Source organism: Pongo pygmaeus, chromosome 2, assembly GCF_028885625.2.
Source record: "Pongo pygmaeus isolate AG05252 chromosome 2, NHGRI_mPonPyg2-v2.0_pri, whole genome shotgun sequence".
Classification (NCBI taxonomy): domain Eukaryota; kingdom Metazoa; phylum Chordata; class Mammalia; order Primates; family Hominidae; genus Pongo; species Pongo pygmaeus.
The window spans coordinates 102,892,968-103,014,863 of NC_085930.1; the positions used below are offsets into that span (position 1 = coordinate 102,892,968).

Consider the following 121,896-nt stretch of genomic DNA (forward strand, 5'->3'; position numbering starts at 1 on the left):
AGATGGATAGATTGCAAAAATATTCTCCAATTCTGTAGGTTTCCTGTTAACTCTGATGATAGTTTCTTTTGCTGTGAAGAAGCTCTTTAGTTTAATTAGATCCCATCTGTCTATTTGGGCTTTTGTTGCCATTGCTTTTGGTGTTTTAGTCATGAAGTCTTTGCTCATCCCTATGTCCTGAATGGCATTGCCTAGGTTTTCTTCTAGGGTTTTTATGGTTTTAGGGGTTACATTTAAGTCTTTAATCCATCTTGAGTTAATTTTTGTAAAAGGTGTAAGGAAGAGATCCAGTTTCAGCTTTCTGCATATGGCTAGCCAATTTTCCCAGCACCATTTATTAAATAGGGAATCCTTTCCCCATTGCTCGTTTTTGTCAAGTTTGTCAAAGATCAGATGGTTGTAGATGTCTGGTGTTATTTCTGAGGCCTCTGTTCTGTTCCAAAGTAAATACAGGGTTTCGCCATGTTGGCCAGGCTGGTCTCAAACTCTTGACCTCAAGTGATCCCCCCGCCTCAGCCTCCCAAAGTGCTGGGATTACAGGCATGAGCCACCACACCCACCCAGTCATTACTTTTTGAATTATTTCTTTTATTCCACTTTCTGTCTACTCTTCTTTTAGGACTCCAACTACCAATATGTTAGTTTCATTTTGTCCCACAGATCTCAGAAGCTCTCTTTAGCTTTACTGTCATCCAGCTTTCTTTTTATGGTTTGGTATGGGTAATCTCTATGGACCTGTGTATAGACTGCCTCATATTTTCCTGCTGCTATGTCCTGTCTGCAAGACCACCAAATGAATTCTTCTGTACTTTCTGGTTCTAAAAATTTTCACGTGGTTCTTTTCAGCTTTCATTTCCCTGATGAAATTCTCCATCTGGGGCCAGGCATGGTGGTCTATGTCTGTATTCCCTGCACTTTGGGAGGTTGGGACAGGCAGATCGCTTGAGCTCTGGAGTTCGAGACCAGCCTGCACAACATGGCAAAACCCTGTCTCTATAAAACAAATACAAAAATTAGCTGGGTGTGGTGGTATGTGCCTGTAGTCCCAGCTACTTGGGAGGCTGAGTGGGGAGCATGCCTTGAGCCCAGGAGGAAGAGGCTGCAGTGAGCCGAGATCATGCCACTGCACTCCAGCCTGCGCAACAGAGCCAGACCGTGTCTCAAGAGAAAAAAAAAACAAGAAAAATAAATAAATTCCACATCTGTTCATACATGTTGTTCACCTCCCCTATAGGCTTTAGTATATTTATTACAATACTAAAGTCCCCTATCTGCTAATTCCAACACCTGGGCCATCTGTAAGGCTGCTTCTATTGACTATTTTGTCTTTTAATTATGAATCGCTTTATCCTCCTTCATTGCATGTCTCATAGCTTTTTACTGTATGACAGACAGTACTGTGTAAAAGAACAGTAGAGGCTAAAGGAAATAATACTTCTAACACGTACTTAAGATGAGCCCAGCTTTCTTTCAGCTTAAAGTTTGATTTATTTCACCAGTGCTTCAAATGTTTTAGATGTTAGATCAGAACTTTTTCTTCACCAGGGTTAGGAATCTGGGCACTGGTAAAATTCTTAATATCTACCACTTTCCAGTCCAGATAAATCATAACCTCTCTCTGCTTCACAAAGCACAGATCTTGATCTTTCTCTTTGTCTCTCTCTCTGATTTACACAGCCAGCTGCCAGCCTTTTATGCCCCAGGCTTTCTGTACTTCAGGAAATCACCCTTTACCCTGCTGCCCTGCTCTCAGTTTTCTGCAGGATGCTGCTATGCACTTGATAATGTCCTCACATGCCTCAGGAGAATCTCTCTCAGCTTTCCTACCCTGTCCTCAGTCTCTGGCACACCACAGCCATGCACTTAAGTAAAAACCCCATGAATCTTAAGGGTTGCCCCACAGTCTCCCTGACGTGTCCTCTTTCTTTTGGCATATTTCCACCCCACATTCAGTGAAGACCCAACAGAAAATAATTGCCAGGTGGATGCAAACTCACTATGTGACTAGGGGCTCTGGGGACTCTGATCAATTAAAAGTTCATCAAAAGTTCAGTTGAAAGAATTACAAAACACTGCTGAAAGAAATTAAAGATGACACATACAAATGAAAAAAACATTCCCATGCTCATGAAGAAACCAATATTGTTAAAATGGCCATACTGCCCAAAGCAATCTACAGATTCAATGCTAGTCCTATCAAACTACCAATGACATTTTTCACTGAATTAGAAAAAAATATTCTAAAATTCATATGAAACCAAAAAGAACTAAATAGCCAAAACAATCCTAAGCAAAGAACAAAGCTGGGAGCATCACATTACCTGACTTCAAACCTTCAAACTATACTACAAGGCTTCAGAAACCAAAAGAGCATGGTACTGGTACAAAAACAAACACATGGGCAAATTGAACAGAATAGATAGCCCAAAAATAAAGCTGCACATCTATAACCATCTGAACTCTGACAAAGCTGACAAAAACAAGCAATGGGGAAAGGACTCCCTATTCAATAAATGGTGCTGGGATAACTGGGTAGCCATATGCAGATGACTGAAACTAGACCCTTCCTTACACCATACACAAAAATCAACTTAAGATGGATTAAAGAGTTAAATGTAAAACCTCAAACTATAAAAATCGTAGAAGAAAACCTAGGAAATGCCATTCTGGACATAGGCTCTGGCAAAGATTTCATGACAAAAATGCAACTGCAACAAAACAAAAACTGACAAATGGGACCTAATTAAACTAAACAGCTTCTGCACAGCTTCTGCACAGCTTCTGCACAGAAACAGCTTCTGCACAGAAAAAGAAACTATCAACAGAATAAACAACCTACAGAATGAGAGAAAATATCTGCAAACTATGCATCCAACAAAGGTCTAGTAGCCAGAATCTTAAGGAACTTAAACCAATTAACAAGCAAAAAACAAACAAAAAAAACACATTAAAAAGCAAAGAACATGAACACTTTTCAAAAGAAAACATACACTCAGCCAACAAGCATATGAAAAAAAAGCTCAATATCACTGATCACTAGAGAAGTGTAAATCAAAACCACAATGAGACACCATCTAACACCAGTCAGACTGACTTATTATTTAAAAGTCAAAAAATAATAGACACTGGCAAGGTTACAGAGAAAAGGGAACGCTTATACACTGCTGGTGGAAATGTAAATTAGTTCAGCCATTGTGGAAGAAGTTTGGCAATTTCTCAAAGAACTTAAAACAGAACTACCATTCAACCCAGCAATCCCATTACTGGGTATATATTCAACCAGCAATCACATTACTGGGTATATATCCAATCAGCGATCCCCTTACTGGGTATATATCCAAAGGAATATAAATCATTCTGCCATAAAGACATATGCATGTGTATGTTCTTCGCAGCACTATTCACAATAGCAAAGACATAGACTCAATCTAAAAGCCCATCAATGCCAGACTGGATAAAGAAAACGTGGTACATATACACCATGGAATACTACACAGCCATAAAAAAGAATGAGATCATGTCCTTCACAGTAACATGGATGGAGCTGGAGGCCATTTTCCCAAGTGAACTAACACAGAAAAATAAAAACTAAATACTGCATGTTCTCACTTATGAGTGGGAGCTAAACACTGAGTATACATGAACACAGAGAAGGGAACAATAGACTCTAGGGCCTATGTGAGGGTGGGTGGTGGGAGGAGGGTGAAAATAGAAAACAACCTATTGCATACTATGTTTACTATCTGGGTGATGAAATAATCGTACAACAAACTTCCATAACACGCAATTTACCTATATAAAAAATGTGCACATGTACCCCTGGACCTAAAATAAAAATTTTAAAAAAACAAGATTCCAGGTAACACCTTTGTATGTTAAAGTTTGAAAAACACCATTCTAGAGTATTATTATAAGAGTAGTTTTTAAATGTTTTCACCACAAAGCAGAACACAGAATTAGTGAACTTGAAGACAGATCAATAGAAAATATCTGAACTGTCTTTGTAGACAACGACACCACCCAGAGCCCCGACATCACCATGGACGGTATGCCCTTGGGCTGCATCTCTCCTTCAAGCTGTCAGCAGACAAAGTTCCAAAAACAGCAGAAAACTTCATGCTCTGAGCACTGGAAAGAATGCATTTGGTTATAAGTGTCCCTGCTTTCACAGAATTATTCCAGAGTTTATGTGTCAGGGTAGTGACTTCACACACCATAATGGCACTGGTGGCAAGTCCATCTATAGGGAGAAATTTGATGATGAGAACTTCATTCTGAAGCATACAAGTCCTGGCATCTTGTCCATGACAAATGCTTGACCCAACACAAATGGTTCCCAGTTTTTCATCTGCACTGCCAAGACCTCAGTGGTTGGATGGCAAGCATGTGGTCTTTGGCAAGGTGAACAATAGCATTAATATTATGCAGGCCATGGAGTGCTCTAGGTCCAGAAACGGCAAGACCAGTGAGAAGATCACCATTGCTGACTGTGGACAATTCTAATAAATTTGACTTGTGCTTTATCTTAACCATCAGACCATTCCTTCCATAGCTCAGGAGAGCACCCCTCCACTCCATTTGCTTGCAGCATCCTATAATCACCATGCTCTTGCTGCAGGTGTTTGGGTTCCATATTTTCCTCATTCTCTTCCATGCCTAGTTGGATTGCAGAGTTAAGTTTATGAGTATGAAATAAAAACTAACAAAAAAAAAGAAAATATCTAAACTGAAACAGAGAGGAACAAACAAGTAAGAGTATAATAGACATGTGAAACCTGATCAAAAGATCTAAAAAACTTACTACTAGAGTCCTAAAAAAAAGACAATATAAGAGAAACAATATTCACAAAGATAATGACTGATATTTTCCCCAAACTGATTAAAAACATCAACCCACAGCCAGGTGCAGTGGCTCACACCTGTAATCCCAGCACTTTGGGAGGCTGAGGTGGGCGGATCACGAGGTCAGGAGATTGAGACCATCCTGGCTAACACAGTGAAACCCCGTCACTACTAAAAAATACAAAAAATTAGCCAGGCGTGGTGGCAGGCGCCTGTAGTCCCAGCTACTCAGGAAGCTGAGGCAGGAGAATGGCTTGAACCCAGGAGGTGGAGCACAAGTGAGACGAGATCGTGCCACTGCACTCCAGCCTGGGTGACAAAGCAAGATTCCGTCTAAAAAAATTAAAAAAAAAAAAAAATCAACCCACAAACTTGAAGGGAGATTACAGAAAAAATTATAGCTAGAGCGGATGGCAAAAGGAATCTAATACATGCATAATTGAAATTCCTAAACAAACCCAAAACAAGAGAAGATTAATTCAGAAATATAATTACAGAGATATAATTCAGGAAGGTTTTCTTGTGGGAGGATGAAAAATACTTTAACAAATATTTTGTGCCAAGAAACACTGACACAGAATGCTCAACACAAGACATAACCTAGAAAATTTATTAGACTTTAAAACTTAAAAAGAAAAATAAAAGGGGTTAAAGTCATACTAGCCTCAGATTTCTCCACTGCAATATCTAACACTGAAAGACACTACAGAAACATTTTAAAGACACTGAAGGAAAGAAAATATAAGCAAAAGATGTTCCATCCAACCAAGATGTCCTTAAAGTATAAAAGCTACAAACAATTCTGAACACCCAAAAAATCAGGGAATATCTTGCTCATGATCTCTTATTGAGGAAACAGGAGAGTTTTGAGGAAATTTCACAAAAAAGAGCTGACAATGAGCACTGAATAAATTTGATAGGTGAACTAAGAATAAAACAAATACGGAGATTAGAGTGACAGACAGGATATAAAGGTTATATGCCCTGATAATGTAGAATGACACACACAAGAAAAAACTGAAAAGGAAAGAAGGTGAGAGGCAGATTAAAGGTGCCGATGGCCTCATCTGTAACCACTGGAACTCAAAGTATATCATTTAGATATTCTGATATACTTGATATATATTGTGAATGCTTAATATAACACAAACCAAGCAAGAAGTATAAGATTATTTAATAATGCAAAAGTAAACACAAACACGGCCGGGTACAGTGGCTCATGCATGTAATCCCAGCACTGTGGGAGGCCAAAGTGGGTGGATCACTTGAAGCCAGGAGTTCGAGACCAGCCTGGCCAACATAGTGAAACCACATCTCTACTGAAAATACCAAAAAATTAGCCGGGCATGGTGGCACATGCCTGTAATCCCAGCTACTTGGGAGACTGAGGACGGAGAATCACTTGAACCAGGGAGGTGGAGGTTGCAGTGGGCTGAGATTGCGCCACTGCACTCCAGCTTGGGGAACAGAGTGAGACTCCGTCTCAATTAAAAAAAAAAGGAAACACAACCAAAGACAAAAACCACATGATTATCTCAATTGATGCAGAAAAGGCCTTTGACAAAATTCAACAACCCTTCATGCTAAAAACTCTCAATAAATTAGGTATTGATGGGATGTATCTCAAAATAATAAGAGCTATCTATGACAAACCCACAGCCAATATCATACTGAATGGGCAAAAACTGGAAGCATTCTCTTTGAAAACTGGCACAAGACAGGGATGCCCTCTCTCACCATTCCTATTCAACATAGTGTTGGAAGTTCTGGCCAGGGCAATTAGGCAGGAGAAGGAAATAAAGGCTATTCAATTAGGAAAAGAGGAAGTCAAATTGTCCCTGTTTGCAGATGACATGTTTGTATATCTAGAAAACCCCATCGTCTCAGCCCAAAATCTCCTTAAGCTGATAAGCAACTTCAGCAAACTCTCAGGATACAAAATCAATGTACAAAAATCACAAGCATTCTTATACACCAATAACAGACAAACAGAGAGCCAAATCATGAGTGAACTCCCATTCACAACTGCTTCAAAGAGAATAAAATACCTAGGAATCCAATTTACAAGGGATGTGAAGGACTTCTTCAAGGAGAACTACAAACCACTGCTCAAGGAAATAAAAGAGGATACAAACAAATGGAAGAACATTCCATGCTCATGGGTAGGAAGAATCAATATCGTGAAAATGGCCATACTGCCCAAGGTAATTTATAGATTCAATGCCATCCCCATCAAGCTACCAATGACTTTCTTCACAGAATTGGAAAAAACTACTTTAAAGTTCATATGGAACCAAAAAAGAGCCCGCATCACCGAGTCAATCCTAAACCAAAAGAACAAAGCTGGAGGCATCACACTACCTGACTTCAAACTATACTACAAAGCTACAGTAACCAAAATAGCACAGTACTGGTACCAAAACAGAGATATAGATCAATGGAACAGAACAGAGCCCTCAGAAATAACACCGCATATCTACAACTATCTGATCTTTGACAAACCTGAGAAAAACAAGAAATGGGGAAAGGATTCCCTATTTAATAAATGGTGCTGGGAAAACTGGCTAGCCATATGGGGAAAGCTGAAACTGGATCCCTTCCTTACACCTTATACAAAAATCAATTCAAGATGGATTAAAGACTTAAATGTTAGACCTAAAACCATAAAAACCCTAGAAGAAAACCTAGGCATTACCATTCAGGACATAGGCATGGGCAAGGACTTCATGTCTAAAACACCAAAAGCAATGGCAACAAAAGCCAAAATTGACAAATGGGATCTAATTAAACTAAAGAGCTTCTGCACAGCAAAGGAAACTACCATCAGAGTGAACAGGCAACCTACAAAACGGGAGAAAATTTTCGCAACCTACTCATCTGACAAAGGGCTAATATCCAGAATCTACAATGAACTCCAACAAATTTACAAGAAAAAAACAACCTCATCAAAAAGTGGGCGAAGGACATGAACAGACACTTCTCAAAAGAAGACATTTATGCAGCCAAAAAACACATGAAAAAATGCTCACCATCACTGGCCATCAGAGAAATGCAAATCAAAACCACAATGAGATACCATCTCACACCAGTTAGAATGGCAATCATTAAAAAGTCAGGAAACAACAGGTGCTGGAGAGGATGTGGAGAAATAGGAACACTTTTACACTGTTGGTGGCACTGTAAACTAGTTCAACCCTTGTGGAAGTCAGTGTGGCGGTTCCTCAGGGATCTAGAACTAGAAATTCCATTTGACCCAGCCATCCCATTACTGGGTATATACCCAAAGGACTATAAATCATGCTGCTATAAAGACACATGCACACGTATGTTTATTGTGGCATTATTCACAATAGCAAAGACTTGGAACCAACCCAAATGTCCAACAATGATAGACTGGATTAAGAAAATGTGGCACATATACACCATGGAATACTATGCAGCCATAAAAAAGGATGAGTTCATGTCCTTTGTAGGGACATGGATGAAATTGGAAATCATCATTCTCAGTAAACTATCGCAAGCACAAAAAACCAAACACCGCATATTCTCACTCATAGGTGGGAATTGAACAATGAGAAAACATGGACACAGGAAGGGGAACGTCACACTCTGGGGACTGTTGTGGGGTGGGCGGAGGGGGGAGGGATAGCATTGGGAGATATACCTAATGATAGATGACGAGTTAGTGGGTGCAGCGCACCAGCATGGCACATGTATACATATGTAACTTACCTGCACATTGCGCACATGTACCCTAAAACCTAAAGTATAATAATAATAAATTAATTAATTAATTTTAAAAAAAACTAACTTTACAATAAATCCATAGCTATAAAAAAAAAGGAAACACAAAGACAATTTGTTATTAATATCAGGTGTGGACAGAAAGGGAAAAAATAAACACTATTCTGTAGGTGATTTCACATACTCAAAAAACCCAAGATAATCAACTAGAAAAAAAGCTACAATAAGAGTAAGGTATATATATGTGTGTATGTGTATATATATATACACATACACACATATATACACACATACACGTGTGTGTGTGTATATACACACATATATACACATACACATGTGTGTATATATATACATAATATGTATATATACATATACGTGTGTGTGTATATATACATACATAAATATATGGAATCAACAGAAATACAATCATCGAAAAGATCCCACTTACAACAACTACAAAACGCTAACTACCTAAGAAAAACTAAGAAATGGGCAAGATCTACATAAAAAAAGAAAAAGAAAAAAACTTTAAACCACCACTGAAAGACAAGTGCATACACTCAGAGATTCTACATGTCCAACATCTGTAACTTTATCTTACAGGTATATTTGCACAAGTGTAAATGAGGATCGGCAAGTATATACAAGGTCACTCACTGAAGCATTGTTTCTATTAGCAAAAAATGTACATAATGCAAATATCCATTAATAAAGAACTGGTTAAATTATGGCATATCCATGTACTAGAATACCATTCAGATTTTTAAAATAAGGACTCTCCCTATGGACTGTATTAAAAGATCTCCAAGAAGTATTAACTAGAGGGAGAAATTTGCTGAAGAGTGAATATAGCATGCTACTTTTAGTATCAAAAAAAAAACAAAATGTAAGAATATGCATTAATATTTGCTAGTATTGTGAATGCACAGAAAAACTCCAGAAAAATACATAAGGAACAACCGTGGAAAAAGTAGAGAACTGAATGGGTAAGCCTCGCAAAGTGCTGGGATTACAGGTGTGAGCCACCATGCCCGGCCAACTACACCCAAAAATATTAATGCCATTGTCAATTTCATTAACAAAGCAGAGAGCAAGGAACACAGGTAGTAAAAGCGCTATTCTACAGGATTCATCTTGTATGCTGTACTCATTTTGAAAGAGGCATTGATAAGAGTATATCAAAACTGTACCAAAAATGACCTAAGTTCTCTGTGGGATATAGAGAAGTGTAATACACAAAATCTGATTTCAAAGAATAATGATCTTGCTTAGGATATAATTATAAACACCTAGTATATCAGGATAAATAAGATACCAGCCTTCACTCACTTAAGATGAATCACAGCTGACAGAAAGAAGACTGTTGTATTAAATAATACATTTTTAGAAAAAAACCTAAGACATAACAAAAGTTTAATAAATGTTAAAATATCCTCCTTAACATGAATGGCTCCTAATGCCAACCAGAAGACAATTACCTTTAAGGCCCTCCATGATCTTGTCTCTTCTTCATCATCTCATCATCTAGTCCCATCTCTCAAAAATCCCTCAAATTCACACTCTACCTGGTTGGAACTATGGGCAGTCAGCTGCCTAATGGCCTGTGCTTTTTCATATCTTTGTGCCTTTGCAAATGGCGTTCTGTCCTCCCAAAATGCCCTTCCCCTCATCACCCTCATTCTCACTCCAATATCCTGAAAACACCTACTCATTTTTCTTTTTTTTTTTCTTTTTTTTTCTGAAGCAGCATCTTGCTCTGTTGTCCAGGCTGCAGTGCAGTGGCACGATCATGGCTCACCACAGCCTCAACCTCCAGGGCTCAAGTGATCCTCCCACCTCAGCCTCCAGAGTAGCTGTTACTACAGATATGCACCACCACGCCTAGCTAATTTTTGTATTTTCTGTTGACATAGGGTCCTACTTGTTGCCCAGGCTGGCCTCAAACTCCTGGGCTCAAGTGATCCACCCACCTCAGCCTCCCAAAGTACTGGGATTACAGGCATGAGCCGCCACCACGCCTGGCCCACCTACTCATTTTTCAAGCCCCAACTCATGCATTTCCTTGTCTCTGAGACATTTCCTGACCCACCCAAGCAAAGTTAATTATGACAGTCATTTCTCAACATTCAGTACATATGCACTGAGCATTTTCCATGTGTCTGGCAAGATGCCAGGTCTGGAGATACAGCAGTGAACCAGACAGACCCAGATGCCGTCCTTTCAAAGCTCACAGTGCTGTGGAGAAGAAAAACAAGTAATCCTTATAAAATATGTTGAGTGCAATTGCTAAAGCACATAAAAGGTTCAGTGGGTGCATGTAGCAGAAAAATCAAACCTGGTCTAGGGGTCAAGGAAGGCCTCCTTGAACAAACAACCTGAAAACTAGAGAATGAATAGGAGTAAGGCAAAAATGGGTGAAAAGAGTAAAAGTGTTAGAACAGCATGTGCAAAGAGCCAAAAGGCAAGAGAAAGAATAACTCTTAGGAACTAAAAGATACTTGATTGGTTGGATAAGACAGCAGCAGAGAGGGAGACTTAGAGAGGTAGTTAGAAGCTGGGTGCGGTGGCTCACCCCTGTAATCTCAGCACTTTAGGAGGCTGAGGCAGAAGGACTGCTGGAGACCAGCCTGGGTAACATAGTGAGACTCCATCTCTACAAAAAAATTTAAAAATTAGCCAGATGTGCTGGCATGCGTCTACAGTCCCTTGAGCCCAGGAGGTCGAGGCTGCAGTGAGCCATGATCACACCACAGCACTCCAGCCGCGGGTAACAGAACGAGACCCTATCCAAAATAAATAAGTAAATAAAAGAAGTAGTCAGAGACATACATCAGGACCAGATCTGCAAGAACAGCAGGTTACAGAGAATATGCCACATTTTAAACTCAGAAAGTTCAATATGGCAGATTAATAGCTTAGTGATTGGGATGAAGCTGGTGAAGTAAGCAAGAACCAGAAGTCCAAGTTGCTTTTAAGTCATTTTAAGAAATGTGGACTTTATCCTAAACGATGCAATAAAAAGGTTTTAAGAAAGGGAGTGCCAAGACATGGTTTGTTTTTATTAAAATCACTTGGGAAGTTAGTGTAGAAAAGGGAGAGAGAAGAATAGCAAAATTGAATGCAGGAAGATTCTGCCCAGCATGGTGGTGTACACTTGTACTTCCACTTAGGAGGCTGAGGCAGGAGGAATCACATAACCCCAGGAGTTTGAGGCTGCAGTGTGTGATGACTGCTCCTGTAAACTGCCTCTGCACTCCATCCTGGGCAATATTGTAAGAGCTCGTCTGAAATTAAAAAATAAATAATGGTGGCCTGCTACCCTTACCTCAAGGGATATTTAGAAGCATTAATACTTGGTGACTAACTGAATATGGACTTGCAAAATTGTAACTTTACCTGACTAACATCATTTATTGAGCCAAAAATACTAAAACAAGAACAGACTGGAGATGACTAAAGATCATGATCTCCATCTAGACATGTAGTTGACGCCCCTGGGAGACATCCAAATGGTGAAATCTAGTAAGTATGGGATATCTGCATCCAGAGCTCAGAATCTAAAACAAAATATATATATATATTATCAGACTGATATATATATTATTTATCAGACTATAGACAGTAACTTTTCTTGTGCCACCACCATACCTAAGACATAGCAAAATTACTGTACTTGAAACACTGAATGTGATTGTGAATTCTTGAACAAGAGGAGCTCAGCCCATGCCTAACACAAAATAAATTCTCAACAAGTTTTCAATGAATTGAATGTAAATTTCTTTCTGCATAAACTCTAAATAAGCTCCATAGTTCTAGTCTCTTCTTCCCATTATCCATACTACAGATTAACCTCACTAAAACAAAATGTTTATTTCCTAAAACTTCAGTAGTTTCCCAGTGCATATAAAAGCAAATCCTTAACCTTAACTCTTTACAAGATCCTTTCAATTTATCTTCAACCTGGGGCACACATACCCCTGGAGAAAAATAAAGTCCTACTAAAAGATAAAGAATCACAAATGGTTTTACGATAACCCATTTCCAGATCCTTTGTCTCCTTTATAGGACTTCCTCAAATAAATCTGCCTGAGAACACACTTAAAGTTAAGGCACCATACTGGTTCCTCCTTTCTCACCTCCCTTTGCACAGTAATGTCTCTTCACCCATCTTCAAACTAACCAAGGTGTACTCCCCTGATGCTCCATCCAGGACATCAAAGGGATCATTCTAAGAACTGGGAAAGAACCAGAGACCTACATATATTTCTTATTAAGGGCAAAACATTGTCTGTTTTAGGCCTAAGAGACAATTACAAAACATTCCACCCAAAAACAGCAGCATAGTTATTAAGTGCTCATGAAACACTTGATAGAGCCTGTTATGCCATAAACAAGCTTCAATAAATGTAAAAGGGCTGAAATTACACAAACTATAATCGATCTCCTGTAACAGCAGGAAAATTAGGGAATATACAAATATGTGGAAATTAGACAACACACTCCTAATTAACCAGTGAGTCAAAGAGGAAATCACAAAGAAAAACAGAAAAGACTTTGAGATGAATAAAAATGAGACTACCACCTGTCAAATCTTACAAGAGGTGGCCGGACGTGGTGGTTCATGCCTGTAATCCCAGCACTTTGGGAGGCTGAGGCAGTCAGATCAGTTGAGGTCAGGAGTTCGAGACCAGCCTGGCCAATATGGCAAAACCCCGTCTCTACTAAAAACACAAAAATTAGCCAGGCATGGTGGAAGGTGCCTATAGTTCCAGCTACTCAGGAGGCTGAGGCAGGAGAATTGCTTGAACCTGGGAGACAGAGGTTGCAGTGAGCCGAGATCATGCCACTGCACTCCAGCCTGGGCAACAGAGCGAGACTCCGTCTCAAAAAATAAAAATAAAAAGTCTTACAAGAGGTGGATAAAGAACAGCTTAGGGGAACATTCATTGCTATAAATATCTCTAATAAAAAAGAAGAAAAATTTCAAATAACTTAAACGTCCACCATAAGAAACTGGAAAAAAGAATAGAAAATTAACTCTAAGGCAAGCAGAGGAAAAAATGACAATGATTAGAGTTGAAGTAAATCAAATAAATGGAAAATAGAGAAAACTGGCAAAACTAAAAGTTAGTTTTTTGACAAGATCCATAAATGTGACAGGCCTTTAGTTGGATTGACCAAGATTTTTTTAAAAGACTTAAATTAGTAAAATCAAGACTAAGACATGGAACATCACCACCTACCTTATAAAAGTAAAAAATGATTATAAAAGAACACTATGGACAACTGTACACCAAATCAGATAATTTACATGAAATGGACAAACTCCTAAAAAGAGACAAATTACTGAAGAAATAGAAAATCTGAATATGCCTGTAACAAGTAAAAAGATCAAATTAGTACTTTTAAAACTTCCTACAAAAAAAAGCACAGCCCAGAAAAGCACAGCCCAGATGGCTTCTCTGGAGAAATCTACCAAACATTCAAATAATTAATATCAATCCTTCATAAACTCTTCCAAAACAAAAGGAAAGAACATTTCCCAACTAATTATATGGGGTCAGTATTACCCTAATATCAGAACAAGACAAAGACATCAAACAAAAACTACAGAGTAATATTTTTTATTAATACAAACACAACAATCTTCAACAAAATATTACCAGCAACATTAAAAAGAACTGGGCCAGGCGCGGTGGTTCACGCCTGTAATCCCAGCACTTTGGGAGTCTGAGGAGGGTGGATCATGAGGTCAGGAGAGCGAGACCATCCTGGCTAACATGGTGAAACCCCGTCTCTACTAAAAAATACAAAAAATTAGCCAGGCGTGGTGGCGGGCACCTGTAGTCCCAGCTACTCGGGAGGCTGAGGCAGGAGAATGGCGTGAACCCAGGAGGCGAAGCTTGCAGTGAGCTGAGATCGCACCACTGCACTCCAGTCTGGGTGACAGAGCAAAACTCTGTCTCAAAAGAAAAAAAAAAAAAAAAAAGGACTAAGCAACATTACAAGTAGGATTTTTATTCTAGGAAATGCAAGGTCAGTGCAACATATGAAAATCAATTAATGTACTATGTAATATTAATAAAGGACAAAAACCATAGTTATCACAATATACGTATGCAAGAAAAAAGCCAGCGACCTTTTTTATTTCGATAGTTTTTGGGAAACAGGTGGTTCTTGGTTATATGGTAAGTTCTTTACTGGAGATTTCTGAGATTTTGGTATACCTATCACCTGAGCAGTGTATGCGGTGCCCAATGTGAAGTCTTTCATCCCTCTTCTTATGTCTTTACATCCTCATGGCTTAGCTCCCACTTACAAGTGAGAACGTATGATATTTGGTTTTCCATTCCTCTGTTACTTCACTTAGAATAATAGTCTCCAACTCCATCCAGGTTGCTGTAAATGCCATCATTTTGTTCCTTTTTATGGCTGAGTAGTAGCCCATGCTGTCCATATCACATTTTCTTTATACACTCATTGGTTAATGGGCATTTAGGCTGGTTCCACATTTTTGCAATTGCAAATTGTGCTGCTATAGCACACATAAACATGGATCTGCAAGTAACTTTTTCATATAATGACTTATTTCCTTTGGGTGGTGAGACTGCTCGATTAAATGGTATTTCTACTTTTAGTTATTTAAGGAATCTCCATTCTGTTTTCCATAGTGGTTGTACTAGTTTACATTCCCACCACCAATGTAAAAGTGTTCCCTTTTTACTACATCCACGCCAACATCTTTTTTTTTATTATTTTTTAATTATGGCCATTCTTGCAGGAGTAAGGTGGTATCTCATTGTAGTTTTGATTTGCATTTCCCTGATAGTGATGTTAAGCATTTTTCCATATGTTTGTTGGCCATTTGTATATCGTCTTTTGAGAACTGTTTATTCATGTCCTTTACCCACTTTTTGATGGGATTATTTGTTTTTTTTCTTGCCGATTTGAGTTCCTCATAGATTCTGGATATTAGCCCTTTGTCGAATGCATAGTTTGCAAAGATTTTCTCCTACTCTCTGGGTTGTCTGTTTACTCTGCTGATTGTTTCTTTTGCTGTACAAAAGCTTTTTAGTTTAATTAGATCCCATATATTTATTTTTATTTTTGTTGCATTTGCTTTTGGGCTCTTGGTCAAGAACTCTTTGCCTAAGCCAACGTTAAGAGAGTTTTTCTGATATTACCTTGTAGAAATTTTTGGTTTCAGGTCTTTTTTTTTTTTAATTTTTTCTTTTTTTTTCTTTTATTATTATTATTATTATTATTATTATTATTATACTTTAGGTTTTATGGTACATGTGCGCAACGTGCAGGTAAGTTACATATGTATACATGTGCCATGCTGGTGCGCTGCACCCACCAACTCGTCATCTAGCATTAGGTATATCTCCCAATGCTATCCCTCCCCCCTCCCCCCACCCCACAACAGTCCCCGAAGTGTGATGTTCCCCTTCCTGTGTCCATGTGTTCTCATTGTTCAATTCCCACCTATGAGTGAGAATATGCGGTGTTTGGTTTTTCGTTCTTGTGATAGTTTACTGAGAATGATGATTTCTAATTTCATCCATGTCCCTACAAAGGACATGAACTCATCATTTTTTATGGCTGCATAGTATTCCATGGTGTATATGTGCCACATTTCCTTAATCCAGTCTACCATTGTTGGACATTTGGGTTGGTTCCAAGTCTTTGCTATTGTGAATAATGCGGCAATAAACATACATGTGCATGTGTCTTTATAGCAGCATGATTTATAGTCCTTTGGGTATATACCCAGTAATGGGATGGCTGGGTCGAATGGAATTTCTAGTTCTAGATCCCTGAGGAATCGCCACACTGACTTCCACAAGGGTTGAACTAGTTTACAGTCCCACCAACAGTGTAATTGACAAATGGGATCTAATTAAACTAAAGAGCTTCTGCACAGCAAAGGAAACTACCATCAGAGTGAACAGGCAACCTACAAAATGGGAGAAAATTTTCGCAACCTACTCATCTGACAAATGGCTAATATCGAGAATCTACAATGAACTCAAACAAATTTACAAGAAAAAAACAAACAACCCCATCAAAAAGTGGGCGAAGGACATGAACAGACACTTCTCAAAAGAAGACATTTATGCAGCCAAAAAACACATGAAAAAATGCTCACCATCACTGGCCATCAGAGAAATGCAAATCAAAACCACAATGAGATACCATCTCACACCAGTTAGAATGGCAATCATTAAAAAGTCAGGAAACAGCAGGTGCTGGAGAGGATGTGGAGAAATAGGAACACTTTTACAGGTCTTTTTTTTTTAAGAGATGGGAGTCTTGCTATGTTGCCCAAGCTGGCCACAAACTCCTGGGCTCCAGTGATCCTCCCACCTCAGCCTCTCAAGTATCTAGAACTATGGCAAACATCAGCATGCCCAGCTTCCAGCATCCTTTTGCAATAAAAACACTGAACAAACTAAAATAGAATTGAACTTCCTTGACCTGATAAAGCCTACCTGTTTGTTTATTTTTGAGATGGAGTCTCGTTCTTGTCACCCAGACTGGAGTGCAATGGCGTGATCTCAGCTCACTGAAACCTCCACCTCCCGGGTTCAAGTGATTCTCCTGCCTCAACCTCCCAAGTAGCTGGGATTACAGGCACCCACCACAACACCCAGCTAGTTTTTGTATTTTTAATAGAGACAGGGTTTCACCATATTGGCCAGGCTGGTCTTGAACTCCTGACCTTACGTGATAGGCCCACCTCGGCCTCCCAAAGTGCTGGGATTACAAGCGTGAGCCACCATGCCCAGCCCCACCTGTTTAAAAAAAAATCATAGCTAATACTATAATTAATGGTGAAGGACTGAATGCTTTCCCCTTAAGATCAGGAACAAGACAAAAATGTTCACTACTGTCAGCTCTATTTAACATTATAGTGGAGGAAAAGCCATTTGGTAAGAAAAAGAAATAAAAAGGCATCCAGATTGGAAAGAAAGAAATAAAAGTATCTCTAGTAGCTGATGGTATGAGCTTCTATACAGAAATTTCTAAGGAATCCACTAAAAAAAAAACTATTAGAATTAATAAACAAGTTCAGCAATGTTGCAGGACACATGATCAATATATAAAGTCAAGTGTATTTCTATAAATTAGCAGGGAACAATCCAACAATAAAGTGAAGAAAACAATTCCTATTATAAATAGAATTGAACTAACAAATGTCTAACGAGTGACATCTCTTGACTATTTTCAGGATTAGAAGTATTAGCACTTTTGTCCACTGCATCTTGGTATCACAGTTGCCAAGGAAAACACAACAAAGTCGAGCACTGGATGGAAGAATGCTTTACTCACATAAAACGAAAACAGAACAGAGAGATGATGGTGGGCTTCAAGATGGCTGACCGAAGGCAACTAAGGCTCACTTCCTTCACAAAGAAGGACCAAAACACTAAGCAGGTAACCACACATCAAACAGAGCTTCTAAGAAAGAACACTGAAATTCAGCACAGAAGTGACAAGAAAGCTCTGAGGCATAAAAGGAGAGGAAAGCAAGGCAGCCAGCCAGGTTTGGCTCAGTGCCAGGAGGCACTCCTCATTGTGAAAAAAAGGTAAATGAGAGATCCCCAAGTGATACGCATTCCCACTGCAGATTCCCACAATCCTAGCCATGGGAGAGCCCCTAGGCCCTTGTGGACCCTGAGACTATTAGAGGGAGATCCCAGGAGCCCACACAATGGCATTATTGCAGAGAAGGCATTACTGCCAGGTCCTACATATCCACTGGAGACACAAGCAGCTGCAGCATGGTGCCATTTTGAAATCACAGCCCCCTCTAGACTACATCCTCCACTAGGGCCCTATAACCCTTAAATCTCCACATCCCTAAAGCCCCAGTGACATCCTCCCATGTCCACCTAAAGCATCAAGACACACCAGCTGGACCCAGCAGTGCAACCAGGTCCCCTGCACTATAGCCAGTGCATCGCCCTATATCCTGAGAAAAGGTCAGCACAGCATGCCAGGGAGGCTGCCCCAAAGACAAAAAGAACAGAAGCATGCACTCCCCACAGCCTGAGAGCCACCTACACAAGGCCACTGCCACTGACAGCAACCTCAATCCCTCCAGCAGCAGGGTTCCCATGAATATACAAGGGCCTTTAGGGTGCCTGGAGACCAGTCTGCCTGGATGCCATCCCGGGAACTGAAAATAGGCCCACACAGCCCACCACCACCTGCATGCACCATTAGCAGGGCCAGAGGACTGCCCACACTACCCACCACCATCATTGTCAGCACCTGCACATGCTATCTAAGTGTGTGTGGATCGGCCTCTCTGCCCACCGTTAGCAACGCACATGTGGGCTGTCCAAAGGCATAAAAAGGGGGCCACGCCATCTAGCTGAAAACACCTATGTGCCCCTCACGGGGGCCTAGGGATCAACATGCCAAGACTGCACCACGACCACAACACACATACCCCACCTAGGGGCCAGGAGACTGTCTTGCCCAGCCCAACACCACCACCACTGGCATCCATGCACATCAATCAGGGCCCAAAGGTGGCACACCACTGCCACTGCCACCACCAACATCATGCACACCACTCAGGGGCATATGGCAATGCCCACTCAGCCCACCACTGTAATCACTAGCACCTGAGCATGACACCAGAAGGCCCAAGAAGTGACCCAGCTCAGACCCACAACTACAGATACAGACCCACCACCACTGTGCCCAAGGACCAGCCCATCTGACATCCCCATCCCCACCAAAGACTCACCATAGTTTCCATTAACAACCACAGCCTAAGCCACTAAGAAATTCACAGACAACACTGACACTCATTACAGCCAAAGAAATCATACAGGGATGTATTAGGCTACTCTTGCATTCCCATGAAGAAATACCAAGGACTGGGTAATTTTTTTTTTTTTTTTTTTTTTTTTTGAGACAGAGTCTCGCTCTATTGCCCAGGCTGGAGTGCAGTGGCACAATCTTGGCTCACTTCAACCTCCACTTCCTGGGTCCAAGTGATTCTCATGCCTCAGCCTCCCAGGTAGCTGATATTACAGGCATGCCCCACCACATCTGGCTAATTTTTTGTATTTTTAGTAGAGATGGGGTTTCACCATGTTGGCCAGGCTGGTGGCGTGAGCCACCGTGCCTGGCCAAGACTGGGTAATTTTGAAAAGAAGTTTCAAACTGGCTCACAGTTCCACAGGTAGTACAGGAAGCATGGCAACATCTGCTTCTGGGGAGGCCTCAGGGAGCTTTTACTCATGGCAGAAGGCAAAGCCAGAGCAGGCATCTTCACATGGCCAAAGCAGGAGGAAGAGAGAAAGGGAAGAGACGCACACTACACATTTTTAAACAACCAGATTTCACAACAACTCACTCACTCACTATCATAAAAACAGCACTGAGGGGATGGTGCTAAGCCATTCATAAAGGACCACCCCCATGATCCAATCACTCCCTACCAGGCCCTACCTCCAATACTGGGAATTACAATTTAACATGAGATTTGCTGGGGACACAGAAAAAATTCAGAACTTCTCTTTTCAAATAACCAAGTCAGACCAAAAAAAAAAGAATATAAAAGAATAAATAAAGCTTATGAGACACACAAGACACCATCATAAAGCAAATAAATAATTGAATTTTGAGAGTTCCAGAGAAGAGATGGGCAAAGGTATAGAAAACCTGCCTAACAAGATAATAACTGAAAACTTTCCAAGTCTTGCAAAAGACAAACACATCCAGACACAGGAAACTTAAAGGTCTCCATATAGATTCAATCCCATAGCATTTTCTCCAAGGCACATTTTACCCAAACAGTAAAAAGTCAAAGACAAAGAGAGTTCTAAAAACAGCAAGAAAAAAGCATCAAATAACATATAAGGGAAACTTCATCAGACTGACAGCATCTTCCTCAGCAAAAACCTCACAGGCCAGGAGAGAACAGAATGATACATTCAAAGTACTGAAAGAAAAAACCTGCTAGGCGACAATACTATATTCAGCAAAGCTATCCTTCAAAATAGAAATAAAAGTCTTTCCCAGACAAGCAAAAACTGAGACAATTCATAACGACTATACTGGCCCTAAAGAAATACATAAGGGAGTCCCACATCTGTATTAGTCCTTTTTCACACTGCTATAAAGAACTTCCCTGAGGCCGAGTAGTTTATAAAGGAAAGAGTTTAATTGACTCACAATTCCACATGGATGGGGAGGCCTCAGGAAACTTACAATCATGGCAGAAGGCAAAGGAGAAGCAGGCGCCTTCTTCATAAGGTGGCAGGAGGGAGAAGTGAGCGTACAGGAGAAAACTGCCACTTTTTTTTTTGAGACAGAGTCTCACTCTGTCACTCAGGTTGGAGTGCAGTGGTGTAATCTCAGCTTACTGCAACCTCTGCTTCCCAGGTTCAAGCAAGTCTCATGCCTCAGCCTCCCAAGTAGCTCAGATTACAAGTGTGCACTACCACACCCAGCTAATGTTTGTATTTTTTAGTGGAGATGAGGTGTCACCATGTTGGCCAGGCTGGTCTTAAACTCCTGGCCTCAAGTGATCCACCTGCCTCAGCCTGCTAAAGTGCTGGGATTACAGGTGTGAGCCACCATGCCCAGCCAGAAAACTGCCACTTTCAAAACCATCAGATCTTGACTGGGTGGAGTAGCTCATGCCTGTAATCCCAGCATTTTGGGAGGCCAAGGTAGGCAGATCAAGAGGTCAGGAGATCAACACCAGCCTGGCCAGCATGGTGAAACCCCATCCCTACTAAAAATACAAAAAATTAGCCGGGCATGGTGGTGCATGCCTGTAGTCTCAGCTACTTGGGAGGCTGAGGCAGGAGAACTGCTTGAACCCAGCAGGCGGAGGTTGCAGTGAGCCAAGATCGCACCACTGCACTCCAGCCTGGGCAACAGAGAGACTCCATCTCAAAAAATAAAAATAAAAATGAAAAAAACCAACAGCTCTCATAAGAATTCACTCACTATCAAGAGCACAGCATGGGGGAAACTGCCCCCAGGATCCAACCACCTCCCTCCCTCAACACATGGGAATTACAGGTCCCTCCCTCAACATGTGGGGATTACAGTTCAAGATGAGATTTGGGTGGGGACACTGAGCTACACCATATCAACATCTCAAAGCAAAAGGTGATACACACCATCATGAAAACACATGAAAGTATGAAACTCACTGGTAGAACAGTGAGAACAGTAGTACACAAAAGAGAAAAAGAGTCAAACATTACCACTACAGAAAACCACAAAATTGTAAAGGCCAAAAACAGGAGAAGAAGAAAGGAACAAGGAATAGATTTTAAAAAAAAAAAATCAGAAAACAAGTAGCAAGTAGCAAACGGAGAGGAATAAGTCCTCAACTATCAGTGACAACCTTGAATGTAAACAGTTTAAATTCCCCAATTAAAAGATATAGAGGCCAGGCGTGGTGACTCACGTCTGTAATCCCAGTGCTTTGGGAGGCCAAGGTAGATGGATCACTTGATGTCAGGAGTTCGAGACCAGCCTGGCCAACATGACAAAACCCTGTCTCTACTAAAAATACAAAAAAAAATTAGCTGAGCGTCATGACACATGCCTGTAATCCCAGTTACTCAGGAGGCTGAAGCAGGAGAATAGCTTGAACCCAGGAAGGGGAGGTTTCAGTGATCCGAGATTGAGCCACTGCACTCCAGCCTGGGTGACAAAGTGAGACTCCGTCTCAAAAAAAAAAAAAAAAAAAATTCTGCCTACAAGAAATGCACTTCACCTATAAAGACACACATAGACTGAAAGTGAAGAGATGGAAAAAACATGTTTCCACGCATACTGGAGTAATTATAGTAACAAAGTCATTATATGGTTACTTTATACTTATATAATGACACTATAACAACCATAAATAAAATACATCCAACACTGGACTATCCAGATACATAAAGCAAATCATAGAACTAAAAAGAGAGATACCAATACAATAATAGCTGGGGAATTTAACACCCACTTTTAGCACTGGACAGACCACCTAGACAGAAAATAAACAAAGAAACATCAGACTTAACCTGCACTATAGAACAAATGGACCTAACAGATATTTACAGAATATTTTATCCAACTGCTGCAGAATACACATTCTTCACATCAGCACATAAAAGTTTTCCCAGGATAGACCATATGTTAGGCCATAAAGCCTCAACATATTCTTAAAAATCAAAATGATATCAAGTATCTTCTCAGACCACAATAAAACAAATTAGAAATTAGTAACTAGAGGAATTTTGGAAACTGTACAAATAAATGAAAATTAAACAACATGTTCCTGAATGATCACTGGGTCAATAAAGAAATTAGGAAGAAAATCAAAAACTTTCCTGAGACAAATGAAAATGGAAAAATAAAATATCTAAATCTATGGGAAATGGAAAAAGCAAAGCTAAGAAAAAAGTTTATAGAAATAAACATCTATGTTAAAAAAGTAGAAGTTAACCTACCACTGTACCTCCAAGGAACTAGAAAAGAATTAAAAAATTACAGATGAAAAAAACAATAAATATCAGAGCAGGACTAAATGAAAGAGACCAAAACATACAAAGAATCAACAAATGAAAACTTGCTTTCTTAAAAAGATAAACAAAATCAATAAACAGCTAACTACAGTAACCAAGAAAACCCAAATAAGTTCATAAACAGAAGACATCACAACTGATACCACAGATACATAAAATAATCATTAGACTCTTATGAACAACTATATGCTAACAAATTGGAAACCCTAACGAAAATATCTAAATTCTTGGACACATAAAACCCACCAAGACTGAACCAAGAAAAAAACAGAAAACCTGAACAGACCAATAGTAAGTAATGAAATTGAATCAATAATAAAAAGTCTCCCAAAAAGAAAAAGGACCAATGGCTTTCCTGCTAAATTCCACAAAACTTATGAAGAGGAACTAACACCAGTTCTTCTCAAACTATTCCAAAAACTGAATCCTTCCCAATTCATTCAACAGGGCAAGCAATACTCTAATACTAAAACCATACAAAGACACAACAAAAAAAAAAGAGAAAACTACAGGCCAACATCCTTGATAAACATAGACGTAAAAATCCTCGACAAAATACTTGCAAACCAAATACAATAACACATCAAAAAGATAACACACCATGATCAAGTGGAATCTATAACAGGGATTGCAAGGATTGTTCAACATATGCAAATCAATAAATGTGATACATCACATCGACAAAATGAAGAATAAAAAGCATACGATCAAATCAATGGATGCAGAAAAAAACACTCAGTAAAATTCAGCATCCTTCATGATAGAAACTCTCAACAAATCAGGCACAGAAGGAATAGAACTCAACATAACAAAAGCCACATATGATAAACCCACAGCTAACACCATACTGAATGGGGAAAAGCTGAAAGCTTTTCCTTAAAATCTGGACCAAGACAAGGATGCCTGCTTTCACTACTCTTATTCAACGTAGTACTGGAGGTCCTAGCTAGAGCAATCAGGCAAGAGAAATAAAAGGCATTCAAACTGAGAAAAAGGAAGTCAAACTGTCCCTCATCTGAAAACAGTATGATCTTATACACAGAAAAAGCTGGAGACTACAGGAAAAAAAAAAAAAAAGTCTTAGAACTGATAAATGCATTTGGCAAAGTTACAGGATACAAAATGAACATACAACAATCAGACTGGGCACAGTGGCTCACACCTGTAATCCCAGCCATTTGGGAGGACAAGATGGGCAGATAACTTGAGGTCAGGAGATCAAGACCAGCCTGACCAACATGGTGAAACCCCATCACATGGTGAAACCCCATCTCTACTAAAAATACCAAAAAAAAATTAGCTGGGTGGGGTGATGTACACATGTAATCCAAGCTACTCGGGAGGCTGAGGCAGGAGAATTGCTTGAATTCAGCAAGCGGAGGCTGCAGTGTGCCAAGATCGCGCCACTGCACTCCAGCCTGGGTGACAGAGCGAGACTCTATCTCAAAAAAAAAAAGAAAAAATCAGTAGCATTTCTATATGCCACTAATGAACTAGCTAAAACACACACGGAAAAATAAAACACCTAGGAATAAATTTAATCGAAGAGATGAAAGACCTCTACAACAAAAATGACAAAACACTGAAGGGAGATTTGAAGAGGACACAAAGAAATGGAAAGAAATCCAAAGAACTAATAGTGTTAAAATGACCATACTACCCAAAGAAATCTACAGATTCAACGCAATCCTCATTAAAGTACCAACTATATTCTTCACAGAAATAGAATAAACAATCTAAAATTTGTATGGAACCACACAAGACTGTGAATAGCCAAAGTAATCTTGTACAAAAATAACAAAGCTAGAGGCATCACAATATCGGACTTCAAAATATACTACAAAGCTACAGTAACCAAAGCAACATGGTACTGGCATTAAAAACAGACACATAAACCACTGGAACAGAACAGAGAAAACCAGAAATAAATCCACCTATTTACAGCCAACTGATTTTCAACAAAGGTGCCAAAAATACACATTGGGGATACGACACTTTCTTCCATAAATGGTGCTGAGAAAACTGGTATCAATATGTAGAAGAATGAAACTAGACACCTGTCTCTCACCATACACAAAAATCAACTCAAAATGGATTAAGGAGGTAAACATAAGACCCAAAACTATAAAACTACTAAAAGAAAACATTGGTCTGCACAAAGATTTTATGACTAAGACCTCAAAATCACAGGCAACAAAAATAGACAAATGGGGCTACATTAAACTAAAAGCTTCTGCACAGCAAAGGAAACAATAAACAGAGTAAAGAGACAACCTACAGAATGGGAGAAAATATTTGCAAACTACTTATCTGGTAAGCAACTAACATACAGAATATACAAGGAACTCAACAGCAAAACCAAATAATCCCATTAAAAAGTAGGCAGCAAGCTGGGCAACAGCAAGCTCATGCCTGTAATCCCATCACTTTGGAAGGCCAAGGCGGGAAGATCACTTGAGGCCACAAGTTCAAGACCAACCTGAGCAACAGAGCAAGACCCAGTCTCTACAAAAAATTTAAAAATTAGCTGGGTGTGGTGGCGTGGACCTGTTGTCTTAGCTACTCAAGAGAATGGCTTGAGCCCAGGAATTTGAGGCTGCAGTGAGCCATGATCCTGCCACTGCACTCCAGCCTGGGTGACAAAGTGAGAACCTATCTAAAAAAAAAACAAAACAAAAAAAAACAAGGGCCACAAAGAATCTGTATAGACATTCTCCAAAGAAAACATACGAATGGCCAGCTGGCGTATGAAAAAATGCTCAACATCACTATCAGGGAAATGCAAATCAAAACCACTAGCTGTTATCTCACTCCAGTTAGAATGGCTATTATCAAAAAGACAAAAAATAACAAATGCTGGCAAAGATGCAGAGAAAAGGGAACTCTTATACACAGTTGGTAGGAATCTAAATTAGTATGGCCATTATGGAAAACAGTATAGAGACTTCTCAACGAACTAAAAACTGAACTTCCATATGGTCTAGCAATCTCACTACCGAGTATCTATCCAAAAGAAAGGAAATCAGTATATATCAAAAGGATACTGGCACTCCCATGTTTATCACAGCACTATTGACAACAGCCAAGATATGGAATCAACCTAAGTGTCTGCCAATGAATATGGATAAAGATAATGTGGTATGTACACACCATAGAATACTATTCAACCATAAAAAAAAATAACGAAATCCTGCCATTTGCAGCAACACAGTTGGAACTAGAGGTCATTATGTGAAGTGAAATAAGTCAGGAACAAAAGACAAATATTACATGTTCTCACTCATATGTGGGAGCTTTTAAAAAAAATGGATCTCATGGATGTAGAGAGTAGAATGATGGTTACCAAACACTGGAAAAGGTAGGGAGGAACCAAGGGGCGGTTGGTCAATGGGTACAAACATATAGTTAGACGGAAGAAATAAGTTCTAGCATTGGACAGCACGGTAGTAATATACAACTTATTGTATATTTCAGAAAAGCTAGAAGATAATATTTGTTTTGTCTTTTTTGACACAGAGTTTCACTCTTTTCGCCCAGGCTGGAGTGCAATGGTGCGATCTCCACTCATTGCAACCTCCACCTCCTGGGTTCAAGTGATTCTCCTGCCTCAGCCTCCCAAGTAGCTGGGATTAGAAGCACACACCACTACATCTAACTAATTTCGTATTTTTAGTAGAGACAGGGGTTTCACCATGTTGGCCAGACTGGTCTCGAACTCCTGACCTCAGGTGATCTTGCCTGCCTCAGCCTCCTGCTGGGATTACAGGTGTGAGCCACCACTCCCTTCCAGAAAAGGATATTTGAAATGTTTCCAGCACAAAGAAATGATCAATGTTTGGGTTGATGAATATCTTACATATCCTAATTTGCTCACTAAACATTGTATGCATGTATCAAAATATCACATATATTCCAAAAATATGTACGATTATTATGTATCAATAAAAAAGAAAAAGAAAAAACAGAGCAAGATCAGCTTCAGTAGTAGACTTTTGTCTCCCATGGCTAGTGGATCCTTCCTGATAGCTGACACAGGTCAACAGGCTTGACTGCAAGCCTCTTGCACTGCAGTAAAAGAACCTTGTCCCCTCTCTGAAGAAAACAGATATAGTAACAAAGTTGACCAGTTGCCATATGGTGCATACACTTAAGCAGAACAAGGGAATACACACAGAGTCTTAAAAAGGGAGATATTCTCATACCAGCTACTCAGGAGGCTGAGGCAAGAGAACTGCCTGAATCCAGGAGGCAGAGGTTGCAGTGAGCGGAGATCGTGCCACTGCACTCCAGCCTGGGCAATAGAGCAAGAATCCACCTCAAAAAAAAAATGCCCAACAACATTCTTCGCAGAAATAGAAGAAAATCCATCTGAAAATACACATGGAATCCAAATAGCCAAAATAATATTGAAAAATAAGCACAAAGTTGGAAAGCTCAACTTCCTGATTTTAAATCTTATGACAAAGCTACAGTATCAATGCAGTACGATACATGTATAATGACAGACAAATAGACCAGTGAAACAGAATAGAAAACCCATGAATAAATCCCCACATATATGGTCAAATGATTTTTGACAAGCGTGCCAAGATTTCATTTGATGGGAAAAGGACAGCCTCTTCAACAAATGGTGCTGAAAAAACAATATCCACATATAAAAGAATGAAGTTGGACTCTTCTCTACTATCACATACAAAAATTAACTCAAAATGGATAAAAGACCTAAAATGGATTTAGCCCCGATTTCCTTGATATACCAATGGCACTGACGACAAAAGAAAAATTCACAAATTGGACTTCATCAAAGCAAACTACCAACGAAGTGAAAAAGCAACCTATAAGATGGGAAAAAAATCTGTAAATCACTTATCTGATAAAGGATTGATATCTAGAGTATATAGAGAACCTCTAAAACTCAACAACAAAAGAACAGACCCAATTCAAAAATGGGCAAAGGAACTGAACAGTGAAGAGATACAAATGGCCAATAAGCACACAAAAAGAGACTCAACATCATCAGCCATCAGGGAAATGCAAATTAAAACCACAATGAGATGCCACTTCTTAAAAGACAGAAAACAATTAGTATGGGTGAGGATATGAAGAAACTGGAACCCTTGTGCACAGCTAGTGGGCACATATGAAAAAGAGTGCAGCCTCTACTGAGAAAGGTATAACAGTTCTTCAAAAAATTAAAAAATTACCATATGATCCACCAATTCCACACCTGGGTATATAGCAAAAAAAAAAAAAAAAAAAAAAAAACTGAAAACATACATCCAGAGAGAAACTTGTACATGAATGTCCATAGCATAATTATTCATAATGATGAAAAATGAAAAAGTAGAAACAATCCAACTATCCATTCTGGTAGATGGACAAATATAGTATATCCATATAATAGAATATTATTCAGCCATAAAAAGGAATGAAGTATTGATATATGCTAAAACATGGATAAGTCTTAAAAACATACTCAGTGAAAGCAGCCAAACACAAAAGGTCACATAATACATGATTCCATTTATATGAAATGCCTAGAATAGGCAAATCCTTAGAGACAAAAAGCCAATTAGGGGGTGCCAGGGTGGGGGAGAGAGAATGAGTAGTGACTGCTAATGGGTATAGGATTTCTTTCGGGGGTAATGAAACTGTTCTGGAATTAGATACTGGTGATGGAGGCACAACTCTACAAATATACTAAAAATAATGGGATAGTACACTTTAACAACTTAACTATATGGTATGTGAATTATATCTCGACACTCCTGCTATTTTTAAAAGATAAAAAAAGAAAAATAGTAAGCAAAAGATGATAAACATCATGGAAGAAAACTTACTGTGAGAATAAATTTTATATAACTGACTTTTACCTCAAAAAAATTAAAACAGCACAGACTTTAGGACTTAAGACCAAATATAATCAATTATCACAACAAAGCAGCAGACAAAAACAGGTGTCTCTCCAGTCACAGGAAACCATCACAGAAGAACTTTAAAAGCATTAGAATAATTTGAGAATTATAATCATAATGACAAGCTGAGTCACACTGACTAAACAAAAACCCATGAGTCCATAACAATAACAAAAGAAGAAATGGCAAAACAAGACACAAAAGCAATCTTCTAGAGGCTAAGGTTGTGCCCGGCTCATTTTTGGGGTTTGTTGGTTGGTTGGTTGGTTTGCTTTTGAGACGGAGTTTTGCTCTTATTGCCCAGGCTGGAGTGCAGTGGCACGATCTCAGCTCACTGCAACCTCCGCCTCCTGGACTCAGGTGATTCTCCTGCCTCAGCCTCCCAAGTAGCTGGGATTACAGGCACCCGCCACCACACTCAGCTAATTTTTTGTATTTTTAGTAAAGACAGGGTTTCACCATTTTGGCCAGGCTGGCCTCGAACTCCTGACTTCAGGTGATCCACCCGCCTCGGCCTCCCAAAATGCTGGGATTACAGGCATGAGTCACTAGGCCCAGACTTGCATTTTCCTTTAAACTCTTCATTTCAATTAAGTAAATGACAGAAATAAATTCTGAAACTAGCATTCAGTGCTACGGGAGGGCACAGTGGCTCACGCCTATAATTTCAGCACTTTGGGAGGCCGAGGCAGGCGGATCACTTGAGGTCAGGAATTTGAGACCAGCCTGGCCAACACTGTGACACCCCGTCTCTATTAAAAATACAAAAATTAGCCAGGCATGGTGGTGCACACCTATAATCCCAGCTACTTGGAAGGCTGAAGGGGGAGGATTGCTTTAACCCAGGAGGTGGAGGTTACAGTGAGCCTACATAGCACCACTGCATGCCAGCCTGAGCAACAGTGAGTGAGACTCTCTCTTAAAAAAAAAAAAAATTCAGTGCTATGTGTCAGAAAATCAGGAGCATAAAGGTGAGCTTTAAAAAGTATACACACAATGTAGAGAAAAAAGACAAGTTGAAATGTTTAAAGTAGAGATTCTTAACCTGAGTCCAAAGACAAGCAACAAGAAGTCCATAAACATTCTGACACGACTAGTAAAATTTTATTTGTGCATATGTGGGTTTCCCATAGCACTTATCAGATTCTCAAAATGGAATTGACACCTACCCCACCCCACCCCCAAAAAAGTACCACTAAATTAAAGGGAAGATGGTAGCTGCAAATAACATGGTCCTCCCAAAACACCTTGCACAAATCTTTCATGCCTTACTGTCCCCTGCGACCTGAATTTGCTCTCATGCTTCTTCTTCACTCACAAAATCCTATTCACTCAACACTCAGCTCTACTTTCACTCTTAGGGATATTGCCTTGTACTCCCCCAGGCTCTGAACTCCTACAGCACATCCTACTTCTATTCATTGTACATGTTTGACACTTACAATACCTTTGTGAACTCCATGTGCATCAGGTAGTCTTATCTCCTTACTGTTCTGTGCCCAGCATCCCTAACTCTCACCTTTTACAAAAACTCCCCCACTCTAGTGATTTCAGTGGGGCTGTCAATCAGACCCCTTCAATAACTGGGCATATGAAGTAGACTGGGCCATACCATTCATTCCCTGAAGTTTTCCTGACTGGAAACAGCTCTTTCCTATTCCATCATGCTGTGTAAACATGTACCCAGAACTGCAGGAGCTATGGTCCCCAATAATAAAAGGAGAAATTTTTAAAAGTTAATGACTGCAAGAAAGAATGCAACACATAGACACAGAGATATCCAATGGAGACATAGAGGTCCTGATGCCTTAAGGACCTGATTCTGTTCAAACTGTGTTCAAGTAAGACAAACCCCAGGCTATAACCAATCTGGCTATTTCTGTACCTCACTTCATTTTCTGTACATCACTTTCCTTTTTCTGTCCATAAATCCTCCTCTACCACATGGCTGTGCTGGAGTCACTGAGCCTACTCTGGTTCAGAAGGCTGCCCGATTTGTGAATCGTTCTTTGCTTAATTAAAGTCTTTTAAATTGAATTCAGCTGAAGTTTTTATTTTAACAGATGGTGTCAGAAGTGGGATCCGAAGTACAGCTTCTAGCGACCCCCAGAAGCACTGAGTGACCAAGTGAGGTACCCACCAGGCCCATTGTGTCCATTCCTCTCTCAGAACAGCTGAGGATTGTGGAAAGTTCTCTCTCGCATTCCAAAGTTCCACAGATTTGTGTTTAGAGCTCTTCGAGTCTCTTTGTGCAAATTTCTGATCCAAACTGGGTTTGGAGGTCATGACAGAAACTGGACTAGGTCTAGGATCAGATTACATCTGATATTAACTGGGCTGGATCCAGTTAGAGGCCTCTTACATCTGACTGGGTCAGAAAGAAACCAGTAGTAAATGGCAATATTGGAGGGGGTATAAAACTTGGCTTTTGGAAATTCACAGGGATTTGTGCATTCTACCCTCTTTGTTTCATTTTTCTTGTGCACTTAGATAGAAAAAAAATCACTAGCTAAGTTGATCAGGGGAACCTGAGAGCAAAGCCAGTATTTGAGGTAAAAATAGGCTCCTTAATTTGTGAAGAACTGAGTTCCTTCCGGCTTATACATGCATAAGTATTAGGCCCTGGAGGCAGCAAAGTCTTACAGAAATGGTGAAATCTTACTAAAGATAAGTTACAGTGCTTATCCAAATGAACAACACTGAACAGAAGTGCAGGTGATTGGGGGCTCCCAAATTAGTCTTATCTAGGGATGCCTATTGATATGTAGAAGCTTCTAAAAAGATTGCATTATTTTTATCTAAAGACTTTATCAAAGGCAAATAAAAACCTTAAGTGACTAATTGATTTTAAAAAAAATTAAATCTGCTAACCTTTTGGCTTAGTTACTAGCCTGCCCCAAAGGGGAAAAGAAAGCTATCCTATATAATGTATTTATGAAGGTAGGCCCTCAAGTAAAATAGGCTTGCTTCTTTTTCAGATCTATTTATACTGAGTTCTTTTTGTTTGTTTTTTTGTTTTTCGTTTTTTTTGTTTGTTTGTTTGTTTTGAGACAGAGTCTGGCTCTGCCGCCCAGGCTGGAGTGCAGTAGAGTGATCTCAGCCTCACTGTAACCTCCACCTCCCCGGTTCAAGTGATTCTCATGCCTCAGCCTCCCAAGTAGCTGGGATTACAGGCATGCGCCACCATGCCCGGCAGATTTTTGTATTTTTTTAGTAGAGACAGGGTTTCATCATGCAGGCAAGGCTAGTCTCGAATTCCTGGCCTTAAGTGATCTGCCCGCCTTGGCCTCCCAAAGTACTGGGATTACAGGCGTGAGCCACTGCACCCAGCCTGTTGGCCCCATTCTTTAATGGGCTCCACCCATTACTCTGAACTCAGAAATTTTAGCTAAGAAACAGTAGCTGTGTTAAAAAGAATACCCTATTGAACTAAAATACACCTTTCTGGAATTTAACTGGCTATCCTGAAACTCTTTTGTAAAAGAAATCTAAATCTATAAAGGAAATCTTCATTTTTAAGGATATCCGCCCTCTAAGTATTAGAAACTCTTACCATTCTTTTATTTTTATTTTTATTTATTTTTTAGTTTTTTTGGAAACAAAGTCTCGCTCTATCCCCCAGGCTGGTGTGCAGTGGCACACTCTCAGCTCACTGCAACCTCCACCACTTGGGTTCAAGCGATTCTCATGCCTCAGCCTCCCCAGTAGCTGGGATTACATGTGCCTGCCACCACGCCTGGCTAATTTTTTGTATTTTTAGTAGAGATGGGGTTTTGCCATGTTGGCCAGGCTGGTCTGAAACTCCTGACCTCAGGTGATCCTCCTGCCTCAGACTCCCAAAGTGCTGGGATTACAGGCGTGAGCCACCACACTTGGTCAACAATTTTGTATGTAGCAAACCTTAAAGTATTTTTTAAGGCCTATTAGAGCTAAAAAATGAATTCAGCAGTTGCAGGACATAAAATCAACATACAAAAACCAGTTGTATTTCTGTATATGAACAACATGAGAATGATATGAAAATGAAGGCCAGGTGCGGTGGCTCACACCTGTAATCCCAGCACTTTGGGAGGCCAAGGTGGGAGGATCATCTGAGGTCAGGAGTTCGAAACTAGCCTGGCCAACATGGTGAAACCCCATCTCTACCAAAAATACAAAAAATTAGCCAGGTGTGGTGGCAGGTGCCTGCATTCCCAGCTACTTGGGAGGCTGAGGCATGAGAATGGCTTGAAACCCAGCAGGTAGAGGTTGCAGTGAGCCGAGATCATGCCACTGCACACTAGCCTGGGCAACAGAGTGAGACTCTGTCTTAAAAAAAAAAAAAAAAAAAAAAAAAAAAAGGAAAGGAAATTAATGAACAATATGAAAAGGAAGAAAACAATTCCACTTATACTAGCATCAAGAAATACAATACTTAGGTATAAATTTAACCAAAAAATGAAAAATTTGTATATTGAAAATTACAAAACACTGCCAAAAGAAATTAAAGACCTAAATAAAGATAGCCCACGTTAACTGATTGGAAGACTTAACATTGTTAAGACAACAATCCTGCCCAAAGCAATCTACAGATTCAATTCAGTCCCTACCAAAATCCCAACAGTATTCTTTGCAGAAATATTTAAAAATTCATTCTGAAATTCATATGGAATCTCAAGGGCCCTCTAATAGCAAAAATAATCTGGAAAATTAGAACAAAGTTGGAGGACTCACACTTCTGAGTTTTAAACTTGGTACAAACCTACAGTATCAAAACAGTGTGATACTGGCATAAAGACAGAACTATACAGACCAATGAAACAGAATACAGAGCCCAGAATAAACCCTCACATATATTTGTCAAATGATACTCGACCATGGTGCCAAGACCATTTAATGAGAAAAGGACAGTCTCTTCAACAAATGGTGCTGGGAAAACTGGATATCCACAAAGAATAAAATTGGACCCTTATAATAACACATTTGAAAATTGACTCAAAATGGATCAAAGCCTTAAACATAAAATCTAAAGTTAAAAAGCTCTTAGAAGAAAACATACGGGGAAAGGTTCATGACACTGGATTTGTCCATAATTTCTTAGACATGTCACCAAAGACACAGGCAACAAAAAAAAAAAAAAAAGATAAATTAGCTTCATCAAACTTAAAACTTTCATGCATCGAAGGACACTATCAACACAGTGAAAAGGCAAACAGCTACAGAATGAGAGAAAATATTTGCAAACCATATATCTGATAAGAAATTAATATCCAGAATATATAAAGCAGGGGTCCCTAACCCTTGGGCCACAGATTAATACCAATCTGTGGCCTGTTAAGAACCAAGCCGCAAAAGCACGAGGTGAGCAGTGGGTGAACAAGCATTATCGCCTGAGCTCTGCCTCCAGTCAGATCAGCAGTGGCATTAGATTCTCATAGGAGTATGAACCCTATTGTGAACTGTGCATGTGAAGAATCTAGGTTGCATGCTCCTTATGAGAATCTAATACCTGATGATCTTGAGGTGGAAGAGTTTCATCCCGAAACCATCCCCTCTGCGGTCCGTGGAAAAATTGTCTTCCACGAAACCAGTCCCTAGTGCCAAAAATGTTGGAGACTACTGATATAAAGAACTCCTACACTTCAACAACAAAAACAAAAACAAAAACAAAATTGAGGCCAGGCACAGTGGCTCATGCCTGTAATCTCAACATTTTGGAACCCCGAGGCAGGAGGATCTCTAGAAGATAGACGTTCAAAACCAGTCTGGGCAACATAGCAAGACTATTACCTCTAAAAAATAAAAAATAAATTAGCTAGGCACAGTGGCACACAGCTGTAGTTCCAGCTACCCAGGAGGCTGAGGTGGGAGACTCCCCTGAGCTCAGGAGTTTGAAACTGCAGTGAGCTATGATTGTGCCACTGCACTCCAGCCTGGCGACAGAGCAAGACTCCGTCTCAAAAAAAAAAAAAAAAAAAAACTTTTTAGATTGACTTTTAAAATGGGCAAAGGATTTGAACAGACATTTTTCCAAAAAAGACATACAAATGGCCAATAAGCACATGAGAAGATTCTCAACATCACTAATCATTAGGGAAATACAAATCAAAAACACAATGAGACACCACTTCACATCTATTTGAAAGGCTATGATCAAAAATCAGAAAACAACAAGCATTGGGGAGGATGCAGAGGAACTAGAATCCTTGTGCACTGCTGGTGGGAATGTACAGTACAGCCACTACAGAAAACAGTACACTAGCTCCTAAAAACACTAAAGACAGAATTACCATATTGTTCAGCAATTCCACTTCTCGGTATATACCCAAAGAAATAGAAAACACGGAGCTTAACAATTACTGGCATGTCAATGTTCACTGCAGCATTATTTACAATAGCTAAAGGTAGAAACAACCCAAGTGTCTATCAGCAGAAGAAGGAATAAACAAAATGTGGTATACCCATACACTGAAATATCATTCAGACATAAGAAAGAACGAAGTTCTAACATAGACTACACCATGGATAAACCCTGAAGACCTCATGCTAAGTGAAATATGCCAGACACAAAAGGACAAACATTGTATGATTACCTTTTTTTTTTTTTTTTTTTTTTTTTTGAGACGGAGTCTCGCTCTGTTACCCAGGCTGGAGTGCAGTGACGCAATCTCGGCTCACTGCAAGCTCCGCCTCCTGGTTTCATTCCATTCTCCTGCCTCAGCCTCCCGTGTAGCTGGGACTACAGGTGCCCGCCACCACACCTGGCTAATTTTTTTGTATTTTTAGTAGAGACGAGGTTTCACCATGTTAGCCAGGATGGTCTCGATCTCCTGACCTCGTGATCTGCCCGCCTCAGCCTCCCAAAGTGCTGGGATTACAGACATGAGCCACCACGCCCGGCCATATGATCACATTTATATGAGTTATCTAGAATAGTCAAAATCACGGAGACAGAAAGTAGAGGCCAGGCACAGTGGCTCACACATGTAATCCCAGCACTTTGGGAAGCCGAGGTGGGTGGGTCACAAAGTCAGGAGTTTGAGACCAGCTTGGCGAACATAGTGAAACCCCATCTCTACTAAGAATACAAAAGTTAGCTAGGCATGCGTGCCTGTAGTCCCAGCTACTCGGGAGGCTGAGGCAGGAGAATCACTTGAACCAGGGAGGCAGAGGTTGCAGTGAGCCGAGATCATACCACTGCACTCCAGCCTGGGTGACACAGCAAGATTCCATCTCAAAATAATGAATGAATGAATGAATGAATGAATGAATGAATGAATGAATGTAGAACAGTAGTTGCCAGGGGTTGGGGGTGAGGGGGAATAAAGAGTTATCATTTAACTGGTGTAGAATTCCAATATGTGATGACGAAAAAATTCCAGAGATAGACAGTGGATGACAGTTACACAACAATGTGAACATACTTAATGCCATGGAACTATATACTTCAAAATGTGCAGGGCACAATGGCTCATGCCTGTAACTCCAGCTCTCTGGGAGGCCAAGGTAGAAGGGTCTCTTGAGGCCAAGGGTTCAAGACCAGCCTAGGCAACACAGCAAGACCCCATCCATACAAAAAATTTAAAAAATTAGCCAGGCATGGTGGCACATGCCTATAGTACTAGCTACTGGTGAGGCTGAGGCAGAGGATCACTTAAGCCCAAGAGTTTGAGACTACAGTGAACTATAACTGCATCACTGCACTCCAGCCTGGGAGAGAGAGCAAGACCTTGTCTCCAAAAAAAAAAAGGTAAAAATAGCAAATTTTATGTTACATACATTTTGCCACAATAAAAATAAATTATAAACAACCATAGGGGAAAAGCTTCATGATCCTGACTTTGGCAACAGTTTCGTAGCATGACACCACAAGTACAAACAAAAGAAAAAAACAGATAAATTGGACTTCATCAAAATTTAAAATTTTTATACATCAAGAGACACCACCAAGCGAGCAAAAAGACAACCACAGAATGGGAGAAATATTTCCAAGTCACCTACCTGATAAAGCAGGGCTCCCCAACCCTGCTTTATCCCCGTTAGGAACCAGGCCACACAGCAGGAGGTGAGCAGTGGGTAAAGAAGCAAAGCTTCAAGGGTATGTATTTACAGCCACTCCCCACTGCTCACATTACCACCTGAGCTCCGCCTCCTGTCAGATCAGCAGCAGCATTAGACGAACCCTATTGTGAACTGCACATGCAAGGGATCTGGGTTGCATGCTCCTTATGAGAATCTAACGCCTGGCTCATATGGGTTGGCTGTGTCCCTACCCAAATCTTATCTTGAATTATATCTTCCATAATCCCCCATGTGTGGTGGGAGGGACCTGCTGGGAGGTAATTGAATCATGGGACCGGTTACCCCATGCTGCCATTCTCATGAAGATCTGATGGTGAGTTCTCACAAGATCTCATGGTTTCACAAGGGGCTTTTCCCCCTTTTGCTCGGCACTTCTCCTTGCTGCTGCCATGTGAAGAAGGACATGTTTGCTTCCCCTTCTGCCATGATTGTAAGCTTCCTGAGGCCTCCCCAGGCATGCTGAAATATAAGTCAATTAAACCTCTTTCCTTTATAAATCATCCAGTCTCAGGTATGTCTTTATTAGCACCGTGAGTACAGACTAATACACTGATGATCCGAGGTGAAGCTGAGGCAGTGATGCTGGCACTGGGGAGGAGCTGCAAATACAGATGAACATTAGCAGAGAGGTTTGACAATCAATTGCTTGCAGACTCATCTGAAACCCTATCAGTGAGTGGCAAGTGACAATTAAGCTGCATCAGATGGCAGGCTTTACAGTGGCAAGTGAGTTAATGTACTTCACACAGCTGTATCTGGTGGCAGGCTTTAAGTCACAATCCGACACTTAATTTACTCCTTGAATAGCCCGCGCATTATTTTATTTACAGTCCATGTCTCTTTCCCACATGGTGCACTTGTCTCAGTAACAGTTTTGGTAAGCCCACAAGCTAGCTCTAGCCAAAATGAGTAAAAAACAAACATCACTGGAGAGCTTCTTTGAAAAGGGGGGAAGACTCAATGATGAGACAGCAGAAGACTCTAAGACATTCTAAGAATGCCAACAATAAAGAAAGCTGCATTTAAAAGAAAATACCAGCCAGGCATGGTGGCTCATGCCTGTAATCCCAGCACTTTTAAGAGGCCGAGGCAGGCAGGATCACCTGAGGTCAGGAGTTTGAGACCAGCCTAGCCAACATGGCGAAACTCTGTCTCTACTAAAAATACAAAAATTAGTCGGGCTTGGTGGCATGCGCCTATAATCCCAGCTATCCAACAGGCTGAGCCAGGAGAATCGCTTGAACCCAGGAGGCAGAGGTTGCAGCGAGCCGAGATTGCACCACTGCACGCCAGCCTGGGCAACAGATCAAGACTCCATCTCGCAAAATAATTAATTAATTAATGAAAATACCAAGAGTCCTACTTAAATTACGGGTTCATTGCAACAAATGATTCACATTCTCCAAGTGCTTTGTATAAAATGTGGCAACCAGCTATCCAACAAAGCCATGAAACCTTCAAAACTGTCTCACCACATGGAGACCAAGCACCCTGCATTAAAAGACAAGCCTTTGGAGTTTTTCAAAAGAAAAAAAATGAAACACTAAGAACAGAAGCAATTATTGAAGGCCACCACTTCATCAAATGTGTCTGCACTTGAGACACATTCTTAGTGGCTAACCACATCGCTAAAACTAAGAAGCCCTTTACTATTGGTGAAGAGTTGATCCTGCCTGCTGCTGAGGACATTTGTCATGAACTTTTAGGAGAGGCTGCAGTTCAAAATGTGGCACATGTTCCTCTTTCGGCTAGTACTATAATTAGACAAATAGATAAAATAGCAGAAGATATGGGTACAATTGTAAGAGAGGATTCAGTCACTGTGGTACGCAATCCAGGTCGACAAGTCCAGCAATGCTGACAAGGCAACAGTGCTTGCTTTTGTGCGATATATTTTCAGGAGGATGAACATGAGGATATGTTGCGTGCACCTTTGTTGCCAACTAGCACCACAGCTGCAGAACTATTCAAGTCTTTGAATGATTACATATCAGGAAAACTGAACTGGTCATATTGTGTCAGTATATGCATAGATGGAATGGCTGCCATGAATGGACAGCTTTCTAATTTCACTACTCAGGTCAAAGGGGTCCCTTCAGAATGTGAGTCTATGCACTGTGTCAAAAAATGACAAAAAATGTCGCCTGAACTTAACAACATTTTGCAGGATGTGATTAAAATTATCAACCACATTAAAGTACATGCCCTTAGCTCATTCTATTTGCACAGCTCTGTGAGGAAATGGACACAGAGCATGCATGTCTTCTCTTACATACAGAAGTGAGATGACTTTCTAAAGGTAGATTACTGGCCAGAGTTTTTAAGTTATGAGAGCAGCTCCAGTGATTTCTTTCAGAAAAACAGTCAGTCACTACTGGCAGCACATTTCAGTGACACAGAATGGGTCACAAACTGCTTACTTGTGTGACATATTAAACCTGCTCAATCTGTCACTTCAAGGGAGAACAACAACTGTGTTCAAATCAGCAGATAAAGTGGCTGCATTCAAAGCCAAACTGGAATTATGAGGGTGATGAGTCAACACTGGGATTTAGCAGAGATTTTGTGTGTGTGTGATGGAGTCTCACTCTGTTGCCCAGGCTGGAGTGCAGTGGCATGATCTCGGCTCACTGCAACCTCCACCTCCCAGGTTCAAGTGATTCTCCTGCCTCAGCCTCCCAAGTAGCTGGGATTACAGGCATCTGCCAGCATGCCCAGCTAATTTCTGTACTTTTAGTAGAGATGGGGTTTCACCATGTTGGCCAGGCTGGTCTCAAACTCCTAACCTCAAGTGATCCTCCCACTTGGCCTCCCAAAGTGCTGGGATTACAGGAGTGAGCTACTGCACCCGGCATTTTTTTTTTTTTTTTTTTTTTTTGAGACGGATTCTCGCTCTATTGCCCCGGCTGTAGTGTAGTGGTGTGATTTTGGCTCACTGCAACCTCCACCTCTCAGGTTCAAGCAATTCTCCTGCCTCATCCTCCCAAGTCGCTGGGACTACAGGCACATGCCACCACACCCAGCTGATTTTTTATATTTTTAGTAGAGATGGGGATTCACCTTGTTGGCCAGGCTGGTCTCGAAAGCCTGACCTCAAGTGATCCACCCATCTCAGCTTCCCAAAGTGCTGGGATTACAGGCATGAACCACCAGGACTGGCCTTTTTTGTTTGTTTTTTGAGATGGAGTCTCGCTCTGTTGTCCAGGCTGGAGTGCAGTGGCGCAATCTTGGCTCATTACAGCCTCCACCTCCCAGGTTCAAACGATTCTCCTGCCTCAGCCTCCCCAGTAGCTGGGATTACAGGTGTGTGCCACCACGCCCAGCTAATTTTTGTATTTTTAGTAGAGATGGGGTTTCACAATGTTGGCCAGGCTGATCTCAAACTCCTGACCTCAGGTGATCCACCTGCCTCGGCCTCCCAAAGTGCTTAGATTATAGGTGTGAGCCACCATGCTTGGCGAGCAGAGATTTTAAAAGAGACTGAGCCAGGGCCTTCTTTCTCCCAGCTGGTGCATGATCACGTATCTCAGCTTTCAAAAGAGTCTGAGCATTACTTCCCAACCACAAAAGACCCCCACACTGGGAAGGAATAGATCCACGACCCATCTGTGAATAAACCAGGTGAACTGACTTTGTGTGTGCTAGAAGAGGATCAACTGCTTGAGATCACAAATGACGATAGCCTTAATAGTATGTTTGGGACAACTTCAAATCTCCATACATTCTGGATTAGAGTCAAGGCGGAATATCCTGAGATTGCCACAAAAGCACTGAAAAGCCTGCTTCCATTTCCAACATCCTATTTTTGTGCAGCAGAGTTTTCTGCAGTGACGGCAACCAAAGCGAGATTAAGGCATTGACTGGACATAAGCGACACACTTCTGGTGTCACTGTCTTCCGTCACCCCCAGATGGGACCATCTAGTTGCAGGAAAACAAGTTCAGGGCTCCCACTGATTCTACATCATGGTGAGTTGTATAATTATTTCATTATATATTACGATGTAATAAAAATAGAAATAAAGTGCACAATAAATGTAATGCACTTGAATCATCCTGAAACCATTCCCTCATCCTGTCCATGGAAAAACTACCTTCCACAAAATCAGTCCCTGGTGTCAAAAAGGTTGGAGACTGCTGTATAAAGGATTAATATCCAAAAAATATAAAGAACTCCTACAAAACAACAAAAAACCAAACAACTCAATTAGAAAATGGGCAAGGCTTTGGAGACACCACTGCCCCCCAAAGCTCCCTGCCACCAGCCACGGTCAACCCCACCATGTTCTAGGCCATGGACAGCCCTTGAGCCACGTCTCCTTTGAGCTGTTTGCAGACAAAGTTCCAAAGACAGCAGAAAACTTTCATGCTCTAACCACTGGAGAAAAAGGATTTGATAATAAGGGTTCCAGCTTTCATATAATTATTCCAGGGTTTTTGTGTCAGGATGGTGACTTAACACACCATAATGGTGTGGCAAGTACAGCTACAAGGAGATCTGATGAGAACTTCATCCTGAAGCATACACTCACTGGAACTAGCAATTTTCCTATAGATGTCAGTGAGGAAGAAACAAATATCCCTGTATTAACATCATAACCATCATAATCACTTGTTTGTATTAATAATGTCAAATCACTAGAAACTCAGTTAAACAATTGATACTCAAGAAGCAGAAATGGTAGTAGCGGACCTTTTACTTTTGTAAAGAGAGGATTTATTCCTCTCAAGCATGTATCAATTTTGAAATTTTTCAAAATGCAAGTCTATGGAGGAAATAATGCCCTATTACAACAAAAATGCAGAAAACAAGTACCCTCACTGTCCTGGAGGACAATCTGGCAACAGTTAATTTCAAACAACCAACTGTTCAAAAGTACGAAAGTAAAGGATAGTATATCTGTATTACAGAACGGCAGTCTTAAAAGAGTGAAGACTCCAGATATAAGAACATGTTCAAAGTATAATAGATTTAAAATAAAAGTAGATTATAAGACAATATAAGCAGTATGGTTCCAAATTTATTTTAAACGCCTACTTAAATGTATATACAAAAAAAAAACCTAAAAAGATATGACAATATGTTGAAAGGGGTTGTCTGGGTAATGAAAATAAGACATCACCTTTATGTTCTTTTTTGTATGTTTTTCTGTATTTACTGACATTTCTGTAATGATATATATGTTATGTAATCAAAAGGAAACGTTACATAGGAAAAGAAAAAGCCCAAATGTATTCAAGATACTGAATTCACAATATAGAAAAGACTAGATACGTCGTATTTTAGAAAAAATTCTAACAGAAATAGACAAAATCTCTTCTTGGTGCTCTTAAAGGTTTAACCTTGAGTTCCCTGGAAAAGTCACTCATCCAAAACACAGCATTCCCCAAAGATGTCAAACAAAAGAAGTACTGTCGGGATAAGTTCAAACCGCATCCCAATTACCTGCTGTAAGATTTCCGGATCACTGTTGTGATGACTGTGAAACTGTAGGTGAGAGAGAGGGATTCATACCAGAATCCTAAGGTTCCCACTCAAAATCTGTCATCTGTACTTAGCCATAGGCACTAAGCCTCTCTAACAGGCTCAAGAAAGAGAAAGGTCAAGGGAAAAAAAGTATACTCATGATGTCACAAATTTCTAACAATCAAATATTATTAGGTTTACAGCCTGCCTTTTAAAATACCATCAGGATTAATAAAACAAAATAAAATTCTTCACTAGGTTGGACTCTTAATTAAGCATTCACCAGTCACTCACCATGAACTAGGTCCTGATGATACAAACATGAAGACAAAGTTCCTTATCCTCAAGAAACTCAGTCCCTGAGGCAGAGATGAAATTAAGCATGATCTAAAAGGATAAATGCCATACTAGAGGTTGGTACCAACTGCAGTAGAAGCAGCAATGCTTATTTATATCAGGCAGAGTAGGGAAAGGCATAAAAAAGAGATGACATTTGAGCTTTTTCAGTTAACATTCCCCAAGTAGAGAAAGGGAATCATGGGATTCCAATGATATAACAACACCCTGAGTAAAGCAATAAAGGTAGGAACATTATAGTCCTGTCTGGAAAAGGGTGAATTGTCCAGCATATCTAGAGTATAGAAAATGTGGAGAGAGACCCGGCACGGTGGCTCACGCCTGTAATCCCAACATTTTGGGAGGTCAAGGCAGGCAGATCACTTGAAGTCAGGAGTTCAAGACCAGCCAAGAAGAGAGGGGAGAGGGAGTGGGGGGGGGGTGGAGAGGAGAGCGGGGAGGGGAGGGGAGAGAAAATGTGGAGAGAATGTCAGAAACAAAACTCTGAGAAAAGTTTAGTGCCACCCTTCCTCCTGTACAGGAAGATGAAAATTAAGTTAACATCTTTTCAATGCTGATATTTCTTTCTCACTCCCCGTGCTTTAGTAAATCCAAACAGACTTTTTAGCAGCATCTTTCTCCCTTATTAAAACACCATAGCCATGAACTAAGGCTAAGGAGCCCATCCTAACCCCAAGCATTATCAAGTTCACAAAGGTGGTACAGCTGGCGCTATCATAAAATGTTCATACAGATAATCTGCATTCAAATCACAACACTGCAAACACTACTTGTTTATACACTAGACATAATTTCCCTCTAGGACAATAAAATTTTCTTCCTCTCCTGTCCAACATTTTTATTAGCCACTTGGAAAAACATAGAAGACAGGCTTATCAATTGCGTAAAGGTTCGAAGAAAATATAGTAATATCTTGGATCACAAACTTAAGCTTCAAAAAGATTTGACAGGTTGTACTCATGAGCCAAATACAGTGTTAATGTTAACGGAAATATAAAATACTTTTTAAATGAAACTAAAATTTTATATTTCTGTTTAATATCAATCACACAAGTTCAGGATGGAGGGGATATAGCTTGACTTCAGTTCATATAAAATAAAACCTAGAGTTGCTATAAATTCAGTATGAGCAATTAGTGTGAAATGGCAGCTCAGAAGTCTCCAAAAATCAGTCTTTATACCACATTAATAAAAATGTCCAACTCAATGCTACAAATACGTGTGTAAAACCTTCTGCATGCCTGGTTCTGAGGTGCGTCTGCCAAGAATGCAAAGATAGACCAGGCGCAGTGGCTCACGCCTGTAATTCCAACACTTTGGGAGGATCACGGAATCTTCTCTGTCACCCAGGCTGGAGTGCAATGGCGCAATCTCAGCTCACTACAACCTCCGCCTCCCAGGTTCAAGCGATTCTCCTGCCTCAGCCTCCCGAGTAGCAGGGATTACAGGTGTGCGCCACCACGCCCAGCTAATTTTTGTATTTTTAGTAGAGGCGGGGTTTCACTATGTTGACCAGGCTGGTCTCAAACTCCTGACCTCAAGTGATCCACCCACCTAGGCCTCCCAAAGTGTTGGGAATACCAACGTGAGCCACTGTGACTGGCCCAAGATAAGAATTTTAAATGTATTTTTTATTGCAGGTCATAGTCAAAAGTTGGAAAGACATTAGTCTAATGAAGAGGATAAAGTAAATATACCACTATAAAATACGAAGTATAACAGGATTTAACAGAACAAAATATATCTGGTTGGAGAAAGAGAGGGGTAGGGCCAAGAATCTAGGAAAGGATTTACAGAGATAACAATATATGAGAGAAGTCTTGGCAGGCTGGAAATAATTTAAGAAATGAAGACATTGGGGAAAGGCACTCTATGTAGAAGGAACAATATGAACAAAGACATGATGCAGCAAATAAGTGTTTAATGGTCCTGGGACATGGCAGCACTAGTTATAAGTTAAGTACAAACAGAAGAACCTGGGGAAAGTTCAGTTTGGCTAAAGTGTAAAGTATTAACAAGTCAGTGGATGAGGCTGAACATGCAAATTTGAACCATAACATGAAAGTGCTGGATACACGATAAACCATGAATGCTAGCTGTTCCAACTAGTCTTAGCTCTGGGGCCTTAAACCATATTATCTCTAAGACGTTTTAGAGTTCTAAAGTTTATGACTTACTGAAGAGCTATGATGCAAGTTATTTATATAAAGGCACAGAACAAGGACTTATAAGAAACTACAGGGAGTCATTATTCTACTCAATAAGGAAGAATGTTCTCATTACAGCTAACAATAAAATGGGCTGTCCCAAAAAGTGGTGAGGGCATTGGCAATAGATATGTTTGAATATAGGCCAAATACATATCTGTTGAAGGTATGGCACTAAATCAGTACTACCAATTTCTGTGTTTATCACACTCTAATTCTTCTATCATGTTGGTTCTCACTTATTAGCAAGAGCTCATGAATGAGTTCCAAAGGGAGACAGAGAATCACATTAAAGTAGGAGGATGGGATTTTATTCCATTGTAGATAAGCAGGAAAATGGGAAGCTTCTGAATGACATTTTCCAACATAGTAATTATCTTTACTAGAGAGAGTATCCTAAGGTGTGATATAGCAAATCAACTGCAAGTACTTAGCTAAAATAATTTGGTGATGTATAAAAAAAATTTAAGGTTTTAAAAGCCTTTATGTGAAAAAAAATGCTTGCTTCTCCATGCAAAAGCTGTCAAAAGGGGGTATGCAAAACACTTAAATGCATAATCATAAACAGGTTTGGCTTGTTCATTACAATAAAAGCATAACATTGGAATTAAAATACTAATATAGCATACCCAATAATGCTTACATGTTGGGAATAATTTCAGATCATTCTTAAAGAATAAAGACACAAAAATTTTTAAAAATTCAAAACACAAACTATTAAAAATTAAAATTTAGCACCATTGTAAAAATATGCTATGAAGGTAAAGTACTTTCAACCTCAATGACCATTCTTTTGAGACTGTCCTGCTTCAGAATGCATCTAATACTACACAGAAATAGGTGCCATGTTTACAATTTAGCTTAATGTTTCTAAATCATACTCTAATACTGCATGATAAAACGAACTAGAAATCTAAAGTCTACTGAATAGACTTAAGATGATTAAAAACTTAAACATAAGACCCAAAACTATAAAACTACTAAAAGAAAACATAGGGAAAATGCTTCAGGACATTCGTCTAGGCAAAGATTTTATGACTAAGACCTCAAAAACACAGGCCACAAAAACAAAAATAAACAAATGGGGCTACACTAAACTAAAAGCTTCTGCACAGCAAAGGAAAAAGAGTAAAGAGACAACCTACAGAATGGGAGAAAATATTTGCAAACTATTTATCTGATAAGGGACTAATATACAGAATATACAAGGAACTCAACAGCAAAACCAAATAATCCCATTAAAAAGTAGGCAACAGGCTGGGCACAGTGGCTCATACCTGTAAACCCGCCACTCCCCAGGAGGGAGGGTCTCTTGAGGCCAGGAGCTCAAGACCAGCCTTAGCAAAATAGCAAGACCCAGTCTCTATAAAAAAAAAAAATTAAAAATTCGCTGGGCATGGTGGCATGGAACTGTTGTCCTAGCTACTGAAGAGGATGGCTTGAGCCCAGGAATTCAAGGTTACTGTGAGCTATGATCATCATAGCACACAAGCCTGGGTGACATAGCAAGACCTCGTCTTGGGGAAAAAAAAAAAAAAAAAAAAAGCAGGGCGCAGTGGCTCACGCCTGTAATCCCAGCACTTTGAGAGGTCAAGACGGGCAGATCACTTGAGGTCAGGAGCTCGAGACCAGCCTGGCCAATAAGGTGAAACCCCGTCTCTACTAAAAATAGAAAAGAATTAGCCAGGTATGGCAGCGCACACCTGTAATCCCAGCTACTCAGAAGGCTGAGACAGAAGAATCACTTGAACCCAGGAAGCGAAGGTTGCAGTGAGCCAAGATCACACCATTGCACTCCAGCCTGGGCATCACAGCAAGACTCTGTCTAGAAAAAAAAAAAGGAAAAAAAAAAGAAAAAAAAAAAGTCCAATACAGAAATAAAATTCCTTAAATATAACTATCCAGTTTAAATTGAAAACTGTAGAGTATGTCTCATCTTTCAAGCCAGAGTCATATACTACTGACAAATTGCTTTCAGACGACACAGTGTAATAATACAAGCTGTGGCTTAGAATCTCAAAGTCCTAGGTTCAAATCTCAACTCAGCACTTACTATCTAAAGTATCTTAAATCAGTTACTTAATTTCTCTCAGCTAAAGCTTCTTTCTCATCTGTTTAAAAAAGAGGGGAGAGGCAGTGATACAGTGTAAAGCTCAAGTAGAATCATGAATGAGGAAATCCCCATAAACACTAAACAAGACATCAAGCACATCCTCACTTTTCAGAACAAAATAAAGTCACAGGTATATGAAATATTTCCTACCCCTAGTGGATGATGTCTTTACCTCTAAAGGGGTATTGGGGCCCTTCCAAGGTTGCAAAGGTTGGGCTTCCCTCACTGAATAAATAACTAAAGAGCACACTGTCTTCAGACTATTTTGGTGAGTTCTAGTCCATTTACCAACAGATTTACTCAAATTTTGTGAACACTAATTCTTTCAGATCTGGTTTCAAGGATCTATTACCTCCCCACCTTCAGATTCTTTTCCTGCACCACAGGATCTTTACAAGTTTCTTTTAAGGACTCAGGATTTGTTTCTTTGTTTGTTTGTTTGTTTTTAAGTGCTTTTCTTCCCTATCTGGGGAAACCTAACCAAAAGGAAGTTAGGTAAAAATAATGCATAAAATATGCATTATTTTTTAAATAAGAAAAAATAAATATAACATTACAAAACTAAAATGTAAGGTCTTCAGATTGGTAATGAGAAAAATTTTTCATGTTCTACTAAAAGGGATTAAGAAAAAATAAGCAATAAATGCCCTAAATTATTTTAAAATTTGCCTTAGCTGGGCACAGTGGCTCACAGGTATAATCCCAGTGACTTGGGAGGCTGAGGTGGGAGGATAGCTTGAAGCCAGCAGTTTGAGACAAGCCTGGGCAACACAGCAAGACCATGTCACTAAAAAAATTTTTTTTTAATTAAAATTTTAAAATTAGCCAGGCAAGGCTGGGCGCAGTGGCTCATGCCTGTAATCCCAGCACTTCGGGAGGCCGAGGCGAGCGGATCATGAGGTCAGGAGATTGAGGCCATCCTGGCTAACATGGTGAAACCTTGTCTCTACTAAAAATACAAAAACAAAATTAGCCGGGCATGGTGGCGGGCACCTGTAGTCCCAGCTATTCGGGAGGCTGAGGCAGGAGAATGGCATGAACCCAGGAGGCAGAGCTTGCAGTGAGCCGAGATCATGCCACTGCACTCAGCCTGGACAATAGAGCGAGACTCCGTCTCAAAAAAAGAAAAAAAAAATTAAGCAGGCAAGGTGGTAAACACCTGTAGTTCCAGCTACTTGGGAGACTGCTGCAGGGGGATCGCTTGAGCCCAGGAGTTCAAGGCTGCAGTAAGCTATGATCATGCCGCTGCACTCCAGCCTGGATGACAAGAGCAGGACCCCATCTCTCAAAAAAAAAAAAAAATTTGCCTAATGACAGCAGCAGAATAAACAAGATGACCTTCTGAAGCAGCTTCCACTTCTAAGACGTCAAACTAATATCTATGTACTCAAACCTTTACCACTTTTCTATTCAAGGAGTGTAATTACAAACATTCTTGTTTTAAAAATTGTTGGTGTTTGCTGCTCCTGGTGTTGCTCCTGTTAGAGGGTGAGAAAAGTATTTTCTTGGTTTTTGTATTCTATATTTGGTACTCTGGGTACAGTCAGTATAGGGAAAGACAGGTGTTTCACAAAAATAGCTGGATTTTTCTCACCTAATACACTTTAGAGCAGGAAGCTTCTTGGAAAGGTAGAATAAAGAATGGAAGGATGCAGGACTTTCCAAGCATTCATGGCAACAGAAAGGAAAGCAGAGATTCTCTAAGAGGGAAAGGGACACAAGGAGTCAAAACACGGGCAAACGGGTACAGTAAAGAACAGTACCTTACAGTAACAGAGAAAGAAAGCAAGACAGTCAAGAATTTCACAAAATACTGCCCACTGCCAATAAGAAAATTAAGGAAAATATACAATCGTTGAAGGACAAAAAAAAAAAATTAACAAACTTTCGGATCCAGTTTATCTGTGTAATAATGATAACATTAAGACTACTCTGGAAATCGACATGGGGTTACCTAAGTGAGAGTCCCGGGCACACTGACAGGCCTATCACTGACCCTCAGAAAAGGATAATGTCCTCCCCACTGCCTAAAGTCACTCACAGAATGTGACAATGGGAAGGGGAGCTCAGTCATCACCTCATCCTAAATGAATAAACCAAACAATTCAGTCATGTTATAACCTGTACAGAATTCCTATATTATAAAAAATTTAATAAGATATTACTACAGGATCTCAAAGCCTTACCAATGTCAAATACAAATGAACAGCTGCAGTGGAAAAAACCCTTTGGTACTGCTGCAACAGGGGACTCCTTCCTTCACTAACATCAGGGCAAAAGGAGGCCCTCAAGGCCCTCCTCCACGAATTTCTCCAAATTGGTAAGAAGTAAGTGTAAGGGGTTTCCCTCCTTGCTATGTGATTATAGGTTGACAAACAAAGACAGAAATCTGTGCTCCAAGTTAGTCATAAAAATCAAAGCTGAAACTCAAACATTTTCTCACAGGAAAATGATAACAGTTATATTTTCAAGCTAGCCCTCATAGCAATCAAATGATGCAGCAAAAATGCCATTTTAATTGACTATTTTTCTCATAAGTATAATGTATAAGCTACTTTATAAAGTGGATTTTATGAAAAGCTCTAGAAGTGTAGCCCTAACATCCTTACGAAAAAAAATGTGTCCTGAGTTTTAAACAATTTACACAAAAACTTTTAGATCATAACTAAGGAAGGGACAGTAGAAGACTGTGAGATAAACAGAGTTGCTTGGTTTGGTAGAAAAGGCATCTAAGTTATGCTAAACCACAGCTGCTATGAAAATGTCTTCAGTGTAACTGTCTCTCTCATTTAGCAAGCATTTAAGCTCTGCCCTGAGCCCAATGCTGTGGCCCTCCAAAGGGAATAACAATTTTTCTAAAGCTAAACACACAATCCTAAGAATGCAAGAATTTCGTTGCATCTTGCTGGGTAAATCACACACCAAATCCTAGTGCTTTGAGATTCACATGTACCTATCTTGATTACCTTGCACTGGCTCTGTCTCAGAACTAACACACTTAGTGTTATTAGTCTAAATACTAAGGGAAAAGAAGAAACTATTAAGCATTCAGCATGTTCTCATTTCACTTTCATAATCCTGTAAGATAGGTAAACATTATCCCCAATTTATACATTAAGAAAATGACGCTAAATGATGTTAAATTACTTGCCCACACCACCAGTAAAGAGAAGCTAGGACTCTGAATTCCACTTTGTCCATTATTCAACGGCTCCTCCCCTCCACCCCCCCACCCCCGCCAAAAAAGGGCTCCTCTCCCCTCCAAAAAAATCAGTCATGGGGTGCCACTGGAGAGTTGACCACTCACATCAATTATTTGTTATTCTAGTTCAGCAGTTCTGGGAGCGAGTTATAGAGAAGATAAACCACCAACTCCTCATTTCACAGAATCAACTCAGTATTCAGGGAATATTCTAAGAGAAGGGGTAAAACGTCCCTAGAGGTGAATCCCAGCTCTTCGCATCATTTCTCAATTCCTTCTCAATAGAGACTCTAGGACCAGAGCTCCCTTTATCACCTCCATCCTAACATAGCTAATTGTTTCAGAAAGTTACCTTTTAAAACAAGATTTTCTACCAGAATAGAAGACCTCTCTGCTGGTCCTCGAATTTAAATAAATTCAATTTTCACACGATAACCTGCCTGATAGCATTCCAAAACATTCGTTACCACTGCAGTTTCAAATTATTTTGTAGTGAATTGTGAACTAAATCTTGATTAAATTGCAGTAAAGATGGGAAACAAAAATCTATGTTTAGACAGGTTTCCTATCTAAAATTTTCCATTACGAGCTTAGGAAAAACAAAACCTGTACACTCAACATTTTAAATCTGTTTCTAACTGAACAAGACGATAGGTGATGCAATGAGGCTTAACTCTATCATGTAATTGCCACAAAACACTAACGTTGTAGAACATTCAATATTTTAAATTACTGAATATTCTTTTTAAAGAAGTTGAATATTGTAAGAATTATTTAGCTTCTGGAGTTAAACACAACATTAAAAAAAAGGTTTCTAAGAGGAATAAGGTCTTATCTGAAAACAGGGTTTTAAAAAAAAAAAACCGTGTCAACATTGATACATGTCCAAAAACATTTCCCATTGTAAGGTATTATTTCTAATACTAAAGGCAAAACAAATTAAAACAGAGCAAGCATTTGCAGTCAAATGTCCAAATTTTTGAACTGGGAAAATGATGTCAACGTTTTTCATCCGTTTTCTTGTAAGGTTCCAGACCAAAAATAAACAGCCATCGGGCTCATCAATTAAGGTGCGGAAACTCATTAAAATCGAGCTTCTGGAGGGGAGAAAACATATTCCCAGAATTTGGTTTCTCGGGTAAAACTGCCCCGTGGCCCACACCAGAAACCTCGGGCAACTGCCCGGGCCTTGCCCACCCCTCCCGCGCGGGCCGCACCTGCCAAGGCCGCACCGCCAGCGCCCCCTGCCGCCCTCTCTGCACAGAGACCCGCGCCCACCCCCGCACCCGCACCCGCACCCGCACCCGCACCTGCCCCCACCCCGCGCTCGCCCCGCGCCGAGGCCGCGCAGCCTGCGGGCAGGGGCGGGGGCACGAAGATGCGAATCCAGGCGGGGCCGGGAGCTGGGCGCGTCCCCCAGAACCCCCGCCACGGCCAGGGCTGAGCCTAACCTACCTACGCCGTATTTCTCCTCCTCCGTGGGGGTCCACATGGCCGTGCCGGGCGCGGCCCCGCGGGCGCGGCGACCGGGCGACAACGCGGCGGGGACGGCCGCGGGCCCGGCTGTGGCGCACCGCGAGTCGAGGCGGGGACGGTCAGGCGGCGCGGGGCAGTGGGCGGCGCATCCCTCACAGGCCGTCCGGGATGCCGCCGCCACCCCCGCCACGTCTGGACCGCGAGGCTCCGCGGGTGGCCCAGCAGCCCCTGGCGGCGCGGGCGAAGGCTCGCCACCTGTCCGTCGCCGCTGCTCCCGTGCCGCCGCTTGCTTCCTCACAGCTCCGCCGCCCGGCTCCCGGCGCCGCCGCGGCTCGGCTCGCCCCGGCGGGCTCGCAGGACGCCCGCGCATGCGCCACTCCCTGCCGCGCAGGGGCTCGCGCTGCCCGGGCTCGCGCCGTCCCGATCCCGCGCGCGAATCCACGCGCTGCTGCTGCGCGCCAGCGGAGGGAAATCCGCGAGAAGCGATTGGACTGCCCGGCTACGGACCGGCTTCTAGAATCGCTGGTCTGGGGCCCTCAGCTGTAGCAAACTCCGGAGGGGGCGAAGCCGGTCAGGTGGGCGACTCCCTCTATCCGGACTCCCCACTCGCTTCCGCTTCCAGTGCCTCCTGCCTGCGCCCCGAGATGGCCACAGGCCTCCTGGTCGGAGAGGGGAGATCCAGAAAAGGAGGAGACCACACCATTTTCAGACCCATCCCAGTGTCACCCACAGTGCTGTCGGAAAGGTCCCCGGAGCCACCCTGTGCATTCCCAGGGCCCGCAGGATGGAATCGCCACGAGGGAACCAGGTGGGGTGCACTCGTGCCCCTCTCTCCTGGATCCCCTCTGGGCTAAGGCCGCTGACACCTCCTGGGTTCTTGCTTCTCTGAGATGGCCTGAGTGGTGAATGTTTGGGGCCAGAACAATCAATACCCGGCTTGCTAGTAAGGAAGCACTTCATTGGGCCCTTCGTGTTCCTACCCAGGACACGGCATCTGCTGCTCCTGGGTGTCTGCCTCCCTTGGAGCCCTAAGAACTGGCTCCTACCGGAAACTTTCCTGCTCTCTCTCCTCCCTAAGAATCCATTCATTCTGATGCCTGTAAATGTCACCTTGTGACCCCCAAGTCAACCACTTACCAAAGACCAGGAACTACAGGACTTCTCCTTTCCACCTACATTTGGACCACATGCTCTAATCCCAGCAGATTTGCCCATCTCTGTCACTAGCACTACTAAGTCAAAACCCTGGTGTCATCCTTCACTAGCACTCTCAGACACTCCCACTCTTCAAAGCCCAGCTCAGCCCCTCACCTCCTGGAAGCCTGCCCTGACCCATAGTCTCCTTTCTTTCTTTGTCTGGAATTGGAGCTGTGTTCGGTTTGTCTTATTTCACTTATAAGACTGTCAGCTCCCAGAAGGCAAGCTCCAGGCTAAAATCATCTTTCTAACCCCTCACCACCAACCCAGCACCTGGTGTATAGTTGTTGCATGGGAAGCCAGACTAATATAAGAATATCTTGTAATCAACAGATCTTGTTGATTCTTCCTTCAAAGTGTCATGATTGGTAACTCCTCCCAGGCCTGACTGTGCTCCCCTGGGTTATGGCCACCCCTTCCCACCTTCCGATCTTTAGGCTTCTCCCCTCACTAATCATAGCTGCCCACTCCCGCCCAGAAAATGTCTGTTCTGTGAATGATAGAATTTCTCAATAGCCAGATAACACTTCTTTTTAGAGGTAGCAGGGGTGTCCAAGAACATAACGAAAGAGCTAACTGTTCCGAGAAGATAGACCCCTCCCCAGTGGCCACCATGGAAGTATACTATGGAATGAAGCCACATTCTTACAAAACTCTCCAGGGAGCTATTCAGCAAGTGGGGCTGAGCTACGCAGGCCTTCGGGGAACAACCTTAAAGCTCTTATTTCATCCTCTAAGTTCACTCCCTTGTCTGCTGTATGTGATGACAGTCACAGAGCCTAAGGGCCAGTTTTTCCAAAGTTTATACTCTTGTTCCCAGTCTGAATCCATCTGAGATTATGGCTTTCCCAGATGAAGAAAATTCTCCATGATTGCACACCTCAGCTCCAGAGTGGAAGGGCTTTAAACCCAACCAGGGAAGGGAAAAGAAGGGACCAAAGTGAGACGGAAGGGACTTAGTAAGCCTGGACTCCTAAACTCTTGCTGTTTGTATAAATTTAGATTGTTTTTGTGAGTTGAAGCAAAAGGGCATAGCACACATTGGCCTTCAGCAGAACCATGCACCTGCTCTCTTATCCCCCTAGCATCTGCTCTGATCCTTTCCTTCCTCAGGCTCCCAGTCCACTCAACACACCACACACACACACTCTCCCAGCATATGAGCTGCCTTCCAGCTTGCCTCTGAAAATCAAGATCCTCAGCACAGTAACCTCCCCTCCTCTCCAACCGCTCTTCTTTGTGTTCTCGCCACCACCAGGCTCACTGCCTGCTACTTCTCAGGATCCCCAACTATCATTGCCCCGTCTCCCATTTTCACCCTGACCTGCTCCACAGACTCCTGCAGTCCCAGGAAGACCTGCCCTGTTGGTACCCTCATCCCCCAATTCCCTCTCTCTTCCTCCTCTCTCCATCTGGCTACAAAGGAGAATCATCCATTCCAAATCCTTTTATTTCAATGTAATTCATTTGATTCTCAGCACCCAAAGGTCTGCATTCTGACCCTGTCACCTCCTGGAAACTACTTTCCCAGAATTCCCCAGGGCCATCCCAACTTTAGACCATTGCCTGGTTCTGGCTGGGCTTTTGCATGGAGTGTCCCTCAGCTCGTGTCCTCTACTTTTGAAACCCACACATCTGCATCACACTGCAAGAGCTGTCTCAGGGCCACTTTCCTGAGGAAGGCTTCCCCAACTGCCCTCAGTTCAGCTGGATTTTTCACACCCATTATGACCTTTCCTGTAGCATTTACTCATTCCACCCTTCTCCAAGAGATCAAATGGGTCTGCTTCTCACATTGGCAAACATCTGTTTTTTTCTTCAGTGACAAGGATTGTTCTTCAATTATTTTTACCTTACACAGAGACTAACATAGCGCCTACCACCTAACATGAATTTAACATACACTCTTGGGTGAATAATCTCCCTGTATGTTTTCTGAGACCATAATGAAACAGATTGGAAGAGAGAACTGAGATATTTACCTCAGCAAGTCATAAATCTGCAAACTCAGAAACTCTAATTAATTAAATTTCTTTGTTATAGACATATTGGTTTTAATTACAAATTCATTGCAATGTCTTATTGAGTAGCTATAAAAAAGATAAACATGATAGAGCAATTTAAAAAACAAAGTATGCAAACAGTTTGACTTATCATGTCACTGTTACTTTTGGGTTTAACTCATTACCTTAGATGATAAATTGCAACTTGATGAGCAAGGAAGGAATCAAGTTTTCCGCAGGAAATTCATTAAGACTGGTGTTAAAAATAGCCAATAACCAAACAAATTTTATAAATAATTTACAAGAAATGCAGACAGCATCATCTTTTTTTCATAGAGTTTAAGTTGATCAATAATTTTTTATCACAAGCAAACTCCATAATGGTAAATCCCCCATCACCTTTGGTGAATGATACTGGCCCTCTACAAAGCTCGATGAGATACACTTCATATCTTCTCTCCTTGTTTTCTGCTGCCTAGAGAATCACACAGCAGCGTTTAAGGAGCCAGCCAGTCTGATGACTCAGCTCATAAAACAATGTGTGGCCACAAAGATGATGTTTATCCATGAGCATTCTGGAGGCTCTTGCTACTGAAGTCGGCAAGCAGTGGGTAAGTGGCACACGATGCTCATTCTCAAGAGTTTCTGGCAGCGGTGCCAACACAGCACTCACTTCCCTCTCTCAGCAGTTGATTTCATCTGATGCTCTGTCCAAGCAGAATGGTAGAAAAAAACTTCAGAGAAATGCAGTGGGTATAGAGGCAAATCCAAACAAAGTGCAGGTGATAGTGGTGACATTCTGCCTTCTCTTGATCAGAAGGTGTCAGCAGCTGGAGCTTATGCCCGTATGAACCCCAGGGTCAGGTAAATGGAAGGCTTAAGAACATGTTACCCAACTTACCTCTGCCCTTCTGAGTTCCTCAAGGAGTGGGTCTGCTGTGGTTAGTAAAACATCTGCAGAGCTAGTTTTCTTCGTGGCAGAGAGATGCGCAAGCTAGTCTCACCTCACCACCACCTGTTATTTACCCCAAAGCAACACCTTTTAGGAAGCCTCCTTTCAGGAGACAACTTTGGAATAAGGGGCTAATTCAAAGTAAGTTAACACAAAGGCTGGACACAGTGGCTCACGCTTGTAATCCCAGCACTTTGGGAGGCTGAGGCAGGCAGATGACTTGGGGCCAGAAGTTCAAGACCAGCCTGGCCAACATGGTGAAACTCCGTCTCTACTAAAAATACAAAAATTAGCCAGTCATGGTGGCATGCACATGGAGTCCCAGCTACTTAGGAGGCTGAGACAGGAGAATCACTTAAACCCGGGAAGCAGAGGTTGCAGTGAACCGAGATTGCTCCACTGCACTCCAGCCTGGGTGACAAAGTGAGAACATGTCTGAAAAAAAAAGATAAAGTTAACACAGAGATGGCTGACACAGTAGAGCACTTTCAGGTGAAGAGACCTAAAGTGTCTAAGAAGATGTTAGTATTTTGCTTCAAGTTTTGGTGCATCTGAATATATTTTCAGTAGGGAGGGGATAGGGAAGAGTGTGACAGGAAGACAGATTAAGCAGTACAATATTTCATTATTTTCCCTAAAATGACAAACTTTAACCATCTGTTCCTATTTTATCAACCCATTCAAAATATTATTAAAATGTGGATTTCTTTCAGTTAGCCAATGTCTTCAAATGAGAAATGGCCAAAGCTCCCCTGATTGTAATTCCTAGAGACTGATGTGGCACTTCTGGATGGGCTCTAATGAGCAAGCCCCATCATGAGAAGCACCCCCAGATGTTTCCAGATGTGTCAGAGAATTCCCAGCACTTGCTTGCTGCCCACTTGACTGTGAACTACCTGGAGACAGCACCATGCTGTATTCTTTTTTATTTTTAGTGCCTAGCACACAGCATCTGACACATAGTAGGTGCTCAGTAAATATTGTTTTAATTAATACATTAGTAAATGAGTGCTTTTAATGTTTTCCAGAAATTTATATTTTTGTTCCAATAGGGTTTTTGTTTGCTTGTTTATTTTCTGTCCAGGAAAAAGGGCGGAGATAGAATCAAAAACAAGATACCCCCTGGAAGGAAGGGCAAATAGATAGAAACTTGGCATTACCTAGTTCTCTTTTCCCTTGGAGGGAAATAATTACGTCCTTAAATTTCTGCACTAAGTCACCAAGGAGGGCTTGAAATTAAAAACCTTGGAGAGTAATTAGCAACAAAACGTTCTGATGTCAAGAAGCACATTTTATGGGACCACATTTGTAATATTAATTGGGCCTCTGCATAGCCAAATGGTGAAATTATTGCTACAATACAAATAGGCCCAAAAGAGAAAAACAGCCCAAAATAGCACAGATATTCCAAATCAGGACAGAGGTAATTTCTCTACACATAAAAAGCCACCAATTGAATGCCTTCACCAACTCACTTGAGTTCAATGAGTTAAAAAACAAAAGCCTGTTGTGTAGTGTAGCACCACCTACCCCATCTCTGAAATGCTGTGGGACTGGGGCTAGGAAAAGAACTGAGACTTATCCCCACCAGCTTTTCATACTTTTTATCTTGAAGTGTAAAAAATTTGAATCATTTATTTACCAAAAATTTATTGAGCACCTATTATGGGCCAGGTCCAGAGCAAAAAAAAAAAACAGGGAGCCACTGCACCCAGCCTCTCTTCATGGAGTTTAGCATCTAATTGGGAGAAGAGACATTGAACCAATAATCACACAAGCAAATATCTAATGAGAGACACAAGGACAGGTGCAGTGGCTCACGCCTGTAAATCCCAGCATTTTGGGAGGCTGAGGCGGGCAGAGCACTTGAGGCCAAGAGGTCGAGACCAGCCTGGCCAACATGGCGAAACCCTGTCTCTACTAAAAATACAAAAATTAGCAAAGTGTGGTGGCAGGTGCCTGTAGTCCCAGCTACTTGGGAGACTGAAGCAGTAGAATCACTTGAACCCGGGAGACAGAGGCAGAGGTTGCGGTGAGCAAAGACTGCACCACCACTGCACTCCAGCGTGGGTGACAGAGCAAAACACCATAAAAAAAAAAAAAAACAGAGAGATACAAGTGCTAGGAAAGAAGAGAAAGAGAAAGCGTACATGTACAGAGGGAGCCTCAGCCAGGGATTCTGACCTAGTTTGCAAACAGGGAAGACTTCCTGGAGGAAATGATATTTAAACTGAAGGCTGACAATACATACAAATTAGCCAAGTAAAGAAGAGAAAAGTGTTCTAGACAGAGGGAGCAGCATTTGGGGGAGGTGAATCTGGTGAAGAAGGAGCTTAACATATCCAAGGAATGGAAAGGCCAGTGTGACCAGGACGTGATGTGTGAGTGAGCAAGTGGGGAGTGGGGAGAAATGTGGGGACTAGAGTGGAAGATAGGGCAGCCGTTGGGGCCTTGCCACATCCCATGACATTAGGGAACCAGCCATTGACAGACCTTGGGTCAGAAGCAGAGATAAGAGACATGAATAAGAACATGATCTCCCCTCAAGGAGATCCTGGGCTTGTTGAAGGAACAGCCTAGGAAAAGGCCTAGGAAACAGCCTAGGAAAAGGCCTATCCTCTTGAGTCCTGGGCTCAGAGGCACCACTGCCCATTCCCCAATTCTCTGAGCACCAACAAAGTCTGTGCAGAAGCATCTAGGACCACTGCTCACACAGGTCCACTCCAGGCTTCTTTCTCCTCCTTGAGCCAATCTTGCCTTTGTTCTCAAGATGACATACCTGTGTCCAGGCTCCAGCGCTCATCTCCCGGGTTTAGAGGGGAAGCACAGGTTACCTCCCTACACAGCCCACTCTCCAGGTTCTGTGACCCACTGCTTTAGCTGTGGTCTCAACACCTTGCTTGTCCCTCATACCCCTGCCCATGCTAAGGGTCCAGGGAAAGAATGTTGCCAGGGGCATCAACAAGCAATTGGCCCTGAATCTGATCAAGGATTACTGCTAATCTCTTCCTTGAGGAACATTTAATAGAGGATGCCAAAAAAGAGAAATCTTTAGAGAATTCTCTCACAAGATTACACCTTAGGACTTGTACTCGGAACATGCAGGGCCCTGACCCAGGGAGCAGCAGGAATAGTACTCACTCTGTCACCACTGAAGAAGAGCAACTCTAAGAAATGGGGACTATTCTGTTCTCCAATTAGCATTGAGGGTGATGGATCAGAATTTATAATATGCATTTATGAATTATGGAACAATCGGAGAAGTGATCCTGATTCAGAAACCTGCCATTCCAGGAGCCATGGCAATTTTTCATGAGAACTCATCATGGGGTGGCCCCTGCCAAAACCTAACTTGCACCCAGCCTGTCCCAGCCCCAGTCTGTCACTCCAGCCCACTGACAGCCTCAGGCTTTTTCAAGTTTCAGGTGACCTAGCAACAGGGAATAGAACTTGAGAGCTCTGGAGTCAGAGCTGGGTTCACACCCAGCTCCAGATAGATACTTCCTAGCTGGGTGACCCCAGGCAAGTAGCTTAATCCCTCTGAACCGAGTTTCTTCCTGTCAGGTGGGAATCAGAATGGCTTCTACATCAGGGGTGCTTCTGAGGATAATGCCTGCAAAGTTCTCAACACAGAGCCCGGCACAAGGTAAATGCTCACGAAACTTTGGAACCTTGCTCCCCTCCTACCAGCTCAAATTGCTTCCCAGAAATGCTGGGTCTCCTTGCATTTGTGGAATCTGCTTCTCCTCCAAGCTAGCCTGCGAGAGCTGGTTTGGTCACCCCTGTGCAGCTGGGCTGGCCTCCTACGTCTGCCTCTTACCAGCCAGCACTTAACTCAGCATGAGCCTCTTCTCTCTATTTAACACCAAAAGGAATTGATTTCCCTAAGCTATTTCCATGATGCAGCACCCCTGAGAACTACATATTGCATGAGTTCTCCTCCATGACCATCAAACCCCCTGCTCACAGCCACTCTCCCTAGAGCCACAGGGTCCTCAGCTGCCAAGGCATAGATCTGTTTCATTTTGCACTTGCTTAAAGGTCAAACATGAATTTCTCCCCATTATTGTACTGTGTCTTGTCACACAGACTGTTTCATGGATTAGTCATAGTCTTGCTATCAAATTAAATATTCCTCAGTAGTTATTTTTAGATAAATCTTTTTCTAATTCTACACGGTGCAATGATGTGTGTGCACCCACAGCTCTGGAATCCAGGCATTACCAGGTGGGTTCCAAATTGTATGAGGGTTCACATTCCTCCAGAAAGCAACAGCCAGTGGAGCAGTGGAGTTTGTAACCTGGCTCTGTCCATGGACTCTTCTGTCCAGCCCAAAATAATTAATCCTTGGATAATCCAGTCACTTATCATCAGTCCAGTAAAAGCCCAAAGGAGGCTCGTGACACAATTGTGAGTTAAGCAAAACATGTCTATGCCATCCCAACCTCTTGTTTGACTCTCTCCTTGATCTTAGTACAGAGGCACCAAAGGCAATTGTGCCTTCATGCCCTGCACCCCCATGGAAGACTGCCCTCGGGAAAGGCCCTGCCACCCTCCTAACTGAGACCTGAGTGAATGATACTGGTTATATCCCTGCTTGCTCCCATGGTTCTGCCTGCACACTCAGACCAGCCTCCATAGGGAAATGAGGTCCTCAGAACAGAATTTTAGACTTAACTGGGGTGAGTGTGCATGGAGAAGGAAGGGCTTGCTAAGAGGGAGTCCTCTTCACCTGCTCCAAGGCACTTTGAAGATAAGAAGCTGTACATACCTTGGGCTTTAAGGACCTCATATAGTTGGTCCAGCATAGTTGAAGCAACAAAACCCATAGTAACTCTATTTTTTTTTTTTTTTTTTGAGATGGAGTCTAGCTCTGTCGCCCAGGCTGGAGTGCAGTGGCCCGATCTCGGCTCACTGCAAGCCCCGCCTCCCAGGTTCACACCATTCTCCTGTCTCAGCCTCCCAAGTGGCTGGGACTACAGGCGCCCACCACCATGCCCAGCTGTTTTTTGTATTTTTTAGTGGAGACGGGGTTTCAGCGTGTTAGCCAGGATGGTATTGATCTCCTGACCTCATGATCCGCCCGCCTCAGCCTCCCAAAGTGCTGGGATTAGAGGCGTGAGCCACCACGCCCAGCCAACCCATAGTAACTCTATTAATTCAAGACAGGATTTAGCATTTGCTCCTGGGGTATGAACTGTGAGGAGGAGGGCAGATTTCCCATTCCAATGCTTTCTTCTATGTGTAGGTCTCCACTGGCCGGGATGTGTGGGGCCTCACTTACCCAAAACAAGTGAGACTAGGGGAAGGGGGAAAGTTAGCCCAGCACAGACCCATGTGACTTCACACAAAGCCACTTCCTCCTTTAAGCCTTCTTCAATAAAGAAGATAATGCTTTGGCCTCCATCTGAGTTTTTATCTCTCCATTGTTCAGAACTTGGATGAGGGAAAGAGGACTAATTATTGGGGACCCTGTCAGAGAGCCCCTATAATAGACTATAAATGCTTCAGCTGTTCAGAGGCAGGGGAGGCTGAATGGATTGGAAAAATCTGGGAAGGCTCGGCTGAGGAGGCAAGGTCTCAGAGGATGAGTTTAAGTGGATATGACTCTCAGGGGTGGTATCATGAACCAAGGCACAGAGGCAGGAAGAGCAAGATGAGTGGGATGCAATGATGAGGCCAGTGTGACCAGAGCCCAAGACTTCCTTGGGGGTGGGGGCAGGGGGGCAGGTGGGTGGAGGCAGACTATGAAGAGTTCTGAGTAGTCAGTAGAGACTAAACTAGTCAGTGGGTCAAGGTATATTTTCTGAAGGCTCTTCAGGGTCCAGGGGAAGTGGCTGGGGATAGTCAATGTTGGCTTAGAGGAGTCTGTGGGGCAGGCCAAGAGGCTGCTATGAGGCATTTAGGAGGAGGAGTGCAACCATGAAGACCGGCTGAAGGCGTGGAGACAATGTAGGAGGACACAGAGATTTGACCTTGCATCATTCCAGCTGGTGAGAACAGCCCTAGCAGGGCTGATGAGCCATTCAGAGAGCCCACGGGGAAAGGTACAAATTTGGGTCACCTGATGGAAACTGCTTCCTCCCGTGAGGAGAAATAGAATAGTAAATGAAAAGATAGGAAAATGAACATCTTCTTTAACTACCAAAGAAAGACAAATTGAAGCCACAAGAAGACCCCTTCTCTTTTCTTTTTTTTTTTTTTTTTGGAGTCTCGCTCTGTCACCAGGCTGGAGTGTAGTGGCACGATCTCGGCTCATTGCAACCTCTGCCTCCTGGGTTCACGTGATTTTCCTGCCTCAGCCTCCCGAGTAGCTGGGATTACAGGGACACACCACCACACCTGGCTAATTTTTTGTATTTTTAGTAGAGACAGGCTTTCACTGTGTTGGCCAGACTGGTCTCAAACCTGACCTCATGATCCACCTGCCTCTGCCTCCCAAAGTGCTGGGATTACAGGCGTGAGCCACCACGCCAGGCCAAGAAGACCCCTTCTTTGGCCTATCAAATAAAAAATTTTTCTTTTTTTTTTTTTTGAGACAGAGTCTCACTCTGTTGCCCAGGATGGATGCAGTGGTGCAATGTCAGCTCACTGCAGCCTCTGCCTCCCAGGTTCAAGCAATTCTCTGCCTCAGCCTCCTGAGCACCTGGGATTACAGGCAGGTGCCACCACACCTGGCTAATTTTTCTATTTACTTAGTAGAGACAGGGTTTCACCACGTTGGCCAGGCTGGTCTCGAACTCCTCACCTCAAGTGATTCACCCGCCTCAGCCTCCCAAAGTGCTCGGATTGTAGGCGTGAGCTACCGTGCCCGGCCCAAATAAAAAAATTTTATTTTATTTGGGCCGGGCACGGTGGCTCAAGCCTGTAATCCCAGCACTTTGGGAGACTGAGGTGGGCAGATCACGAGGTCAGGAGATCAAGACCATCCTTGCTAACATGGTGAAACCCTGTCTCTACTAAAAATACAAAAAAATTAGCCAGGCATGGTGGCGGGTGCCTGTAGTCCCAGCTACTCGGGAGGCTGAGGCAGGAGAATGGCATGAACCCAGGAGGCAGAGCTTGCAGTGAGCCGAGATTGTACCACTGCATTCCAGCCTGGGCGACAGAGGGAGACTCTGTCTCAAAAAAAAAAAAAAAAAAATTAATGACTGTGTGCAGGCAGTTAGTGTAATAGTAGGCTACTTATTTGAAGTAGGGTGGGTCCAGGTGACACTCCCACCAGCACTATGGCAAGTGGGTATCAAGAACTTCCCCCAAAAAATGTTAGTTCTGTGAAAATGGATTGAGATAAGTTTCATTTTTATAGATATCCAATGTAACATTGTCTATAAATATTGGAAATAATCCAAATGACTACCAGCAGGGGATGAAGTTATTGAACATGGGACATTACCCCATGCAATTGTATGCAACCAATAACAACCATGAAATCTATCTATCAACAAAGAGAATGTCTAGTATGTCACATTCAGCAAAAAACAATCAGGCCCAAAACTCTGTTCACAATGTGGTTATAATTATGCAAGAACAATCACATGTAGACACAAACCAGAGTAAAATATACCAAGAAGAGACCCTTTCCTCCTTTCTGCAATTTCCCAATGATTATGTGTTGCTTCTCTGACAAATTTACCTGTATACAGCAATACCACTTTCTCAGGAGAATAATGCACACAGATGGGACATGGAGCTGGGCAGCACTGGCCACCCTGTGCTCTGGAGCCCACCCTCTTTGGAGCTCATCCTTCCTGCTAATGAGCAGGGAGTAGTTTTCAAAGCTAGGCTCTTGTGATAGAGAGCTGTGACAGCACTGAACATGGATTCTTGTACCTGATTCATCCTTCCCAGCCTAGCTCATCTACTCATCCACTCTGGCCAACCCAGGCCTTGACTTCCAGAACATAGGACCCATTTTTATTTTTCTCTATGGCCCCTGAGGGCTCTGGTCAGCCAGAGGAGAAGGCCAGAGCTCAAGGCTCCTCATGGGGTGCCTGGAAAAAGGCTGTCACTCCCCTTCACTGCACTCCCTGTCTCTACCTCCATATCTACAGCTCCCATTTCTCCCCATTTGGGCTTCCAGCCCTGTTGTTCCACTGAAACATCCATGCCAAGGCCACCAAGGATGTCTGTGGTGGCAAATCTGATTATTGCTTCTCTGTCTTCATCCTACTTTTCCTGTGCAACAGCATTCAACACAGTGACCATCCGTTTTGTTTTTTCCTTTGAGACAGAGTCTCACTCTGTCTCCCGGGCTGGAGTGCAGTGGCACAATCTCAGCTCACTGCAACCTCTGCCTCCCGGGTTCAAGCAATTCTCCTGCCTCAGGACTCCTGATTAGCTGGGACTACAGGCGTGTGCCACCATGCCTGGCTAATTTTTTGTATTTTTAGTAGAGACGGGGTTTCACTGTGTTAGCCAGGATGATCTCGATCTCCTGACCTCCTGATCCACCCACCTCAGCCTCCCAAAGTGCTGGGATTACAGGCATGAGCCACCCGCCCAGCCGTGACCGTCCCTTTCTTATAATACTTGCTTTTAGAAGCTTCCAATAAACTATACCTCTTGTTTTTTCTCTTAGCTGGCTCCTCCCTCTCAGTCTACTTTTCTGGATCCTTCATATCTCCCCAACCTCTGCCACAGGATTGAGTCCCCTTTTCATCTCTCTCCACATTCTCTCCTCTTGTCTGATCTTGTGGCTTTGGACCCCATATAAATCATGATGTCTCCCAAAGCTGTGCCCCAGGCTCCATCATTCCAACTGCCTTCGTGACACCTTGAATGTCTAATAGTATCTTGAAATGAGAGTGGCCAATGCTGCAAACCATCCCCTCCACACACAGTCTCCTCATCTTAACAGACAGCACCTCCATCTCTCTAGCAGCCCAAGGCAACACTCTAGCAGTCACCTTGGTGCCTCTCTCCCTCTTACATGTCCATCTATGATGAAATGGTTTTGACATTTGTCCCTGCCAAATCTCATGTTGAAATGTAATCCCCAGCGTTGGAGGTGGGGCCTGGTGGGAGGTGTTTGGATCACAGGGGCCGATTCCTCATGAATGGCTTAGTGCCATCCCCTTGGTGATAAGTGAGTTTACCTGAGATCTGGTTATTTAAAAGAGTATGAAGGCCAGCCACAGTGGTTCACGCCTGTGATCCCAGCACTTTAGGAGGCCGAGGCAGGCAGATCACTTGAGGTCGGGGGTTCCAGACCACCCTGGCCAACATGGTGAAACCCTGTCTCTACTAAAAATATAAAAATTAGCCGGGTATGGTGGTGCATGCCTGTAATCCCAGCTACTTGGAGGCTGAGACACGAGAATAGCTTGAACCTGGGAGGTAGAGGTTGCAGTGAGTCGAGATGGTGCCATTGCACTACAGCCTAGGCAACAGAGTGAGACTCTATCTCAAAAAAAAACAAAACAAAACAAAAAAACGGTGTATGACACCTCCCCCTTCTCTCTCTTGTTTCCACTCTTGCCAAGTGACATGCTGGCTCTTTTTGGAAGCTACTTGTTTGAGCATGACAAACCTATGGCGCTGTTCTTTTTTTTTTTTTTTTTTTTTTTGAGATGGAGTCTCACTCTGTCACCTAGCCTGGAGTGCAGTGTCGCAATCTTGGCTCACTGCAACCTCCACCTCCTGGGTTCAAGCGATTCTCCTGCCTCAGCCTCCCGAGTAGCTGGGATTACAGGCGCATACCACCACGCCCAGCTAATTTTTCTATTTTTAGTAGAGACGGGGTTTCACCATGTTGGTCAGGCTGGTCTTGAACTCCTGACTTCGTGATCCACCCGCCTCGGCATCCCAAAGTGCTGTGATTACAGGCATGAGCCACCGCACCTGGCCCTGGCGCTGTTCTTAGAGTCCATCACAGACCTGAACTGCTGAATGCTATTCCTCGTGGAAACTGAGGCATGGACATTTCTGTAGCTCCCCCTTGGATGTGGCCTAGAGGAGTTGGAGAAATCAGGCCTGGGAGCATACAGCATGTATTTGATCTGATTCACTCATCAGGTTCAAGTTAGGCCTTGTCTTCTGGGCTTACAAAACTGGCCCTGGGGAGCATGAGGCATGTGGATCTGTGCTCGGTAAGATGGACCAGGACTGCCAGGGGACGAGGCTGGAACAGGGGGCTAAAAACATGCCTTTCTTGGGCCTGGAACCAGGTAGTGCCCTCAGAGTTTATCTTTTGCTTAGGAAACATTCTCGTTCCTGTTGGGCTGTCCCCCAGCACCCAAGGCCTGAGGCATAACCCAAGTTCGTGAGCATAGGTGTGGCCTTTGGAAAAGAGCACTATGTCTCCAGCTCTCTCCACCTCCTCTCTTCTTCCTCCAGGCTGGCCACTGGCCTCCCAATACTGGCTCCCTGGACCCCAAGCTTTTGACTATTGTCTATACAAACTCTTCTAGGTAAACAGCATACTACCCTTAATGTCTGCAGGGCAGGCATAGTACAGCAGAGAACTCCGCATGGCATAGGAGCCCCTGGATGAATATAACTGCTCTGGCCCTCTCTGTCAGAGCAGATGCTACCCGCCCTTCAGCCCCTTTCATCTCCCCATTCTGTAGAGCTGGTCCGGGGCCCCCCAACTCCCTCTAACCTGAAGTAATTCTACTCTTGGAGCACCAGACTCTGTAATTATGGTATTTTCTCATGTAATCTCACGTGAAATCCTCCCAATAATCCTGTGAGCATAATTTTGGCTATTTTACAGTCCAGGGAACTGAGATTGCAAACAGAAGAGACTTGTCCAAGATCAGCCATAGCAGCCAGCCCCAGAGTTCCGAGGACTTCCTGACACCAAAACCCCTTCTCTATATCCAGGGAAAGCAGCAGCCACGATCTTTTTTTTTTTTTTAGATGGAGTCTAGCTCTGTCACCCAGGCTGGAGTGCAGTGGTGTGATCTCGGCTCCCTGTAACCTCCACCTCCCAGGTTCATGCCATTCTCCTGCCTCAGCCTCCTGAGTAGCTGGGACTACAGGCACCCACCACCATGCCTGGCTAATTTTTTTGTATTTTTAATAGAGACAGGGTTTCACCATGTTAGCCAGGATGGTCTCAATCTCCTGACCTCGTGATCCGCCCGCCTTGGCCTCCCAAAGTGCTGGGATTACAGGCGTGAGCTACTGCGCCCGGCCAGCAACCACAATCTTTAAGAGGCTGACCTTCAAACTTTTGCAGAACCTGGAGTGGGCAGTACCAAACCTAAGACTGTGACACTCCATAGTGACAAGTCTGGAAGCTGTGGAAGATACTTCGGGGAAGAGGAAAGTGGGAGAGGCTTTCCCCTATCCCCTGCCCACTTCCAGGATATAGCCTATGTTTTTGTGCTCTTTTCTAAATTCAGAGAAAACCCTGAGGGCTTCTTGAGTGGTGTGAGAAGTGATGGTGGTTTTTGATGCTGGCAACCACCATCCAGAAAGAGACCACTAGAGGTGGCCACCTGGGGCCAACCTCCCCAGACCCAGTTGTGGAGCAGTATCACTCAAGGAGCCTGCAGTAAATGCATGCACCATCCACAATCAGGCAGGTTTTCAAGGTGGAGGCCCCAGGGAGGTTCCGATGGGGCCCAGAGCTGGGGAAACCCCAGAGTCTAGGGACCAGCAGGGACTGTGGAGTCTGAGAAGACTTGGCTCATCGGGAGGTGTTAGGTATAAAATGGGTGCGAATGGCACCTGCCTCTGACTGCTGCAAGGGTTACATGAGCTGAGGGGTTCAGGATCCATCTGTCAATAATACAAGTTTTCCTTTTTCCTTCCATTGGACAGGAAGTCCCAAGCTGTGGAGAACCTCAGGTCTGGCAACATGAGAACTGCTCGGCTCACCTGGAAAACACACCTGGTGCTGGTTTAAGAATGCCCCGGGGAGAGCTTGTAAAGGAAGATTCTAACCAAGGGTGGGCATGAGCCAGGGATTGATGGTGATTCGCATGGGAATCATCCTGGGCTGTCTCTGAGCATCCAGCCACAGTCCCAGTCACCCTTGGAGAAGAACGTCTGCCCTGAGGCCATGCTACTTGAATCTGGGAGAAATTGTGAGGAGAGTTCCTCTACTCCGGCTTCATCATTGCAATTCCCAGGCGAAGCTGCCCCAAACCACTCTCTCATCACTTCTCTTCAGTCCAAGGGTCCCTAATGGTTCCCTGTTGCCTCCAGAGTGGTGTCCATACTCAGCCTGGCATTTCTTTTTCCACCCCAGGCTGGGCACTTAAAGCTTAAGAGAGGCCCCGACCTTTCCTAGCCACACTCCCCACACCCAAATCAGCAAGACCATTCCCAGAGCCATACTGTGCCCTCTCTGCTTTGACCTTCCATCTTCCTTCCAAACCCACCTCAAGTCCCAAAGCCAAGCAAAACTACCACTCTCCTCTCGTGATCTCCATAGCCCTGATTCTCTGAAAGACATCGTTATGCTGAAGAGCCTGTAGGCAGTGGCTGCATTTCCAGCCGGAGAGTAGGGACTTCAACTCAGCCAGGCTATGGCTTCCAACATCTCCTCAGCCCCACTCCATCCACAGAATGCAGCCAGGAAATCCCTGTGTGTGTCCAGCCTTTGGGCAGTTGTAGTCCTGAGAGTGGTAGGGAGGGGGACATCAGCAGCCAGCCCAGAAGCCAGGGCTGTCAGGCTTGAAGGGCCTCTGGCTTCCAGCAGAACATGCATGGGATGGGGTCTGAAAAACCCTCTTCAGGCCTCCAGGCTCTCTAGGCCCCAGTAATTCAGCACCAGTCTCCCTGCACATCTGCCCTTCTCTCTGTGCTATGGGCAGAGCCCTTTACACTGATGCCAGTGCTAAATACTAATGGTCTTTTCACTCAAAGCCTTCTGAAAGGAGGCCTAAGGAAGCTAATTAAGAGCCATGGATGCCACAAATCCGGTCATCGATAAAGTCCCCTTCAGGAATAAGCAAAAATGGAAAACAGCTCTGCAGGAAAAGGTGAGAGCCAGAAAAACCTGAGAGGGAACTCTAAGGCCAGGGAAGGCAAGGTGGCCCAGCCAGGGGACAGGGGGCTGCACATGTTGGGCGAGACAGTCGAAGCTGGGTAGCTGGCTTCCGAGCCTCAGTTTTCTCATTTATAAAATGAGAATCAAATGGTACTTTCCAGCTCTGACCATCTTGGAGTCTATTTAGAACTGCCTGTCCATTCCAGCTCTCAAGCTGTTTCTGAACCATGCCTGTGTCAACTTTCATTTTTCCTGGATCCACTTCCATCCTTGGAAGACTGGGTTTGGCCAGTCCAAGAGGACAAACATGGAGGCAAGAAAGTGCAGAGGCCCAAGAGGTACCATCTTTTTCTAAGGGTAATCGTACTCTAAGGAGGAATCATCGGAAGTCCTGAAGCTAGAGCCACAAGCTCTTCTAAGTCCCTCCAGTCCTGATGCCATCTTCCTCTGCCCCTACATTTCAGACCATCTCCAGGGAGCCTTCTTTTGTTCATAGGTCCAGGTACTAACCTTCTGGGCAATCTTGGACAATTCAGCTGACCTCTGACCAACTTCCCTCCAGAGCGTGGAAACTGGCCACCTGCTCCTTCCTTAAACCCCCTTTCACACATGCACGGCATTCTAACCTCCTCCAGGCAGCCCTCCCAGCTTCAGGTGGGAAGTATTTATTCCATGGAACTAACTCTCTCAGGAAACCCACCTGACTTCCAGAGCAACAGAAGGAAGAAAACCTTCTCAGGGCAGGCTGGGAAAGGTGGCCATAGGAGGAGGATGGCTGTCCCAGGAAGAACACCTTGGGATCCCCTCATCCCTTGGCAGTGCTCCTAGCCCAGGCCCCTAGCCTGCACTCACTCACGGGCTAGAGGGAGGGGCTCGTCTCTTGCTGGCTGAGATTAGAGTGTATGACTATTGCTGAAAATCTCTGCTCACCCCTACTCTAGGATCTCCCTCCCAAGCATTCATATAACTGTGATAAGATCAAGCCTAGTTACAGGAGCTCAGTAACAGGAATCGACCCTCTCGCTTCCAGGCCCAAAGGGCAGAGCCCTATCTCCATGTAATCTGTCTCCAGAGGTGAGTTGTATCTTACGGCATCTTGGTGTGAAAACAGGCACAGCCACTGGCTTTGCTGATGTTAACAGCCCCAATGAGCTTTGCATCCACGGTTTTGTGGGTTTAATTTATTGCCAGCAATTAGATATCAAAGCCATCTTAGGAGCTGGTGTTCCATCTGTAAAGTCAAGGGCCAGGTGGGGGCTGATTCACATCTGGCCAACCCATCCTGAGCCTTGGACTCATTCTGTCCTGGGTGGTCAGTGGCAGAACCTAGAGAAGGGTGCCTTCAAAAAGCTTGACTTCCTTGGGTCACATAAGTGTGCCCATATGCTCACTTCTGTCCAGGGGAGGCTGGACAAGACCAGCACTCTCTATATTGTGTTCTTTTCTGCTCCTCAGATTCTCAAAGGCTATTTCCACTATAAGGCCTTTGCGCTTGCTAGTCTCTTCCTGGGATGCCCTTCTCTTTTCTTTTTCTTTTTTTTTTTTTTTTTTTTGAGACGAAGTCTTGCTGTTTCATCCAGGCTGGAGTGCAGTGGTGCAATCTCGGCTCACTGCAACCTCGCCTCCCAGGTTCAAGAAATTCTGCCTCAGCCTCCCAAGTAGCTGGGATTACAGGCGCATGCCACCACACCCAGCTAATTTTGTATTTTTAGTAGAGACAGGGTTTCACCATGTTGGCTAGGCTGGTCTTGAACTCCTGACCTCAGGTAATCCACCCACCTCGGCCTCCCAAAGTGCTGGGATTACAGGCATGAGACACCATGCCCGGCCTCTCTTTTCTTATAATCAACTTCTTGTCATTCATCCTTGGCTGAGTGTCCCCTTCTCAGAGACACTCCCCACCCCCCAACCCTTCTGTCCCTGTCTGTCACTCCACTGTTTGGCTGTAGGCTCCATCATTGTAGAAGGAGTCCTGTCTGCTTAACTTGGCTCAGCCAACAGCACAGAGACACCTGCCCACAGGAGGCACACTGGGCCAGTCCATCCCCTCACCAGCTGGTACGAAGGGAGCCACAGTCTCTGGCTCCCTTCCTGATCCTGTAAGGAGGGGTTCTCTGGACCCGCCTGATGCCACTGAGCAGAGCCTCCCCTGCTTCACCTGTCTTTCATAGCAGCCGTGGCCAGTCCCACTGCGCAGCCTACTAGGGCCTGGCCTGGCAGGAACCTTCAGAGAGAGAGAGAGAGAGAGAGAGAGGCCTCAAGGGCAGGTGGGCGGCTCAGTTAGACAGGAGCTCTGACTGCAGCTTCTCCCAGGAAGTCAGCCTCCTTTCTAAAGGCTTTAACCTGTGACTCAATACTTCCTTAAACACCATCACGCCCCACATGGTCTCATATGTGAGGTGAATTTTTTCAGGACCTATGACATGCTGGGAGCATAGCAAACTGTCGTGCCTTACCTCTCCCAGTCTCACAGTCTGGGGGACAGGCATTGCTATCCATATGTTCTAATGAGGAAATGGGCTCAGAGAGATTAAGGGAGTTGTCCAAGGTCACAGAGTGGAGTCAGAAGGGGATCCCAAGCTGTGTGACTCAGACCCAACATCTGTCTCCTCTGTAGGGAAGCACTCTGACTTTAAAGCATCCTGAGAGGTGCCAGGCACTCCTTGCCCAAGTTCAGGTACCAGAGGCCATAGAAGGTCACCCCCAATAATCCTTCCTCTGGCATCCAGGGGCGTAGAAGATCAGGGCAGAGGAGGAACGGGTTTATGACATCTCCTCCAGCTAGACCAGATCAGGGAAGGGGTCAGATGACACTGGAACTCTTTGGGCAGGGATAGCCTTCCCATTAGGAAGGGGATTGTGAAGCTCCATGCCCCTAGCTTCAGACCCTGGTCCTGCCACACACCACTCACAGGAACCTGGGAAGTTTCTTCTGCTACTATTCAAGTTTCAGTGACTTCATCTGCAAAGTGGGCATAATCTCTGCCTGGGAGGGCTACTGGAAGAACAGAAAAGTAAACAAAGTCAAGTACGAGATATGTCTGGCACACACTAGGTGCTAAAACATGAGCTCCAAGGCATGACTCAAACAGGCCAGGCCCAGAGCTAAGAGCCCAGCCCCTCAGCCCCTGGGCCTTTTCAGTGGGCCCTGAGACCCTCCATCCAGCCCTAGTAGCTTATGTGGAGGAAATATGACCCATGAGTTAAGGTACCATCACCTGGAAGGGAGACTGGTTGGGGGAGAGTCCCTGCACTGGGGGTGCTGCTTCAAGAGGTGGCTGAAGGGCCTGCCTCATTCCCACACAGAGCATCTCTGCCAGGTCTGAGGGTTGATTACTCCCTGGCTTGCTGTGAACACAGATCAAGGTCAGGAATGGGAATGGGGGTGTCATCTGCTTTATCTACACAGCCTCTACACCGGGGCAGGGTTTATAGGCTAAGGCAGGCTTCCCAGTGCCTCCCCTGCTGCCACCACCCACTCTTTGCCCCAACTGTGTCTGTCCAGAGTGAACTCTCCAGAAAGGGGAAAGCAAGCCTGCCTAAGACAGCCATGACCACCCAGTCATCTCTGCTCCCTTTGTCAGCACCAGTGACGCCCCACCAGACAATGCCGGCAGGTGCCTGTGCCCATGAAGTATGGACTCTCTGAAGGCAGGAACTGTAGGAGAAAGGACAATCTTGTAGCCATTTTGCCATGTCAGAGCCCTGCCTCCTGTCCTCACCAGCCATGAACCTTGGCAAGCCACTTAGTTACTCCAAGTCTTGGTTTCCCATCTGTAAAATGGAGATCTTAATGCCTACCTTGCAAAATTTGAGATCAGTTTTGTTAATGTCTAGCTCAGTGCTCCATAAACTTTTTTAATGCATGTAAACTTGTTCAAATTAAATCTCAGGACACCAATCCATAAAATGGCTGTGTTGGAAGCAAAAGTGGAGGGCCCTAGGACTCCTTCACCAAATCCTGGGGGGTTCAGGGAGTCCAATGTGAAAAGATCTGGCCCCAACTCTAACAGCCAACTCTGAAATCAACCAGAAAAGCTAGAGCAGTAAGAGGGGATGGATAGATTGTCTGACACATTGGCTGGGTGTATCTCCAGAGGAGCCAGAAGTGCACATGTGGAGGGGGAATGCACCACCCATGGGAGAACCCTGGGAGCTCTAAGAGAGAGGAGCTGTTACCAGGGGCCCATTGTCTCATCCCTGAGCACCCCATTCTGACTTCCTACAGGAGATGGGACAAAGAAATGAGAGACCCCTGTGCCATGGCTGCCTCTCACGCAGTAAATAGACTTGTTTTCCATTCTTCACACAAAATGCCTTGCCTCCCTGTGTACCTGCCAGCTAAGTCCCTAAATGTTTGTCTGTCCAAATCTGGCTTTCCCTTTGAGTTCATATTGTCACCACCTTTTGGAAGTCTTCTGTGATTGCCCCTAGCCAAAAACAGCATTTCCTTCCTTTGACCTCCTCTAGCACAGAGAACAGCGGCTAAGAGCTTAGGATTCAGTTTCTCTATCTGTAAGATGAGAACGTGAGGACTAAGTGAGATGATCCATGTAAAGCTTTAGTACAGTCCTGGCACACAGTAGGCACTCAATAAATGTCAGCTATTCATTATGGTGCTGTGGTCTCTCCCCTGCCCCACAGCTCCTTCAGGCTATGGCACACAGTAGGTGCCCACTGAATGCTTACCCAGGTGACCAGCAGGTGGCCCCACACCCCAATTAACCTCTCTGCCAGCTCCTCTGAGCCCCAGGGAACTTGTTCCCTTGAGTCAACAGCTGCCTTCTCCTGGTCAGTGGACACAGAGAGGGTAGAACTGGCAGAGTGCTGGGCAGCTTAGTGCATCACCTAGCAGACGCTTGGGCTATGCTGGTGACCAAGGCCTTTGGGCTCGGCCATCCCTCTCCCTGTCTTCCTTGCAGCCCTGCCCCATCCTTGTGAGGATCACGCTAACAGATAAGAAAACTGAGGCTTGGAAAAATGCATGATCTGCCTGAACATAGAGCATTCCTCACAATCCATCAACTGGTGGTGATATGTCTGTCAAGGGTGCTGGAATAATCTGGTCCTGCTAATTCAGCCTCTCATTTTACTGACAGGCAACCTCAAAAATAAGGACTGCCTTGCTCAAGGCCTCATGTAAACCAAAGCTCAGGTCTCCTGGCTCTAGACAACCCCACTCCATCCCACACACAGCAGGGGAGGTGGGCTTGCCAGACCCTTCCCTGCCTGCTGGTTAAGCATGCTGGCTGCTCAGTATGACAAAACGAAGAATTTTACCCTGCTGGGTTTGTGGGCAGCCGTGAGGACCCACTAGGGATGCAAAGGCTCGGCCCAAAGCAGCCAGGCCCAAGGCAGCCAGGTCTGGTGACAGCCACACATGGCCTGCCCTCCCCCCTCCCCATGCCTGCCAGAAAGAAAGTTTCAAGCAGGCTTGGAAGCACGGAGACCCCTGCAGAGGCTGTAGCAGGCTGCATTTTGAGGCTCAATTCTGACACTGCAGTGGAGGGGCTGAATTGAGGGCAGAGAGGGGCTGGTGTAGAATAGCAATGAGCCAGGCTATTGGAAGCCAGCCAGCATCAGGTTTGGAGGAGAGAATCAGGGCTGTTGGCCAGGTCAGGGGGAACATCACTGGGAAGAGATGTCACACACACACACGCACGCACGCATGTGCACACGTGTGTATATAACTTTTATGGAATTTTTTTTTTTTTAAGAGACAGAGTCTCGCCCTGTTGCCCAGGCTGGAATGCAGTGGCACAATCATGGCCCACTGTAACTTCAAGCTCCTGGGCTCAACCTGCCTCAGCCTCCCAAGTAGCTTCTTACGGAATTCCTTACCAAAAGCTGCCAGGGAAGTTATCATAGAGCCCATGCAAATGCCTGTGCGTCTGGACTCGCTGATGAGAACAAGTGGCCACTTGGCTTCTTAGCTCACCTAATACTAGCTGATTGTCAGATTTGCTCCCATTTCACGGAGAGCCACACTGAGGCCCAAAAAGGAATGTGACTTGGCCAGGGATCCAGCCTCCCAGTCCTGGCTTGTATAAGAGCGACACCCGATGCTGGAGATCACGGAGCCAGGCCCTGGGCTGGGCTAGCGGCTGGACCAGACTCCTCGTGGGCTCTTGGGAGTGGCCAAACAGATGTAGGAGATAATGGGGCAATCCTTCCATCTGCTCTTCTGCTAACTGCCTCTAGGGCACCCCTCCCCACCTAGTTACAGGAGGGGTCCTACCCTCTCCCCAACAACAGCAAGGGGCCAAATGTGACCAATAAGAACCCTCCCCTGAAACTGACATGTGGACACCTGAGCAGATGACCTCCCCAGCTAGGACTTCTGCAGCTCTAGCTTTGCCAGAGCTATGGAGAAGGGAAAAAAAAAAAAAAAAACAAACAAACAAACAAAAAAAAAACAGTGCAGGCAGAGGATCAAGGCTGGCCCCAGGGAGAAGCACAGACTGGCAGAGCGGAGTGGCAGACGGGAGTCCTAGAGCAGGGAGTCCCTCTGTCCCTGAGGCCCTGGTCCCTGCACTTCTGCCTGCAACCCTGTATCCTATCAGGCACCTTTCCCAGCACTGGGATGCATACATTCTCTCTTTGGCTCAAACTGTCCCATGACACCTCCTTCTCCTGGAACCATGTTCTTCCATCACAGACCATATCAAGACCTTGATTAAACTTTTTTTTTTTTTTTTTTGAGATGGACTTTTGCTCTGTCGCCAGGCTGGAGTGCAGTGGCGTGATCTCGGCTCACTGCAACCTCCGCCTCCCAGGTTCAAGTGATTCCCATGCCTCAGCCTTGCAAGTAGCTGGGATTACAGGCACCTGCCACAACGCCCAGCTAACTTTTTTTATTTTAGTAGAGATGGGGTTTCACCATGTTGGCCAGGATGGTCTTGATCTCCTGACTCCGTGATCTGCCCACCTCGGCCTCCCAAAGTGCTGGGATTACAGGCGTGAGTCACCACGCCCAGCCAATTTAACATTTTTCAACATGTGATGTTTTCACCTCCTGTATGAATGTAAACACCTTGAGGTGAGCCCCCTGTCTGAAGTTCTCACTGCAGCCTTCCTTGCACCCAGCACAGCATCTCAGGTACACTGGATGCTTGGCAGCCAAGCAAGGGAGGCCATCTGTGCCTCCGCAGCTTTGCAACTAGATGGACTACATCTACCTTTGCATCTGGCCAGCATTCTTCCAGATGTAGGGTATACTAGGAAGGCTGGGCTGAACCACAGGCTCCATGAAGTCTCTTGAATTTATCAGGCCACCCTCCTGGAAGCCCAGTACTGGAACCAAAGCCCAGGAGGCCCACATGATGCTGCTCTGGGGAGCAGGCCCTTGGAAATGAAACCCCATGGGTGAGGAAGGCCTGATTGTCTGGATAGAAAGTTCCTGAGGTAGATTTGGGGCTGCTTTTTTTTCTAGAGACTTCTAGATACTCTAGATATAACTCTAGATATTCTCTCCCTGAGGCAGATTTGGGGCTGCTTTTTCTTCTAGAAACTTCTAGATACTCTAGATATAACTCTAGATACTTCTCTCCTTCCTGATGACTAAGGATGTTTGAGTAGCTAATGCATGTGGGGCATAAGCCACGCACCTGGCACCTCACTAAGTACTTCACACACATCATCTGCTCAAATCCCCCACACGACTCCATGAGATGGGCATTATCATCGCCAGGACACAGCTGAGGAAACTGAGGCCAAGAAAGCTCCCAAGGTCACCAGGCTGGGAAGCAGCAGAACATCTCAGGCGTGTTTGCCTGTCCCCTGCCTTCCAGCATCTCTGCACCCTCCCCCACGCCCTGAAGGAAGGGGGGGTGGAGGAGAGAGTGCTGCAGGCAGCAGATGAGCTCTTGGAAAACTGGGAGGTTTCTCAAGATAGGAGCTGGGAGAGAAATGCCACAGTTAGGGCCCTCCTTGAAGCTACCCGCAAGGGCTCCTGAGGGGTGAGAGTGCTCTGTTACTGGAGTAGTCAAAAGACAGTCTTGCAGCATGCCGCCCCCTCCCCTCCTCGATATTCTCACTGCCAAATGAAATCTGGCAGTTTCTGAAAATAGCTCAGCGCTGCAGCAGGCACTCTGCCCGCCCTTCAGCAGGCTGGCACGCAGCTGGGGGTGGCCACTGTGGGCAGACACTGGCACACACAGGACTGGGGGTAGGTGTCACACACACTGCACAGGGGCGGCACAGAGCTGGGGACATGTGGCAGCTGCCATCCCTCAGCTCTTCTGACCTTTCTACGCCTAGCGAGGACTCAGTGGCCTTGGAGTTAGCATGGCATACTTATCAGGCCTGAGGCACCCCCTCCAGCTGGGGTGAAATCACTAGTGGGTCTGAGAAGCTGCCCTTGGGCCACTTTTGTTCACCCCTATAGACAAAGAGTAAACCCAGGAGCCAAGAGAAAATGATGAAATGGTGTTTATTACTATCTGGATGTAAAATCCAGCAGTGTTGTCCTATCTGACATGGTCTAGGGTTTCCCAGCCAGTGAGAGAGGGGCCAGGAAGGAACTAGGCTGGGTGTCAGGCACTTGTCAGACAGTATCAGGCACTCGGCACCCTGAGGCTACCATGGTGGGGTGGGGCTGGTAAGCTCTGATCAGCCAGGAAAGGCCCTCTCTGCCCCACCCAGGCCCAAGCCAGGACCAGACGTTCTGAGCATGGCTCAGTTGCCTTCCCCAACCTCAGGTCTGACCCAGAGTAAAGAAAGAGACCTCAGGTTAATGGGAAGCCACTTAGCTCTGCTCCCAACCAGCCACTTTCACACAAGTATACCAAAAGATAGCCCCTGACATCAACAGAAAAGGGCTTTCCTGCCTGAGATCTGGTGAGCAGATGGGTGCAGGGAAAGTATACTGGCTTTTGTCACAGTGACATTTTCCAGAGTGGAAAAAAGTTAAAAATATCCCCCACCTTAAGTTCAGATGAAAAGTCACCCTTTGGGTCGGGGGTAGTGAGGGGATGGCTAGGCCCAGGGACTCCCTCAGGGGAGAGCGCTGAGTGCCGTCTGGGCTGGGGCTGCAGCAAGGCAGGGCTGGACTGCACAGGGAGGCAGGCAGACCGGATCCAGCAGCCTCAGGGCCCAAGAAGGAGTGAGAATGAGAGGGCCAGCCAGTGTGTGAGAAATCAGCCTCCCCAAGAAGGCAGAGGTGAACCCTTGATTGCCCCTCCTCCCTTACTCGCTCACTCAGCATTCACAGGCAGCAACGTGGTCCCTGGTCACCATGGCAACCAATGGCCAATGCCTTTCTCAAGGCCAGGCCCATCTGCCCATCCCGCAGGGGGATGTCTCTGTGGAAGACATGGAAGATGGGAAGCCCAGCCACAACTCCCAGTGGCCTAGAAAGCTAAGGCCATGCACCAGGGCAGGACAGCACAGAGGCCTCACTCAGGCCAACCTGGCTAAAGGTGCTGCTATGGCAGCAGGCAGCTCCCAGCCCCTAGGCCCTGCCCGTCTCTAGGGCTTGAGCCTGGGCCAGAGATCTGAAGGAGGTTTAGGGTCAGGGTCCTCCATCCTGAAGTTCCGAGTGACAAATTAAAACACAACAAAATAATCCTTTTGTTAAAAGAATGACCCTGGGCCCTCCTGGCCAGGGCCTCAGCACATTTCAGTCTGTCATGCAGGCTGAGAGGCACCATGAGCTCCTCCAAGGCACCATGAGCTACTGGTTGTTGCAGCCCTGTGAGGCAGAGGAGCTGCCTGCCTGCTTTTTTCTCCTCTTGTTGAGGAGCCGGTTGTTAGAGGTCTTCAGGTCCTTGATCTTCACCTGGTCGTAGTCTACCCGCATAGTGGCCAAGGCACTGGTCATCTCCTCCTGGGGACAGATAGGATGGTGGGCACCAAGAGGTCAGGATGTACTGAACTTAGGAACTATCACCCCCTGCCTGGGCAGCCCCTTAATGTCAGTGACAGCCTGTGCTGCCTCTATGCCCACTGTGTGCCCAGCACTGGGCCAAGCCCTTTGCATCACATGATCCTCACTACAGGCCTCTGGTAGACACCGAGCTTATTCACTAAGGCACAAAAGGAGAGTTACTCCCTGGGACCACACCAAGGGTAAGTGGGATAGTGAACTAAACCAATTCCACCACAGAATCATAAGACCTGCAGAGAATGCCATCTCACTGGGCAACCAGCGCACTGGGGCCTGGAGATTGTGCCACTAGAGCTGCTACTCCATATGTCCAAATGTGGCCTCTGCTGGGTCTAAACCAGGCTGACCACCCTCCCAAATGTTGTTGGTTATAAGAGAGGTCATCATCCAAGCTTGGTACCAAAGCCCCGTTTCACTGAGGAAGTGAGCCAGGAGCACCACACTGAATGGCGTAGTGAGGCCCAATCCTTGGGGTGCCATGGTTGGACCACTGTGACAGTCACTGACACCCTGTGCTCCAGGTATAGAAAGGGGCCAAAGACCCCAGACCCTGGGTAGCCACCCCCCTGAAGTCCCTTTTGCCCAAATCCTGGCACCTGTATTGAGACTGAGGCAGAGCCCACCCACCTTGACTTCATCCCAGTGGTCTTTGTCCTCCTGCAGCACTCGGGCCGTGTGGAGTGGGGTCTGTGGCACCACCATCGATTGCTGGAAGGAGCCCCATGCCCACGGATTAGAAACTGGAGGCACCTGGGACAGCACTGGTTCCCCCCACTCCATCTCCTTCTCCCAGTCTCAGATGGAAAAACTAAGGCTCAGGGCGGGGAAGGAGCCTCACTGGGGCAGTGACAAAGCCAGGTTGTAGGTGAGGCCCTACTATCTACCTGTGCGCATGGGCCCATTCCAGCCCTGCACTGGGGCCTCAAAGCAGAGCCACCACCCTCCTGCCTGGCAGCCCCACTCCTGCTGGACACCCTGCCTGCCGTGGGAGGAGGAGGGGCTCACATTGATCCAGGGATGGTTCATGAACTGAGTGATGGTCAGCCTCTCTGTGGGGTCTGTCTTCAACAGGAGGCGGATCAGCTGCTTGGCTAGGGGGGCCAGGGAAGAGAGGGGAGAGGTGAGATTACAGAGCCAGCCCCTCCACCCTTCCCCACAGACCACAAGCTCTGCTGGGGCAGGGGCTGCATGTGCTCCCAAATTCCCAACCCACAGAAAGAGTGAGCTAACAACTATTTCTTGTTTTGAAGCACTAAGTGTTCAGGATAATTGGTTAAGCAGCAGTAGATAACTCATACAGGGCAGCCTTGTTTGTGGTCCTCAGAGGGGAAAATATGAATGAGGAATAGGAGTTAGAGGGAGTTTTGAGGAGGCAAGTTTTGAGCCTGTTTGGCAGATGTAGAAACTGAGGCTCAAGAAGGTTAGGGGACTTGCCTAGGGTCCCATAGCTGGGAAGAGGGGGAGCCAAGATTTTAACACAGGTCAGTTTGACACCAAAGTGATGTTTCCCAGAATGAAAGCCGCAGGGGCCAGGTGAGGCAGGCTGGGACAGAGAGATTCACTCACCATCCTCAGAGACTTCTGACCACTCAGGATTGGGGAAGCCGTACTGGCCCAGGCGGATCCTCCTCTTCATCCCTGGGGAGATGGCCTGGCCGGTGTTGGAGTAGAAGGGTGGGAAGCCACAAAGGCTGGGGGAAAGGGTAAGTCATTTGGCATAGGGTGGGAGCAGTGCCAGGGTGAACCCATTTCCCCTCAAAAGCCCCTGACTGGGGAGACAGGCAACCAGACACCATGGCAATAATACCAGCCCTCCGGACTCCCAGGCACATCCCAGGAATGTCATCAGCCCTTGGCATGGGGAGACCCTCAGGCACCTGAAGGAGTGGTGTCCCATGACCAAAAGGGAAGGGCGGCCTGCATGAGGAGTGACACACACAAGCTCCTCACCAAGGACATGGGGGTGAGGGGACAGAAGTGGTCCTGAGGGCTCACAGTGGGGGTAAGGGCAGGAGATGGAGGCAGGGGGTGGGGAAGGTACTCACAGGATGTACATGATGACACCCAGGGACCACATGTCGCATGACTTGTCATACTTCTCTGGACCCAGGACCTCAGGGGCTGCCAGGGCAGAGGGACAGTAGGGCTCTCAGACCCAAGGGTCTTGGAGCCCAGGCAGGAGCCTGAAGCCTGGGCAAGGTGGGGAGCAGGTACCTGGGCTGGGAGGTAGGGCAGAGCAGACTGGCGTCTGGCACCTTTTGGAAAGGCAGCATGTGTGTGAAGTTGGGGGAGGAGAAAGCTCCTGGAAAAAAATCAACCATTTTCAGACATTACCCCTAGCTCTCTTGGGCCTGAGCCCCTCTGCCAGTCTCAACCTTGGTGAAAGAAGAGAAGAGAAGGCCAGTCTGGGGCTTGGTGGGAAACTGCCATAGGTGAGAGGGTCTTGGCCTGCCAGCTGTCCTGTGTCCCTTGCCTCCCTGAATGCACAGCCTAGGTCATAGGCAAGGAAGAACCAGGGACAGGGCTCTGCATTCCATCATCAGCTTGGCTACCAATCCATGGGGCCTTTGTCTTCCCTGTGCAATGAGGTGGGTAGGCTAGAAGATTTCTAAGTTAAAATACTTAGTGCAAAACACATCCTAGTTAACAGAGTGCCATTTCAACTGTCTCAGGGAACTTCCCACCCTTTCAGCAGCCCTCCAGGAAGACCTCTTCTGAGGGAGAAAAGCCCTCTGTCATCACCCCACTCTCAGGTTAGAGGGCAGTTTTGGCAAGGAGCATTTTCAGATCTGGAGTTGCCCACTTGCAGAAGGGCGGTGAACTTTTCCAGGAAGCATGAGTATGTGCACACCTCCAAGCCCTGGCTTTAGTGACCATCTCCCACAAGGCAGGTGACTGGTACCCTTTGTCCCTCCAAGTTAGGAGGAAATGCATGCCCACTTTCTGAATATGAATCCCAGGAAGACAAAAACTAGAGAAAAACAACCGCGGTTGGGCTCTGTCCCGAGCTGATGGCAGCCTTTTATCACATATATATTTAGAGCTGCTGTGATGTCATTCAGCTCACAGGCCACAGCCAGAATTTTCCTGGATCTATTTTCAAAAGCAGAAGCTGAAGTTTGGGAGAATATTTTTGCAGCCTCCGGCCCCCCACGTCACCCGCCTCCATGCAGACAGAATTCTCCCCCTCCCTCCTTGCTGGGCTTTAACCCTTTGGTTTCTGCAACCCACTGGCTACCCCACAATACAGGTGTATAAGTTGGGGTGAGGAGTTACAACTCAAGTCCCAAGGACTCACCCACATAATAGGGAGTATAGCAGGGTGTCTGCAGGGCATTTTGGGTGGTCTCCTTAGCAAAGCCAAAATCGGTGAGCTTAAGCACTGCGTCTTTCTCCTTAGATGTGTAGAGCAGGTTTTCAGGCTGGGCCAGAAAGAGAAAACATTGATTTGGAGTTAGGAACCAGGCAGGAGCAGAGCCCCAAGGTGATCTTCAGCCAGACTCCCCGACTCCATCCCAGTGCAGAAGGAGCCAGGTCCATTTATAAAAAGACCTGGGCCTTGCCCACCAACATGGGCCAAATATAGAGAAACCCAAGGTGCTACCTTCATTCACAAAAGGGGAAGCAAGGCAGGTGTTCAGCCAAGGCTGTGAATGACCAAGTGCCATAGAAAGCCTCGGGGCAGGAACTTCTGATCCTGAGTTGGTGACATTGCCATGAAATGCTAGAGCAAGGGTGCTGGGGGAAGGCAGGCTGCTCATAAGTCAGTATTGCCAAGCACATGTCCCATACCCAGCCCAGAGTGAATCCTACAGGGCTAGAAGGACAGCCCCATCTGAGTTTGCTCAGGGGAGAAGGCCCTGGTTGCTCAGACCCCAGGAGCTGCACAGGGGCAATCTTCCTGTGTCCCAGGAGTAGCCAGGGGCCTGGCAGATGAGGGCAGTGGGGAGGTCTGTCCCTGAAACTGGTTTTTAATGAATGGTAGGTAAGATGTAGGCCCATGGAGAGGGGCAGAAGAGACCCCCAAGCAGAGCTGGGGTAGAAGGATGGGGTGTTGGTAGAAGGATGGGGTGGTGGTTTAGAACCAATGGATGCTATTTCTCAGGTTCCATTTGAGAAGATCTGACCTTCTCAATTGTGATAAAAACAGAGAAGCAGTTTTAGTCTATTCAAGGGAATCTCCTCTGCAGAAGGCTTTTCTCTCTTTGGGGAAAAAAAGCCAGGGTCCAAATAAAGCAAGGATTTACAGGTTGGGGTGCTCAGCCAGAGGGAGGACCTGATGCAGCAGCTGTAACCTCAGCTCACCTCTGCCCAGTCTGAGGAGGAAATAAGCCAAGGAAGGTAACGTTCTAGGCTTGGGGCAGAGGGCCCAGGAGGAGCAGACTCTGCTCTGATAGTGCCCACACATGCTTATGTGTGCACGTGCGTGTGTGTGCTGCCTTGGTTTGCATTTCATCCATCTGATCCAGATGACCTCTAAGACCCAGTCCTCCCAGGATAGGAAATTTGGAGAGCTGAGCTTCCAGCCTCAAGACTGGAAGGTGGCCCAACAACTGGCACTACCTCTGTTCCTTCCTCCAGTGCTCAGCAAATGGCTTCTTTCCCTTAAAATGCTGGTATCAGAGGGCCTGATCTGGCAAAGCTATGGCTGTGACTTCACAAAAGCCGCAACAGGGCTGGGTGGAATGGCTCACACCTGTAATCCCAGCACTTTTCGAGGCCGAGGCAGGCGGATTACCTGAGGTCAGGAGTTCAAGACCAGCCTGGCTAACATGGTGAAACCCCATCTCTACGAAAAATACAAAAATTAGCCAGGTGTGGTGGTGTGCGCCTGTAGTCCCAGCTACTTGGGAGGCTGAGGCAGGAGAATCGCTTAAACCTGGGAGGCGGAAGCTGCAGTAAGCCGAGATTGCGCCACTGCACTCCAGCCTAGGTGACAGAGTGAGACTCTGTCTCAAAAAAAAAAACAAAACAAAACAAAACAAAAACCAACAGCATCAGGCAGCCCCTGCCTGAGGCCTGGCACATTGCATCCACACAAAATTTCTTGCTGAACAAGTGAACAAATGAATGAATGAATCCCAGTGCAGCAACTACACAGCCCCTGGGCAAGTCACTTAATCTTTTTCTGAGCCTTGTTTTCCTCATCTGTAAAATGGGTAATGGCACTTATCTCACAAGGCTGGGTGAGAATGAAATGAGATCGCTTGTCAGGGCCTGCTGGCTTTAGGCAGGCAGTCAGTTATTCTTATTACTATTGGGATTACTCAGTGTTTGAAAGAAACAAGGGGACCCACCTGGTGAGAACAGAATGAGTATGCTGAAACTAGAGAAGAGGCTGAGAAAAGCAGTCTGGGACACAGAGCAGAGGCTTTGAATGTGACTAGGGAACATGGCCTCCATCCAGTGGGTCCTGGATGCCATCAGGGATTGTGGAGTGGAACAATATCCTCTTCCCTGGGCCCCCAGCCTGAATCCTGGAGCCTCACCTTGACATCTCGGTGGGCGATGTTATGGCTGTGCAGAAACTGGATGGCAGTGCCGATATCCCTCATTATCTCTGCAGCTTCTGCAAAAAAAGAGGAGGAGGGGGTCAGTGACGCCAGTCAAAGGTCAAGCCCCCACCCTATCATCCCTCCTGGACACAGTCTAACAGGCCAGCACAAGACAAGAAGACAGTGACAGCACTCCTGCTATCCAGGTTCTCTATCCCAGGATGTCTATGCCACCCCAGACACCCCAGTTTCCTCCGAGGATACCCCCAACCCATCTAAACTTCTTTCCTCAGTCCTGAGCTACCTCTTCCCAGCTCAACTGCGAGACAGCATCAAGAGGCTTTGAGGCCTCCATCCCAAAGCCATGGAGAGTCCAAGTTCGACAAAGTGTCTCAGACTCAGAGGGTCCCTTGTGGGGATGGACACTGAGTCTCACCCTTTCTTATTCAGATGGGAAGACTGAGGCACAGAGAGGAACAGGGTCTTGCCTAGCATCACACACAACGCTCTGTCCATACCTCTCACCCTGAATCCTCTTGCTGGTCCAGCTACATGCACATACCTCTCTCAGTGAAAGCCTGGTCGCCACGCTCCTGAATCCTGCTGAACAACTCACCACCTTCCATGCTGTAAAAGAGGTGACTATAAGCAGAGAGGGGGAAACTGCACATCATCCTACCCTTGCCCCTGCCCCAAATCATAGGCCCAGGCTTCAGGCCCTACTGCTCCGCTCCTCCCCTACTGAACAGCCACTGTCAGCCTCCCTGTCCCTTGTAGAACCTGGTGCATGGTGGGTTGTCAGCTTGGGTGGGTTGAACTGAACTCTTGGAACTAGAAGAGGGTGGTGGCTCTGATCCCTGCCAAGAAGCCTGTGTATTCCCAGTGGCACAGCCCCTACCTGACTGTAAGGGCTTGGGTACTCCCAACCCCATTCAAGTCTCTGTTTCCCCAAATGTGGGATGAGATGTTAATTATCATCATATGACCACTGTTCTCTGGGCACCTACTGTGTGCCATGCCCTGGGATCCACATTTCATAAGCACTGTTGTGTGATCCTGGGCTGGTTCTTTCACCTCTCTGTGCCTCAGCTATCTCTTTTGTATGTTAGGGATGACAGCACCAACCCCATAGTCATGCAGCTTGCATATGCAATACACATGGGCCACATAGAATGGAGTCAAGCACAGGGTAAATGCTACATTAAGATCTTCCCCACATCTTACATCTGAGTTACAGAGATTCAGAGAGGTTAAGAGCTGCCCACGGTCACAAAGCTAGTGGGTAGCAGAGGCAAGATCTGAACCCCATATCTGAAGAACTGGCTAACCGGTGCAGGAAGGGGGGACTTGAAAGGCAGACAGGGAGGACCTGGAGACCCAGAGTCTAAGGACGACTGGTGCTGAGCTACAGTGTTACAGGAAGAAGCCCAGGGTGGAGAAGGCCACTGGCTCCTGGTTCTAGGCCCCAAGCACCCAATTACTGGTGGGACCACGGGAGCACATACCCAGGTCAAAAGGAGAGAAAGCTGAGGGAACTGCGTGGGTCCTGTTCTTCCCCAAATCCCCCATCCATCCATATTCAGGGATTGGGAGCCTTCTCTGACAGCTCTTCCAGTCCTCCTCACAGGGTAGAAATCACACTCAGGGAGGCCATATTAACCCCTATGGTTTTTTGCCCACCCTTGAGGGAATGTCCTTATGGCCAACTCCATAGATCCACAGGCAGGGCCTGCGGCTGCCTGCTCCATTGCCCCTCAGGGGTTACAGTGGCACCCAGATCTGCTACCTGAAAAACAAAGAAAGCCCCTAGAAGCATGGCAGGGAGCCTGGGGTCCACAGGGATGCTGAGGGGGTATGGAGACAGGGCAGGCCAGCATACCATTCCATGATGATGAGGAGACAGCGCTTGCCATGGTGCATGTTCTCATACACATCCAGGATGCGGACAATATGGGGGCCGCCAGAAGCCTGCCAGTGATGGTCTACCTCCTGCCGGGCCTTGGGGCTGTCATACAGGAGCTGTGGGTGGGTGGGCATAGAAAGCGTCAGGCTCAGAGCCCTCTACCATCACTTTGCAGACAAAAACATATAAGCTCTGAGGCCTGTGACCTGCCCCAGGTCACACAGCTTATAAGGAGCAGAATGAGAATTTGAATCTAGGTTTCTCTGACTTGTGGTCCAGTGAGCCTCTGGACTTGAGGGTCAGTCCTGGGCTCAAGCAGCTTGGCAGGTAGTTCAAGGAGTCCCTAGGAGGTGGCTGACTGCTTCGAGGGGCTCAGAGGCCAAAGAAGCCCTTGCCTCCCTTCTCAGATGGAAATTGAGTGGGTTTTATAACCCCACTCTAATCACACAGCAGCCATGGGACCCCAAGCCAGGGGCCACACATCCCTTGAGCCTCATTTTTACCATGAGGATGACACAGTTGTTCCATTTCCTAGGCTAGGGTTGGAAATTGTACATGTAAATTGTACAGGTTAGCACCTGGTACATAGTAGTCCCTTGGTGCCTCCCTTGTGATTCTCACCCAGCGTATCTATGAGAAATGTAAGTGTAGAAGCAGAAGGTGCTGGGGAAAGGCTGGGGAGGGGAGAGGGTGCACTAACATGCAAATCTGCCCTACAGGCCTCAGCATGATCAGGAGAGTGCTGGAGTGGGAAGGAAGACTTCCTGCAGGAGAGGTTGAGGCCTGTGTCTGTCAATCTATCTCCCACAAAGAAACTGGCCCAGAGTGGAGGGAGACAAGGCCACGCTCCTGTAGGGGTAAAAGTAATTAAGACTTCAAATTCTCCAGGAGTGGGCATGAGAACAAAACTGTCACTACCAAGAAAAGTGCTTCTAAAATGAGTTGCTTGGTCATGACCACCCAGTCAGTACCCAGCTCCCAAGGTAACTTTATAGCCTGCCTGGGAGCTGCTATGAAGTACCAGGGCGACAATGTCATTGCACTGAGAGAGAGGTGGGGCCATCTCAAGGTGACCTAGCTGCCCAGCCTCCACCCTCATCCCATGCTTACAGATCACTGGTAAGGACCCAGAGGTAGAGACTGGGGGAAGGGAGGACTCTAGTTGAGGGAGATGACAGCTGAGTAGAGTGAGATGTGGGTTTGGGATTGAATTCCTCCAATGACTTGGTGTGACCTCAGGCAAACATTCACAGCTCCAAGCTGCAGCCCACAACTCTGTAAAATGGAATAATAGCAGAGTCATCCCCACAGGGTGCATCCCAGCCAAGGCAAGCATCCAGTGGGCGGGAATCAGGATACTTGCTTGGGTTAACTCAGCCCCGGACTGTGGCTGCCAAACAGCACCAGAAATGAACAAGGCCTCACAGTGGCCCTGCTGTAGGGGGAGAAGGAGAAGTCAGCATGCATGAGGAGATGGCCCAGAATGGGGACAGCAGGGACAAGCCACCCCCCAAAAGGGTTTCTCACTCAAGGACCAGCTGTGACACTGTGTTTCCTTAAGGAGGAGGGCTGGGGACCAGGGCTGATGCTCAAGACCGGGGCTCGGATCAGCACTGCTCAGCAGCCATAGGACCCTGGGCTGCCCCAGCCTTAATTTCCGCCTCTGCAGGATGGGGAGAGCCAGGCCGCTTTACACAGGGCACTGTTAGGGGCAGGCTCTGGGACCACGCACGCTCTCTAGGTAAAGACAAACTGGGGCAGGGCAGTGTCTCAGAGAGGGGGGAGGCAGGCAGTGGTTTCTCGAGCCTGCTGCCCCTTGGCTGTCCCTCCTTTTCTGGAGCTGCTCCCCTCAACCCTAGCCTGGGAATACAGGCAGTACAAGCAATACAGAGAGCCAGGGGCTGGATAAGCCCTCCAGCAGCTCTGTGCCCCTGCTCCATTACCCAGAGCAGGCTGGGGGTGTGCGTCAAGGCTGCTGTGGGTAGACGCTCCTGCCTGGACACTGTGGATCCTTGCTCATGCTGCCCTTGCCTTCCAGAACACCCCTCAGGTTAGTGCCTGCACAATTCCCAATCACCAGCTTCTTTCTCAGCGCTGGGACCAGAAAGCTCAGTGCCCCCCACTTGCCTCTACCATGTCCTGTGGCGGCTCTAGCTAGGGGTACCCCAATCCTCAGCCACAGGAGCCAAGAGGTACCATCCTCCCTCCTTGCACCCGGTTCCTTCTTTGCCTCCTCCCCCTCCCCCTGCCTGGTCTTCTCCTTCCCAGCCTGACCTGACCATCTCCTGTCAGGCCTCCCAGGCTGGCTCCCACACTCCCTCCTCACTGCCCACCTTGTCGCATCTCGCTCCCACATCAGAGTCCTCCTCTTCTCTCTTAAAAGTCCAAGCTCACAGTTGGAATGCTTTCAGGAGGGTCCTCAGCCCTGCCTCTCCCCTTATGACTCTAATCCACCTGTGCCACAGACACTTCCTCACATCTTCCAGATAAATGTCCTCCCCCAGCATGCAGGGCTTGCCTTCCTTTCCCACCTCACTTCCTGCCACCTCTGGGCCAAAACCACTTTGTTCTGGCCAGAAAAATATATGTGCTGTTCCCAAACAGGCCTTACTACCCCAGGCCTCTGTGTCTAGGCCTGTGCTGGTCCCTGTCATGTGCATTCTTGCCTCATCTTCTCTGTTGGGTCAACTCCCTCTTTTTGAGGAATCTTCAGGGCTCAATTCAGATCGATCAATCTCTCCTCTCTCTGTCTCCATCTCTGTCTCTCTCTCTCTCTTTTTCTCTCTGGAAAGTCCCCCCAGCACCTTTCTTTTTTTTTTTTTTTTTTTTTTTGAGACAGAGTCTTGCTCTGTCATCCAGGCTGGAGTGCAGTGGCGCGATCTCGGCTCACTGCAAGCTCTGCCTCCCGGGTTCACGTCTTTCTGCCTCAGCCTCCCGAGTAGCTGGGACTACAGATGACCACGCCCAGCTATTTTTTGTATTTTTAGTGCAAATGGGGTTTCACCGTGTTAGCCAAGATGGTCTCGATCTCCTGACCTTGTGATCCACCCGCCCAAAGTGCTGGGATTATAGGCGTGAGCCACCATGCCCGGCCCCTCCCTGCACCTTTCTTACTGGTTTTGCTTCTGTTCCTCCTACCAGCCTGGGAGCAGCTTGAGGGCAGAGGCAGGTCAAGTTCACTTGGGGGTCCCTGGCTGGGGCCTGGCAGGAAACACTGGGCTCCCGAGCAAACAAAGGATGGGAGTATGGACCCAGGACTGGAGGGAGATGGGAGGAGCGAGAGGGAAAGAAGGAGGGCGGTAGATGGCCAAGGAGGGGCTGGAGAGCCTTCCAGCCTGGGCCTGCATCCTGTGCTTCGCTGAGGTAGAGGAGCAGGTGGAGTTGCCCTGAGCTGGAGCCTCTTGAGGCTTCCTGCCCCACTGAGTCCATATTTAGGAACCCATTTCCCACATGGATTAAAATAGTCCTTCTACAAATGCCAAAGCCCTGAAAATAGGCACAGGAACAGGGGAGAAGGCCGTCCCCGGAAAATATAATAAATGCCCCACTGGCCTCTCTGCAGAGCACATCACAGGAGCCAGAGCCCTCAGCCTGGGCCCAGGTCCAGCTGCCAAGAAATCCCCTGAGCTGTCTCTCTTGACCCCTTGAGTTGACCCTGAGCCCAAAACCTAGAGCCTCAGTTTTCTCATCTTCCTTCCCCATAGCCAGAGCCTTCTCCTCCAGGCCTCCCCTCAATGCGGTCCACCTCAATGTCATCTCCTCTCAGAAGCCCTCCCTCTTCATCCTTTGTTTTTCTTTCTTTCGATATATGCTTTGTTTATTGAGGTGTAATTGACATATAGTAGAATGTGCAGGTCTCAAGGGTCCAATTCAATGAGTTTTGATGATTGCACACACCCTTGGGACCCAAACTTCCATCAAGACAGAAAACATCCCTAGCTCCCCAGAAAGCTCTCACATCATCGCCCTTTTCACTTCCTGTGCAGCACTTGCTCACAACATACAATTAGCTTGTTCCTTTGATAACTCTTTAAGCAAACACACACATACAGATATTGTACTTTCAATGTGCCTGGCTCTGTTTGGAGTACTTTATAAAGATTAGGAGGAAGGGACTTCATTATCACCACTTTTTGGATGAGAAATTGAGGCACAGAGAGGGGAAGTAACTGGCCCCAAATCACATGGCTGATCCCCCAGCCAGGCCGACACCAGCAGCCTCCCTCATCAGACTGTGGGCCCATAGGGCAGGGCCAGTCTCCCTGGCCACCGGCCACCTCTAGGTCCCAGTACTCGGATACAGGGCCTGACACAGAGCACTAACTCAGGTAATAGTTGTAGATTTTTTTTTTTGAGACAGAATCTTGCTCTGTCACCCAGGCTGGAGTGCAGTGACACAATCACAGCTCACTGCAGCCTTGATCTCCTGGGCTCAATGATTCTCCCACCTCAGCCTCCCAAGTAGCTGGGACCACAGGTGCATGCCACCACACCTGGCTAATTTTTGTTTTTTTGGGGTTTTTTTTTTTTTTTTTTGGTAGAGATGGGGTTTTATCATGTTGCCCAGGCTGGTCTCGAACTCCTAGGCTCAAGTGATCCTCCTGCCTTGGCTTCCGAAGCACTGAGATTATAGGCATGAGCCACTGCGCCTATCAATATTTGTAGATTTAATAAATCTATAGAGTAAGGATGAGGGGGAAAACCTCTCACAACCTATCATGAGGACAAGATAAGATTAAATTGGCCGGGCGTGGTGGCTGACGCCTATAATCCCAGCATTTTGGGAGGCCGAGGCAGGTGTATCACGAGGTCAGGAGTTCGAGACCAGCCTGACAAACATGGTGAAACTCCATCTCTACTAAAAATACAAAAATTAGCCAGTGTGGTCGTGTGCGTCTGTAACCCCAGCTACTCAGGAGGCTGAGGCAGAAGAATCACTTGAACCCAGGAGGCAGAGGTTGCAGTGAGCTGAGATTGTGCCACTGCACTCCAGCCTAGATGACAGAATGAACTCCATCTCAAAAAAAAAAAAAAGATTAAATTGAGGAAGCCCCAGTGAGGCTCAACAAATAGGAGACATGACAACCTGGCCAAACTTTCTTCCTGCTGCCCAAGGGCAGCCTGTACCTCACCTACCCTCTCTGTTGAACCAGGCTTTACCTCCTCTTCCAGGGAGCCCATCATGACTGCTCCATTCCACAAGGCATTTCTGCAAGTTGGCCTCCTTCACACAGGTACATGACTCCACACTATTCTTCACAAAAGATGTCCCAAAGTAAGAGCTCCATCTTCCCAGGCATGAGAATGAGCACAGGGCCAGAACACAAGAGGCCCAGGTTCTATGCCTATTCTCAGTATGACCTTAGGCCAGTCCCTTTTCCTCTCTGGGCCTCTGTTTCCCCAAAGTTAAGCTGTAGGGCTTGGGCTATATAGGGTGGGGGAGATAAGTGGGTAACAAGGCGGACTTCTAGACAGGCATTCCTTGCAAAGTACCTAGCATAGTACCACTCCCACATCATTGCCCCCATGGAGCAGCCTCTGGGTCCCCATGGCCTCCATATCCACATGCCTGAGCCCACTGGGGGCTACTGAAATGGGCAATGATGTCATGGTTCCCAGTCACAGCTGGGAAGACAAGAAGATAGGAAGGGGCTAAGCACGGTGGCTCACGCCTATAATCCTAACATTTTGGGAGACCAAGGCGGGAGGATCACCTGAGGTCAGGAGTTTGAGACCAACCTGGCCAACATGGTGAAACCTCATCTCTACTAAAAATACAAAAAAATTAGCCGGGTGTGGTGACACGCACCTGTAATCCCAGCTACTTGGAAGGCTGAGGCAGGAGAATGGCTTGAACCCGGGAGGTGGAGGTTGCAGTGAGCCGAGATCGCATCATTGCACTCCAGCCTGGGCAAGAGAATGAGACTTTGTCTCAGAAAAAAAAAAAAAAGAAGAAGATAGGAGGGGATTTCCGACAACCCAACAGGCCCCCACCCTTGCATCATTCCTCTCCTATGTTCCCTGAGCTCCCCAGGGGTCCACCAGAACTGGAGGGTCTGTGATGGCGCTTGGGCAGCTCCACGGCTCCAGCTAGTGCCCAATAGGTACACACAGACACACACTCACACACACATACACAGACATACACATACACACACCCCTGTGAGGTGGAAACTGGGCTTCTTCCTGAGGAAGGGGATTCCTGGCCATGCACCTGAGGTGTGGGTCCCCACTGAAGCTCAACAAGCATTGAATTTGAGATGACGTTTCCTTTAACGAGTGACCACAGGCCTCAGGCTTTGATACACTGGTTTTCACTTACCCCTTCTCCCCTCATCCTCCTTTGCCAAATTCTCTCTCTTGCCCCGAGAGCCAGCAGCCAGAAAGCCAAGACCCCTACTGACTTCACCAGCTAGTGAGCACCAGCAAAATTTGAGAGCAGAAGGGCCCGTGCCCCTCTAGCATCACCAGGTGGAATGTCGGGGCCTCAAAACAGGCCAGGCCCCTCACTGTCACCACACTATATCCCTTTCCACCCAAGGACAGGGTTTACTTGTGGGTGGAGGAATTCTTGAGTTCCATAGCTGGGAAAACAACAGCACCATTTGCCTGTTTGGAAAACAATTTGCAGTTTACAAAACACTCTGCTGTCCCTTATCTCATGGGAATGCTTTGTGCCACCCTGTGAGGCAAGCAGGGTGGGAACCATTAGCCCAAATTTACAGATTGAGGAAACACAGGCTCAGGAGGATGAAGTCATTGCCCTGTGGCCACCTGGCTGCAGGATGGCAAGGCTGGAGGAGGAAGAACAGGACTTTTGAGAGAGCACCCAGACAACCCCTCCCTGAGGGGAGATGAGAGGAGGGGGTGGCCCCAAACTGGAGAGGCACTGGCCAAATCCACAGCTTGCACAAGACTCAGGAAGCTTGTTCTGAAATAAATGTGTACATCAGTGCGTGGGTGTGTGCATATGTAGGGGTATGAGGAAGGTATGTGGGGGTGTGTGTGTGCGTGGGAACATGAGTGTGTGTATCATTCATACATCCATGTGTAGGGGTGTGTGCATGGGTGTGTGGGGAGTATGGGGGTGGGTGTGTGGGCCCATGGGCATATGTGTGTCTCCAGTCTCTGCAATATTGACTTTGAACTTGCAGAGAACAGGATTTATCCATCTGTCCATTTGTTCATCTAATATTTTCTACTTCTCCAAAGTACCTAGCAGAGAACTGGCCATAGTGAGGTGCCCAAGAAACATTGGGGGGTCTTATTGCTACAACTCAACCTAAGACAGCCTGTGCAAGAAGGTGACTAAGCCCAGATGCCTCCATTCAGACCTCCTCTCCCACTGGGACCCCATCACCATGGCAGGGCCTAACATTTCTTGTTGCCCAGAACTAGAAAAGCACTCTGTCTGTCTTCTTAGAGATCGAACAAAGTTGGGATGTCTGCAGTGACTCTTGGGAACCAGTCCCCAACACCCTCCTCCAGCCACTTCCTCGCCCAGGAAGGGCCCCCTATCCAGGTCTACCCACCCACACATGGGTGTCCCCATCTAGCTCACCCCAGTGCTGGGCTCTTCTCAAGTTAAAGTGCCCACAGTATCTCCATCTCTCACATACAGGAAGTGCCAAGGCTACCAGCTTGGACAAGCAGTTTCCCCAACACCCCTTGCAGCCATACCCCAACCTCCATACCCCTGGCCAATTAACCTGCAGCCCCGGCCAGGCTGCTGTATGGCCTCTGCCAGAACACCCACTGTTTCTGGGGGAAGAGAGCTGACTTATCTCTCCCATCAACGAGACAGTAATAAATTAAGAAGCTGAAGCTCTGGATTTTGTGACAACTCACAATATGAGAGACATCAGCCCTACAGCAAAGGGAACTTCCTCCTGGAGGCCAAGGATCTAGTTCCTCTCACCACCCCTTGAGGCCCTCCAAGCGCCATTATTTCTGCAAGCCCTGCTTATTAACAACAGTATTTCAGACATTTTATAATTCTAAAACAAGACAGAAGCCAAACCAAACAAAAACAGCAGATTCTCTTTAGAATGAAGAAAAAGATAAAATGCGCCAGAAACCCATGTAAGTTCATAACTATAAATGAGGACAAATTTTAATTCTGAGCTTCCTGGAAGTCTTGCAAAGAAGGAAACCAGTTAGGCTTTGCTGCTTTTATTACCCCATGAAGAGGAGCACAGATATTCACTGAACATTTTCTAGGACGAAATTCTAAAAGGGATTTCACATCAAACCTTATATAGGAGAAAACCTTCTGGCAACACCTTCAACAGCAATTCTGCAAAAGATACAGACTCAAATGAACACATCTAATATGGATTCCCCCATGAAGACTGAGGCCAGCAGATATACCTCAGCTATCGCCTGGCATGTGGGCCAGGAGTGCTGAGGTAACATCACCAGACCTTTATTTTCTTGGGATTCCAGCTTTGTTTTGTGCCGGAGGACAGAGAGGAGAGGAGCAGCAGGGACCAGCATGGCCTCCAACACCTTCTGTCCCACCTAAGGCTCTCATCCCAGCCTCAGGCAAAGGCAGGCCAGAATGCTGAAGATTAAATCTCAGTGCATGTGCTCAACACCAAATCTCAGGCAGCAAAACTGTAGAGAATGTTGTAGGGAAATTCAGGTTTCATTGTTGGGAACCCCTATTCTTACAGAGGCAGGCCGTGAATAAGACAAAACACTTTGAACCTACCATACTCCCTCCTTGACAAGTCTTCGACTCAGCCATCTCTAAGATCTCTCCCAGCTCCTGGTTGTATGATTATTTGGGATTGTTTCCCATGAGGATCACATCTCAAATGATATAAGAGACACCACTGGAATAGCAGAATTTATTTTACAGTCAGTTGTTGAAACCCCTGCCAGTGCTGCTGGCACCTGTGTGGGCTATTAACACACTCGGACCTGCCAGCCAGTGTGACCCTTGTGAGCTGCTTTGCCCACTCAGAGAATGGGTCACAGCCTCAGCCTCTGCTCTGCAGGGAAGACGTCAGGATGGGACTGACCCTGAATTCAGAGTTCAGAAGCAGGCTTTTCCTTCTTAAAGCTTCAGCACCTTCCTTATAATGCCAGAACCCCACTCCCGCCCCCCATGTCCTCCCTCTCCCTCCCCACAAGGGCACCGGTGCTATTTGGAGAGCTGGAAGGTAGTGTCATATCTAACTTTTTAGCCACAGTTTCAAATCAGAGCTGCAGACATGTGCCATTATTCTCTCACAAACTCATTTTCCGAGCTTTCGTAGCTCATTAAAGGAGCTAATGGAACTAATTTTGCAGCTATGGATGAGTTGGCCTCCTGCCAGATGAGACCTCGCTTCATTAAGTTCTGACCACATCCTGTCCTCTGTCTCACCCTGTCCATTTACCTCTCCTCCTCAGAGGCTCGGTTCCAAGGAGGGCGGCTCACGTGATACCACTGACGCCAAATGTCCAGGCCCCAGGTAGGTGCTGAGGGAATGATGGAGTCAGGTGGGATTAGCACTCCCTACATGACAACAGTCTGTCCCTGGTGCTGGGCCAGTACTGTGCGGAGGCCACCTCACACAGAGGTCACCATTACCCAACAAGCATCAGCAGCGCCCTTCTACCTGTGGGGAAATGTCCTTCTGGGAGGTTAAGTGACTTGCCCAAAGTCACACAGCTGGGCAGTGAGAGTCAAGACTTGAACCTGGACCTGTCCCCTGCACTGGGGACCATGTACAGCTGCTTCACCCCTTTTCCATGCAGCTTCAAGGCTTGGAGCAGGCACTCATCCCCACAACACCAGCCTGGGGAAAACAAACAGAGAAGGCCCTGCCACTCCTTCCGAGAGCTTGGCCCACGCCCCTGGTCTGGACCAGGCCCTGCTGCTCGGTGGCTGTTACAACAATGGCAGATGTTCACGGAGCCCCGCCCTGTACCAGGCATGTCATACCCATTAGCTCTTGCCCTTCAACTGCATTGTTAGCCACCATTTTCAGATGAGGAAACTGAGGGTCAGGGAGGCTTTGTGGATTCTCTGGGTCACATGGTTTGCACATGGCCACCACTGAGTCAGAGTTCTTTGGGAACCAGGATTCAACTGTACAGGCCTGCCCATGTACAGATCCCCTCCCAACTCCTGCAAACATGTACTGGCCCTGTCTGGGGGCTAGGCCTGGACTGGGACTGGGAATGCTGCCATGGGCACTCTGTCCTCAAGGATTTAGGGGTCTATGGATGAGTCACTGCCAACTGGGATGCTTGATGATGACATGTACACCTGGGAAACTGGTCCTGGCACCTTCCCTTCCCTTCTCCTTTCTTTCCAGAACCAGAACCTGGCAGAACAGGCGAGATGGGGAAGGCCAGCCCCTTCTGCGGGAACTCATAAGAAAGGAGGACCCCTAAACAACCACTCCCCTTCTAGGCCAAGGCCAGGACACCTGATGGGGAACAGGGTGGCAGCTTGACAGGCTGAGAACCTCCACCTGACCACTTCTCACCAGAGTTCTTGGGAGGGGAGGGGGTAGCTGAAGTTCCAAGCCTAGTGTCTTCCCAGGAAGCTCTGGGACAGGACAGCCAACACAAATTTTGAAATCATCAAGTCTTAGGAAGACAAGATTCCTCCAATTTACTAAATTTTGATGGCCTCAGTTGGTCTGCTTCCCACCAGCCCCAGACAACCTGGAAACAAAAGCTGAAATGCTAAGTCTGGGGGATGGGAAGAGTGGAGGGAAATGCTTCTAGAAAGAGGGACCTGAGCGAGGCTGCCAGGAAGGAAGAGGGAAGAACAGTGGGAACGTGAGTGCTAGAGGGTCCCAGTGCCCCAGACCAGGGACCATGCATAGCAGGACTAGCTGCAGCCACAGGGGTCCAGGTCTATCCCCAACTCCCCTGTGGCCTTGGGCAGGCCATTCAGCCTCTCTGAGCCTCACGGGCCCAATCTGGAAAGTGGGGATGGTGCTAATACTCTTGTTCCCAGGGAGCCACGAGGAGGGAATGAGAGCACACACAAAGAGCTCAGATGAACTTGGTGTCCGGTGCACACTGAAGGTATTGGGGGCCATGATGGTATGGGTGAAAACAGTTTCTGGGTTTGCTTGGGGACTCCTGGCTTCAGGATTCCCCTGGGTCTTCCTGAAATGGCCTTACACTCCTCCCCTCCTTGTTTCCCAGAATTCAGGGAAAGCTAGGTGCAGCCTTGGGGACCTGGGGGAGGCAGAACCTCTCCAATCCAGCAGGTCACAGGAAATGGTCTTATATCCTCAGAGGGGCACAGCCAGACTGGGCTCTTCAAAGGTGGACCAAGAACCTTGAGTCCACGAATCCTGTTTTGCTGTGAAAGGCTCAATAAGGAAGGGGAAGACCCTCCAGGGTGGAGAGAGGTGGCTGATCTTAGGGGAGGGACCCTGGGGAATGGGAACCAAGACTGAAAGAACAGAGACCCACAACAGGGAACTCACCCAGCTCTCAAGCTTGGTCAACTACAGGAGGGGGCCCATCTTCACTTCTTTGTGGCAGCCCCCTACTCTCCCAGGTGGCAGACACCTTTACACCCCTCAACAACTCCACACATCCTTTTGAACAATGTCCCTCCTGCAAAATGTGTGACCATGGCCAGTCCTTTCACCTTCCTAAGCCCCAGCTTGCATCTGTGAACTGGGCACCCACTCTCCTGCCACAAGGCTCCTGTGTTCCAGGTGGGGAAAGAGGCCCAGAGACAGCTATGGCCTCCTCCCCTCCCCCAGAGGTTCTACAGTGAGAAAGTGGCAGGATCAGAACTCCCTCTGCCCCTGACAGGTGTGGGATCCCAGCATTCTGCCCACAGCCTTCCCACAGAGGGCCGGGGGAGGCCGCAGAGACCACTTGTGAGCCCCCGAGTACATACTCAGAAGATCCAGGTTCTGGTATCTTCCTTTAACTTCAAAGAAGGGGATTTTTCTATCAAAATCAGCTACATAATCTGTGAAACTTTACCCTGGTTTTATTTCTTCTATGACAGTGCAAAAATAGGACATTTTCATCATAAGACTGGAACATTTTAGCAAACACAAGTGTTTTATTGTAATCTCAGAAATAATGTCCCATCAGTGGTCTCTCTTCATGAAGAGACCCCACAGCAGCAATGAAATATGTGCCCTCAACTGGCCAGTTGTGTGGCAGTGATGCCCACATAGCTGGCACAGGGTAACAAAGGGCCATACCACCCTCCCTAGCAGGGGTGGCCAGGGCAAGTGAGGTCATGCCTAGGTGACCCCTGCTGAAGCACTCAACAGGCCAGGCCTCTGGCCAGCTCTGGAGAGAGGGGACCCAAAACCCTCCAGCTTTCAGAAGAATGACAGCTGGTCTCTCTCGCCTGGAGGAGGTGTCACAGACATGACAAAGGAATCAGAAGTGGGCGTGGGGAGATGTACTGGCTCACCCGCAGAGGCATGGCACAGAGGCCCTAGGAAACCTTCCATCCCCACCCCTGACACTGACCTTCTATCTCATATCTGCTCAGCATCTCTCCCTCATCCTTTGGCTTCATTCACGTCTCTGCAGCTCCCCACACAGGCCTGGGTGAGCACAGGCAGCCATCGTTCTCCTCAGGCTCCTCCCAGGGGTAGCAGGGGCACTGGCCATCCAGGCTTCCAGTCTCCCTTGACCCCTGGCCCCTCTCCCCTCCTGCTCATGTTCAGCCAGAGGACTCCCAAGGCACCGACACCCAGCCTACTCCCGGAAGGCTTTCCTAGTCTCTGATCACACCATGGAGCCATAGCTACGAGGAAGAAGGGGAGGCCCTGCCCTCTAGAGGACCAGGGTGGTGGCCTGGCAGCTCTGAGGGACACTGCCTGTTCCTGCCATGAGACTAGGCGGCAGTGACTCACCCCCCTTCTCCTGGGCCTGCCTAGGGTAAGGACACACCCTGGTACTGGCTCAGCCTGACTCAAGCACTTAATTAGGCCATGAAGTACAGTGGAAGGGGTCTCCAAACCTGAGTCATAACCCTCAGAGCTCCTGACCCTGGCAGAATATAGCCTTTGCTGGTGGCATCACCATAGCCAAATGTTCCCCCTGACAACATCGTTTGCTGACTGGTGTGGGAGAGGCATCCTGGGGCACCCTCTGACCAGTCTCTATGCTGTCTATCTGCTTGCAAGATCAGCCCCAGCAGTGGGCAAGGCAGGCCCCTGCGACCTGCCTGCTTCCCTGGCACTGCCGATGATCATTGCCCACCTAACATGTCTCCACAGCCAAAAGGGAGGCCTTTGCCAAGCAGAGCACCCAGGTCCTCATTTTTTTTTTTTTTTTTTTTTTTTTTTGAGATGGAGTTTCACTCTTGACTCCCAGGCTAGAGTGCAATGGCGCAATCTCAGCTCACTGCAACCTCCATTTCCCGGGTTCAAGTGATTCTCCTGCCTCAGCCTCTCAAGTAGCTGGTATTACAAGCGTGTGCCACCTCACCCAGCTAATTTTTCTATTTTTAGTAGAGACAGGGTTTCACCACGCGGATCTCGAACTCCTGACTTCGGGTGATCCACCCGCATCAGCCTCCCAAAGTGCTGGGATTACAGGCATGAGCCACCGCGCCCGGCCCAGGCTCTCATTTTGCAGATGAGCAGACTGTGGCTCCTGATCCCCAGAGGAGCACACATGTAGGGAGGAATGGCTGAGAGCCAGGCCTGTGTTCCAGCACAGTGACCCTGGGTGAGTTACTCTGCCTTTCTGAACCTGTCTCTGCATCCATGGCATGGGCGTGATAATCCATTCTGATTCTGCGGTGTTTGTGCCTGGCACTCAGCAAGTGGGTGCCCTTACTGCCATCCTCCTGCCCCCTATGCCACTGCCTGCCAGAAAGCACGGAGAACACCTGCCAGTCCTTCTACCACATCCTGAGAAGGGGGCTGTTAATGTTGGGTGAGCATCTATGGATGAGCTATGGGTCTCTTGTGGAGGCTGAACCCTTAAGAATGGGGCAACGAGTGTGGCAGCTCAAGGTCCTGGTCCCTCAGGCCCCTGAAGGTAGCCTCTGAGCCTCAGCAGGGCAAGGGCGGTCAGGTGCAGGGTGCCAGCTAGAGAGTCTTGAGTGTTCACACCAGCTAGCGCAAGTGCAGCTCACAGTTCTGCCCTCTAAAAATGGAGGCAGGTTGCACCTCACACCTTGAGCCCTCCCAGACTCCCACCACCTCCTCTGGCTTGCTCTAAGGCTCTGACTCAGGTCAGACCTCAGCCCTGTCTATACCTCACTGTGGCTAGGGAACCCTTGGGGGTCATACTGTGCCTAGTCCCACACAATTGTCCCAAGCAGAAGTCTCAGACCATTGGGCCGTTAAAGGAGACCCAATAGCAGAGACTGCAGCTGAAGTTGACTTCACACAAGCCATGGGGGGGTGGCGGGGGACCTCCTCAGGTTACAGCTCAGCCCAAGAACTCCTGAGTCCACTGTTCTGACTGCCAAGGCTGCTGACACCTGGTCAAGGCGGCCAGCAGGAGGGGACACTGTGAGTGGCATGGGTATAGCACTCACTCCTCCTTCCTTCCCCACCCCCACCCTCCCCTGGGGTGGGGGTGGGGGAGTAAGCTGTCCACTGACCAGGATGAGTCCTCAGCACCTGACCTGGCCCTGCTCTGTCCTCTGCCTGCCCTCAGCCTGCCAGGCTGCAGAAAAGAGGCCATCAGGCCTGAAACACACGAGACAGGCAAACTGGCAAGGCCCGGGAGAGCGGGGACAGAGCGATAGCAGGAGAAACAGGTGGAAAAGGAGAAATGAGAGGGACGAGGAGGCAGAGGACAGAAAGATCGCTAGTGCCATGAGGAGAAGGCAGCAAAGACAAAGCCCTAGTCTAAAGAAAAAGGCAACCCTAATCCCAAACCCGCCTCAAAAACAAAAGCAATCTTTTCAGCATCTCTGGCCTGTCTAGTGCTGAAAGGGCCTCCTGAGGCTCCTTGTTCCCCAAACAGGAGCCTCGTGTTCCTGCTCTAAGCAAAACCTCCACGGTTCCCACACAGCAGGATTTTAATCACAATTGCACAGGGCCTAATCCACTTAGTTCCAAACGGGCAGGAGGGTGGGGAGGAGCCCAGGACCCAGAGCTCCCTTCACGCCATTCTTTCCTGTCCCTCAAGGGGCTGGCTTCCCCAGGTGCAGGGCGCACCCAAGTGAGTCCTCATAAAAACCAATAATGTTTCACCAGCAAATGCACCCAGGCCACCCCAAATGAGAGCCCTGCCTTCTGAGAGTGTCTGCTGGCCTATGTTGTCTCATAGCATGAATGCAGGGATAGTAACAGTCACCGAGACTGGATCCTACTCCCCACCACATATTCAAACCCAGGGTTCAACTGCACCACAAAGATGATGGTTTTGCAAAAGATTATGAAACTGCATTTAGTCCAAAGTCACTTAGGGAGAATGTCACAGAAAGCATTTTAAGCCGAGAGCACCGTTCCTCTCTCAACCCCAAGGTGAGGCCTTTCATCTGGGACCACACAAGATGTCCAATAGATGGAGGGAGAGCAGTAGAACTAATGTTCTCCAGGGAAAACACCAGTGCTCACAGGAGCCATGGTCTCACTGCCCTGAGAGCAGCAGAGCCAGCTCTCCAGGAAGTGCTTGGTGCACACTCTCACGGCACAGGTATGCTTGGAATGCCTCTCACCTAGGGATGTCCTCAGCTCTTGCCTGTGGGCCTTCACCATTAGACATGGCAGCCTGGAGCCAAGGGAGGTTGTGGGCTTACAGAGCCAGATGTTCCAACTACTGCCTCCACCCAGAGGTCTTCCATGATGATGTCCCCAGTAGAGGAAAATGAGGGATCTAACTCCACTTCCCCAGGTGTGAAGCTCAGAAGAGATATAACAGACCTCTGTTGTAATGAAAACTGAGTCCTTCCCACATAGTCTGAACAACAGCCCAAGTGACCCAGGAGTCCCTGCAGCACCCTCAGCAATGGTGCTCTACCCTTCAAGGTCCTACACAAATGCCTCTTCCTCCACAGATTCCTCTGGTCCTCCCTCAGCTTCCCAGGCTTTGTCAGGACTTTGACACCAGCCCTGCTGAGGTCAACCACATCCTGCCAGAACACAGGTCTGCGAGTGGGAAACTGGTACTCCACAGCAGGTGCTGAATGCCTAAACCAGGCATATTGTCACACACATGCACACACACATACACATACACACACACCCACACACACGTGAGCGCACACACACACACAGGCACACACATACACCCTGTGCCTTCCTCTGTCATCCACATCCTTCTCAAACCAGAGGTCTGAATTAAACTGGTAACCTCTTCCAGGAAGCCTCTCCTAGCTGGCCCAGCCCAGATACAGTTTCCACTCGCCCACTCACCAGTCTGACTTCCTGCCCATGGTGCTCTGGGCTCTGCCCAGCTGCACTTGTCTGAGACTCACAAGGCCTGGGAAAAGGCACACGACCTTTCTGAGGTGGTCTTCACAGTCATCATGGTCCTTGTGTGCTGGCCTCATGGGACTGCCACCTGTCCAATCACTGGCATAGAGTTCCATACAGTGAGGAGGACTGGGCAGATGTATGTAGACACTGGCAGCATCACTCAGGGCCCAGCTGGGGCTGCCAGGGCTCCCAGTGGAGCCAGAGAGGACAGTGCCAGCATCTTTCCAAGGGCCAAGTCTCAGAGACCCTCCCGTGTCCCCACAGACTTGCATGAGGAGTGAGATGACTTAGATGCTAGGACTCTGGCATCAAACTGCCTAGGCTCACAGCTCAGCCCTGCTACCCACTAGTTGAGCACTTTGGGCAAGTTGCTGACCTCTGAACCTCATCCATATAATGGGAGTGATAAGAGTTAGGTAAGATAACTCATGCTGTGCCTTGTTGTACACTGTGGACAGGGCCTGCTGGGCAGAATGCTCTGAAAAACTGTTAGCCATTTATGGGGGTATCAGAATCCACAGCACCAAGGCCTGAATCCTGGAGAGCTGGCATCAGCTCCTAGATGGGATGGGAAAAGATCCTAGAAGCCCCAGCAGAGGTGATCCTGAGAGTAGGCTGGGAGCACAGCTTCGAAAACAGTAAGCAAGGCCAGCCAGGCACGGTATGAACCATCTCAGAACAATGAACCTCTGCCTAAAATTCCACTATTTGCATTTTGTAGGGTTTGATGCCCTCCCCAGGATCTTCATGAAAAAGCAAATTGCCTATCCCTGGCAGTTAACACTCTGGCTCCTCAGATTCTTTCCTTCCAGGTAAGGAGCAGCGTTGGGAGAACCCAGGGGGCAGTGAAACTATTTCCAGGGACTCTATTGTACCGGCTGCATAGTCCCTCCATGTGCCTCCTGATTTGTTGACTCTAACAAGTGGCCCTGCAGAGGCTGATCTGACCGGTCTGGAGATGGTAGGTGAGGGGTTGGTGGCTGCCAAATGAAAAAGGGCCTGGCCTGCCTGGCAGCTTCACCTGGCTTCAAATCCAGCTCAACAGCACCAGCCCCAACAGGCCAGCCTCACCCATGGAGCAGTGGGCACCATCCCCCCAGGGAGAGTGAGGCATCCAGGGTACTGGGCTCTGGATCCACTGCTTCCCAGTCTCTGCATCCATCATGTTCTATCTTCCTTTTGGCATTCTGGTTATACAGAGCCCCTCTGTCTACTCAGAGGTGCAGCCTGGACAGCAGGCAGGGGGCAGAAATGGTCTCATGAATGGGCATTTCCTTTCTACCAGGAATTCCCCATGAGGTCTGTTGAGGCAGTGGAACTGTTAGATTCCATTGTGAATTCCCAGACCTTAGGAGAGGAAAAATAGCATTTCTCTGTAGTTTATCTCTGAGCTGCAATCAAAGAACCCCTCTCCTGTGGAGAAGGTGCAACCTGGAAAAAGTCCAGCTCCTGATGCTCCTTCCAAAGCTCAGAGGGGCCAGAGCCTGGTTATTTTCATAAGCATTCATGAATCCCTGATATATGCCAGGCCTTGGGCCTAGGTGCTATAAAGGAGCTTGGAATCAAAGGGGAGTATTATGGCTTTAGGGGTCAAAGAAGGTTCCATTGCCCCAAAGCCAGGAACTCTGGGCAGCTTCCTGGAAGAGGTGGCACTGGGGCTGAGTCTTGACAGACGGGAAGAAATTCTTCAGTGCTGGAGAAGGAAAGATGTCACCTAAGGTAGAAAAGGGAGGTGGGCTGGACTGCAGAGGCTTTGAATGCCACAATTAGAGGCTCAGAACGTACACAGCCAAGTCCCAACATCCCTGTGTAATCTCAAATCCCTGTGAGACCTCCTCCTGGTCTCCACAGCTCAGTTTCCCATCTGTCAGGAGAAATATGCCCTCTTCTGTGTTGTGCTTTGAGGCATCACTGAGATCCCACATGCAGAGCAGCCTGGCTCACGGAAGCCAACTGGCATCAAGGGGAAGGAAACTGTCCCAGAGACGGCAGCCCCAGCAACCTCCCCAGATCCTGGGAACCAGAAGGAAGATGCCTGCTACAAAGACTTGACCCAGAGGACTCTGTAGAGGTCTCCTGGACATGTGGATCCACCACCCCACCACCCTACTCTCCTTAACAAAGAAGGGAAGAAGAGGGCACTGGGAGCCTAGAAGAGCTTCCAACATGCTTTAGGGGTCAGAGGGGAAGAGCCCCCAGCCCCACAGTCCATAACACAGGGGCAGGAAAGAAGACCCCACCATTATGTCTCTGTAAGGCCTTTTATTGCTTTTCTTTCTTTCAATTTTTAAGACGGGTCTCACTCTGTCACCCGGGCTGGAGTACAGTGGCACGACCACAGCTCACTGCAGCCTCAAACCCCTAGGCTCAAGCAATCTTTCCACCTCAGCCTCTTGAGTAGCTGGGACTACAGGTGTGTGCCACCACACCTGGCTAATTTTTTTTTTTTTTTTTTTGAGACAGAGTCTCACTCTGTCACCCAGGCTGGAGTGCAGTGGCGAGATCTCGGCTAACTGCAAACTCCGCCTCCTAGGTTCAAGCGATTCTCCTGCCTCAGCCTCCCCAGTAGCTGGGATTACAGGTGCCCGCCACTGTGTCCAGCAAATTTTTGTATTTTTAGTAGAGACAAGGTTTCACCAGGTTGGCCAGGTTGGTCTCCAGCTCCGGACTTTAAGTGATCCTCCCACCTCAGCCAAAGTGCTGGGATTACAGGCATAAGCCATCATACCCAGCCCTAATTTTTAAATTTTGTGTAGAGATAGGGGTCTTACCATGTTGCCAAGATTGGTCTTAAACTCCTGGACTCAAATGATCCTCCTGCTTCAGCCTCCCAAAGTGCTGGGATTACAGGCACAAGCCACCGCACCCTGCCTATCGCTTTTATTTAGAGATACTAAGTGCCACGGTCACTTCTGCCTGCCAAGAGGCCAAAAACCACAAGAGGGCGGGGCAGGATGTCAGGAGGGGAGAAAATTCGGGCCTCTGCTACACCCCCCACTTCAAGCCATGTGACTCACTTTGGGTCCCAATTTTCACGTATGCGATAAAGTTTGAGGGACTGGATCTTGGATGTGGTGGGGTAACTGATGTGTGACAAATCTGCAGGGCTGTGCCCAGTTAGAGGAAAAGCTGAAGGGTACTAATTAACTAATTAAGCCTAGGATAGGGCACAAGTAAGAGGTCAGCAGGAGAAGCAGACACTGGAGGACCACCTGGCCCATACATCCTCTTCAAGAAAGGCAGTCCTCCAGTTCCTGCCAAGAGGACAGCAATGAGTGCTTGGGGTACAATGGAGTAGAATGGCTGCACTGGCAGCAGAAGGTAGCCTTGGGAGGGAGCCACTGAGTATGACTGAGGCCAAGATGAACCAAGCAGGCGGTCAGGGGCTAAGGGAAAGCGGAAGAGGCCCAGCTCCCTGGGAGGGAGGGACCTGCTCCTCTAGGGCCTCCAAAGAATAGCAACAGTTACAGGGACAGTGGCCACAGCTCTTCCTGTTTTATGAGTGTTTGCTGAGTTTCAGGCTTCCTGTTAAGCACTATCTTCCATCTTGGGCAACAGAGCCAAGAGGATGAGCATGAGACAAATGGGCAGAGATGGCCTGAACAAGGTCAAGTTATAAGACGAGGACAGGCCACCCTGGTTAACCCGGGGCACATCACCAGGGAGGCAGAAAGACACAGAGCCCACGACTGTTGCCTAGGCTGAGCTGGGGCAACTGGGGGGAGAGAGCTAGGCAGATGCAAGGAGAGGACTGTGATCCATCATGAGCTGGCTAAGCTCCCTGGGCCCAGGCCTGCCCATGTACTGAGGTCCCCAGGTCCTGGTCCTCCTGGACAATGGGCAGAAGCTATAAGTGGGGAGATGTCAACTTCCTCCTCATGGCCACAGCTACCACTCACAAGACAGGTAAAATGACTGTACCAGAGGTTGTGCTTAGCCCAATATTGGGAGATAGTAAATGCCTACTTAGCTGGGTAAGGACTTCTAGGCTTGGTCACTAGTGATACTAACAATAGGAAGGTCCTGGAGTGGGAGCCACATCTAAACCATGTCCCCTTTGAGGGCCAATTTAGGGCCAGATCCTGAAGGTCCCAAGCTAGTAGCCCCAGCCATGCTCACCCATAAAGGAGTACAGAGGGAAACCCACTCCAGGCCTGACCCAATTCCCAGTCCAGAACAAGGAGAGCACTGATGAGGTGCTGTGGAAGTTCTTGCAGTCAGAAGTTACCCCAAGTCACTCATCAGACATAACATCTATGGGGAAGGGGTTAAGTCCAGCCTTACTTAAAGCCGGCACTATGTGGGCCTACAAATTCTGGTCTCCCACCCCATCCCTGACTCACCCACAGCATCTGGACACCACAGGGGCTGGTCAGAGCTCAGTCTTGGCCCACAGGGCCAAAGCCTTGGTAGTAAGAAGTGGGTCTCTGGCCTCAATCCCTCACCCACCCAGACTGCCCTCAATCCTAGCACAGGCGGAAGGTTAAATGGTGCCCAGAGGGGGATGAAAACTCTCATTCCTCATCCCCTTACCCCCGTCTGCCCTCAGAAGAGCCACTTTTTCCCTAAAAGACTCAGAGAATCCCATTCCTGATACTCTGAAAAGCTCCCCCACCCCATTCGACTGCTGGGTTAGTGGGCAAAGAAGCTATACCTGGGGCCCAGCCTCACCAGCCCAACCCTGATCCTCTCCTAGACCCACCCGCATGTTCCCCTCCAAGGCACTCTGGGGAGACAACCTCCTCTGTTGGACCTAGTGGTCCTGGGAAGGACACAGAGAGCTGGGTCCAGCTCCCTGCTCAGATGCTTTAAGATCTTGTACCTTAAATCTAGAGATCCTGTAACCTCTCCAGACCTGTATCAGGTCCTGTACCAAGTGCTTTAAACGTATAATCTCACTTCATGTTCACAACAACTCCTTATCTTTCCCCATGAATAGATGCAGAAACCTGGCTTCCAGAGTCTAGGATATCATCCAAGGTCATGAAACTGGCAAACACAGGATACCTATTAGCCATATCTAGAGGACTCTGCACTTGGACTCATAATTAAAACTTGTGTAAAGGCCGGGCGCGGTGGCTCACGCCTGTAATCCCAGCACTTTGGGAGGCCGAGGCAGGTGGATCACGAGGTCAAGAGAATGAGACCATCCTGGCCAACGTCGTGACCTGTCTCTACTAAAAATACAAAAAATAAGCTGGGCGTGGTGGCACAGGCCTGTAGTCCCAGCTACTCAGGAGGCTGAGGCAGAAAAATCGCTTGAACCTGGGAGGTGGAGGTTGCAGTGAGCCAAGATTGTGCCACTGCACTCCAGCCTGGCGACAGAGCGAGACTCTGTCTCAAAAAAAAAAAAAATCTTTTGTAAAATGAGAAGGGCCTTTGCTGTACTTCTAGCCTCCAGGAGCCACTATCCCTGCCATGTTCTACCCATCCATTGGCACAAGCTACAAATGAGTAAAGACCCCAGAGATGACAGATTTAAGGGATTCTGGGTATGGGGTGTGGCCCTAGGCCCAGAACTGTATACCTTAAGCCGGAACCAGGTACCCGCCCCCAGCATCCCCCTGACCCCCACCATGCCACCTATATCAGCATGCCAGGTCTCCAGGGAGCCTACAGTCTGAGTTGGTTAGATGGCTGGCCCGCCCTCTGCCCAGGAACCAGGGGTGGGTTGGACCAGGGCCTGTCCCTTTCAACACAGGACCAGCGACTCATCAGGAGTATATCAGCAGCCTCCTGAGGCTCCACAGGTGCAGTGGGCATCAGCCTTGTCCTCTGGCCAGCCCCGGGAGGCTCACACCACTCCAGCCCAGACAGGCAGCGGCCACAGGGAAGAAGCAGTCCCACCCAAGCCTTGGTGGGGGCTCAGCTTCCAGCAAAGGGAAACAGATCCATTCCAGTCAGAGGAGCTTCACATGGAAGAGGCAGCCAAGCTGAACAAGACATCCCCTTTGGGCCTGAACACATGGATCCAGCCAGAATCCCAGAGTCAGGAGTCACCCCTTCCCTGCTTCCAGATACAGCATCTCTAGCCATAGTGACTCCACCCCTTGCTCACTGGGACACTCAAAGCTTAGCTAGACTACGCCTCAGTTTCCCCATCTGTAAAGTAGGGAGGACCACAAGCCTGACCTTACAGGACAGTATGACGATGAAACATGTTGTTGAGCATAGGAAGCTTAGCAGGGGCGCTAGACATAGCTTCACCCACAGGCTTCCGCTGTGGACCCTCCAGGATACCCCAGGCTTCAGTGAGGGCTCACTGACCTTCAGGGCACACTTCTGCCCAGTGCGCCGATGGAAGCACTCCAGCACTTTGCCGTTCACACCCAGGCCCAGCACCTGCTTGGACAACTGGTAGTCGTCGGTCACTGCGTACTTCTTGGGCTCCCGCCGCCCCCCCGGAGCACCGCCCAAGCCGGGTCCGCCGGGTGCAACTGGCGGAGGCACAGGGCCTCCCTGCTCCTCTGCTGTTTCACCATCCATGGCCCCCGCGGGGCGCTCAGAGGCGGCCCCAGTCTGGCGCTTCTAGTGGCACCTGGGGGAAAGGGGAAGAGTGAGTCCCGCCCAGACTTTTCCAACACACGCCAGCCTTGGAGCCTCTGAACTGGGCTGGGCTGCGAGTCCGGGGCAAGCTGGGAGTGCTGGACGAACGGCCTGAGAGTACAGACGTGCAGCAGGGGGCGGTGGTCGCGCGGCCGGGTACAAGCGAGCGCCGCCCGGGCACGTGTCAAGAAGGGAAGGGGCCGGGCGCCTAATGGCCGCGAGGTCCCCGGGGGAGGCCGCAGAAGGGGCCCAGCGAGGGCGTACCTGGCGGCAACGCACCTTGCTGAGGTATCGGCGAGGGGCAGGAGAGGCTGTCGCGGGAGCTGGCGGCCGCAGAGCGCCCAGGGCCGAGAGTCCCGCTGCCGGTGCCCACGTGACCTCCCCCCCCCAACTCCACCCCCCGCTCCCTGCGCGTCATCCCAACTTGGGGCCCCGCTAGGTCAGCCTTAAAGGGCCAGGCGGGCCCCGGCTGGGTCCCGCCCCCGAGCCGCAACAAAATAGGAGGCGTGGCTTCCCGAGGGGGCGGTTACTTCCTCTGTTTCCAGGGACACCCAGGGAGGCCCCTGCACTGGCAGTCCGCTACTATGCGGGTCCCGGGTTTTACTCGCAACCTGGAACGTGACAGCGCAGGACGTCTTATTTCTCTTGAAAGCTCTCCTTGAGTCGGGTGTTTGCTCTGCACGCTGCCAGGTGGCCCTCCAGTATGGCTTGCTAGGCTTCCGACTTGCCTAGTGGTGGCCAACCCTCAGCGTACTCAACTTTTTAATTTTTGCCAACATGCCGAGGGAAGTGGCATCTCGTCGTTGTTGAATTCGCCACTCTTTAGCCTCTGGTGGCTCTGGGCGTCTCCAGCACTGGCGACTGCCCCCTTTTGTGCAGCTCCCGCTCATGCCCTTGACTCGCTGCTTCCCGTTGGTATATACAGCGTCCTGGGGACCAGAAATCTCGAGTTGCCATTTGATCAGATCCTCCAACTTTTCACCTTATGGTTTGGGCTTTTGGCGTCGTGTTTAAAAACTCTCTGCCTCCCATCCGAGTGACAGATATTCTCCATTAGCTTTCTAGTTTTGCCTTGCACATTTAAGTCTCTGTTAAGCCCATCTTAGACTACCTTACGTATTTTGAGCCAGTTTTCCCAACACCGGCTGTCAAACAACTCTCATTTCACAGATGAGGAAAGTGGGACCCCTGGGCAGAAAACAACTTGTCTAGAGCCATAGGGAGGGTGGCTGTGGCTGTCTTCTGGGACAGATCTGAACTACTCGCGCACATCACATCACTCCCCCAATCCGGAAGCGGAGGGACCTGAGCAAGCTGGCTCACTTGGAACTGGGAAGGTGCGGCTCAGGGCAGGGGCTCTGCATCGGCCTCTGCTGTCATCTACAGGCCATCTATAGGACTGCAGGTACCAGGACCTCGGTCCCCCTCAGAGGCGTCTTCCAGCCATCCTATTCCTGGCTCCGGAATTTAGGCCCAGTGAGTGCCTTCCCCTCAGCCCCACTGGTTAACACACGCACACTCACAGACCCCTGGGCTGCATGTCCAGGCTCATCAGAGAAGTAGCTCTTGGAAAGATGATCTTCTGTCAATGAATGAGTGAATGAGTGACTGAAAGGGTGCTACAACTTATTAGTGGGTACCCACTGTGTGCAGATGTTGAGTGGAGATGGGGATGGGGCTCTGCCCCTATTTCTTTCAGGCAACCTTCAAGCTAGCAGTGTTCAGTGAAGCAGGAGGCTCCAGACAATAGCCTCAGCTGGCCATAGTGAACACTTCTTGCAGACCAGATGCTGGGAATGTGCTCTCCCTGCAACCCCCTGACCTTACAGAGACTAGAGGAGGTCACACTATCCCTTCTGCCCCACACTACAGACACACAGGACGGAAAAGCCCAGAGAGGTTAAGTGACCTGTCTGAGGTCAGAAGCTGTCATGACAGAGCCCCCATTCCAACTCCAAAGCACAACCTCAGGGCTGGGCTCTTATCCTCAAATCATGGCCTCTCCTAGTCCTTTCTGGCTCCTCACACAGCCACATGTGCAAACATACTCTCACACATATACACATGCAGTCACACCTTTACACATGTGCACACACATGCATATAACACATGTAAACACACATGCACATAACACACATGCACACAGATACACATGCACATGTGCACACACACATGCATTTATGCCCAGCTGGACCCAGGATTGATGTCCCTGAGCCCAACCTGAGAATCTGATTCACGATCTCAGAGCCTCTTTGAAAGCCCTATGATCTGGAATCTTCTACTGCTGGGGGGAGCCAAAGAAGGCTCTGCTCTCTGAAGGCAACTAGTTTGAGCCTGGTGAACCTGAGGCTGAGCAAGATGTCATTCTGGTGAGCAGAAGGCTAGGCAGCTGAGGGTGAAGGCTGGCTCCTTGCCCCAGCCAAAGGCATCTCACTGAATGTTCTGTGAAGATGTCTTCTTTCTTTAAAATGGAGTTAGATTATAACTGCTCTACAAATTTTATAATTGTATTTTTTAAGCTGGTCTCTTTTTATTAAAATTTTAAGTTGCATAAGTAAAACTTCCTCATTGTAATTAATTCAAATTATACAGAAGTATGAAAAGTAAAGCAAAGGTGCTGCTTCTCCCCTCCCAGTCCCTATAACCAGTGTCCATGCTTCCACAGGCACACGCATTCCCCACATGGGTCCATCGGAGAGATGCCTTGAAACTACTCACTTAGCCCAGGAAAGTCAGAATACGTGGTTTCCCTTAGTGCTCATGTTCCAGCAACCACCTGCCACATCCCCTCCACAATGATGGGAGGATTTGGCATGCAGGATGGCTAGGCCTGGTCAGGAGTGGGTTCGTGGTGGCAGACTCTGCCACACAGCCCTTCATATAGCTGTGTGTCCAAGGGGACAGAGACTTTGGAATAGCTTAAAGTGAGGGGGGCTAAGTCCTACACACACACACACACACACACACACACACACACAGACACACACACACACATTCTGTCCTTCCTGGAGAGGGGAGGCTGCACATGGTGAGAGGATGGAGGCCAAATGAGCGAGACTTCGGGGAAGGCACTGCTGTGTATTCTTGTGATTCATCGTGTGATTGTTCTGGGTAGGGAGTGGCAGGGGAATCTTGCAGTAAGGTCAATCCCTGGAGTGCAGGTGAGGGATTATCCTAGAAGGGAGGAATCTATGGAGATTTGGCTAGTGAGGGCATGAGAGGGGGCACCGCTAGGTGGCAGTGTGGGCCCAGCAATCAGAGCCAGGGCTTCTAGGAAGCAGCCAGGGCAGGAGAATTAAGTACTAAGTTGGCCAGAGGGACCCAACTTAGTACTTGGGGCAGAACAGGGGCACATCATTGTTCCCAGCATGCAGGTGAGGTGCACAGTGCTGTCATATTCACACACACACACAAATAGTTGCAAGGCCAAAACCCTTGGGACCCTTTGGTTTACACATAGATCGCATAATCACTGACCTCTGTAGGAGATACTTTCAAAGGGACACCCATGGTGCTCTGACATTGACAGGCCTGGGGGCAGAGAAGCTTCACTGAGGACCTTAAAGCTGGATGTCTAGGAGTCGGCAGATCACCAGCACCCATAGAGGAAGTAGGAGAAAGTGTGTAGGCTCCTGGCTTAAACCATTACTTGCCAGCTGGGAGATCTAAGGTATATTGTAACCTCTCCATGCCTCAGTTTCCTCACCTGTAAAGAGGAGATAAGTGCTTGACACATAGTAAGTGTTCAGTTGAATAGTCATGGTGAGGGGGAAGAAGTATAGTTTTGGTAGAGAGCTTGGGATTTGGCCCCATAAGAGACCCAAGTTCAAAATTGTAACTCCATTGCCTGGCAGCCGCAAAGTCCTTTTGTCTTCATAGTAATGAGACGGTAGACAGTTCCTACTGGTAAGTCAGTTGTCCACACAGGGGCCGCATACCAGGCTATCCAGGTATCCCAGCCCTCAAAGTGGGTTATAAGGTATCCATCCCCCCTACCCCCTTTCCAAGAAAGTGGCTTCTGACCAACTCAGGAGGGGGCTGGCAGAGTTGCACTCATGAAGCCCGGCTTCCCTTCAGGAAAGCTACAGAGAAGTGACTGCCCCGAAATCTGAAACTTAACCATTTTTCCCCCAGTTTCACAGGGTTTTGCTTTCAGGTTTCTTTTGCCCTCTGCCATTCTGGGCAGAGCAAGCTGAGCCCTGTCTTCCCTGGACGCTATCGTTCAGGCCCTTCAACATGGCCAGGGGTCTATCATCCCTGCCCAGGATCTCAAAGCTAGACTCCTTTCTGGGGACCCTGGGGGCACACACTGGGAGGGGGTTGGGGGTGGGGAGTGGACCCTGCAGCCTCTCCAAATGCCACAGTTCTTCTGGCCCAAGGGTTTGGAGGATATTCACATAGACCCTATAGTCCTTCAAGATGCTCCATAGTGAATCCAGTGAACTGAAAAAAGGTGGAGAGGGTCCTGGTAGGAGTGTGGGCTTCTGATTCAGAGCTGGGATCAAGCTCTTACCCTGCCATTTCCTAGCATTTGTTCCCTGGGGCTGTCTTCTGTCTGCATAACGGGAGCAACACCAGTTGTAGAGGATCAAATGCAGCAAGTACTCCCTGTAGATAAGAGCGAGTGTTACTACTCTGCCCCCGCCATCCTGCCCCAACCTCTATCACCCTACTCCCAGATTATCTCCCTATGTTTTGAGCTGCAGGACTCTCTCTCTCAGCATTTTTTTTCTGGCGTGGGGTGGGGGTGGTGGGCACCAACCCAGAGTCCGGGCCATCTGGGGCTGTCTCTGCTTCCTTCTCAAATCTGTAGTCTCTTCTACCCTGACTGGCAGGGCCGGCCAGAAACCAGTGCCAGCCAAGACTGGATGGTCTGCCTGATTCGAAAAGTTGGGATGTGCTTTCTCTTTCAACTCTTTTAAAGAAAACGTTCTTGTCTGGATCTTTCTGGCTGTGGTGACCGCCGGCTTGACCCCAGTGGACCCACTCATTTCTGGAACCGTCCTCTGCACCCCGCCCTGCCCTAAGTCCCGCTCCAGACCTCACCCCATGCCACCCAATCCGACACCCGACACACAGAGTCCTAGGGTCCAGGAGCGGCCGTCCCAACACGGGGCACTTTCACACGCCGACAGACCTCCATCGAGGAGCGGCTTGCAGGGAGGACAAGCCCGGGACTCCGCCCCCCGCCCTGCCACGAGTTCCACCGCGAGATAAGAGGGCCCTTCCCCAACGACGCAGAATGCCAGAAGGCAATCTGGGCGCGGGTTGCTGAGCCCGGGCCCCTCCTTAACTTCCCCGACCCGGTCTTTCCCCACTGATCTCTCCGTCCTGCCCCGCTGGGTAGCTTCAGCCCCGAGTCCACGCGCTGCTATTGGCCCTCCCCGACCGCTCGGCTCCACCTTCAGCGTCGCGATTGGTCGGCTCGCGGGGCCCCGCCCCGTTTTCCTGGAAAGTTCTTGGAAATCTGTCAAGGTATTTCCTTTCACTGCCCAGGGCTCCAGACCCGGCGACGGCGCCCGCGCACCCCGCCCGGGCCCCACCGCTCAGCCCGCGGTTCTAGGAAGACGCCGCTTCCGGGAAGGGCTGGAACGCGGCAGACAAAGGATTAGGCAGCAGCTCGCCCCGCCCCGCTTGTCTGGCCCGCCCCCCTAGCCCTCGCAGGCAGTCCGCGCCACTGCCTCTCAGTCCCTGCCCTGCGCCCGCGCGCCCCAGGAGCCTACCCAGCACGCGCTCCGCGCCCACTGCTTCCCTCCCGCCGCCGCCGTCCAGCCGAGTCCCCACTCCGGAGTCGCCGCTGCCGCGGGGACATGGTCCTCTGCGTTCAGGGGTAAGCGCGGCTCTCTGCCCCCTCCCAGCCACCATGAGGGGCGCACGGGAGAACAGGGGCTTCGTGCTAGCTGCCGGGCATTGGGAGGGCTTGACGGGCCAGAGGTGACTGAGCGCAGACGGACCTCAGGAGCGAGGCTCTGTGTGGGGCTGTGACACTCCCACGCCCCGCCCCCACACACTCACCTCAATTCCCACTGTGGATTGGGAAACCGGGGGCTGGCCGGCTAAAGGAGGAACTCACAGGGTGGGCTCAGCCTGGGTTCTCACTGGAGCAGATGGATGCTAACGGCAGGGCGTCCCCCAAGATGTGGCCAACAATCCCAGATATTCTTCTGGGCCCAGAGCACTCTACGTTAGCCTGCCTGCTGCCCTGCCTGCTAGTAACCTTGGACCAGCCCCTGGCCCCCTCTGTCCTGGTGTCCCCTCTCCTGCCCCAGGCTAGCAAGTAGGCTCTTCTTGGGAAGCCAGCCGGAGATCCTTGCCTTTCCTCAGGCTGGCACCTGATGGTCAGCAACTCTCGGGAGGCCCTGGGTTTGGCCTGGTCCTGCTTGGGGTACCCCCACAATCGTCTCACAACCCTGTCTCAGCCCAGTCTGGGATCCCAATGTGAGAAGGACCTTGGCTCCTGCCTCTCATCTTCAAATTTCCCAGACTTGAGGTAGGGGACAGTGGAGAGGGGATGCTGATAAGACAGAATCTTGACCTGAGCTGAGCATTCCTGGCCATCCACTCTGTCCTGAACCTCAGCAACCCCTTCAACCAAAGGGTCTGATGCTGGCCTGGTGATCTGACAGGAGCTCAGGAAGCTCCAAGGAGAGAGGAAGAAGGTATAAATGGGTGTTCTGCACTCAGGGAGGACTGGGTGGCTGTGCTTATCACAACTGGCCTGGTGCCAAGTCAGGGAGGGTGGAAGGTGAGGCCAAGAAAGAGGACATGGAGGTGCTGGGAAAACTACTTCTCCCTTGCTGTCTCCAGCAAATTCCTTCCTCCTGTCTGCATTCTGGGACTCCTGAATACCTGCCCCTCTACTGCCTTCCACCCCAGGAGCCTCCCCCTGCATTCTGGGGTCCCATAGCCTCTTTCACTTTTTACCCTAGGTGAGCACCTCCTTGTAAGCTCAGGGCCACTGTTGGGTGTTGGGGAACAAAGTTTTTAACACACTGCTGTGCTCCAAAGCAGGCACACACATGTACCTAGAACACACCAGCCACTGTCCCTACCATGATGATGACACAGCCATGGACACACCCCTGCCCAGGTACACACTCACCAGGAGCTTGTGGCGATCAACACAGCTATTCATACACCCAGCTACCACATCAGCCCCAGAGGTGCCCACACCTACATGTGGGATCTGAGGACCGGCTAAGCTATCTGGATGTGGCCACCCACAGAGGTTCCAGCCTGACTGGCTAGCCACCAACCTTGCTCCTGGGAAGGTAGCTCTGGGCCCCAGCAGGCAGGTCATCTCAAAATTTGGCCTCCAGCTCTCCAAGAGGGATTTCTGAGCTCCCACAGTACAGCCAGGGTAGGTGTGGAAAAGTTTTTGGCAGGCTGTGGTGTGCCAGAGTTGTGTGGCCCTTTCTCACTGTGAGTGGTCATAGGGCCATGATTTGTTAGAACCTAGAGGGTCACCTATAACCTACACAGGAGTCAGGTCTGGCTCCTGCCACCAGCTCCTGCCTACCCCTTCCTGCCTCACAAGCAATACTGGTGCTGTTTGCCCATGCTGTCCTCTCTACCTGGGGTCCCTTCCCCCAGCTCCTTCCTTTGGCCTGGAAGACTCAGCTCAGGAGCAAGCAGACCCTGACTCCCCCATGACACCTGCAGTTTTATGACTTTGCATTATAATTACTCTTAGTGTCATCTTCCCCAGCCAGTCTGGTTCTCCTTGAGGGCAAGGCCATGGTTTCATTATCGCAGTGTCCTGAGGCCCAGCCAGGGACTAGACCCAGAACTAAGGCTTGGAGATGTATTTTGCAAGGAGTGAGGGAGGAGCAGCAGTCTTCCTGGGGAAGTAGAGCCAGTCCCTGCTGCCCTCCCAAGGAGGAAGCCCTAGTATCACCCTGCTGGGTGGGCTTCCCCTAGGAGAAAGCTGCTACTCAGATTTTGGTCGGCTCAGTTCCCCCAACCCCAGCCATCCAAGAATATGGTGTTACTGAACCTCTCAGTGTATGGGTTGGTGGGACCCTTTATTGCGGAAAAGAGAAACTGAAGCCCAGTGAAGAGCAAGCTTTGTATAAGATCATAGAGCCTGGTAGGGCTGGCTTGCCAGGGTGGGATCTGGAGTGTGGGTTAGGTCCCTGCCCTTTGGTGGGAGCTCATACTGACAGGAGGTGAGACTTGCCAGTGCCTTTAGAGGCCACTGTCCACCCCAGACCCTCCACTGGGAGAAGCAGAGGCCAGGATAGGCTGACTTGTATGGGTAGGGGATTATTTCAGTCTCTAAGTCCTGGCCAGTGTGGACCTAGGTCCCTCTGAGAGACATTCCTATCCATGGGGAGGTAGCATGTGACCTCAGGCAGCCTACCATAATCCTGGGGCTTCTCTGGAGGACCCCACACAGATCTATCGTAGGATAAATCTACCTGTCTATTGTAGACCTATCTCTCAACTAGGACCGTTCATCAGTGGGCCATTTAATCAGCCCACCTCAGCCAGGAGGGCACAAACATGAAGCTACTTTGCACTGAATCCTTTGCACTGAATCCAATCCAGTGTGGTGAGAACATTAGAAATGCCTATAGGGAATGATCTGTGTTTTTGGTTGATATAAAATAGTGATTAATTACTGTTTAGTAAATGCAGGGCAGTGGAAAAGAATCTTTCAAAAGAGGATCCCCACATGGAAACAATCAAGGTGGCTTTTGTGATGACAAGTGGGGAACGAGATACTGGACTAACTGAGCCCATGGCTGGGTAGAGGGGAAGCTGAGGCTCATAGTGAGATGGGCCAGCCAGAGGTCATAAAACTAGTCTGGGGCATAGGGGGGTCTCTGGAGATGGGGGAAGCATGGGTCCTCCACTCACTGCTCATCCACTGCCTTCTAGACCTCGTCCTTTGCTGGCTGTGGAGCGGAGTGGGCAGCGGCCCCTGTGGGCCCCGTCCCTGGAACTGCCCGAGCCAGTCATGCAGCCCTTGCCTGCTGGGGCCTTCCTCGAGGAGGTGGCAGAGGGTACCCCAGCCCAGACAGAGAGTGAGCCAAAGGTGCTGGACCCAGAGGAGGATCTGCTGTGCATAGCCAAGACCTTCTCCTACCTTCGGGAATCTGGTGAGTCTGAGGGGGAAGGCAGGCCTTTTCCTGAGTAGTCTGGTGGGAGAAGCTTAGTTCTGCCTTTGAGTCTGATTTGGGAGGCATAGCCCTGCCCAGGAGAGTCTGATGGGAGAGGCACAGCCCTCTCTAGGGAAGTGTGAAGCGGGAGGCACTGCCTTGACTTGCCCTGGATTGGTTACCCCAGCTAATTTCCACTATGTCCCTTGGCCCCCTCTGCACTTGCCTAGGCTGGTATTGGGGTTCCATTACGGCCAGCGAGGCCCGGCAACACCTGCAGAAGATGCCAGAAGGCACATTCTTAGTACGTGACAGCACCCACCCCAGCTACCTGTTCACGCTGTCAGTGAAAACCACTCGTGGCCCCACCAATGTGCGCATTGAGTATGCCGACTCCAGCTTCCGTCTGGACTCCAACTGCTTGTCCAGGCCACGCATCCTGGCCTTTCCGGATGTGGTCAGCCTTGTGCAGCACTATGTGGCCTCCTGCACTGCTGATACCCGAAGCGACAGCCCTGATCCTGCTCCCACTCCGGCCCTGCCTATGCCTAAGGAGGATGCGCCTAGTGACCCAGCACTGCCTGCTCCTCCACTAGCCACTGCTGTACACCTAAAACTGGTGCAGCCCTTTGTACGCAGAAGCAGTGCCCGCAGCCTGCAACACCTGTGCCGCCTTGTCATCAACCGTCTGGTGGCCGACGTGGACTGCCTGCCACTGCCCCGGCGCATGGCCGACTACCTCCGGCAGTACCCCTTCCAGCTCTGACTGTGCGGGGCAATCTGCCCAGCCTCACCCAGTCGCACCCTGGAGGGGACATCAGCCCCAGCTGGACTTGGGCCCCCACTGTCCCTCCTCCAGGCATCCTGATGCCTGCATACCTCTGGCAGCTGGCCCAGGAAGAGCCAGCAAGAGCAAGGCATGGGAGAGGGGAGGTGTCACACAACTTGGAGGTAAATGCCCCCAGGCCGCATGTGGCTTCATTATACTGAGCCATGTGTCAGAGGATGGGGAGACAGGCAGGACCTTGTCTCACCTGTGGGCTGGGCCCAGACCTCCACTCGCTTGCCTGCCCTGGCCACCTGAACTGTATGGGCACTCTCAGCCCTGGTTTTTCAATCCCCAGGGTCGGGTAGGACCCCTACTGGCAGCCAGCCTCTGTTTCTGGGAGGATGACAGGCAGAGGAACTGAGATCGACAGTGACTAGTGACCCCTTGTTGAGGGGTAAGCCAGGCTAGGGGACTGCACAATTATACACTATTTATTTATTTATTCTCCTTGGGGTTGGTGTCAGGGGTGAGCCAACCCCACCTCTATGCCCTGAGCCCTGGTAGTCCAGAGACCCCAACTCTGCCCTGGCTTCTCTGGTTCTTCCCTGTGGAGAGCCCATCCTGTTGCTGGAACCAAGGCAATCCTGGATGTCCTGGTACTGACCCACCTGTCTGTGAATGTGTCCACTCTCTTCTGCCCCCAGCCATATTTGGGGAGAATGGACAACTACAATAGATAAGAAAATGCAGCCGGAGCCTCAGTCCCCAGCAGAGCCTGTGTCTCACCCCCTCACAAGACAGAGCTGTATCTGCATAGAGCTGGTCTCACTGTGGCGCAGGCCCGGAGGGAGTGCCTGTGCTGTCAGAAAGAGGGGGTGCTGGTTTGAGGGCCGCCGATGCAGTTCTGCTAGGTCTGCTTCCTGCCCAGGAAGGTGCCTGCACATGAGAGGAAAGAAATACACATCTGATAAGACTTCATGAAATAATAATTATAACGAAGAACAGTTTGGTGGTCTTTTCTCTTCCACTGATTTTTCTGTAATGACATTATACCTTTATTACCTCTTTATTTTATTACCTCTATAATAAAATAATACCTTTCATGTACAGAGCCCTCAATGGGGCCGCTTTTGAGTTGTGTACACAATGTGTCCCCTTTGATCTTGTTATCATTAGCCCCCATTCGATATTTGGGCTAGCAGAGAGGCCCAGAAATTCTATATGGCTGAGCAGTCCCTGCTGGGGACTCATGAAGGAGTGGAGGAGACAGGGAGCAGCCTCTCCTCTCATCTCCCCTGGGTCCCCTTGGGAAATGGGAGCTAGGAGACGAAGGCCAGTTAGACTGCCTGCAGGGTGACTGTCCCGGCCACTGCCAGGCGAGGGCTGGGGGGAGGGTGGCAGAGGTGCGCCAGCCCTGAGAGATGTGTAAACAAGAAATGCCAACTCCAAATCGCAAGTGGAGAATACCCAGGGAGAGAGAGCTGTGGACCACTCCTGGGGTCAGTGTTTTGAGATGAGGAAACTAGTAGTCAGAGAAGTCAGGGCTGGTTCTCCCAGGAAGAAGGTACAGTGAGTGCAAAGGCATCAAGGCATGACTGGGAGGCGCGTGTTCCTGACACACAGAACTGAAGAGGGCTTGCTCTGTGCAGTGGGGCAGGGCAATTGAATCGGGGTAGGGGCCAGTGAGCTGGCGGAGTCTGGCCTGGGGTGGAGGTGTCCGGGTTCTGGTCCAGACTGGTTGGGATTGGGGGATCCTTTCTTCTCTCTCAGGGTCAGCACACCAAAAGTGTGTGGAAGAGCAATTACAATGAAAACACCCTCCATTACCGGACATTTCTGACTTTGGAACACTATCTGTTGAGATCTTCCTGTGTCCCGAAGTTTTCCGCACCTTTGCTTGAGGGCCCCACAGGAAAGCTTCTCTAAAGCTTTCTAACCTTTATTCTGGAAACAATCCTAACCTTCCTGTTGTCTTAGCCCTCAAGCAATTAGAAGTCTTAGAGTAGAAGAGACATTTGTTGGCGGGTTGAGAGCAAGGAGGGGTGAGGAGTGATACGCTGATTACAGGGAGGGGTGAGGACGAGGATAGACAGCAAGAACCATGGAGTTCACACAGGACCCTGGGGACATGGAGGCAGTCATGGCAAAGAATAGGTCTGACGTTAGGTGAGAGTGAGCAAGAGGTGGGTGATGGAGGGAGGGCTGTCTTTCCTGGATGTGGCGCCCAGACCCAGGTGGCCAGCCACGTGCCTTCCCTGTTACTGGCGGCGGCCTGAGCGCTTGGCTGTCTGTAGGGCCAGATGGCACGCTTCCTCCAGGTCACCATGACCCAGCCAGGGGTATTTGCAGTTCCTCATTCCTTCAGTCTGAATTTCAGCTGCTTCATTGCTTCCAGAATGCCTGAGGTAACCCCTCTGTCTGCTTCACCCCTAGATTTGAGTCACCTAGTGGATGGGTAGTGGATACAGAAGGGCCAGTGTCAAGCTGTTCCTCACCTGGTGCTGCAGCCTGGACAGAAAGCTACTGTGGCGAGAGGAAGCACAGAAAACTGCTTTGTCCACAGAGAGAAATGTCTCAAGGTGCCTGCCAAGTGCTGGGCATGGGGCAAGGGCTTGCACCTCATATAGCACTCACCACAACTTTGGGAGTGAAGTCCAAATATTACCCACGCTCCACAGATGAGGAAACTGAGGCTCAGAGCAGGGAAGGGGCTGACCGCAGCCACTCAACAAGTGGGGCTCAGGGCAGAGCTAACCCTGGGGGGTCCTG

The 121,896-nt window shown here is 47.3% G+C and overlaps 3 protein-coding genes across 16 annotated transcripts in view; 1 reads left to right on the forward strand and 2 right to left on the reverse strand.

Moving 5' to 3' along the window:
* Nucleotides 1–52,297, reverse strand: part of DOCK3 (dedicator of cytokinesis 3) — a 739,703-nt gene extending 687,406 nt beyond the window's left edge. For 9 of the 10 annotated variants that reach the window (XM_054483636.2, XM_054483638.2, XM_054483642.2 and 6 more), the window contains exon 1: nucleotides 51,924–52,268. In XM_054483636.2, the coding sequence (XP_054339611.1) occupies nucleotides 51,924–51,960 (37 nt within the window). In that variant the 5' untranslated portion in view covers nucleotides 51,961–52,268. Of the gene's footprint in view, nucleotides 1–51,923 lie in introns of all 10 variants that reach the window. The other variant, XM_054483639.1, reaches the window with a different exon arrangement.
* A 25,157-nt stretch (nucleotides 52,298–77,454) lies between these two features.
* On the reverse strand, nucleotides 77,455–109,675 carry MAPKAPK3 (MAPK activated protein kinase 3). Of its 4 annotated transcripts, none has more exons than XM_054480808.1 (11): nucleotides 109,534–109,675; nucleotides 108,976–109,246; nucleotides 86,303–86,442; nucleotides 84,986–85,050; nucleotides 84,418–84,497; nucleotides 82,227–82,350; nucleotides 80,974–81,049; nucleotides 80,495–80,619; nucleotides 79,934–80,019; nucleotides 79,556–79,636; nucleotides 77,455–78,868 (listed from the first exon to the last, which is right to left on the reverse strand). In XM_054480808.1, exons 2-11 carry the CDS (start codon nucleotides 109,192–109,194, stop codon nucleotides 78,716–78,718), a joined length of 1,149 nt encoding a protein of 382 aa, XP_054336783.1. In that variant the 5' UTR covers nucleotides 109,195–109,246; nucleotides 109,534–109,675; the 3' UTR covers nucleotides 77,455–78,715. The 4 variants fall into 4 exon arrangements, with proteins under 4 accessions (XP_054336783.1, XP_054336784.1, XP_063518014.1 ...); XM_054480809.2 differs by having other exon boundaries at nucleotides 109,519–109,675; XM_063661944.1 differs by lacking the exon at nucleotides 79,556–79,636 and having other exon boundaries at nucleotides 109,519–109,654.
* Nucleotides 109,676–114,731: 5,056 nt separating this feature from the next.
* Nucleotides 114,732–120,234, forward strand: CISH (cytokine inducible SH2 containing protein). 2 transcript variants are annotated; one of them, XM_054480812.2, is made up of 3 exons: nucleotides 114,732–115,084; nucleotides 118,138–118,358; nucleotides 118,589–120,234. In XM_054480812.2, the coding sequence occupies exons 1-3, from the start codon at nucleotides 115,065–115,067 to the stop codon at nucleotides 119,122–119,124; spliced, it is 777 nt and encodes a 258-aa protein (XP_054336787.1). In that variant the 5' UTR covers nucleotides 114,732–115,064; the 3' UTR covers nucleotides 119,125–120,234. The 2 variants fall into 2 exon arrangements, with proteins under 2 accessions (XP_054336787.1, XP_054336789.1); XM_054480814.2 differs by lacking the exon at nucleotides 114,732–115,084 and adding an exon at nucleotides 115,096–116,344.
* The last annotated feature ends 1,662 nt before the right edge of the window (nucleotides 120,235–121,896 follow it).

Bases quoted from the DNA above. Each gene is read 5' to 3' on its own strand.
- MAPKAPK3 (XM_054480808.1), bottom strand. From the start codon at position 109,194: ATGGATGGTGAAACAGCAGAGGAGCAGGGAGGCCCTGTGCCTCCGCCA. The intron at 85,051-86,302 runs GTATGCTGGCCT...CCTCTTTTACAG, and splicing joins CTCCTCATCATCATGGAATG to CATGGAAGGTGGTGAGTTGT. The intron at 80,020-80,494 runs GTGAGTGAATCT...TGGCCCCCCTAG, and splicing joins GTCAGAAGTCTCTGAGGATG to CCAAGCAGCTGATCCGCCTC.
- CISH (XM_054480814.2), top strand. From the start codon at position 116,274: ATGTACCTAGAACACACCAGCCACTGTCCCTACCATGATGATGACACA. The intron at 116,345-118,137 runs GTACACACTCAC...ACTGCCTTCTAG, and splicing joins ATGGACACACCCCTGCCCAG to ACCTCGTCCTTTGCTGGCTG. The intron at 118,359-118,588 runs GTGAGTCTGAGG...GCACTTGCCTAG, and splicing joins CTCCTACCTTCGGGAATCTG to GCTGGTATTGGGGTTCCATT.